Here is a 144,179-nt window from a genome sequence, read left to right as displayed (position 1 = left end):
CAGCCAGGGTTTCGGTGCAGCGGGTTAGTTTACTAACTGTAGTACAGCGGCCACCACGCTGCGAGCGCAGCAGATGCGTGTGGAGGTCGCGCTCGGCAACGGGCTTCATATCACTCAGCCTGCGCTGACATCGCCGGGGCGGCGGACTCTGGTTGCCACTGAGTCCCGGCGCCGAGGGCCGCGGGACTGTTCCGATGCCGGCACGGGCGACTTGCCCTGCGACTGTATCGGCGCTCCGGGGAGCGCGCTGCAATCGGAACACCCATGCGCCGCGGCGCACGTGTTCCCTGGCAATGACGTGACCATATCTGACCGAGCTACGTTCAGGACCGGCAGGGTGTTCACGGAGGTTAAGAGTTATGGTCAGTTCCTTACGTTTTGCGTAGCTAAAACGATTAGTTGCCGTTTTTTTGCCGAGAGTTTTTGTGCGGCTGAGAAATGTTCAGTTATTGAGTGATCGAGTGTAACTTGGATGAAACAACATTAAAATGTAGCAAAATAATCCGTATCAGTATATAATATAATATAATATAATATAATATGACACTGTTCATATATAATATGTTATATAAAATACATCTAAAAATAAAATACAGTATAATATAATAATACTGAGTAAACTGCAGTTGCTGATTAAGACTGTGAGATACAGTTAAAAATTCCAAAGCAAGCTACTAAGTGGCCCAAGATTATTTTGTGGTACTAATGTTAACAAACCGTCAAGAATAAACTCACGTTTTCTTATTGCAGAATACAAAGACTTTGTATGTACACTCTATAAAACAAATCAAAGTGACACCAGGTTTGAAACATTTAGTAAGTCACATAATGAAATTTTAAATTATCATTTAATTCATACCAGATTAAAGTATGGTCATGAATGAGGATAAAGGTAAAACTGTTTACTGTAAATATCAATGGTCATATCATTTAGACATATACTACCATGTATTAAATTTGCTTCAAGGACCCATCTCGAACAGAAAAAATGTACTCAGTTCAGTTCAATTTCATTTATATAGCGCCAAATCATAACATACATTATCTCAAGGCCCCTTACAGAGTAAGACCAAGTCCTTACAATATATTACATTATATATGAAGATCTACAGTACATCCTTGAACATACCATTGTGCACTGCTGTGTTTGCATGTGTCTGCAGCAAGTCATTCATTTCCCCTGGAATAGGTCTTCACGATGCCTGTGATTCTGTGAGCCGTCAGCTAACTTGTGTTCCCAAATTTTGCCTGATGATAATAATAATAACAATAATAATAGTAGTAGTAGTAGTAGTAGTAGTAGTAGTAGTAGTAGTTGTATCAATAGTGATAGGGTTTTCTGAGTTGACCTAAACTGCAGTGAAACATCAGTCCAGTGCTGCCACCTGCTGTTTCTTTATTTTCACGCGGGCATGTCTGAGGCTTTCATCTTCCTATGATAAGAGCTTGGTTCAGTGCTTTTTACTACCAGTAAGTTTATGGTTGTAGAGGTCTTAAGGTGTCTCTCCTCTGACTGAAAAACAACAGGTACACCCATCTACAAGTTCCATATTATATGAGCTTATATAAACATAAAGGTACTGGTTTTATGCTGCCTGAAAATGAGTCATGCAAAGTAATGCTTTACTTGATTTTTAAGTCTGCAGGTATCACAGGAATGAACGGACTGAAATCCTTAATCCCAATAAGAATAAAGCCGCTAAGCACGGATCATAAAAGGGAAAGGATTAACCTTCACGATGTGGTTTTCAAAAGTAGTTTTAGGGATCATCAGTGGTGTACTGTTACAGCCAAGTTCCGAGCCATTAAGAGTATTGCATAACTTACTGGGAGTGCAGCGTAAAGGGGGACTTGTTAGAAAACGGTAAAGAATTTTTTTTATTCTATCTTAATGCAGGGTAAAGTAAATGTAAATGCAAAGGAGGGTACAGTATGGCCATCAGGCAAAAAAGTATCAAGAGAAAAACAATCACTCACCTAAATAAGCATTATTTTATGCCTCATATCACTGAATCACCGAGACCAGATTCCAGTTGAAATTATTTAAACTGCTCACCTAAACCCATCTTTTAATCTAGTTAGTTAACAGCTGGTACCAGTTAATTTCAGTCTCAGCTGCTACTCGGTTTTTCCCTACCAGGGAGAGAAGTCTGGACAGCAGCAGCTCTCCGCTAAAACCGGGCATCACCTCATGAACGTACTGAGAACGCCTCGCCCGTTCAGTGGCAGGGAAACTCTAGGGTAAATTAGGAGTTCATTTCCAGGAGACATAATGGAACGGTTTTTGTTTTCTTTTTCTTTTGTTTTGGGAGTGGAGGTATAAAGCAGCAGAAAAGCACAAGTGCCTCAAATTGTATTTAAATACTACGCTCGCGTAACGTGTCCTGTACATTTTACATTTATCGGGCAGCTATAGTTACTGGTGACTTTTCAAATTAAAAGGTTCACCCAAAATATATGATCAGCAAATGAAATATGATGCAGTGTTACAGAGTTAACAACCCAATAGTACATGATGTAGTTTAAATGAGCTATAGTATTAAGATTCCAAGAATATACTGTATCTGGTGAATTATTATATTATTGTAAATTTAACACTGTGACAGGAGACATTTACTTTTGATACTTTTGAAGTACATTTTGCTGAGGATACTTCTGTACTTTTACTTTAGTAAAAGGTTCAATTATGGATATTTACATGAAGTATTACATGGAGTATTTTTTTTTACTGTGTATTTCTACCTTTACCTAAGTAAAATATCTCAATACTTCTCCCATGCTGGACTTTCCACTGAAATACCACTGCATTAAATGCACCGCTGCTGCAGTGTGAAGTGCTGGCAGGACTGACAACGACCAAACACTACACCGACAGGCCTTGCAGAACTTAATCCCGGGCCCCTTTGTCCCCATTGCGCTGAGTCAAAGAGTGCTATGTTCGGTGCACCCAGGTCAGGCATAGGTGTGTGTGTGTCCCGGCAGTGAACTGTAGCAGGCTTGCAACAGGTAATGGAGAGACACAATATGCGTGAGGTGGAAACCGAAACCTTGGAGACAGACAGGTGGACAGAGGGATTGTGACACCTTAGAGTCACATGTTGACGAGCTCAAAGTAATTCTCCTGGAGGTGTTTGAGTAACGACAGTGCAGTTATGCATTAGTAATGCACAGCTGACGCATCTCCAAATACTCGCCTTATGCAGATGCTTAATGGGTGTGCAGGCCCTCTCCTTGAAAAAAGAGACTGTGAAGTGCAGAGTAAAAATGGATTGTGCAAAGAAATCTATGAGGCAACTGACGGTGTAACTACATTATGAAATCCATTATTTTCTGAAAACATATTATATCTAAATCATGTATTTGTAAATTCTAGGCAATTAAAATGCGGAATTTTCTCTAGGAAATAGTTTGTTTCTTTTATTTTCTCCTTTGTCTTGTTGTTGAAACTTTGTTCTAGTGGACAACATTTTTTAAACTTGAGGATTATTCTGCTGTGAAACTTACATTTCAGCCACTGTAAATAGGGTGTGCCTACTTTAGTAACAGGAAACAAGTTGTTACACATACCTGATTTAAAGATTATACAGGAGCACATATTACGACTAAATCTATACAAACAGCTTCCACAATTTTGATTCCACCATGTGTTTGTGTAATTATGATTTATAGATGGGGAAAATCTTTCTCTTCACACAAACCCAAGCTTGTAAAATGAGAGGACTCCTTGCTCCAGTAGCTAAGGGACCCAGTTTGACTGGTTTCTGCTGAATGGGTTGAGCGACACGCACTCAGATTTCACAACAGGAAAAACACCACGGAGACTGATCGGGAACAATGGCCTTAGAAGGAAATAAGTAAAAAAGAAAGGGAGTAAATACATGATAATCAGAGTCATCGGGATGTAAATGGAGTGAGGATGTGCAAATGGGAGATTGTGGCCCCCGATTTTGAGGTTAGAATGAAAAATCAGTAAAAACATCCAGCATTCACATGAGTTGACAAAATAAACAAAGTTTATCTTATTAAACAAAGAAATGCCGAGCAGTCTGAGGAGGGGCGGGACCAGAGGGATGCACAGGGATGGCACGGGCCACCCTTGGTGCCCCCCCCCCCGCCAGAATCAAAAGGTGATAGGATCAGTATCCGAACCTCTGTATGAGTTGACTTAACATTTCTTGTGGAAAGTCAATGGAAATGACTACAAAACAGATGCAAAGCCACTAAAAAGACACAGAAAGCCTGTACAATGAGATGCAAAACTTTAAAGGGGATCAAAATGATTACAAACGTTGCGGTCATGTTGTTCGACATCTCTCTCTGTCTTGGTGTCTTGCTCTCCTGTGGTGGTGGTGGGGGCCCGTCCATAGATATAAGCTATTTCGAGTTACAAATAGCAATTATTAATTTCATATTAGAACTTAAGTTATTTGGCATTCATTGACTACATGCATAATGAATAAACAATGTGACTATTAATAAAACTATTAGATGTCTTTATTAAATAAAATGCGCCCCCCCCCCAATATTAAAGTATCTTAACCGTCTCCTGAGTATGAGGTGTTAAGCATGCAGATGCCTTTTCAAGTTAAAGTTCCATGTTTGTCCTCTCATAGTAAAGTCTTATGTTTTTTCGGGTGGTGAAGCGAACATACAAACATTCAACAGCGAGATCGAGTAGACTCTGAAAAAGAACAGAGGAAAACCCTTCACTTCACGTGTCTTAACTATGTAATGTTTTAAATGTGATGATCAGCACCTGTAGCTGTACCTTTGGTTTCATCTTCCAGGCGTAGTCACCCAAAAAAAAAAGGGCGTTGTGTTGCAAAAGAACGAGCCGTGAATCTCATTTGGGGAGTGCATCCGCCATTGACACCTCCAGGTTTCCCAGATACCAGAAGATCCAGAACACCAGGCTGACGAAGATAATGAGGGGCCCCGAGAAGACAAAGAAATCCCAGAAGCTCAAGGGAGCGAAGACCCCCACGAAGAAGAGGATGAGGCCTGCTACATCCATGAAGACCGCAATGAAGAAGAACAGCAGGCAGCGGCCTAGATAGGCGGTGTAATCCATGATAGAAGTAGCTGACCGCAGTTTAATTTAGGCAACTATTCACTCCTTTACCAGTTTGTCTGTATGATGTGAAAAATGTTAGAAGTGAAATAAATTCAGAAGAAATGCTTCTTCCCTTCTCAGTGCCCCCTGTGGGTCTGTGAGTCTCTCACCAGTCTGGTGGAGACTGGTGAGAAGGAAGTGTTTAAACACTCAGGTCACATTCCTCTCTGTATCTACATCTCATTTTTTTTTTTTCAGGACACTGAGTGACGGAGAAGAAATACGGCATGTTTCCTTAATGGTGACAAGAGATTTCGCAGCCCTTTCGCTGGATGTGGCTTAATTGTCATAAACAAATTACACTGCAGCATCCACAGATACAGGCCTTATCTCAGGCCCACAGATGGATTTGGATTTGTTGGCCTGGCATTTTGGACCTATACATTTTTTTGTTGTTGCATGATTTGGAATAAAACAGCATGAGAACACCCAGGGTGCTGTCGACAAACTTATAACTAACATTAAAAACGTGAAGATGAGAGAAAAATCTGCCTCCTGTGAGGCGTTCTGTAGTTACTAAACAACTAGGAGTGACCCCCAGACAAGGAAGTAGAGACCAAGAAAAAAAAAACGACTTCCTTGCGCAACTCAAAGTGTGGGCGTGACTGTGTCGTTAACTGGCATCAAACAGTATCAGTCGCCTGCAAGCAGAAACACCCTCAACGATGACAACGTCCAATTAACATGTAAACTTTATTCCCCAGAAAAATAATTTACATCTCACAAAAATCAACACATAAAAATAGAAATTTGCTATGTACAAGTTAAAGACAATTTCTTCCTCTGTGCACAGCCCTTCGGTTTACTGTGGATGCAGGGCTTTTTCCCTGATTGAGAAACTGTCTACCCTATTTAAAAATAAAAAAAGTGACTTTAGTTCACAAGATCAAGGTTTTCAGTCTGCTGGAGTTTTTGGAAAAGCAGCACGAGGAGGGAGTCGGCCCTTCAACACCAGGAAAGCTGGATGTCACCTGTAAAGAAGAAGGGAATGAGGGTTTATATTTGCACAGGTTGAAACCAAATAAATGACACAAAAAAAACAATGGAAATTAATGTGAAGGGAGGGGAAACACACGATTTAAAACAGAGGTCGAAGTCCTCCTTAAATATGCTCTGTAAGACTGGAAGGGAGATGTAGTTCCATTGAGGCTCCTTGTATCTGATTGAAAATTGGCCTCTGCTTGAGACGTGTTTTGGTGGATGAAAATAAGACAACTGCCTGGTAGAGAGAATCTGTTAATTATTTTGCAAAAATATATGATAGAAAATACTCTGGAAGATTCCCCCTCTTTGAATTTTTCGCTGAAATTGATAACATCCCATCCAAGTAAATGGGGAGTGGCCTCAGACTTTTGGGCCCCACTGCACATTTTAAGACACTGACTATCCTGAGATCAAGGAGCCACCGGGGTGCAAGAATTTGAATGGGTGGCAAATGTAACAGTGTTTTTTTGGAGGACATTTTCGGGTCTTTCATATTGTACTCGCTTATACAATGTTGCAGGATGAGAAGTAAGGATAGACCAAAGAATAATAAAGGCCTTTCTTTTGTCCGCAGAATAAGTCAGTTTCCTAATCATACAAATACATGTAGTCACTTTGTTATCGGTGTTCTCTCCAACTCTAGCTCTTATTAATGAATATCCCAGAGGAATATTTGTTTAGGGTAAAACCAACAACAAGAAATACCGTTGCGTCATCTGTGAGGCGACAACTAATGGTTATTTTCTCAGTTAATGAATTAATCTGCCCGTTATTTTCTCAATTACTCTAGTAATCTTCGGGCGACAAAATGTCACAATACAAGGGAACATGCCCATCACAATTTCCTGAAGCCCGAGGTAATGTCTTCAAAATGTCTTGTTTTGTATGAAAAACATTACATGAAGAAAAGATATTCCATTTACTATCAGATAAGATGAGGAAAAGCAGCCAATCCTCAAAATTTTGAAGCTGGAACAAAGAAATGTTTGGTTTGAAAAATTACTTAAACAACTAGTCGATTATCCAAAGAGTTGATTAATTCCCTTCACCTGACTAATCAATCAATCAATTATTTCAGCTCAGCAAACATCATAAATGAATGTATGCATGTAATGTTCTTTCAGTATCCTACCAAACAGTTCTCTGTTTTAAATATGATTTTTCAAACATACCTGTGCTGTGGCATGAAAACCACATTTCTGCAATTTCCACAATAAAAAGCCATTATTTACTGTATATACTGTAATCTTTTGAACGATCAAAATGATGATACAAATAAATGAATTATTGTGAAGTGTATGAAATTTGGGCCCTATTTTAATTTCCCAAGTGCAAAGCTTACGTTTTGGGCGCAGGACTGTGAGGGTGTCTCCAAGCGCAACAGTTATTGCGGTTCATGTAGGTGCAGCAGTGCAAAGTGCAAAACGGCTGGCTGACGGGTAATATACAGTTAGGCCCATAAGTATTTGGACAGTGACACAATGTTTATGACTTTGCCTCTGTACACCACCGCAGTGGATTTGAAATGGAGCCATCAAGATCTGATTCTAGTGTAGACTTTCAGCTTTAATTTAAGGGTTTAACAAAAATATTAATTAAATGTATTAAAGCCATGTTTATACATAGTCCCTCATTTTCAGAGGCTCAAAAGTAATTAGACAAACCGACATAGTTGTAAATATAAGGATTATTTTTAATACTTGATTAAAATCCTTTACAGTCAATAACTGCCTGAAGTCTGGGACCCATGGACATCCCCAAATACTGAGTTTCCTCCCTTGAGATGCCTTGCCAGGCCTTTACTGCAGCTGCCTCCAGTTGTGGTATGATGTGGTATGCTTTGGATCATGAGCCATTCCTTTCCTTCTCCATACTCTTCTCTGGTACAAGTTAATCTTGGTTTCATCCGTCCAAAGAATCTTGTTCCAGAACTGGGCAGGTTCTGGAACAAGTCCAATCTGGTCATTCTGTTCTTGAGTGTTAGCAGTGGTTTGGACCTTGTGGTGAACCCTTTGTATTTACATTCATGAAGGCATCTTTTGATTGTAGACTTTGACAATGATACACCTACCTCCTCCAGAGTGTTCTTGACCTGGCTGAATGTTGTGAAGGGATTTTCCTTCAAAAAGGAAAGCATTCTGTGATCATCTACTTTAGTTTTCTTCCATGGTCTTCCTGGCCTTTGGGTGTTGCTGAGCTCAGCAGAACATTCCTTCTTTTTTTAAGAATGTATCACATTGTTGATTTGGCAACTCCTAAAGTTTCTGCAATCTGTCTGATAGGTTTTTTTTTTTCCGCCCAGATGACGGCCTCCTTCACTTGCACTCGCGACCTCTTTAGAACACATATTGAAAGTTCCCATGAACAGCTACCACATGCAAATTCAACACTTGGAATCAACTCCAGACCTTTTATCTGCTTTATCCTGAAATAACAAGGGAGCAGGTCACACCTTACCGTGAAACTGATTGTCAGTCAATTGTCCAATTACTTTTGAGCCTCTGAAAATGAGGGACTATGTATAGAAATGACTGTAATTCATTTGCTTAATATTTTTGTTAAACCCTTGAATTAAAGCTGAAAGTCTTGACTTCATTCACATCTTGGTGGCTTTGTGTCAAATCCACTGTGGTGGTATACAAAATTCCGAAAATCGTATCACTGTCCAAATATTTATGGACCTAACTGTAGCTTGGAGGGTGTAGTGATTAATAAACACACTTTCAACAAGTCACATCACTGGTCTCATCGCTCTGAAACAGAAGAGCCAAGCACAGTGACGCATGACAACAACAGCTCAACAAATGAGAACAGGCTTCTTCAGGAAATCATATTGTTGTCTGGATGGTGCACAGTGGCACGTTGTGAACACACAGCAGCCCAAGTCTGTGACCACAGGCAGGTGGTGTGGGTTTTTATTTACTTTGTTAATTGATTTACTTTTTGGAGAAGCGTGTTTAGCCATTAGCGCCTGGGAGAGAGAATATTATTGTTCACAGAGCACAGAAGGCAATCGTAGTCTAAGCGATCCGACTTTGTATGTTATCTTGCTTTGGGGTGGCTGATAACAAACAGGCCTACCCGAAAGAACAAACAGCCTTTTAAATATAGCAAAGGATAAAAGTGAAAACTATATGTGGGGACTGCATCAGCTGACATATAAAACACTTGAATTATTTCTTGATTATCATTTGAGGTACTTATTTCTGAGAGTTAGATGAGAAGACTGATATCAGTCTCATATCTGTGTTATAGGTACGCAGCTGCAGTCAGGATGTGGTTAACCTAGCTTAGCAAAACGACTGACAGCAGGGGGGGGGGGGCAGCTAGCCGAGCTATCCAAAGCTCAAAAATACACCTAGCAACACCTCTAAACCCCACTAATGAACACACTGTGTCTTTCCTTTTCAAACTGTACTCACACATAAATGTAAAATCAACAATTTGTGGTTTTAGGAGAAGTTGCGCGATGAGCAACAGTTTATCCATCCAACCAGCACATCTGTGCAGTGTCTGTGGTTAATATGGTCAGTGATAGAGTGAGAGAAATAATTCAACCTTTAACCTAAAATCACAAATTGTCATTAGATGTGTTGATACGCACATTGTTGAAGCTTGCTTGCTCTTTCCCTCTGCTTTCATTCGTAAAGAAAAGGGAGTAAGCGTATGTCCCAAATTGGCCGCCTTCAGATTTGAGCTAAAAACTGCACTGAAACTCTAATCAGTTCATTAGCACCAGCTTACAGCTTTAAATTGACTGACTACATTAACGCATGTGCAGATAAGGAAAACATCACTTAAACCTGAAGCTGATCTCATGTTACCAAACCGTTAATGGCACTACTTAAAGCATGTTAGAAAATTCTTGTTTGCTATAACACCTGAGCATTTTTACTGTTCCAATACTTCTCTCATGCAAGATACTGATAAATGTGACTGATAAACATGTATGACTCATTCTGGATTAAGGCAGGTGGCTGTTACAATGGCAATGTTGTCCTTAGGTGGAGGCCCTTGTCCACTGATAACACCCATAACATTATGTGCCGTTAGTCACGGCCGTAGCCAGGATTTTTCCAAACTAAATACTCACTCTAAGCAGGTTTTGAGTATGCGATGTGGTCACACTCGAAAAAGTGACAAAAATTGATGGAAAAAAAAAAAAAAAAAATCAACATGCATTCAAAAATACACTTGATTTTTTGATAGGGCTGTAAATTTTCCATCACGACGCAGCCGAGCCACTTGCCACTGATACAGATTAAAATAAACTGCAGACTGTGGTTCGCCAGCTCCAGGAGAATCTTGGCAAAGAAAAAATAAGTTTTAAAAGTTTGGAAAGAAAATGTGTTTGTTGTCATCTAAATAGTGCTTGTATTGTATCCTTTTCTTTTAGTAGAAAACGGTAAAGTACTGTATGTTCATTTCATGGATACTCACTGCAATATAAGCACTGTCTACTATAAAGATTAGTATATAAAACATACTGCATCCAGTTAGCATGTATAGAATGTTTGGTGCGGAAATGATTAGTTGATTAATCAGTTGGTCGAGTGACAAAAAATAACTGGCAACTATTTTAATTATTCGCTTAAGTAAATTTTCAAGCAAAATGCCAAAAAAAAAAAAAAAATCCCACGATACAGCTTCTAAACTGTTAGGAATTACTCCTTGTCTTCGATTAATCAATTAATGAAGAAATAATTACTAGATTAATCAATAATGAAAATTATTGTTAGTTGCAGCACTAAATGGGACACAGCAATATATTATTTAAACTTTTTCTCATATTATTCATTCATTTTACTGTTCAGTTATGTAGATTCTTTGTTCCTTCATGATGGTCTAAATGATGGTTCAAAGCTTTTTTTTCCATCCTGCCTGGTATTATTCTGGTTAAATCCTGGATAAATACAGATACTATTTATCATATATATATATATATATATATATATATATATATATATATATATATATATATATATATATATATATATATATATATATATGGCCTCAGTTTTGTCAATAGTAGTTACAGGCCTGCTGTCAGTGCATCTTTCATTTAACATAGTAAAGTTACAGTAAAGAACTGGCCTCATTTTTCAGTATCCAGTGTTTGTTCTGTCAACCACACCCTTTCACACAATATCTTAAGATCATTAGCCAAGCTAGATAATATGGGAAGCAGGCTAGGGCCCGTTACAGTCAACTATGTGGAACTAGTGGATGGAAGGAGTGTGCATGGAGCTGACTTATATATGGTCCCTGCATTTGGTAGCGGAGTGATCGGCCTGGCCGTACCTATACCTACCTACCGCAATCCATTCCACTAAATCAATAAGCACTGCTCAGTTCCATTAAAATGCAATTGCACCTTTTGGCCCAAAGGGTGTCTGGGTTGCCACCCGATTACAAGCAAACTGACGGCTGAAATAATGCAGACCTGTGAAGGTGAGCAGAAACGGTCAGGCTCATTAATGAAAAGCTGCCACGGGCCAATGAAAATCTTTTCACTGCAGCCAGGGGAGGAAAAATAATGAATTATTATTACAGATATTCATGAGCAGAGAGAACTGGCAGGGTCCTGGGGGGGGGGGGGGGGTTGGCGTTTGAGTGAGGGTGCCCATTCCTCAAGCCTGGCTTCACCGTGGGTGTCATCTTATCTCTGACAATAATGTGAGAAATTTCATAATTATGACTGGGGTGAGCGCGGGAGGGGGGGGGGGCTGCCATGCCAACGTGCCATACAATAAGGATGCCAGGAGTAATGATGAAAGAGTTACAGCTGTGGCAGTGAGCGGCTAATGACAAGCAAAACAACATCAGACTGACAGAAAGGGTGGAGGCAGGGCAATGCGCTGAATATTCATGGCTTTCAATTATGATTCTTTGTTGGTTCTTCAGGCCCAGACTTTCAGAGGCCCAGGCATCTTTCAAGGGGCTTGCTTGAATTTTTAGAGGATGTAACAGATTGTAGTGTCAAGAGATTAAGTGGGTTTGGGGGAAATGGGTTTCCAGAGTCTCAACATTAGTGAGCACGTTACAATTACAGACTCTACACAGGGAGGATGTGGAGGTGGCCCCGGGTTAGGTGAGGAGGGGGTGGGTGTTGTTTCTTTTAGGGTAAAATACGCACCATCTCCCGTCAGAGAAGCCTCTCGGCTTTGTCCCCTGCCGCCTGCAGAGCCACGTCTGAGCTCCTCAATACCCCCAACTCCACGTTCCTACCAGCTGGAGACGCGCACTCAGTCCCTTCATCAAACCCCCTGTTGTCGTGACCCGACACGGCGCCGCCGCTGCCGCCTTCCCAGGTAATCCGAGACGGCGCGGCCGCACGCACGCTCCCGTTCATCTCCCTCCCGTTCCCCGTGTCCTTCTTCTGCTTCCTCCCCTCTCCGGCTTCCAGGGGCTTCACGCCGCTTTTTGACAGCCGCTCAGACAGCTTCCTGGCCCAGTGCGTAAAGCTGATGTCCAGGGGGCCTGGCCGGTCCTCCCCGTACAGCCGGACGTTGCCCGTGTACCACAGAACCCACCATATCAAGCTGAGGAAAATAACGATCGAGCCCGTGTAGATGAGGAAATCCCCATAGAAGCGGCCGCCCAGGTTCAGGTTGCCGAAAATCCCGACCAGAAGCACGACCAGGCCAGCTGCGTCAAACACAACGGCGAGGAAGAATAACGGCGCGCAGTTCCCCACGCAGCCGTGGGCCATACCGGAGGAGAGACGAGCGCCCGAGTAACGGCACTCAACGGTTGGACCTGTTTTTCAGGACGCACATTTCCCCACCTGGCACCTGCGAGGCGTTCACCTGTGCACAATCCCCGCCCCATTCCACGTCACTGCACCGAGTGGGCTCCCAGGGGCCTCAGATCAGCAATGCTGCCTTCAAATGCGCAGCGTAAATTAAAACACGTGGAGGCTCTCTGACGTTCTGAACTTAAAGACTGTCATCAGACAAGAAAAGCAGAAAATCCTAAACAATATATTAGGAGGCCACTTTGTCCAAATCGCAACTTTTCTTTGTAACCCGGGACTACTTTCCCCCGGAAAAACGCCGTGAAAACTGTCCACAGCCAGATCCCTGCGCGCTTTCCCCCGCGTTGAAATAGTACCACCAACATTTCGGTCACAGCAACAGGGGCGGCTACAGATGTCTCAGCACAAGATCTCAACCCCTCATTAAAATTGCGTGCGTGTAACCAGGGCCGGAGCCAGGGGTTTAGAGGTCACGAGTGGCCTCCCCACCCTCTAAAACTCTGCAAAGCGTCTTACGTATAGGAATTTTCAAGCCATGCTAACGGACAGCATTGCTGGTCTGTCAGCTGCTCCTCCACATGGGCCCGGGTTGAAATATCCCTACATCTACGGGAAGGATTGCCGTGAAATTCGGCACTGACATTCCTGCTCCCCTCTGGATGAATTCGCTTTCAGCGGTCCCTTAACGGTTACTTTGTCCAACACTTTGGTTTACGACCGACTCCCTGCAAAAATAACAGCATGCCCATCTTCCTCAGCGGAACTTTGCGTTAATACGTTAAATGAATTACGCTAATTAGCAAATGTTAGCATGCTAAACTAAGAAGGGGAATATGGTAAACACATCTGCTAAACATCAGCATGTTATCATTGTCATGGTGAGCAGCATGCTGATGTTAGCATTTAGCTATAAACACCATTGTGTCCAATTGCCTTGTCTTGTTCATATGTAATTTAATTTTGGAAGTTTCACTTACCAGCTTAACCTAACTTACTAAACTTTTACTAAATGTCTCAGAACTTTGTCTCTATTTTTCCAATAATTAGTGCCACCGGTGGGAGCATCTCCAAGTCGTAACAATGACATGTGCATGTAATCCTAATTTACTTCTTCCTCCATCAACCTGTCAACACTCATGCCTCTACAACGTGATCACATCATTACTGCCTATTTGCAAATTTATTTAGGGTTTGTTGGTTGTAAATGAGCTAACAGACCCATCAACAAAAGTGGTGTAGCTATTTTTGGTTTTTAATTTAAGAAAACTGAACATCAGTCTCTGAGGAGGGGGTAGAGTGCACCACACACGGTATAATGAAATGATTAAAACAAACAAATGTGGGGCAACTTAAAGTGAAACAAGGACTTATAAGTGAAACAGTCACAGTAGAAATGATTCAAGGAGAGTATTCAATTTCCTTGGCTGATATGGCTGTGTAAGTATCTCTAGCTACTGAGATTATCAAGTGTAATGATGGAAAAATTGTGTCAAGACATGGAAATCACAGTATGCTTGCAGTCTGAAATGTCACAGAAGTCAAAAGAAATAAAAAAAACCCCTCCCTTCTTTGGTTGAATTTTACCTCTTTTCAGCTTGACTGTCATCCTTTTGTGATTCTAATATTTCAAGCAACACTTGAAGGCAGCAATATTCTGCCCCTCTCCAGTCTGAATGGCACACAGAATTTTCCCCGCAGACTCCTGGAGCCCAGCTTGGTGACTCCCGCACCTCCGCTATTCATCTGGGCGGCAGGCGTATTGAAACTGCAACCTAGTCACAGTATGACTGGTTTCATGACTTATTAAGCTTTATGATTAACAGGCAGACGCGGCAGATTACATGGATTTCCTTCTGTGAAGTTCTTCCTGGCTCAAAGTGATTTCTTTGCCTTATGCAAGGCATCTGCTGCGGAAAAGGACAAGAAAATAGGATTGAAATAGGGGAAGATCATCGCGTCTTTCTCACTGCCAGCAGAGAGAAAGAGGATTTTTAGGATTACAACTGCAGTAACAGCCCAAAGACTAACATGCTAAATAGGCCTACTGTATGTTTAACTGAATATAGTGAGAGTGCGTAAACCTGATGAACAGTACATGCAGGGTACATCTGCTCATTCTGAGAGGGACACAGCATCTGTTCACATTAATGTGACTGCTAGATGGCGCCAGTCATCTTTAGAACACAAACGAACCCGCCTGCAGCACTGCACTGGAAATACACTGCATTGCTTAACCAGCAGTACCGAAGTAAAAAAATCTGAAAAAAAGCCCATCTTTACTTGAACCTTGTAAAACAGAACAAATGTCGTTTTTAAATAGTGTCAGTTTGATAAAAATGTCTGATTACATTCATCTACCATCCATTATCCAACCACAAATAAAGGATGTATGCATGCATACACACATCCGGATATGGACATAAAAATGGAACATCAAAAGACAATCAAAATTTTAAATAATAGGTTGTGGTCTAGTTTAATAATGGCCCAAAAGGTCTAAAGGAATCATCTACTACAGATTCTTCATGCACACACAACCCTTAATACACCCTACACATACATGTACACCATGAAAATGTGTTTACTTCACACTTATACTAATCAAAGTTTACCTGCCAAACAATAGTCTATTAAAGCTGGATTGCAGCCTAATACTTTAATGATTTGTTTCCCTGAGGTTGAAGTTCGAAGCCTGCATTAATACACTGCAATGCAGCGATGCTGCTGCCTCTGGTTTAATGGTAACAGGTTATTTTCCGATGGACTTTCTTCAGACAAGATGACATTTCTTTAATGATTTGTAGTCTTTATAGTGAAAAATTTACCCATAAATCTGCCTCTAAGTACTGTCATTACACAAGAAGCTAAGAGAGATCTCTCAACTCAGTATTCATGTGCATGACACATTAATTTAAAGCTGCGCTAATGAATATTCTTGTATTAGCAATAGATGAAATTACTATGTTTAATGTGAACGGTGTTGCTTATAATGAGAAAGCCAGAGAACATTATTACTGAACTCTGCAGTTCTTCTCAGCTCTACCGAGCCTTCTAACCCCCTTTAGCTAACTGTTTTCGTTTTGGGGGCAACATACTGCTCTAACTAACCTTGTTTCCTTCTGCAGGAGGAACCTGTTCAAAGCTGATAAATCCACTGTACACTGCCTGTCTAGCACAAACCAGCAGACAGACAAAGTTAGCAACTAGCTGCCCGACAGAATGAGAACATCTAGCCACTAAAGAACCAGATATCGTGCCAAAACAGGGCTTAACAAAAGTGAATATCAGACTTTCATTTGTCAGCTGGTCAGAGACAAGATTGCTTCATGTCTGTTGGATGTGTTAATAGTACGTTCAACATAACAACTGCGGCCCCCCAACAGCTCCATGTGGCCAAAAAAACCAATGCAGGATGATGCACTTTTAAAGCTACTACTGGCCCTTTAGTTACTTAACGCTCCGTGTTCCAGTGCTCTATGTTCACCAGCTAGTCACTAAAGCTGCTCGTGTACTTCTTCAGAGCAGCTTGTCGGAGCTTCGGAAACCCACTCCTTACACAGCTCTCCAACAGAGGTATTGGGAGGGCTGTGTTTGACAATTTCTGTAACTTTCCGAAACCGATAAAAACCGACATTCACACCCGTGTCCCACTGTGACTGGCCAGCTTTGTGGAGGTGAGAAAGAAGCCAGGGTTTAAAGTTCTCTCTCAAAATTGTCTCTCTTTTGGCACTTTTGATGTGAACAACCAAGTGACAACTGAGTGTGCATGACACACTCGTTTGCTCACACACACTTTGAATGTCTTCCAGCAGAGAAGTTGTCGAACATGTACAAACTCCTTCTTTTCGATCATAACCTGGCCCTACCGTTGTCTGCCTGCTGTTTGGTACCAGAAAAGGGGCGTACAGTACAGCAGGTTCAAACAAGTGGAAACAAGGTTGATGAGAGTCGGGAGACAGAACCAACACAGTAATGTTGTCAGCAGTAAAACTAAAATAAATAGCTAAAAGAACCTAAAAGTCCCAATGGAGCATGGACCTGCTGATCCCTATGATAAGTCTCAGTGGATTTGTCACTACAAACAACTCCTTTCACATTACACACTCATCTGATCAACTGTTAATACAAAAACATTGATTAGTGCAGCTTTAATAAGCATTTCTTACAACTCACTTCTGAGTTTTTAAACATTCTTTTGCTGATTGAGGATGACCTTTTTTTGCAAAATGCAGATAATCAGTGACTGTGCTTTTGAGGATTTTTGATTTAGAAGTCAGTCAGTGGCTCTATTTTCTCTTTCATTAGCAGTTTATTTGAAGATGTGGATGAGGACACAGGAACAAGTTGTAAAGAGTGTTTTTTAAACTACATATGGACGCGAGTCAGATCAGTACGCATCAAAAATTTGGATGTTAAAGGGGAAACACAAAAAACCGACTTTGAGCTGTTATATGATATACCGAACTCTTTGGAAGTCGAAAGAGTTGAAAACAAGCCAAATGAAATTCTTCAAAAATGATGCCCGAGAGACATTTGCACTCATAACATCCTGAACTTATTTTTCTCCACTCTGCCTGTAAAAGCTCAGTGAAGAGGAGCTCACTCACCCTCCAAATCTGGGTGTAACATTTTTGCTTAGGAAGAGATGCTGGTGCTGCAGGGTCGTTATTGAGCATACAAAGTTCAGTTAGTTTGTCTTTAGCATGCAAAGGGTTTCATTAAAGTGAAGTATACTGATAAACCTTGTTTCCTCTTTCTGCTCTTGGGCATTCGGTGGGTACTCAGCTCATATCACTCCTGCCCATATTTTCTTTTTATTATAACCACACATCATGATCTGAGCCCTGCTTTCTGTCAAGTAGCCTCGGTAAACTGGTTAATGACACAAATTGTTCCAAAGGCAATACGGTAAATTTTCTTTTAAAGACACAGTGGAAGTCGAGCTGCAGAGACACTATGAACTGCAGAGACCCAGTCACCTTGGCAGCGTTTGATAACTTAGGAAATGCTTGCTTTACAAACCAAGACCCTTGAGATTGCATTATAGTGTAGAATCAATCAGAAAAGACACGTAGCACAGAAACACTTTATCTGTGCCAGGAAGAGGCACGATTGGAGAGTTAAACCTTCTTCTCTTCCCTTTGAACAACTTCTGGATGTGAAGGAGCTGGAACTATATTAAATAATTGAGAGTTGGAAGGTAATTGAGGACATAGATCAATAATATCTAGGGGGTTGTTCTCATTACAGAGATACCCAGACACTTTCCAAAGTTATGGCACAATGTTGATGAATCTGGAGAGAAAGGCAGCGAGAAGGAGAGAGGTGGGAGGAGGAGAAAAGGAGAAATGAGATCTAAAAATTTAACAAATGAGACCCATTTCCCATCCCTGTGTCTCTCATCAGAGTCTCATATCCAACCTTTGGATGTGGCAGGTGGTTTGGCCGCCTCACATTTCAAAATGTCAGATCTCTGTGCTTAGAAATGGGGATCTTTCCAGGGAGCCTGACGGCTTCCCAGGCACTGATTTCCCAGAGGATTGGCAGTCTCGACACGCATGGTCGTCTGTGAGCATTTAAACAGTCACCCCCCCGCCCATACAGCCTCCCAAACGGCACCCAGCTCCATACTGCAGCCTCTTCTATCCTCTCATCCACTATCTCCTCCCTGTTTCTCCTCCTCCATCAAGCATTCTTCGTTTCTGCTTCTATCACCTGTAAAAAGGGACGCATTACACATTTAAGGAACTTGCGGGATCAAACAGAGTCATTTCATTCAATGTTTACACTGCCTTAGCCACATGTGAGGGATATGAAGTTGATGAAGCTGGAATTTCATATCAGACATGGTATCTTTTCCCCGACTGGGGTGCAAACTGAGAGGCTGCATTTAAACTGATGTGTATTTCAGAGGAGCAGTTACTATTCTACCTGTTTATCCCCGAGGGGCTCAGTATGGAGAGGCAGAGCTGCTATTCATGCTCGCTCACACACAGACACAGCCACCTACACATGTGAAGACGAAGACCTTTGATTGTATTAGATTAATTTACTGATTTCAAAGCCCAACCTCTCTCTCTCTCACCAGTACATAACAAACCATAACCTCAAACCCATGTCCTAACCTAAAACTAAATTCAACTAAACCTAACCTAATACTAGAGTAATTCTAAAGCCTAGTCCTGAACTCTTATTAAAGTGAGCTTTGGCCAAATCATCATCACTTTGAAGCTGAACTCACATTGGCTCTCAAATGACAAAAGGACAAAAACCATGGTCGGATTAACCTGCTAATGGGTCCTGAGGCAATAAGCTGTTGGTCCCATACTGAGCCCCATTCTTTCTCTCTCGTGTGTTTCTCCTGTCACCCTCCCATTAAGTACAAACTGTAGACTACCCTTAGCAACATTACATTTTACCCTGGGGACCGGTAAGCAAGCAAAACAACCTGCCGCAGGTTTGCTGTGTGTCAATTAATTTGGAACACAAAGACGTTATACATATACTACTGGAATTAGCATAGTGTACTCTTGTCATTGATCATGGTATTTTTAGTGTCCATGTAGGATAAACATCCATAAAACATAAAAAAGAGGAAGCAGGAACAGCTACTACCTCATTTCTAATGTTTCACATTTGTCAACAAAAGCTCTTGAGCTAAGTTCTTTAGCTGCTAAATGCCCCACTATGTTCAGTAGCTAGTTGCTAACCAGCTAGTCTGCTGTTTGGTGGGGGGCAGGTAGGGCACAGTGGGTTTATCAGAGCTCTCATTAATCATGCTGGAAACTACGTCAGTGAGACTGAAGCAGAACAGTTAGATTGTGAGCTGCAAAACAAAAAAAATTAGCTGAAAGAGGCTAAAACGCTTCATAGAGCCAAGGGGAACTGCAGAGTTGGCTTTTAGTGGTGCGTATTCCAACATTTGGGAAACAAATCACAACTGATTAACTTACCACAATTCAACAGATAGTGAATCTGGGGATTTTGGGGACCAGGGGTTCCCGAGCCCTGGGCATCTGGGTTGATTACCAGTTGTTCATTCAGCCCTATGAAGTGCACATACATGAATGCATGCACATAGACAAATGTATGAATGAAGGTGACATCGAGGAGTTCAGATAAATTGGATCGACATCTAAGAATGAGTGATAATCAAAACTGTTGTTGTGTTCTGTCTTCTCAACGAAACCTGTTTTTTTTCTCCTGTCTGTTGCTTTCTGCACATTCCCACACCTACACACAACATTCAACCAGGGCATTTCTTTGTGAGGGTCATCTCCCATCAGTCCTGGCAGTTTATAGTCGCCGGCCTTGGCATATCTTGTATCTACTCCACTTTAACATAGGCCGGGAAACAGACTGGGAAAGTGGCGATGCCAATGAATTCCCTCCCCCTTTAACTCCCATCCTCCACTCTGAGTGGCTATTGTCTTCAACCCTGTCATATAAATCAGACGGTGCATGAGGGCGGAGGAGGATTAAAAAAAGAAGAGGGAGGGACAGAGGAAGATGGAGTGGGGGAGAAAAAAGAGAAACAGATCTTATGGCCAAACTGTCCTCTTCAAGGTCGTCACGGTGATTGGGTTGGTGTGAGGAGGATGGGACTCAGGGAAATGAGAAAGCACAATGTCCAGTCTGCAGTGTGTGTCATTTGCTCGAAAACAAATTTTATTTCTGGAGCCCTTCAGTCCTTCTATTCCATACAGCTCTTAAAGGAGCGTAACAGGAATTTCAACATGATCCTATGGTGAAATATACATGACCGAGTTTCATAGCATTGCATAATTCGGGGTGGATCATTCTACATTGAAGAACTACCAGCTCATCCCTAAGTATGTCATTACTAAGGCCCATTTCCAGTGAACAGAACAGTATTTCAGGAAACTTTCCATCATTTCAAGAAGATTTTTCCTCTAAATCCATATGATGTATGAGATAACTTTCACCACATCATCATCCTGTGTTATGTCCACATGTGTTCGGTGTGATCTGTTCCTTGTGGCAGCAAGCAGATAGCTGCTTCTACTCTTGGTTGTCATTGGCATGAGAGTAGGTGTGATCTAAGATATATGTGATGAAGGCACCAACTAACCTTTCCAAGAAGGTCAGCAATGGTAGATATGGGAGTTTACACTGTTAAAGGTTTGGTTCACCCGAATTACAAAAATACTTGTGTTAAATGTCATATTTGTAACATTTTCTCACTTATGTCTAGTAGTATTTAGCCATGCAGATTCAATTTATTAGATGTCTGTGTTTGAAATTGCCGCTGCCGCCCAAAGACAACGAGGGAAAGAAAGTGGAATAAATTGTTGACAGAAACCATAGGAACTATTTCTTCATTATATAGTATTTCCAATTCGAATTGTTCACAGCAAAGCCTGTGGCTTAACCAGAGTATTACTGTTTCTTGAAAGAGACATTGCTGTTGAATTTTTTAAAATGTCCTTTTTCAATGCTATGAGCTCCACAAATGAACCGTATGGGGTGCAGGCAGAAAACTCAGAGACAGATATCTTAAAACATAGATAGGGATTCATTAAGTGAGAAAAATATGCAAAAATATGTGAAACAAGTCAATCCCATACACTGTGCCATGAACAGCATGGAGCCTGATCAAACCAGATAGTGGCACGGCAAAGTTCATCCACCTGTGCTAACAAAATAGGTGGTGTTAGAACCTTGGTGATGTAGCGACTACTCACTGGGCTGGCTGGCATACTTCTGTGGCTGATGAGCTAACTCTGCTAACACACTAGCCAGCTGAAGACATGCCAGCTGACCTCATTAAAGTAGCTCTCCCCTCGCTAGGCAGCTAGGAAGCCTAGTCGCATTTAATTTGCTAGAGATGAATTTGCACCATTGATTCCTGGATCCCAGCGCTCTGTGAATCATGCCTGTTTTGTGAAGCAGTTTATAAATGCGTGTAAGGTGCAACACAGCTAACAAGTTACAAAAGCTTCCTCTGTTTCTGACTGTCTGGCTCTCTGTTCTCTTAAGGGACAAGGCTACAGGTCAATGATGCAATGTCTTGTGCCATAGTCCATAGTGAAGAATTTACAGAGATTTACTGTCCAGTGAACGTGCCAGTTCCAGTGGTTTCAATCCAAAACATCAGTTTTTAAATCCTGGTGTGACCGGGCCTTTAAACCAGCTCTTACTCTTCTTCAATCCTGTAAAAAAAACCCCTAATTTCATCAATTGTTTCCCTGCCACAAAGAGGTCATGGGTCTCGCTCAAGGAGCCTTCAGCCAGTCAGAGGACAGAGTCTTTAATCATCGATGCTAATGCCATCAAACCAGCACTGTTTCATATTAAAAAAATTGTTTTTCGTTTAAGATTTGGCCTTGTTAGATATGATTCTGGAATTCTGATGTTTTTTTAAGTTTCACGCAGTGTGAGCCTGAAAGAAAGACAGATATGGAGGCTCAGAGAAGGAGGGAGAGAAAAATGGATGCCGGTGGCAGGTTTGTGAGAAAGAAGATGGGGAGGAGATGAGATTCCCCCTTATCTTTCACGGCAGTTACACTTTGCGGATTTTTATCTGAGCTGGCAGAGAGGCATGTGGGGTTCACTTCATCTAGCCTTTAACTGATTATCTATTTGTCAACATTTCTCACCATTTTCCCTTTTTCAAAGCCCTAGGGAGGTCTAGGAATATTGACTTCCACTCCTACAGAATGTAAAGTCGGATTCCGAATTGAGTGCAGAGGCTCTTCCTGCCAGGCCCGATTCTGTACCCTCAAGTGCACACCAAGGGCTCTAAATCAGAGTATTTAAAGATTGACCCGACACAAACAATAGTGTTACTGGACATATCATGTATAACCTGCAGGGAACAGCCTGTGATTGAGGAGAAATGCTGACAACAGTTGGCTGGAAGAGGCTAGAAGCTCAGGCTGCAGAAACCACAGCTCGCTGTTAATTTTCCATTCATCGCTTATTAGCCAGTGTCATTCCTCTGTCCTCCGCGAGACCATGTTTATGGCCAATTAGAAAAACAAACAATTGAACCAGCTGAAAGGCTTAATATGATTAAAACACGATCAGCTACGTCGGTGGCAGCAGCCAGTGAGCGTAATTGGATTACTGATGGGGAACACAAATGAATAGTGGTGGGGAGAGCGGAGCTCCAGACAGACCTGGATGAAGTGTGATTTCTATTCTGACGCAGTGAGCATATTGTGATGAGAAAATAAGCAGTATAAATCATGTCACCGTCCCAGTTGTAAGGAGTCATTAAATTTTTCAAATGAGTGAATGTCAGATAACCTCTGGGATGTCCCTTTATAAAATGAATTCCAGGACAATGAGGGCATGTCTCATTAATTTGAAGAAATGAATTATTTTCCAGTGGAGACTGTCCCTTCCTGCGACCATTGTGAGAATGTTAAAGGGTCACTTCACCCAAATTACAAAAAGAGTATATTTTCTCACTTACCCCTACAGCATTGTGGTATCAAGCCATGCTATCAGTCTCTGTGATTTCTCTCTCCATTCCAATATAATGGAATTTCCTTTGTTATGTTCCTTTGTACAAATGTTAAAAATTCAACAGCAACTTGACTTTTTGGAAACAGTGTCCCAGTTATTGTGGATCGCTGCTTGAATTGGAATAAAAAAGGTGCCAGTACTCTAAGCAAGCAGCCTGCATAGCAGGAACATGCAAAAATTTGAAGGTACAAATTGCAGACAAGAATAATTAATTTGATGGTAGAAATTACTAACTTTATTATACAAAATACAAGCAGTAATTCATGTGAACGAATAATCAGTCAGGCTCTGCCCATTTACGGACAGATGATTGTGGGGCTCTAACGCAGTGGCTTTCTGACTGAACTAGACTACCTTACACCTTACACAGCTGTGGATTTTGCCTTCTTTCACAGATGGTTTATGCACGATAAAGAGCCTTTGCCGGCCACTTAGAATAAAAGAAGCAAAGCCTGAGAGCAAGTTCGGGCAGTCAGCTTGAGTCTGCTGTTACCTTCAAATGGCATACTCATGTCTTTGCAACATATATCCACCCTTTTCATACTTAAGCCGCCAATGGTCTGCTCACTGTTTTGCTGCATGCCTGCTGCCACACCACCCACCTTAGAACTACGTTATCACTTGCTGCTACTACTACTGCTCTTCATACCGCAAAATCCCCAGCATCCACCTCACCATCCATCCAGGCTCTGAGTCAAAGTTTCCCTAGGGGCAACATTTTTATCATCAATCCCCTCTCCCATCTGTGCTGAGCTTGGTGTACTCTTGTGGGGAGTGACAAGGTCATAACCTAGTTGCTAAACATCAATGCTGTACATATTCTGTGTTCACATATTAATCCTTTCCACATGAGTTGGTCGACTTGCTTATACTGTGAGTAATATACTGTATACTATATATGGAAAGTGGCAGTACTGGGTAATAGCTAATGGTATCAAAATCAACTTCATTCATGTGTGATGTGAACGAACATCCAATGCCAGAGACCATCTTTGAGCTTATTCAAAGACATTCATTATGGAACATCTGTTATCACGTGACCAGAGTTCCATAATTAAGTCACATGACGACAATTGCGCCAATGTCATCCTTTGAGGGAGACCATCAGATGCAGTTCAAAGGTCAGAAAAAGCAAATGGGCCTTGATGAAAGATTTTTTTTGCTTGAACTAATAGTTTTCAAATGGAAATAAATCCAGTGTTTGTACTGGTAAGTGCTGGCACTACAGATAACCCACAGACATTGCTATAAACACTTTTCATTGGAAATACTTTCTACCACAAAAGAAACAGTCCCTAGGGAAAACTTTTGACATCATGGTCTGTTAATTATTCAGAGTAATGGGGGACACTGTTTCTGGAAAGACACATTGCTCTTTAAACTTTAAAAGGTAATTTTTCAATGCTGTAAGCAGTGCAATCAAAGTTCTTCTAAGGCCCATTTTATTGGGGTGGCAGCAGAGATCTCAGAGATGGATAGTGCTTGTAAATCCAAATGTTAAGACGGGGATTTGAAATTACAGATCTACAAACTACCCTCTTGAATTCAAAAGTGCAGTACATTAGGCCAATACCTTTCCTCCCAAATGGTGGCACTCTCTTATTTACTGTTCTCTGCAGATCCTGGTTTTGTATAGGATAACACAAGCTATATTACATGGTGGCTTACTGTGTGTGTTTGGGGACTGGATAGATGCTGTCCTCGCTTCAAATGTTTTCTCATATCAACTGGCCTATTTCTGCTGTTTCCTTTTTTTGGCCAGAATGTGGAGATCTGTCTTCGGTCCCTCAGACCAGCTGTGGCTGCAGGCACTAATAAACTACGGACATGTTTCTTCAGCTCAGAGTCCACCTTCACTGCCCCCTCTCTGCGACACAGGCCATATCATTATCCTCACAAGCAACAAAAATGGCTTTGCAATCTTGGTGGTGGAGGAATTTCTCCTGCCTTCCGTCAGCCGCCTCTATCAGGCATCTCTCCGGTCAGGACTTAGACTGAATGCACAAAATGACAGAGAAAATCCACACTTGTGATGAATGTGCTGGTGTTTTTTTGTTGCCTGCGAGGAAGAGGAGAGGATGGGGACCTCTGAGGATTTACCGGGAGCTGACTGACACCATAAAGCTGGATCAAGGTGTTTGTATTGTGAAAGATCCTGTAGTCTAATAAGAAATTACAGCCTAAGCTAGTATAGTACTCCTCTGTTAACATGAGTAAAGTGACACAGGTAGACTGCCGACTAGAGTGAGGGTACACGTTTTTCTGGCTGCGGTCCCAGAAAGCTATTGATCCTAGATGCTCTGTGCTACGAATCTGTCTGCTGCTGGATTTTCTGCAGTGCTCGTGTGCATCTGTTTGTCTGGCTGTGGACCAGATAAGGGAACGGAGAACAGAGCTCGAGACAAGGTGGTGCAGATGACAGTGTAGTGTACAGTGAGCAGTCTCTCGGCGGTCCTACCTCTGATTGCACATCTGCAAGCATTGGCCACAAACAACACTAGATGGCGGTGTTTGTTTCTAGTAGGGAGCTTCACTTGTCAAGCACATTAATACTAAGAGAAAAGAAGTTGTACCATTCAATTCAAATATTGATATTCCCATGCAATAGTATAGCACCCACACACCATTAACTGATAAATGGTCTCGTTTGAAATGATGGTTACTTCTAGTGTATAAGCAGCAACGTTTTTTCATGTGTTAATCTTTGAATTAGTCTGTATTGGGATAAGCTTACCAGCTTTTTAAAAATGTTTTACCCATACAAAGCACTATTTGAGAACAATTCTGAGTTTCCTTCTTTTGCACCCCGAGGATACCATTCTCTGTGAGGCTCCAAACAACACAAGCAACAGAACCTCTTGTGATGGAGTGTCTTTTGCTGCCATTAGACCGACAGAGGAATGCAGACGGAGCTCGTCGTGTCAGGTTAAGCGAACCATCGATATGCTATTGCCTGGCAACAATGATTTTGCCTGGCATAATGTGAAAATTGGATTGCAGGACTCTCTGTTCCCGCTATCACTAAGGTGTTACTGAGTGTGTTTGTTCTCTCAGCATCACCATGCTTGCTGGAACTATCAGAACAAATACAGCCGGATGCACTCTGCTAAGTATCAAGATGGTATTTTATGTATGCATGTGTGTATTTTCCTGTCAAAGAAGCGTGCGTGAGTTGGGTTATTGGCCAGGGAGCGACAGGGAGACCTGCTCTTACTCAATAAGCGCCGCAGCAGAACAAAATGCAATGCACGGCCCTCTGTTGATGGCCACGGGACCCCTTGTTTGTCAGTAGAAGGCAGTAGACCAGTCTCGGATCACTTCCATGTATCGATCAGAGCAAAAGAAACGACTTGAGTGGAAACACAGTGGCCAGTCTTAATGTGATTCTTATATGTGTGTTGGTGTATATGTGTGTATGTGTGTATGACAGGCGGGTTGACGTGGTGCCTGGGAGCTCTATCCCTGCGTGAGATGGGGTCCTCGTCGCAGCCATGTCCTCGATGCTGCTGTCACATCCACTGTACACACACAAACACACACACACACACCCATCCACACATTAAGTGTGAGAGACTGTTCGAGTTTGAGAGATTGAAGAATAAACTCATCAATAGAGAACCACTGTTATGTGTCACCCTGTCCTCATTTAAATGTTTTACCGAGCTTGAAAACCGGCACAGAGCAGCTTGTGACAGAAAGGTGGACTGGTCTCTGCCCCATCTTCGCCCTAAAGGACAGTTCCGGTTCATTACCACTTTGGTCATAGATTTGTCCTTTATTTCTGTTGATTATGATAAAACTGTACACACCTAGGGGGACACAGAAATATTACTACAGTCCAGTGGGGCAAGAAACACAAGCGGTCAGACGGTGGGACAGATTTTAAACAAGTAGGTATAGCCTAACCTTAAATAGTCATTATTACAATAACATAACTGGATCAACTTTTTCTCCACAGCTGTTTCTCCCAATCACCTTTCATGCAAGATATATTTAAGGATTAAAGAACTAAAGTGAAACCAGAACTTCCAGGTTCTATTCCAGCAGTGGGGAAACCTTACTAAAATCTCATTGACATATGTGATATTGCAAATAACTGAAAATCCAGCCTGGGATCAGAGCTTTACTCAACAGCATGGCCTGTATTTTACGCCATATGTTTAGATAAAGATGATAAATAGATAAACGACAGAAAATCATCGTACACTCACTGTTTCTGTTTTTAACAGCCTGTACCAGACACCTGTTCCCATTAGTCTTAGACCATCACAGGTTAAAAGCCGGTTAAATGTCAGCTTGGACATATCTGTGATAACATCAGGTCAGAGAGAACAGTGAGTCCAGCAGTAGGTGCCAATTTGTCTTAGAATACGGTCAGTAAACGCCACAACAGGCTTTATTTTCACTGACGAAAGAAATGCTGAATGAAAGATTGTACGGAAGCCAGTCAACAGAGGCTAGAGAGCACATGACGTGAGAACTCTGGTGGAGCATTGAGTGACGAATACTAGCCAGACATTACAAGAGAATGTAAGAAGTATATATAACTTCAGGTCAGTACTTTAAAGTTGGTCATACGCTCACATATTAACACTGGAGAATTGAAAAATAAAAAATGAAATTACACGATGATCTGTTTTTGAAATTAAACTTCATTTGCGGTGAGAAATCCTGGAAAATAAGTGATATATACCTGGGAAGGGATCATTTTTAAATCGTGGGAAAAATCTTAAACCCTGTGACCATTACCAGGAGTAATGGCTATAATACCACAAAAATGAGACCCCAGTTTAATAAACCACTACGATCTTCTACAGAGACAGGGACAGAGCAGGAAACACACTCACACATGTCTCCCAACGCACAAACAGGCACACGCGCACCGAGGTTCACACAACCCCACGGGGAGAGTGGTTATTATGAAGACAGTGATGTGGCCACACATTTCACCTCTGCCATGTGTTAGAGGCAGACTGACATGGGCACGGCATCTCATTCTACTGCGCCTGACCTCACGTCAGCTCCGCCGAGGTGGGTGTCACCTCATTTAGAAACGAGGCGTTGCTCTCTCTGGAGGATCATTGCCCCCTCTGCTCGAAGAAAGGGGCCCAAGAGCCTACGAGAGGCAGAGAGGTACGCGAGTGATAAATCTGAAGAGTCAGTGCGAAGAGGAGAAGAGAGCAGAGGGATGGTGGAGGGAAGAAAGGGAGGGAAAGGGGATATGGTGAGAGAGAGGGATGGGGGGGGGGGTCGCAGGGACTGTGGGAAAAAAGGGTTAGATTTGATGCAGAGGAATGAGGGGTGTAGAGGTGAAGGAGCGCATCAACCCCCTCTGTTTCATCTCAGCACGCCTACAGCCTCGTTCAACCTCGGACGCCAGAAAATAGACCGAGCCATTTACCTGCATAGAGAACTGTGGAGACCAGATGAGCAACCCTGTAAAACCCTGATCTGACGTCAGTTTTCCCTCTGAATGGCTGAGTTAAGGGGTGGCAGATTGGAAAAGCTGGTCCTCAATCCACATTCTGACATGGCGCCACTGCCTCAACAAACAATCAGGACAATTTGTTGAGTCATTGTAGTTTCCGAAACATGACCGAGCAAATCGTAAAAAGGATGACTCTCAATGGAGATCAGGCTGTAAAGCTGACGTTACAGAAAGAGGACAATTTAAAATTTCGCTGTTGTCAGCCTTTTCAGCATGTTTGTTATCATCTTACACATAAACAATGGTTGCTCTTCCCCTTATGGCTGAAAAACATCGGCTGAAATGTTGAATTATTTTCAGTGCACATGGGATAAACATGAGGAAATCCTTTTTTTCAGTATTACATGAGACTGTTTTGTTTTTTTTTTGTCCACAAACTACTGGATGTAAATCTTAACACAGAAACTGATGAATATTTTATGAGCATACAAGGTGTCAAGTTGGCTTTTAGCTGCTCAGCTTTTTAAAGGCTGACTATTCTCAACTTTTAAAAGGAAGACAGTTTCCCTCTCATAAGGGAAGTTTCCTCTTTTCACCTGGTTTCCCTTTCATATCTTCCCCTGCAGGCTTTGCTAATAATGAATGTGCTGAGTGGAGTTTACAAATGTCAAATTCATGTCATGTGGGAGTTATCATCCAAGTTGTAATTATAACTGGGAAAGATCTTTTCTTGACTGAACCCTAAATATTACAGAAATGCCCACGAATGCAGGCTTTTAATTAAATTAATTTGCTACATTGACCATGCACAGTATCTTAAATCCTCACAAAAACAACTCTGACATGACACAAGTGTAGCTTCTTACAACTTGCTAAAAGTGTTCTGCCACGTAGCATCATTATTAATGGTAATATGGGTCTGTCTGTTTGGGGATCAAAACAGTAGAATCAAGTAAGAGAGTAAGAATGGCTGGAAAATCCAGCAATAGCTGAAATGCAGAAGCAAAAGACAAGCAGCCGTCATCTTGATGTGTGAAATGAAGTGAATGCTTGTAAGTCATAAATATGGGAATATATCCCATTGCTGCCTTTCATACAAGGCATAAATGCTACATTTCATGATTGCCGTTATTGTTCTAATTTTGAAAGTGTGCGAAACCTGCAACACTGCCCTCAGCGTAAATAGCAACAGCATTGGTTGTTTGTTCATAATAGTATTCTTCAAAGCAAGTTTTGATGACAACTGACCGCTCCTGGTAATGCAAATAATGACTTGTCTCTTAAGCAAAGGTGGAAGGAGTGTGACATTATAGCACCGGGGAGATGGGTGTGCATAAATCTTCAGGTTCATTTTGACTTGACCACAATCTTTCTCTAACCCTACTCCCTACCTCCTACCCCCTACCTCCTACCCCCTATCTCCTAACCCCAACTCTAACCCTTATCAAAGAGCTTTGGTTGCCTAAACTCAACCAAACCTTAATCATAGAGACAGCAGATCAGAAAATACCCATTTTTTTGGAAAGACTGTTTTGGAAGGCACTAACCAACCTAACATGTGATTTAGATATGAGGATTTGTGAAATGCTCCAACCCTACTCTCAGACACAATGTCAATATAACATGTTTTAAATGATTTCTTTCTACAATATCTGTGCATGGCTATTATGGTATGGTTGAGGTTACAATTTAGGAAGATCGAACATTAACTGTCGGAGTGTTATGGGATACAAACTGCGGTCTCATGCACCTTCCCGATCTTTAGAGCATTACTTTGTGCTTTGCTACATAACACTGCTTTGTGTTCTTACACTGAACTTTGGCACTGGTGTAAACTGTGTGCTGCGGAATTGTCCAACATGAACACAGCTTCTTGGAGCACAGGGGTGAGCTTGTATGGCTTGTTATTGAAGGCAATGACAAACTTATTCACATTATCGTGGAAAAACAGCTCTTTTGCGCATCTCCCCCATTATCGTATACGTGTTGGGCTGCGATGGCGTAGAGAAAAAGGCTGCAATGTGCCAAGAGGTGCGCTGAAGGTTCAGATTTTTTGAACTGAAAAAAATCGCAAAAAACCAATTACTTTTGTTTCTGTAAAATAACAAATTGACCTTATATTGAGAGAAGACAAAAAAAGAACAGAAGTTCATCTTGCAAAATATCAACATGCAGATGCGGCTATCAGGTTTGTTATAAAAACCCTGTTAGAGTCTCTGAAATGTAGTGATACAGTCCTAGATACATTGGCGCTTTAGCTAAGGTGGTGCTGTTTAGTACAGCACCAATGGGAGTTCCGGACTAGTAAATACCGTGCCCACCAAAGTGGAGCGCGCAGTGCAAGACCCTTGTTCTTCTGCTGTAATGTGAACGCCTTTAGCCATTTACCCACGAGGACTTGCTGTAAGTTGCCTTGGGTGGCTTTGAATCAGTACATTTGAACATAACATTTACGGTTGTTTAAGAGACATGATGTGAAAGATGTAAATATAGAGGTGCAACAAAACAAATGTTTAATAAAGTTATATGTTGAATTATTTATTCAGATTTTTTTTCTCTGAGCTTTGGATACAATTGCTCCATATATTTGTAATCACAAGTTATTCAAAATTTTATTTGTCTTATTTTGTGTCTACAAGTTAAACTATAGATAGACGCATTACTTTCCCTGAATGCGTCTTTAGACATAGGTATAACAAAGACAGATAAGGAAAACAATAAAGATGCAATTTTGAAATATTACAGCCAGAGAGGGAGTAACATTAGGAACTGCTTACATTCAAGGTCTGCTAAATCTCTGTCTCCCACTCTCTCATCCTCACAACACACACTCTACTATTTTCCATCTTTTCATAAGCAACAATAAAGACAACAAATTGGGACTACGTCAACTATGATCATGAGAAGTTAGTGAGGGAGAGCGAGAGCGCGGGAGAGAGAGGGACACAAACCAATTACAAGCATTGATTTACTTCCAGGCTGCCTTATGAGCGGCTTAGCTTGCCGGTCAGGTTCCAGGTAATTCAGGGGATTGCATCCATCGCCATGTACTTCAGTTATCACTGCAATCCCATCTCAGCCTCCGTGAAAGCACGTGGTGAGACAGGAATATTAATAAGCAGCCATGGCATTCAAAGTCTGGGCCCGTAGGATCTTACATGATCCACAGTGACACCTCTTCCCTCTGTCTCCGCTCTGAGGGGCCACCATTTCATGTTTCATATTCTCTTGGTGTGTGTGGCGAGTTGAATACAGAAATACCTCTTAGCATGTTTCTTTTATACCCCAGGTCACAGATTTTTCCGGACGAAATGCTTTCAAATGTGCCACAATGCTTTTCTTCTCAATACACTTTTGATTAATGTGGCACATGCTCTAATCATTCATGTGAAGGATTTTTTCTTGTTGGACGTCTCTAATTGTCAGGAGCTGAAAAGACCTCATTCCCTTCTCTGTTTGATGGTTGAAAACACCCGTTAGGAAATCAGTATTATGGGCTACAGTTGTTCGGTTTCAGAGGACGAAGGACAAGATGTGAAGGACAAGAGACAAAAGAGAGGCATGTACATTCATTATGAACCCACCAACCCAACTCAAACACATTGAAACCCCCCGTCTTCCCATTCCACCATCCACTTTTTCACACTCCGTCTCCGTCTTTCAAACTCGTCCTCTTACCTCTTGACTTTTGTCTTTTTTTCTGTCCACCACCCCCTCCCTTGACTCTTCAATCACAAGCATTTGGCTGCCGGTGGGATCAAGCCACTGTGAGATGTATGAGCGTGGAGAAAAATGGATGGCTAATTCAATCAAGTCTATTATTCCTGAGGCAGCGCCGTGTTATCAGCAGCACTGCAAAGGCGTTTTGATGCATTGCCTTCATGCTCAGCCTCGCCCCCCTCCCCACTCCCACAGAAATCAAAGGTGTTGTGGTCTGAGGGGAGGGGGTTGGAGAAGGGCTTCACAGAGTCATCGGGGACCAGAGAGGGCTTGTTTCAGCGGGACGACACACAGTAGTGAGGCATTTACCTTCACCACAAGGAAGCTGCTGTCACTGCAATGAGAAGTCGAGTGTCACGTCTCAACATCATGTGCAAACAAGGAGTGAATCACATCAGCCTGTTTAGGTAGAAAAAACAGTTCAGTAGGCAGCATCAATCTGATGTTACATCAATGAATATAGTCTTTTAATAGCATTATTTCCTCATATTTACGATTGTTTTCTCATGATAATTGACTGACCTTTGTGGTTAATTCACCTTTTAGATGTTATCTTAAACCCTGATTTCACTTTAAATCTAACCTCTAGTAGCTTTAAAGATTTACTAATCAATATTTTTAAAAGGACAGTAGCTTAAATGAAATGCGTGTAATGTAAAATGTGTTGCTTGACAAACCCATAGGGAATTACAGTATCTCTAACTGTGCAGTTCCCCTCAGCTCTGTGGAGCATTTTAGCATCTTATAGCTCATTGTTTTGGTTTTACTGCCCACAGCTTAGCTGCTTTGGCTCACTCTCACTGCTCTTATCAGTCAAGTCCTCCAAAGTAACCAATAAAAAACACTGTTGGTCCATGGCCCTGAGAACAACATATACAGTATAAGTGTTTTCTGATCTGAAGGCACTATCAACAGGACAACCCAACTGTTACAAAAATACTGTTTCATGATCTAGCAATGCTATGGTTAGGTTTGGTTAGGTTTAGGTTTAAGCACAAAAACAACTTTGGTAGGGTTAGAGAAACATTGTGGTTTGGGTTAAAATGACTATTTTATTATGGTTGGGGGACCTTTGTTGGTATGGTTACAATAATAACCACTTGGTTACGGATAGGGAACGACTGTGGTCATGGTTAAAAAAAAAACAACGTTGACTATTGGTAGGCAGCGGGAAACGAACAGCCATCTCACGTGATCCATCCATTCACCCTGACCTCCTCCCTCTACAAAGTTTGTGGCTCTAACAACAAAGTCGCATAGTTTGCTTCTGGCTGACAAGAGTCATAATTCCTCCATCTGCTGGAGCAGCAGACTGACGAAGTTAGAGAATAGTTAGATATTTTTCTCAGGACTGGTGATGACCAAAACAGAGTTAAGAGAGATTGAATATTAGACTTACATTCACCAGGTGGCAAGAAACTCAAGTTCAAGTCAATTGTGTTGCCTCAAGTGGCCAAAAGAATGAATTCATGCAGTCTTGTGCAACATTTTCTCTTACTAAATTGTAACACATACACCGATCACCCGATTGTAATGTTGTATATATATATATATATATATATTCCGCCAGACATTTGGTATCTTTTTTTCCCACTGTTCAGTTGCACTGCTGCCAAATGAGACTGCAAATTTATCCTAGAGTCTTCTCTTCTCATAATGTTCTCCTAATGAAAAGAAATTTGTTTCTGCTGTGTCGCCTCATTCTCTGTCTGAAAAATTGCAGAGGTACAAAACTTATGATTTAATAATAAGTATGAAGCTAAGTTCCTTTCAGTATGTAAAGGAACATATGGGATAAGTCACTGCTATAATGTATGTTGTAAGGATGGAAACAGAGAGTAGTAGGAAGAGAGAGTGGGAAATGCTCTCACTTTTCTGTTACAGCATTTTCTTTGTAGACACCTTTATGTAATTTTCAATATATAAGTAGCTCTTCACTCCTGCAGTGCCAATAGTCTCTATTCTCTGACATCTAGGGAACAACACGCTACACTGTAAAAGTTCAGAGAGTACATTTACGGTCACCATCATAGTAGACCACCCAAACTCTATCCTCCATCCTGGTGTTTCCTGCTGCCCATCCCTTGCCTCAGTTACCACCTGAGGATCCCGTGTCACTGTTTGGACAGTTTTGGTGTTTGTGTCACATATTCTGATAGCTGGGCCTTTTGTTACATACTTACAATACATCGATAAATAAGAAAAAAAGTACATAAAAATAATGTCCTGTGGATTTGAACAATGGATATTCGCACAACATGAATTTGTAGGTGAACCAACTGGTGGATCCTGCAGGGCTGACGGTATTAACATTTCTCCAAAACTTGTATAAGATAGTCTGAGTGCTGATGGATATTAATCTTTCTTTATATCCATGACACTTCACCAGCATACTGACAAGCTTATTAACTAGCAGTACTAGGTCAGCTTACAAACAGCACTGCATTTCATTGGATGTGCACTCATTACCTTGATAACTCCTTTAGAGTTTTTACCTGGAGTAAAGTTTTACTCAGAAACAGTCTAAAACCCTCAGAGTCTTATTCACACTATATTGTGTATCTATCACATGGAAAAAACCGCCAATTCAAAGTGCTCCATAGCACAGAGCAAAAAGGTCCACAAGTGATGAAAGCAATAGTTCACCATTTTGGTAAATACGCCTGTTACACAGTAGTTTGAGGTTCTTATTTTACCGGCCACAAAAAGTATTTCCACTGTTAAAAAATGAAACACCATGGGAGAACTTTAAGTAATTTATAAGAACCTATAAAATAATACAGCGTTAAAAATGCCCCTAAGCTAAAATACATACAAACACAGCCAACTACAAAATACTAAAATGTGATAATTGAAAACTGTTTTAAAAATTACTATTTAAAATGGCTAGAATAACCAAAATGTACTCAGGCACGAAAATAACATAAAGAGTCTAAAAATGAAAACAAACAAAATTAATTACTCTCCTTAATATATATATGCTGGAAATATATGCTGCCATACTAATGTGGCCTGATTTCATCCAATCCGTTACAATCAGGCCTCAGACACACCATCCGCAGGCCCTCCTTCTTATTTCTCGTGACTGTAATCATTCCTCTCGTCCTCCAGACTGCCCAAATTCCCTCCATATGTTATATGCCACAGCAGGGACGATAAAATACTGCATTTATTTTATGCCATAATCCAAGGAGGCATATAACTCATCACCCCCTCTACAAACCTCCTGCACACAGGCAACCAGCTGCCACTTGCACGGTGACGAGATGGTCTGACGATGAGGTTTTGAAGGACTGTTTTGATACAATTGTGCGGGAAGTACTTTGTGATGCTCATTGGGAGGACATTGACACAGACGATGTATAAGGGACTAATGTATGTCAATTTCTGTGTGGAGAATGCCATACTTACCAGGACTGTACAGTGTTTCTCCAACAACAAAGCCTGGATTACTCCTGACATAAAGGCTATCTTCAAGGGTAAAAGAGGGCCATAGATCAGGGATGGAAAAAACAGCCACAAGAGGAAGATGGAGAGTCAGCTGCAGCAGAATGTCAGTGGAGACTGGAGGGGCTTTAAAACCATCTACAGGGAACCCAAGACGATTTGGGGAACTTAAGTGGGCAAACTTTTTCTTCAATAAATTTGATCAGTAATCTTATCTTATCTTAAAACGGTGATCCAAATACTTCTATCGGGTAATAAAATTGTTCAGGAAGGGAAGTGTTCTACTTATGTTACAGGGGGTAGCGGGGGGGGGGTGTCCTGTTTGGCTTCTCTTATTTCGTTTCCTCGGTGTGTTGTCCTCACCAAGCGGTCCCACGGAAGAAAGCAGCCTCAGTTGTGGAATTGCACAAATGGGGACTCATACACACAGGTTTGCTTTGTTTGGCCACTTCCCTTTACTTAGCATATAGCATGCGTTGAACCAAGTCTTTCTGCCTCTGTGTCCATCTGGCTCGTCCACAGCTGTCCATCCTCGTTTCAGGCCTTATTTCCGCTCTGTTGCCCTGTCTTCCATCGGCAGACTTTCTCAGTGGAGCAACTCCGCGGTCCAAACTTGGGTCTGTTTTCTCTCTCCTCTCCTGCCCCCTGCACCTATCTCACAACACTTAAAAGGAACACTGTCCTGTGTTGGACAATACTGAGCTGTGGGGGCTATGGTCCAGTTAGTCACTGCTGTTTCTTATCACCTTGATCGCCAGTCCAAACAAACATCCAATGTAACACATCAAATCATAAGACCATGAAATAACTCCATAAAACCATATAATATAAAACTAATTAAACCATGTAACACACATCAAAACAATAAACCCAAATGTAAAATATGATCAACCACAACATTAAAATCACCTCCCTGATATTTTGTAGGTTCACCTTGTGCCACCAAAACAACTCTGACCCGTCGAGAAATGGACTCCACAAGACCTCTGAAGGTGTCCTGTGGTATCTGCCACCAAGCCCCATTAGCATCAGATCCTTTAAGTCCTATAAGTTGCAAGGTGGCGCATCCATGGAAATGACTTGTTTTTCCAGCACATCCCACAGATGTTCAATCGGATTGAAATCTGGGGAATTTGTAGGCCTAGTCAACATCTTGAACTCTTTGTCATGTTCCTCCAGCCATTCCTGAAAAATTTTTGCAGTGTGACACATCATCCTGCTGAAAGAGGCCACTGCCATCAGGGAATACCTTTGCCATGAATGAGTGTACTTGGTCTGCAACAATGTTTTGGTAGGTGGTATATGTCAAAGTAACATCCACATGAATGCCAGGACCAAAGGTTTCCCAGCAGAACATTGCCCAAGGCATCACACTGCCTCCGCCAGCTTGCCTTCTTCCCATTGTGCATCCTGCTGCCATCTCTTCCTCAGATAAATGACGCACACACACCCGGTCATCCACATGAAGTAAAAGAAAACATGATTCATCAGACTAGGCCGCATTCTTCCATTGCTTGCGTGCCCCTTGTAGGTGCTTTCGGTGGTGGAAAGGGATCAGCATGGGTACTTTGACCAGTCTGCACCTACGCAGCCCCATACACAGCAAGCTGTGTTGCACTGTGTTCTGACAGCTTTCCCTCATAGCCAGCATTACGGTTGTCAGCAATATGTGCTACAGTAGCTCTTCTGTGGGATTGAAACACACAGGCGAGCCTTCGCTCCACATGCTCATTAATGAGCCTTGTGCATCCATGACCCTGTTGGTGGTTCACAGGTTGTCCTTCCTGATCGGTGCTGACCATTGCATACCGGGAACACCCCACAAGACCTGCCCTTTGGAGATGCTCTGAACCAATCATCTATCCATCACAATTAGGCATTTGTCAAAGTCGCTCAGATCCTTATGCTTGCCCATTTTTCCTGCTTCTAACACATCAACTTCAAGAACTGACAGTTTACCTGTTGCCTAATATATCCCAGCCCTTGACAGGTGCCATTGTAACAGGATAGTCAATGTTATTCACTTCACCTGTCAGTCGTTTTAATGATGTGGCTGATGGGCGTACATAAATACTGATAAGACCCAAACTGAATTATAAATGAAAACATGTAAATGTTGGGATTAAGTGAATAAAAAGTTATCTAAACAGAATGACTCACCCTGCCATGCTTATTTGCTTTCTTTCAAAGGGTGAGGTGAGAAGGTTGATATGACTTTTATGTTAAGTGTGTTAAGTACAAACATAGAACTGGGAGGTGATTAGCCTGGGTTAGTATAGGGATTAGAGATAGGTGGAAACAGCTAGCCTGGCTCTGTCCAAAGTGACGATGTGTTGTTAGGAATAATATTTCTATTTAGATGGAGTCAGACTAGCTATGCTTCCCTATTTCCAATTTTAAGCTAAGCTCGGCTAACCACGTCCTGACACCAACTGTGTCCTTAGTGAAGACACTAGAGTGATTTCAGTATTCTCATCTCACTCACAGAAAGAAAGTGAATAAATGTAATTCCCAATGTAATTCCTTTAAATTAAATTATTAAAAAACACACAAATTGAATTGTTACTAATTATTTTTTCATGGTGGAATAGAAAAACTCTAAGGGGCTGAATTGAATATTTCACAGACAACACCAAATGAAAATGACAATCTTAAACACATTTGATAACACCATGTAAATTACAGCAGTATCAAGACAGTTGGGAATAAATTGAAAGGGGTGAGCAACCTGAACGAAGAGGCAATATAAGTGAAAGTAAAAAGATTTGGATAGGGCAAGAATTGAGACTAGAGACAGATATAGACTGAAATGGAAAAAACAGGCAGCGAGTGAAATATAGACTGATAGCTCAGTGAAGACAGAAAGAAAATAAGCACGAATAAGCAAAAGAACAAACGGACTGAGATGGGTTGAGCGTTTGCGGACGGCAACAGGCGAGTTCTTAAATGGCATGAAAAAAGGGAATGAGTGAGTGAGTGAGACAGACAAAGACAGAAAAGAGACAGCCTGTCTTAAACACAGAGATTCTATTGACTGTTCTCTCCCTCACTCACTCTATGCAAGAAATCATTTACCCTCACGTCCAAGCTGTGTTTCCTTTAGGCTATTAATCACTTTAATTAATCATCTGTAATGGAAAGCTGAGTCCTGTGCTCCTACACACTCCCTCTCTCTTGACATCACACACATGCACACACAGTTACATGCTTTATTGTGAGTACTAAGAAGCAACCCTAATGGCCACATGGGAAGGAACTAAAACACTATTGAAAGCAAAGCGGATTTCATAAACTAACTGGCTGCCCAAAAAGCAGATGCCCCCTCTGTGTGTGTGAATCAGGGCATCAGATAGAGGGAATTGTACAGATGGATCTTGGGTTGGTTTTCAGTGTAGAAATACCTGCTGCAGAGTTACTTCATTTTCTTTGGATAATGTATCCGAGACACAGCTTCTGATTTGGTCATTTGCATTGAGAGACAGTTTTGTTCATCGGTGTTATCAGAAGAAACAGCTTTAGTCATTCTGTGTATTCCCACATTTTTCAGGAAAAACCTACAGTCGATGTGAAATTTGAATACAAGTAAACATAAACTACAGTGATATTGCAGCTATTGTGAGTATTTTTCATGTTTTCTACATAGGACAAAACTATTTTTGGACATATTTGTGAAAACTATGTCTAAGCCTCAAGTGTCCCAGTGGGCATCTCCCATGAGAGTGTTAGCTGAGAGCTGAAATTGCAGGGAAATGTGCTCTCAACTTCGGTGGTGCGCTACATAGTCCATATAACTGTCTGTCCCTTTATGACATTCAACATTTAGGAAAACCCATTATTCTGTGTGTTACCAAGCTACAAAGCAAGTGAGCTCCCACTCAGAAATTGGAAGCCGCAGATGTGCCATAACAACTGGACATCAGGCTCCAAGATAACTGAATGAAAATTAGTTGCCCAGCTCAAAAATGCCAAAAAAGTTAAGTGCGCTTTGTGCGGCCCAGTGCACATGTGCATTAGTGTTTCTTTCCCTGGCCCCACCCACATGATCATGCTGACCCTGTAGACTTCATACTGGGATGATGTCACACATAAAAATAGCTTGTTTTGGCTCTGGGAATGTTTTACGAACATAAAAGTCAATAAATTAAAAGTTCTATGAAAACTCCCTGAGGCCCCAGACAAAGGAGTCTTGACGTTAGGACCGACAGACCCCTGATTTTGAGGAGTTTCTCCCAACTTGGTCGGTTAGAAGCTCCATTTAGCTCGAGGATGTCTTCTGATGGTCCCACGTTTGTCACAGAGCGGCTGTGGCTCAGGAGGCAGAGCGGGTCATGGGTCATCCACTTACTGGAGGGTCGGTGGTTCGATCCCCAGTCCACATGTCGAAGTGTCCTTGGGCAAGATACTGAACCCCAGTTTGCTCCAGATGTATCATCGGTTTGTGTATGTGAGTGTGTGTGTGGGTGTGTGTGCGTACTATGTAGAGAAAGAGCGAGAATGTGTGTGCGAATGGGTGAATGTGGCATGTAGCGTAAAGCGCTTTGAGTGGTCAATAAGACTAGAAAAGCGCTTTATAAGTGAAGTCCATTTACCATTTACCATGATTGTTGTGGATCATTATCAGTGCTATGTCTGTACTGTATCATAGAAAGGACGGGGTCTAGTTAGTAATAGCTGTATTTCTTCGAGGTCTGGTTGTGGTGATGGCAAATGACCAGACTGTCGAAACATACAGCAATAGGTTGTTCTGTGCCTTTAATGCTCATATGTTAACCTGTGAGTCAAATTATGACACATTAAGAGTATATTGTGGCATCACAGAGTATTGTAAGGGATTCTCAAATCACAGATGGGGCTAATCAGCAGCTAATCAGTTGCTGAAATACTGGTTAATATCTGTCCTCATTTTAAAAATATTTTTAAAAATTGTGATTGAAAATATTTCTTGGAATAGTTTTTGTAATTTTTTTTTCTCGTTAAAAAAGATACTTCTTGTTAAAATATGTTAAAATTCTTCCTTGTTAAAAATAATAAGCTTTTAATCAGGTGCACCTGTCACTAAGACTTTTAAATGTGCAAGAACTTTTTTTTGGGAATTACAAGAGGTGTAAATAATAAAATGAATCATGGGTACTGTGCATGCTGCTTCACTGAGACACTTGTGGTCATGGCTTACTGGGATCCGTCATTGTTAATGTTATTGGTAAAACCTGTGCTTTACCTACCATGACAAGACAAAATGTGTGCCGTGAAGACGGCCAACTGAAGAGACATATACTGCAGACATTGAACTAATCAAATTAGTGACATTGTCAATCGGTACCAAAAATTCAAGCCCCCTGGAGAGCACTAATGTAGGGGGCGATATCACTGCACAAGCATAACTGATATTTTAGTTTCTTCTTTTGGGTGATGACTACTTTGATACCATAAGTACACAAGTCAAAACTAACACCAAAGATATGCATACTAATTTCTCAGCAAAAATGAATTTTATTTTTAGTTTGGCTCTAATGGATGAGGATAATTCATCTTCTCCACCAAAAGAGAAAAAGCTAGGTAAGGCTATTGTTGTCCTCATAAATATTAAGAATGAGGATCAGACAAATCTTAGACAGTAGAGCACAATGAATGAAGGAGTCAGAAGATTAATATTTTAATTTCTTTTTAAAAAAAGAATTACTCCTCAATCTTGTGTATGAGTTTCCAGTGCAGCTTAATAGCACTGCCCTTAAGAAAAGCCTGGAGTCTGTCCTCATCTGGTGATGTCACCTCCTCTTCCCCAGAACTCCTTCATCAGCAAGGTCAGGAGCCTCTCAGCGTGGAGCTCTACTGTGGCAGTGCTAATGCACTCAGCTGGAGATAATGGGGAGTTTTTGGGAAGTGGACCTTCAGCGTGACCCTGGAGGCGAGGTAGAAAAGCTGACTAAATTATTCATCAGCTGTCACTGATCCCAGTATAAAAATAAATAACTATGCGATGAGTCCCATGCAAATGAAGATGAGTGTTTTTGCATGTTAAGGCCCTGGATTCTGCAGGGAACGGAGTCAAATGCATGGACAAATCAAAGAATGCATGCACACTCACCAACGTAGGAGCTTGTTTAAACAAAAATCAAAGCAGAAAATCTGTCATTTTCGCTCTTTCATCGCTCCATTTCACCATGTTATCCCACATTGTGTATAAGAGCTGCAAGAGTCAACCTCTATGTGATTAGGCATTATCTCCGTGACAAAATGTGTGGGCGTTCTTCACATCCTCATATATAGTACAGTCACAAGCATCTTTAGGATGCCATTAGGAGCACATACACAATGCAGTGAACAATCAGTGGGAAATGCAGTATACATCACATCATACGCTCGGGAGCACATTTGCATTATACAGCATACCTGCAAACTAGTTGCCTTTCAGCCCCTGGTGTTAACCAGGGGGCGGGCTGAGTGAGTCAGGGGAGAATGATTGCCTATTTGTCTTTGCTATGAGATAATCCCTCCTGCCATTCCAGGCTAGCATCATCCTTATTGTTGTTGTTTTGCGGTATTTCTTTGGGCCAATTGGAACTTTGATCTTGCCTGCTTTCGTGATGACGTGTATTATAATGTGACATCCACTCAAAGTCTCCCTCTACCCTCGGAATGACAAATGTGTCTATCGAAACTTGAGGTAACATTAAGCTTTTATTTTTGTAGTGAACGTTAATGTGCATTGTTACTATCGTCAGGCTTTGACTTGTCAAGCTTGGAGGCTACAGTGTAGTACTTTATTTGCTCACACTAAAGTGAATTATGTGAGAATGACTGTCTGTGACATTTGATTACCTGCAGCCTGTGCAGATAAAGTGCCGGTAACATCACAGTAGCCACTGCCTTACAGAACAACTGTTTAAAGCCACCTTCCTGATATGTAATGTTAGCTAAACTAGCTAGCATTAGCTAACTTCATGGCATCTGCCAAGTCAGTCATCAGTGGTGGAAAGTAACTACGTACATTTACTCAAGTACCGTTCTTAAGTACAAATTTAAGGTACTTCCATTTGAGTATTTCAATTTTCTGCTAATTAATACTTCTACTTCACTACATTTCAGAGGCATATATTGTACCACTACACTTAGCCGACTATGCAGGCCCTCTGAGTTGTCAAAAAAAAGCCAAAAAAACTGCCCTGATGAGTTGTACTGATTCAGTGAACGCTAGCTATCACAATTTGGAATTAATGTTAGGTATTTACGTTATTTTCATAGATTCTAATGTTGGCTTGCGTACTTGTTATTCCAAATTCCACTTGTATAAAATTGCTGATGTTAGGGCTCTGGAACTACTCTTTTACTGTTACTAACGTTACCATTTTGCTGACGATAACAACATAAGTTGAGCTCATCCCCCATAGTGCCAACTACACAAATATTATGTAATGTTAACGTTAGACCCTGATGGTTCCATTTTCTTCATGCTAAGATAATATTCATAAGGCTTAGACTGTCATAACTACGATGTAATTAAACAATTTACTTTAGGATTTGTTTTGGAACATGAGACTTATTCATGAGCCAACGGTGTAGACATTTAGCTAATATGGACCTGCGTTACTTATGATGTAGTTAAACGTAACGCTTGTTACAGTAGCCTAATCATGTTGCCGTAGAAGGGGCAAATGCAAAGCTCACCGTAAACGACAGAATTAGAATTACCCTGTGACAGTTTTTTTTTTTGTTTGTTTGTATTGGTTTGGTTGTAATTTATAAATGTCACATCATGTCAAATCGTCATATCATCGTATCATAGCCCTGTCTTTTAAATGATAAAACAGCAGTTGTAATATCTGTAAAGAGCCAAAAACCACAGTACTAGCACCCCCCCCCTCATACACACACACACACACACACACACACACACACACACACACACACACACGCAGACACACACACACTGTAACAAACATTTTGTTTATCGGGTTGGTTCATTAAAACTGCCTTCCTCCTGTACAGTGTAGGTTGCATTAATAATTCATCAATTTTTCTGTATTTAGAGTGCCCTTTATATATTTATACTGTGTGCATGCCAACATGATGTCTTGGAGTAAAACATTTGTGGCCCATTTTTGTGCTGCAAAAAGGCCACCAAGTGATTTTCCATCCTCACACGATATTGTTGACAGTCTGCTCTGAAAAGGAGTTTTATTGGGATCCGTTACTGTGTTCTGTACAATGCAGCTTTTACAGTGAAAAAAACCCTCAGTACCCCTGCTGTGGTGCATATAGCCCACATGCATGCACAGAAGTAGGCATACATAAACCCCTGTGCCCAGCCCATCCCCCACAGCATACAGATACACTCAGTGGGGGGAAATAGAGGGGAGGTCAGGCTTGAAAAGGGTGGAAGTCGGTGTTAGTTACTATGGTAGCCAGTCAGACCCTGCTACCCTGAAAGCACAGCGTAGAGGGGGGCAGTACTCGGTAAAGAGATGTCTTCATCAGAACACCACTTTACCAGAGCGTGTTGGCAGCTTATCAGATCTACACACAAACTAACACTGAATGATCAAATGTGTTGCACAAAAATCAAATGGTCTGCAGCCTACACAGTGTCAGCAGTTTGCAGAGCTGTTATTCGTATCTTGGTGAGGCCACCTGGTAAGTGGTGAAATATGGGACAGGTCATCCAGTGTGCTAGCACTTGCCTAGGGGGTTGCAAGTAATGCACAGTACACACTTCATGACTTTATCTAAACTGACAGTCTGTCTACTAGTCTGATCAGTTTGGTAGGCTTCTTTGTCATAACTATTTCATCTATGAGCTTCCTTTAACTTAAAGGGTCGAATCGCTGAATTATAAAAGAACATTTTTTTTTTTTTTTAACTTGTCTCTAGTGGTACCTATCCATGGATGTAGTTGTGGTTTTATTTTGCCAGATTTTGAAATAGAAACTAGTTCTTGGATGGAAAGTAATTCCAATGAAAACTCTTAACTGTGTGTTCTGTGCATTATCCAGATTTATGGAGACACTCTTCCTGTAAAACCTTATTGCTGATGATTTTAACAATATTTTGTCAATGTTGTGAGCAACATAAACTAAATTTTATTCACCTATTTTGTGGGCTAGATACGTCTAGAGATACTGGGGTGGGACAGCTTTCTTCACAAAAGTTTAAATTTGTCCTATACTTTGGTTTACGACCAAATACCAGCTGTACTTATTATTAATGCCAATTTTGTCACTGCACATAAGACAGGCCAAACTAAGATGGTGAACATGGCAAACATTATACCTGAAGATTAGCATGTTAGCATTTAGATAAAAGCACTGCTGTGTAAAAGTACAGGCTACAGCATGGCTTTTAAAATCTGTCTCTTGCAAGTGCCACAACTTTATGGAAAGGCAACACTGTCAGTGGATTACACCTTTAAGACACATCAAAGGCTCTGATGGGATGCGGAAGCGGTAGCCATTGTGCACATATGAACGTGCGGTTAAAAGCAAATAGCCTATGTAAGTCATACAAAAGTTTTAAAAAGCAGCTGTTGTAGACTTGACATTGATGAAGTCAGCAAACCAAACCTAAATCAATTAAGAAACAAGCCCAGAACGTTGCTTTTAGTTTGGGAATTAGGCATGTGTTAACTCCAAATGTGTTTGGATCAGTTAAGTCAATCTCTGCAGTGTGTATTTACTCTTTCAGTTTGGGTCACCTTTGGCTGGGTGAGAACTATTTGAACACTATTGAATGTTTTCTGGGCAAAGAGCCCAGAAAAGTCCATCAGGGTCTGCTAAAATACCAATGACTGAAATCAGATTAGTTTTGCTTACTCCGTCACAAATTCTCATCCCATTCACACGGATTCAACTGTGACAGGTTAGCAAAACTCTTTCAAAGAACTAACACCTTTTCTGATTTCTGTTCTTTTCATATTTTAGGCTCTGCTACTCTTGGAATTGGCACTAATCTGCACAAACCAAATTCAAAAAGACAATAAAATTTCTCCTGTGGTTAAAGACCAAAGAAAACCAACTTCATCTGCTTCATCACACCCTAAAATGCTCGCTCAGGGTGCTGCCTCTTGGAATGTCTGTCACTTGTTCACACAGGAAGTGCTCCTACAAGCCAAGTTTTTACTTATCCCTCTTCACAAGACACCATTTGCCACCGTCTGAGCACTAAAGTATATTTCTCAGAGACCAGTACTTTAACTGAGGCACTTATCTGTAAGCTTTGTTCCAGGTTGGAATGGCTCAGAAATGACCACAAAGGCCCTCGAGACACACTACAAACTCAGACCAACAAAGAAAGGCTCTTTAAAGTGGTTGTGCTTCACTACCACCCTGCTCTAAGCTGTTAGAGGCTTCCCTATGAGTCACCTGAACACTTCTATTTATCACTGTCTCACTGTTGAAGCAAAGTAATTCCTCAGCTGGGACAGGAGGATATGTGAGAAATGTTTTTTGAGACTTGGGAAACCACTAGGTTGCTGTCTAACCCTACGTTGTCCATGTGATGTTTCTGAGTGGCCCCTTAGCAGTAGGTTGAGCTGTGCCTCTCGTTTCTCTCTAGTGTCAACATGCCACTAATCCTCACATGATGTGAACTGGAAGCATCAAGGATGCGATACAACAGATTTTCTGCCACAATTTGAGCCACACTAGTTGTGTGGCTCTAGGGAGGGAAATGTTTTTTGGTGAAATATGTCGACAACTGCCTGATGAATTTCCATGAAACTTTATATGTACATACTTTAGAAGATTAAATGTGATAAAAATATGTGAATAAGTAGACTGCAGAAACAAATCCAACTAGCAATTAGAAAAGAAAAAGAGAATGTCAAAAGAAAAATATACATTTTTGCTAATAGTAATTACTTAAACAATTAAACAATCAAATATATATCTTGAAAACTAAGTAATTATCAGTGCTAAATATCCTTATTTCAGTTAATTAATAAAGGTCCCTGAAGTAAAAGTAATATTTCCCATGGACAGACACATTTGGAGCACTTCTACGGCTTGGATGGACATGAAATGGTTGAATCACGAGTACAAAATTTGAACAACCATGTCACAAAACATCTGCTTCGTTAATATAAAGTAAAAGGTACAAGACTGTGTGCATAAAATCCGAAGAGAAGAAAAGTTTGACACCAATTGAGCATTTCAGTGAGAAACATCCAATCACCAAGCTTAAAATTATGGGTAACCAGAAGCCAATGTGTAAAATCACGTTGTTGAGAAAACCGATGATATAGTCTGCAGCTTAAATTAATTCACTTTTACATTCTGGGTCAGTTTTAGATGAATGAAGTAACTGTGGTACCGTGTTTTGATGTTTGATTCAAAAAGCACTTTGAATATCCGGCTGGTCTGATTCGCACCTCTGACTGGCTTCTTCTCTATAGCACCAGCAACTGAGGCTCATGGATATCATTGTATTTAGAGCTGCCTGCCATGCTAATGTGATCAATATTAGCATGCTAATATTAGCAACAAATATTGTAACATGCTAAATGTATCCCACATAAAATTAAAGGAATGTTTAAAACTATTCAATGTTTAAATGCTATCATGTAATATCGTAATAATAATACTATGCTAAACCCATTGTAATGTTAGGATTTTTACATGTTTACAGTTAGCATAGTAACAAGCTAATTTGTTAAACTTTAGGCTACTAGATGGATTTTCAAAATGCTACCTGTTTGCATTTTTAAATTTTATTCTATGTGTGGACAATGCTGGGAAATCTCTATGCATGGGTGGTGTCAAATCAAAACTTAAAGGGAAAGTTCAACAATTTGGGAAATGCACTCATCAGCTTTCTGTCTGAGGGCTCTACACTCGTTAATCTCGTGGCGTGGTAGAAAGTGCGGGCAAGCGTGCTTTGCCCAGTGCGCCAGGGGTCTGCAAAGTGCACTTGGCAACTTGGTAATTCTGTGGTTGGGGTGTCGAAATATGAATATAGCAGCTCAAATATACTGCCAGCAGCAGATGATGTCTCTTTTAAGTTAAATTCACTTTTGAATTCACTTTGGAAACAGCTAGCCTGGCTCTGTCCAACATTTAAGAATATGTCTACCAACACCTTTAAAGCTCACTAATTAATACTTTGCAAAGTAATAGTCACCTCAAGGAGGTTATGTTTTCACCCGTGTCTGCTTATTTGTCAGCAGTGTTATGCAAAAAGTACTGAACCAATTTGCACTGAACTTGGTAGGGGGATGTGGCATGGGCCGAGGAAGAAACCATTAAATTTAGGGTCAGATCCAGATCATTTACTATGAATCTGAATTTTCTTCCGGTGGATGTTGTTTTATTTTGGCCTTGGTGCAGGTACGTTCTCTAATGAGTGCCATTCTAGTTAAAGAATGTAACTATTCCAAAACTACACAAATCATTTTACATTTCAGTTTGTGAACAGATTAAACAGATTAGATCTGTGTTAATTAGTGAGCTTTATAAAAAGGTAAAGGTGTAGGTAAAAACACCACATTCAATTTAAAGAGAGTTGAATTCTTGCAGATGTACAGCCAACTTTGTGTTCTATTTTTGGGTGGACTGCAGTAGTGGGGCCAGGCTTATAAATGTGAATGTTGCTGACTGACTGACTGACAGACTGCTTGGCTGAGTGATGAAGTTACACCATTGGTCGCCCAGCCGAGTGCCATAGTTTCCCCATTGGCTGTTGCTCTTTCAATTAAATTGGCCCCAACAGTTTCTACTATATCATCAGGCAGAGATTTGCAGGCAGTCTTGCCTATTTAGAGTCTTTGTTGCTAGATTTACAGACTTTTCACACCTCTTTAGCGACTTTTCTTTACAAAAGCATCTAGTGACAGAACTAGCGATTTTTTGGACAAATCTTCGCTACTTTCCGTAGAAGAAAGTTGCCAGTATTAACCCGAGAGTGTTAGGTCGGGCTTCCCCTCTGCAGTCACACCTCTCTCTGGTCTCATTCAGTTGACTGCACAGCAGCTGAAACAGACGTGAATGAGCTTCTAATTTTTTCTCTGAGTAATCATTTTACAAGTAAATAAAGCCAAAATCACAGAACAGCTGTTGTCTTTAAGTTATATGTATGGTGATTTTGTCAGACAATGTTGTGGTTGTAAAATTAGGATTTTACAAATTCAGAGCAGCAGCTTGGAAATGGCTTGGAAGTGACAGCTGGTTAACATGTAGACTAAATGTTTAAGTAACTATTTCATACTTGCTCTGTTGTCTGATAACAGAAACAAAAGCAAAGAACGTGTAAATGAGAACAGCTTTATTATATATATATATATATATATATATATATATATATATACATATATATATATATATATATATATATATATATATATATATATATATACATATACTAGGTTTTGACCTAGTCTTGTTTGACACTCAGGTCTTTATCTTAAAATAGTGGATCAAAGACAACATGTAGTAAAGGGAATTTATCACTTCCCTTTCCCAAAGGATTCACCCCTGGACAGCAACAATACACTCCCAGAATTACACCCAGCCTTGTCACTTACCGGCGAATGAAACAGGAAGTGTATGTGTGGTTGTGTTTGTGTGTGTGTGGTTGGCAGCAAACTGGAAACACCGGTGAGAGGATCATGGGTACATGAAAATAGATTAAAGGGATTCATCCAGTTATCAAGCCACTGCAGACAATCTCCGCTAAGTGATAGCAAGGCCATTCAAAGAGGACTACACCAGCTACTGCCCAACTCGCCAACCCACCCCTCACTCCCAATCTGCTGTCGACCACCTCCGTGTGTGAGCCGTGTTTGGGCTCTACAACCGTAACTATAGATTTAATTAAACTGGGAAGAGGATTACTGATGAAATGCTGCAGTTTAGCAGTGTCCATGTGTGCAGTTTCACTTTGAGCACTCTGAAAAATTTGATAGCTTTCAGTATGGACTTTCACTCTGGTTACTGTGATGTGGGCAGCAATACTATTGTCCCTCTACTTAATGGAACTGAGCATTTAATTATAATCAAGTGTAACTGTGGCACTGACCCTCTTTTAGAAAAAAACTGACACTGACAGTTGGTCTTCTGTTGGGGTTTATTTTTTTCATATGTTTTGCTCAAAAAACTGAAACAACTTTGCTGTTAAATTAATTAAAATACTAAAAACTGGCTATAGTCGACATCTTGACAGCTATTTCTGCCCTTAAGAAATCTAGATTAGTTTGACAAAAAACCTTGAATACTCAGGAAATCAAGCTTTACTGAAATGCAGCTGAAAGCTCTGGTAAAAAGCTTGTAAGTGGGCCTTGACTGAAGACTTTTTTTTTTTTTTTTAACATTTCTATTAACAAGGTCAAGAATGATCCTTCAATACATCAACTATCAATCTAGATATTAGGACACCCTGTCATTCAGAGTAATTTTTAACTACTGGATTACCAACTGGGCCATGGGGGCAACGGCCCCAAAAACCCCAGGCTCTCTGTGCGTCAGTTGTTTTTTGGTAATCAAACTATGTGTAAATTGGTTTGAAGATATTCACCACTTATATAAGAGAAACTTGCAAAATTATGAGAGATCCAATACCTATCAAAAGTTTTAGAAAACCTAAATTTTTCCAGCTTTTTAAAATTTACATAATTTAACATCTCAGTGTTTCTGAAATTAAAGCACAGATCAAATAAAAAATTGAAGATTTTAAAAATAAGGTATCATTGAATCTTTTTGCTAAACTAAATTTAATCTAAATGTTTGACTCATCCAGCAGCTGAACGCACTGGTGATGATATTTCCGCATTTGAAATCAAATATTGTTCAGAAAACACTGTTGCAGAAGTTCCCACAAATGCGTTGCACTTGCAGGTTGCTTTGCTTTCACGTTCTGGTTAGTTCATCCCAAACCAGCTCCATGGGGTTTGAGTCTGGAGACTGGTCATCCATCATGTGAAGCCACCATCTAGTTCTTTTCTTCCAGCGTTCTGGGTCATCATCTTGTTGTAGGATGAACCCCTGACCAACTAGTCTCTCCTCCTTTGTTACTTGCCTTTTTCTCACCATTCTAATAGCAACATATAGTACTACTTCTCACAGTACAGTGTTGTCGTAATAATGCATCAGAGGGTGTAGTAACACAGTTTGTTCCAACACTGCCTTTGTATAGACAGGGGATTTGGAAGCCTGTAGAAACTGTTTGCAATAACTTTCAAGGCTTCTGGCTACTGGGAAAATGGGGGCGTTGTAAAACGTCAATGTATTTTGAGTGTTCGGAATCAAAAGTTACAAGCCTGTGTGTATATGTGTATATATAGGCAGTATTAGGAATGCTGGTTGTGATATGGGCATCCAGCCAAAATGTAATGAAGCTGCCATGTACAGTATAGTCTGCTGTGTGCACCTTACATGATGGGCACTTTAGGGGGATTCGGTGCCTACACATTGCACAGAGAGTGGGATGATGATGAGGTCAATGAGTGCCAGAAACTCATCTTGCCCCTCGCCTTCCTAGTGGATTAATTCAGCGATAATTGAGGCCAGAAATGATTTTTAGAAAATATGTCACAGAAGCTAAACATCAAATCATTTGGCACTGTGGGTCAGATAAGAGCTCCGGCAGAATCAACAGCCTGGAGTGCTTCTGATACCGGTGCTTTCATCCAAGCACTTTACACAGAAAGGAGACATCAGAACCAGATGTGTCACACTGACATGTACATTTGGGTTTGGTCCCTTATGGTCTACAATTATGAAGCTTGGATCCCACTTTTGAATGCTCCCCTACCTCCATGTAAAACCTCTTTCGCTTTCTGGATGCTGGCTTTTCTCTCAGTGCTGAAAAGTCACAGGCACTCCTTGGCAACCGAATCAGTTCTCGCTCTGTGTTTCATTCATATTTTTCCTGTGACCCAATTTTCTCTGGTTTATGCAGCATAAAAAGATGAGGCACAAAGGCAATTTTTCACAGGGCTTAAATCCTTTTTCATATGAGACAAATTGTGCAAATGGAAAAAGGTCACAAAATTGCTGTAATGTAATCACCAGTGCCATGTGAATTAAGCCCTGTTGTATCACAGAGTCATGTATCGTAAGAGCTGATTATGGTAATCCACTGTGGTTGTATTTCTCAGGTACTGTAGCCTACTATACATACAGTCATTGGGGAAACAAGTGACCTGCAAATACTTGCAAACTGTGCAGAGAATAAAGTTTACAAAGTCAAAACAAATTTCCATATCAATACAGACATATGGATTTACATCTGTGCATTCACTGTAAGACTCTTGGACGTGAAATAATAACAACTATATGATGAGAGCATAATGTATACTCATGGATCCAAATGCAGTTTGCAAAGGGAAAACTTTGCAAAACAGATGGGCAGATACCAATGTGTTTTCCAAGCATTTTATCAGACGGATTGTAGATTCATTTGAACTCACTCCTGAGACCTCGCTTAATGATCTGTGTACCTATTGAAATCAGCCTGGAGGATATTGATGCCTGTCTCTGATAAACTAAGGAAAGCTTGACTTCGAAGAGCAGCTTTTGGATCTTGTCCAGGTGAGCTTACTTCACTTTGTGGCTCAGTTGGCTGCAGAATTAGAATGAGGCCTCTCTCTCTCGCTTTGGCCTATGGCCCTGAAACAAAATGATTATTCCTCACATTTCAGCTAATGACTTTGGCACATCAGCATATCCCGCTCTCTAACACATATCAATTAGTTGGGACTGCATGAATGCCTGAAACACTTATGTGAGCAGAGTGCTGACACCAGCACTGTGACCAAGTCGTCCTCGCTTGACTCTTAAGTAGTTGTAATAACTCTGTTTTTAGTCCAAAGTCAAAAGGTCCCAATTTAGGGAGCCATAACAATTTCAGTCCAGTCACAAGTAGACTCATTTGGTCAAAAATAATTACTCGTTCTACATTGGGACAGTCACATACAGTAAACATTGAAAGTAAAAGTACTTATTATGAAGGGTGACGTTTAGTCTCGCTACGCAGATAGAAAACTAGTAGGAGGGTAGAAAGAAATGAAGGAAGGAAATAAGGACTAAAAGAAGTAAAGAAAAAGTTAGGAAAGAAATAAAGAGAGCAAAAGAAAGAAGTAAAGGAGTGAAGTAGGAACTCAAGATATAGGGTTAAATTCACATGCTAATGAAAATGCCAAGAAGCGGGGTTCGCAAACCCTCCAACGTAAACTGCAACCAAAATTACTATCATTCAAAAATGTGACAGGGGTCTATAATGTGAAATGCAAAGAAAAGCAAAATCCCAGCTTGTATTGTCTGTCTTTTGGTTTGCTTTTCCTATTTTTGGTTTGTGAGTCAATGTTTTTCATTTGTGCTTCTTAATTTTTCTTTCTGTTATTTTTATGACTTTAGGTGGACTCAATTAATCAGTCCACTGAAACTTACAGTCTTGTCCATAAGCTGGTGACCGTGCCATGTATTCATCTGTATTCGTTACTACCTGCCGGGGCTGATGTTTCCCTACATGTCCACTGTACTCGTTCATGCATTCTGTTTTACCCCCTCCTCAGACCAACCACCATATGCTGCCTGCCCATGATTCCTGAAGACAAGAACAGGAAGATTAAAAGTGGCAAGAGGGAAGACAAGTGACAAGAGTCAGCTCAGACCTGAGAATAGCAACCGGATTTTAAAGAGGCCAGTCTTGCTCTGGTCTCTATCTATTAGAAGAAATGTGAGGGCCTGAGATGGCTCAGATTGCTGGTAGCAATTGATAAGTTAATAACTGTAGGAGGGAAACATGTTAAAAATATCCTTCTAAATGAGTCAAAAGTGTACGGAAACTGGTTATAAAATGTTGACTAATGACATCACATTCAATATTGTTTTATTCACTGTATATCTTGTCACTGTTAGATAATTGTAACTTATGATTAGTCAGTATTACAGAATGTATTGTACAGTTTTTAATGACTTATTCAAACTGACATTTGTATCATATTTTAACACTCTAGCAGTTATAAATTAGTTATTTACATGCTGCTATTCCATATTTTGTCTGTCAAACTTTGTTCTGCAAGTTGTCATGACAATAACTGAGGTAATAACTGAGGCAGAAAAATAATTAAATTAGTATAATATTAAAACAGAACACAATCAAAATAATGATAACAACATTCGAAATGCTGTGTTAAATTCTTACCAATTGGCAGCCTGGTTCCAGACATATAAATCATCCACTGCTCACATCTTTAATTTGTTCAGTGACTGAAATAGGTCTGGTGTTGTGCCCATCTGTGACTGGATAAACAACCGAGCAATCTTGCGGGATAAAAAATTGGGAACATCATCTTGCTACATATCACAAAGTCTCATTTAAAAGACTGTATACAAAAAAATGCTGGATCCAATTATGGTAAGCATGGATGAATAAAGGAAAAATAAATGAAATAAATTAACAAAAAAACAGAAAATCAGTTAGTTGCTCAGTGTGTTGTTTTGATGAGAAACTTGTTTTTATAAACTCCTTTTCACAATATAACACTTCTCATTATTATGATTATTCTTGTTACAACTTTATCTTGTTACATCACAAAACCTTCTCGTTATTTTGAAAAACAGTGATAAAATAATGGATGGATGGTGCTTCAAATGGCCTGGGCATCAAATAAAACTTAAACCATATTTAAACCGATTTTTCTAGCTGATGTAGGCTACAGTCTCTCTATCTTGTTGGAAAAACATGATAATGTTTAATCACAAGAACCTTGTTTTTGTGATTAAACAAGATGAAATGATATGTTGTCATAACAAAGAATGTTTCTTTTAAAAATCGAATAATTTGGTATCAAGTAATAACAAGATAATACATATTGCCAGTAAATATATCTTGTTACAATGTGAAAAGGATGTTTTTAAAACAAGAGAAGTTTCTCATTACAACAAGATGGTGGCAGTGATACGCTGCCATAGCCTGTTTGAAAAATGGCACTCTGCTTCCGTCACTGTACTGCACATTGGCATTCAATATAAATTGTGAGGAGCAGAATTGGATCTAATATATGGACGCACTATCAAGGGATACTAGGCTGCTTGTTCACACTGTTGCCTTGCCATTTTACTATCGTCTGGCAATAACCCACAGGTGACCATCTTTGAGAGCAAAAGCAAGGTCTTCTTCACTTAAATGTGCCTTAAAATGACACCTGAGATCAATTGGCAGGATGAGAGGAGAGAGAGCGCAGAGTGGTGACAGAGAGTGAGAGTGACAGCAAGAAGAAAGAGGGGAGGTAATGAAAATGAAGACAGCCAGCCAAAAAAACGGCTCAAGGAAGACAGAACAGAGCGGGTAAGCAAGAAGAGGTGATGTTGATATCTGGATGGTCTGTCAGCTGGACAGAAGCGGGAATGTTGTGTTGGTAGTTTCGTCACTGTTCTCAGAGGCTGACGAAAAAAAGCAGTAACAACCAGTTGAAAGACTGGCAGCTTGGAAACAAAACACAGGTAGTCCCAGTGTTTTCGGACACTTACATGCCGTTTCTTTCACTCCGTGCACTGTTGTTGGGCCTACAGTACAAAATGGAGAGTTACGAGAGCCTGACATTGGTCAGAAATCTCACAGGCATCATTGTGCTGGCCATCTGAGTGATAGACTGTCTGGATGCATTATCTGGTCGCATTATCTCCCTCTGGCTGGGGATTGGATAGGATCCCAGAGCAAAGTGATTGAAAAGCAAGCGGAGTCCGGCATGGGGCGAGTGAGCCGAACCAGTAATGTATGATAAAATACACTTCTCACTACAATTGGAAGTCAGGAGGTGGGAGCAGGAAAGGCATTCTTTATAAGTTATATGTAGAAATTGGAAGGACTGCAAGGAGAAGCATAAAATGATTTAGGATGATGGAATGAGCTATTTGTAGGATGACAGTATATGATGGCAGGGTGGTACCTGAATACATACACGGACGGGCTTTAACACTGTCAGACTAACATCAAGGCAGCCCACTTCTACACAGACCTAGACGGACACATACAAAGAACCTATGTCATACTCTGTTGAACTTTTCAAATCCTAAAACTAGAAGCCACTCCCCCACAACACCCCTGTTGTGAATAAGTTGTAGAGCTTTATAATAACCTGTGTCTGCCGCAGTGGAAGTAATAGGACCAAGCCTATGGACTGAGACAAGCAGCCATTTTATAATGAGGGATGGAACCGCTCAGCCATAGAGCACCACTCTTCCTGTTAGGATCCTTAAATTAAAGAAGCAAACGATGCGTGCAGCAAATTCTCGCCCCTAAATCTCCAGGGCTACCTTTCTCCGAGTGGAATCTAACTCCACTTTCTACCAGCTCAACTCTCATCTGCTCCACTGAGTCAGCCCTGCTCTCAGAAAAAGGGAACGACTCGCTGCCTTCAGTGTATCATTGAATTGGAACTGTATTTGTCTACAGACCATTTTCATCAGTGCGGGAGAGCAGTTACTTGTGCATTTCATCACTCTGAAATTTATGGCACTTACATTAGTGTTTCTTCAAACTCCAGAGTGTTTACCCCCTTTTACTTTCGATTGGTGGGCTTGTTGAGAACATAGCATTTTAATTTCAGATGCCAACACTTACACTGAGATGCATGGAAAAATTCGTGACCACCTCTTGAGTGAGCTGAAGTGCAGGTGATTAAGAGTAAGAATGTAACGTAAACTAATTAGAAGAGACAGCGTGTCAGTTCAGTCATCTTCTAAAAGAGCAAAAATACTAAGTGAATTAAGATGTTTAAAGCCACTGTGTGTAGACTGAATAATCTTTAAAATTATGATGGTGGTAAAAGTTTTAGGAGAGAGAGAGAGAGAGGGAGAGCGATATAGATAGAGAGAAAATTCAAACAAAAGAATCAGCAGAATCGCGTTTGGCCAGCACTAGTGGCAACTATGGTATCGTTAGGTTTAGGGAGAGAGCATAGTATGGTTAATAAAAAGGTGAGTGCTAGTGGCAGGTTTGTGTAGGGGTGCAAATGCTGATGTCAATCGTGAGGTGTGGCTTTTTTAGAGGATCCGGCTAAACCATCGGCTCGTTTACAACCTGTCTGACTGCTCATGGTCCTTTTTCCTGTCAAACTTTGTTTTAGCAGTGTTGCCATGAGCCAAGATTTTAACATTTACTTTGGTGAGTACAATGGTATCATAACCAAGATGATGGACATATATAGAAAGATAAGATCTAAGTTGAACAAAACCAGAATTACCCTTTGAAATGCAGTTCCACAGAACTAGCAAGTAAATTTTTACCAACAATAAAGAAGAAGACGTTTGGTTCCTCCCCTTCATTTGTTATGGTCTCAAGGTATAAATAGAGACACACTGATTGTACCCAGCATAAAAAAATCAGCTCAGGACAAAGTGGAGATGCTCAAAACTCTGCTACGCAATCACAAAGGTAAAGTACAGCACCACGTTTTCTTAACTTTATGGACTTGAGAGGAGGTCAGTTATGGCAGAAGGGGCAAGAAAAACAGGAGCATAAATTACATATGATATGATGTGTTTTTACACTTTCTAATGAGCAATGAATAAGATACTGATGAGTAGGTTGGGTTCAGCAAGAGTGGGACATTTAAGCATTGCCTTGATTTCCCTTGACTTAATAGAAGCAATGCTTTTATTTTATCCTAAAATCTTGCAACGACACTGCTTGTCACTCAACAGTCATTTTTTTCTGTGACATCATTATTATGAGTGTGGTTGAAAGTCAAAGAGAGACCGGTTGGCATGTATTCAGGGAAAGTTAACCAGAGAATTAATTGGACTCTAGATGACATAAAAGTTTTTAAGTAGAGAGAAGTTGGCTGGCTATGACAAACATTGTACTTTAACAAAGTCATGTTGTCTTTGATCACATTATAATATAGGAATGCAAGATGTCATCTTTATGTTTCTGAGAAATCGTATTTTGAGCACTGTTCCAAGTTTTTCTGAAGGTGTTAGCACAACTGGGACAGTGTTCTCAGGTAAAAAGATGATTGAGTCAGAGATTGATGTTGTGCTGCAATGTAGAGGTGGGTTGGTCACATCTGATCAAGGATGTCAACATTTTAAATCACCATTTATTTTCAGAGTCTATATCTATATGACTATACTGTCAACATATTACATACACTCACCGAGCACTTTATTATGTACACCATACTAATACGGGACAGGGCCTCCCTTTGCTCTTCAAAACAGCTTCAATTCTTAGTGACAATTCTTGAGTGTCTATAGCTTTTAAACAAAAAACAGTTGTCCTCAACACTTGGGCATGTTAGGAAGGCTTGTATCATTTCACAAAAACATAACTGGTGTGTGTGAATATTTGTTAATAGTTGTTATGCCCTAGGGCATTTGCCAGAAAGTGGCCCACTTTTACTGAATCCCACCTATAGATGTGGTTTCATAGGTCTGGTTGGTGTACTGTATATTGGGAGCAGTGAACCTAGAGCAACTACAAAACTGCAACAAACGCAACTTTTCCCATCTGGTTCAGAGCAAAGAGAACAAAGTGCAGGAGTAAATGCACTTCAGGATTTTGCACCCTGACCTGCACTAAATCCATTATCATTGCACTGTCTAATAACAGGGAAAAGCTTCTCTCCCCCCCTTTCACAAACACAAACCGCCTCTGATCCAACCTGAGTGGGATAAATCTACAAGTGTGTGGACTAATAAAAAATTTCTCAGCTATGCATTATAAAATTTGAAGGCTGAAACTAAGGAGAAAGAGGGGAGGATGAAAACAAATGAGGTGTAAACACACGCTGGATGAATGTGTGCTTTCAAATCAGCGTAAACACTAGTTATTCATTATCAAATGGGCAGTTTAATTGGTGGCAGAATATATGCCAGCACCCGCTGGTATGAAAAATCATACGACAGCTTTGACAGAGGGTCGACTCTTACGCGATTCCTTTTGAGAAATGAGTTATGATTAGAATCGTAAACCAGGAGTCAAACTGCCAGCAGGAGCTTGCAAACTTGCTGGCGTGCGTACAAATGGATTATAGGAAATTTGCATCTGTTAATCAAGCTTGTCGGAAATTATATAAATAACAATTGGCAATTGCCGCGGATGAAACTAATTATCCGCATTCTTTATTAAGCAGTGTTTGGTAATCCCTCTAAAGATTCTCTTCCGCGGCATCTTTCCAACATTTGCCCCTGCAGTCAGCTAGTCATGAGAGAGAAGCAGTTGTTTTGCATGTATACTTCATCAAATCCTGATTGTCCCAATCAGTTTGGCCATCTACTGTATGTGTGTGGAGTTTAATCCAAGACAGGCCTTGGAGAGATTTCCAGCAGGGACACACAGCAGCTACAGAATCTAAATAAACTATTTACTTTTCTTGGATATTTTTATGCTTTATTGTTTTACGACATTGAGTCAAAGTAGATTCGATGTGGCTTTTTTGACACTGGTCAGCATACCAATATCCTTTAGTGTCAAGGAGAAAAGAGATTGCGAAAAAGGAATCTAAATTACTTATAAATGTAAAACAATACAACATGCAAAATAAGCACGAGTATTCACCCCCTTAAAACACACCTAAATCATAACTGGTGCAATCAATTGGTTGTAGAAGTGACATAATTAGGATTGAGTTCAGCCGTTTTAGTCAAGGGGGTTCAATAGATTGTGTTATTAATACATCTGTATCTAGTAGGTCCAACTTCTGGTGAGCCCATATTGCGGCGAAACCTCCACATTGAAAATAAAGGAACATTCCAAGCAACTGCATGAAAATGTGATTGAGGACCACAAGTCGGGATGGATGCGAGAACATTTCCAAGTCACTGAACATCCCTTGGAGTCCGCTTTAATCAGTTATTAGGAAATGAAGAGAGCATGGCAGAGCTGTAAATCTTCTGTAAGACTAGTGAGGGGGGCCACCAAGAGACCATTGACAACTGTAAAAGGGTCCCAGCCCACAGATGTTCAGACTGGAGAGACTGTACATACAAACACTTGGCCTGGTGCTTCACCAGTTGAAGATTTATGGGAGAGTGGCATAGAGTAAGCCACTCTTAAAGGGCTTAAAGGGCCCCATGCTTCAACTACACAGGTTTTTTTTTCTCTTATTTACCTGATTAGACCTGGTCTGATGACTATGTAGGCCTGTAGTTTAGCTTTGTTGCACTTTTTAGGATAGAAGAGGTTAGATCTTTGTCATTCTTATTGGTTAATGAAGTTTGGTGACCTCCCATTAATCCAACGTAACTCCAGCTAACTTCAACATGTGCGGGAGCAGGAGTCTTATCAGCCAGAATAAGTGGAAACACCTGGGAGGATGTGCAGAGAATCTTAGAGTCTTTAAAAAAAAGACTAAGCATCTATAATGCTAGTAGCTATGTGAAGCTGTACTTAGAAACAGTGGTGCTTTGGGCTAAATGCTAATGTCGGCATACTCAGATACTCACACTGACAATGCTAACATGCTTGTTTAGCAGGTATAATGTTTACCATATTCCCCATCTTAGTTTGGAATGTTAGCATTCTAACATTTGATAGTTAGCATATAACACAAAGTACAGCTAAGGCTGGTCAGGGGGTCATTACTTTTGCAGGTATTTGGTCATACATTAAAGTAGCAACATGACTCTAAGCCATCCCTAAACACATGCCACTAGAATGGCTAAAAGACTGACATCACATTTCAGTTAGTTTGTCAGGAAGAATGTGGGAGATTATGAAGTCAGCTGGGAGAAGGTTCTGTGGTCTGTTGAGACCAAATTCAAGTCCTCTGGCCATCAGACTAAACACCATGTTCACCGCACATCCTCATAAACATAGTTTCCCCAGCGTGAAGCGTGGTGGTGTCAGCGTCATGCTACAAGGATGCTTCTCTGCAGAAATATAGGGAAGTCCTTGAGGAAAACCTAATGCAGTCCCTGAAAGACACCTTCTAGTTGGGAGATGATCTTTATTTCGGTGAGACAATAAGCCCAAGTGTAAATCAACTGCTACACTAATTGTAGCATTGTTTGAAACAACAATGTGTTAATGGCTTCGAATGTCTGGATTGGATCCCAATCCAATTTACAGTCCCTATGTGTCCTCTTGAGCAATCTTGTTTTCTCTTCGATATGAAAGTTTTTTTTCTGTTGATCAGTGTCAAAAAGCCACATTAAGTCTATTTTAGATTCAATGCTTTAACGCAATAAAACATGAAACCTTACATTAGGAATGAATTATTTTTATAGGCACTGTATTAGAGCTCCTGTTGCGATGAAGGGAACCCATGATGTCAGGGACCCTTCACACCAGCCCAAGAAAACTATGCATAATTTAGGTCAATTTTATGGTGAAGCCACTTGGCGGCTGATGAGCTGTCGAGAAATGCAAGAACAAAACTGGGCCTCTAAGGGCAGTGAACAATCCCAGCTAACAAGCCTCTTCTGGCAACATGGAGCCCAAATAAAAACAACAGTGTTGACAGATCAAATGAAAGCAGACAAACAGAAAAGTTTCATGCGAAGGAGGTTGTTAGTAAGGCACACACATCACACACACACGTCGTGGGAACGCAAATGTGCTTTTGACGATAGGAGTGCTGCGTGAAAGCTGGAGTCAATGAGACTTACTGTTAGTCGGCATGCACACAATTATATAATCAACACCATATTCTGTAGCACTCGTGAGTCATTTTAGAAATTTTGGGATCTCTGCTGTTGCCTGCCATCCATACGGTGTCTGTGCACTGCATCTCTTGGTGGAGCTGAGCCTTCGAAGGCATTCATGGTTTAATCAATTAAACACTGTCAAGTCGCTGGCTGGCTAACAAGCAGGAGGAGGGGATAGGCCTTTCCTCTTCAAAAGAGGCTTGATTTGCTGTGATTTAAGCTCACAACTTATTCAGGCAAAAGTTGGGGTGTATTTTGTAGGTTCTGTGGGAAATTCTAAGGTTTGTTGTGTTGCAAAATCAGAGGGAAAACAACATAAAAAGCTTTAAGCCAGAAAATCAAGTCATCTCTCTACTGAAGTGCTGAGCTGAGAGCCATCTTTATGAAAACTGTCCCGTGTGTGAGTCATCATGCCTTTACCCATGAGTGTCCAATTTGCATAACTACAGTTGCAACCACCAGGGAGAGTCTGTTTCTCTAAGCTAAGTTCTGTCCTATCTTGTTTCTCAGTAGTTCCAATCGTCGCCAAGGGAAATGCTGCCATCATCTCAGCGCTTGATACTGTACAAGGTTCAGGATTAAATATCTTTTATCTAAACACCAGATGCCGACATAATTAGATCATGCAGAATCTCCCTCTTGCTTCCTGATTGATTTTACCGGAGGGTCACGCTACAGCTTGCATTTCACACTTCTGTATCTATCACACCTTGTATATTCAATGACATTTTTCATCCATCTGTTACCTGAAGCTGTTTCATACATAGCAGTAAAGGGGATCCCTGCAGAAAAGGGTGCTAATCTTGAGCAAAATCAAGTCTCCCCTTTTTCCTTTTAGGAAGGTTGAGTTCCTGTTGAGGTTTCAAGGCCGTGCGACTGATCAATTGGCTAGGAGCAACTTCTCCTGACATCAGCTAAGGAAAGGTTGCTGGAGCTGCTTTAATACACTGTTCTGCTACCTTCACCCCCAACTGGGAACAGATGGTATGTTTTGGCAGCGTTTTGTTGGCTGGAAACCACCCTTTTGATTGAGATGCCCATTCTTTTGCATGTCTGAAAAATTATGTGTAGAGAGCAAACAGTGCAAAAAGCACAGAAACAGAGCCAGATTTGATCTTGCTATGTATGCACTGTCTTAAAGACCATCTGGATGGTTTATTTGGCTGTTCAGGTTTCTCTGCACTTCCAAGAAATTGCTGTAAAAGTCAGTGTCAGTGAGTACACTCAGGTTTACTCCTCATGCCATTCAGACAAATGGTTTAGGTAAGACTGTGAAAGTTTTTTGAGGTGGTATCTTAGTTCTAGGAGTAAATCTAGAACAAATGCCTTTATTTTCCTGTTCATTTATTCTAGTAAATCTAGAATAAATGCCTTTATTTGCCTGTTGTTCATTTATTCTAGTAAATCTAGAATAAATGCCTTTATTTGCCCGTTGTTCTGCATTAACTGCAGTAATCAGCTAATGGCCAACTTTGGTAAGAAACCCCAGGGCTCCTCAAGGCTGTGTTACAGTCACCATTAGTCTTATATTGGTAGTGACAACGCATGTACGCCCAGGCTCCTAAGTGACTCCTGGTAGTGTCCCTTCTAATCCAGTAATTGGTAGAGAGAATGAGAGAGAGAGAGGGACAGAGATAGGGACAGAGAGAGGGAGGAGGAGAGAGGGAATGTGTGTACAGAGAACACACAGAGAGGATTGACCCTTTTCTCTCTTTCTCTAATTAGCAGTATTAGACAAAGAGCCCTGGGAGAAGACAGATTGCGTCCCATCTCGAGTGTGAGATCACTCATGTTGGAGTGGCCCTCTGAGCAAACCCAGTGCAATGTGCCAGCATCTGAAGTAAAGCCGGCAACCCAACACACCTCCTGTGGCTCTCGAAGGATGTGGGCCGAACCTCTGTAGACTTATTGACATCACTTGCAACAGAGCTGGGATGGATGGGAAATAAATTCAGTGAAACAACTATTTGTTATATGCAACATTTTTGTGGCATATATGAACATGTATATATCAGATATAAGCTCTGTTTTCATAAATTAAAGACATGACATAGTGAAAACTAGGAAAGTTACAGACAAATGAATTGTGATATGGAGTAAAATAGGGAGACCCATTAATAAATCAAGATTTTTTTTAAGCTTCATGAAAATGTATTTGCAAAGATAAAAAAAATCTTTAATGTATTCACCATTTTTTAAAGATTAATAACATATAATTAGTAAATTTGACATCTAATAATCATTTCGTAATATATTGATTTAGTCACTTCATAGACTGTTTTTTAAATAAATGAAATAAAGCCACTATGTGAATAACTTGAAAATTCCAGACCTGGTCACCCCCCAGTGGTTGTATCAAAAGATACACTGTAGTAGACAGCCAAACATACTACTAACCTACAACACAAACAAAAAGCTATTCAATCACAATGAATCAAAAGATGTTATAGACACATAAAAAACCTGCATTAAATAACTGAAAATAGTTAACAAATAAAAAGCATATCTATTGTATGGTATTTCATACTAACAGATTTAGAATTTTGCCTAATTTTTGCACTAGCTTTTCCTAGCTTAACTGAATAGTTTAAGTTGCTTTACCATACCATATCATATCTTTACCATACCTTAAATCTGTTTTACTTGATTCTGGCCACATCACCGACATATTACCACCTTATTACCACGCACATTAGCATTCAGTCGGAGTTGGTTTGCTGGCCACTAAAAAGTAAGTCGTATATTCGCTCTTCTTTTAATTTTGTTTTTATCTGCACCAGCACCTGAGAAAAATATCTTTTTAGCTTTTTGGCAGCTAAATGTTCCACTATGTTCATTAGCTAGTTGCTGACTTTGTCTGTTGCGTGGTGCTGGACAGGTAGCATAGAATGGGTTTATCAAGGTTTGTACTGAAAACAGCTGTCTGTTGGTAATGTGGTTAATAGTAATGCGACTGAACCAAACAAGCAATGTGCAAAGCAGTTCTTTTCAGTGTCCTGAATCACTGGAATCAGTTCATTAAAAAGATTTGCTCACAAGATTTGTTCATCGAATTGTTCAGTGCTTGACCAGAGCTCCGACTGTGTGGTCCCACTCACTGAACTGAAACAGGGCCAAACGGTGTATATTCCTCATAATCCCCGGCTTGTGGAACCGGAAGAGTGTCGCTTTGACAAGCACACCAAACTCCATTTATAATTCTTGATATTTGAAAAGTTTCCTCACTGAGTATCGGAGATGAACGCTGGCTTTTGATGACTTTTAACTGATGTACAGTTTGGCAGTACTCTTGAACTTGCTGGGCCTGATTCTGGCAATATGAGCCCGCTGACTCAGGGCTCATGTTCACTGTGTAGTATGCTCACTGAGCGAATAACTTAGCATGCACTGTTCCCTCGTAGTGAAATGATCTGAGACAGTCTCAAGAGCCACTGACTGTCCCTGAAGTTTTTCAGTTTATGCCATTTCTGGCTCTGCTATTCATATTGTGTTCTTTCATCCATACACTTGTTGCCATGCATATATTCTGCTGACGTATTTTAAGTTGTCATTCATTTTTATTGCTGTAATTCACATCTTTTAATGCTATTTATAATTTTGTTGATATTCATATATATTTTGTTCTGCCATTAATCACGCACTCATATTTTGTTCTATTGCTGCTTGTTTCTATATGCTACTCATGACGTGTTGTGTTGTGTTGTACTGAACGTGTGTTGCTGCTGTGGCAAAGTAATTTACCTACCTAGACTTGAACACACCCCATTTCTCCTGTGAAGTACATGACTTGAATCGCTAACTCAGTCTGTGAGTGTATACCTGCGAACGAATCTCGTTCGCTAGCAGGGATACACTCACTCTCTCGTGTATCCCTGCACGTTTGCTCACAACTGACTGAGAGCTCAACTCAAATGAGAAATGAAAGGCTATCGATTCAGGAAGTGATTCAGTTCAGTCTGTTCACCCAAAAGATTCGTTCTTTTGAGCGAATCGTTCTTGAACGACGCTACACTAAACTAAACAGTAAAGTTCTCTAAAACCAAGCAATTAGCTAAAAGACACTAAAATGCTCTGTACAACTTAGTGGAATTACAGAGTCAGGTACTAATTCTCTGTGGGTTTGTAATGGTCAAGGGTCAGCCCTTCCACATTACTCATAGTCATTTGATTCACTGTAAATTTAAGATAAAGATATTAGATTTTAAGATTTAAAATAAAGATTATCATAAGTGCAGCTTAAGTTATACTATGTATATATAAATGTGTGTGTGTGTGTGTGTGTGTGTGTGTGTGTGTGTGTGTGTGTGTGTGTGTGTATGTGTGTGTACAATGTTTAGTTGAGTCCTGCGCTGCAATTCAAAGATAAACTGTAAACAGTATACGTATATATATGTATATATATATATATATGTATATGTATATGTATATATATATATATATATATATATATATATATATATATATATATATATATATACAGTATATGAGTGTATCAAATGACACAAACATACATCATTTTCCTCGGATGAATATAGCTGTTCCCCTGAACCCAAACCCACAAACTTTACATTTAGATTTAATGACATTAGACTCTTCGCATCTTTCAACCCGTAAACGTGAGGAAGAAAATGTAACTGCCAAAGAAAATATAGAGAGAGAAACTTTCTGCAATTCATTTGTTTTCCAGTTTAGTTCATTCATCCTGCGTATGTGTAGCCAAGAGACCCAGGGCAATTTTCTGAGCCTCACTGAGGCAATTGCACTAAAAAAAAAAGAAATCTTCCTTCAAGTCCTGTGTCAGAGCTTTTAGCAGCATAGTTTTGGAAGGAAGATACAGTTAATCTGAGGACAAGAACTCTGCTGAAGGTGTCCTCCGCTCTGTAACGTGTAACAGCCTTATCCGTCACATGAATACATCCAAACCAAACCCCCTCATTATCTTGACAAACAACATTAATCTGTAATATAATGATGAGATAAGATAAAACCACTGATTGACTCAGAATGGAATGTCTTTATCATTATCCTCATCTCCCATGCAGAAATACAATGATTAAAAAAACATGGAGATGTTCTTTTCTTTCCGTTGATCCCATATTGAAAAATGCTGAAGATGATGCCTGGAGGCTTAGGGATGGGCGGGGGGTACGGCAGCCCATACATACCAATGACATTGATCCCTCAGCAAGGCCTGGAAGAGTGCTGAGACGGCCGTATGCACATTTTTTATTCTGGTAAGAAAAGTGCGCTATGTTCCAACATCAAGATGTCTCAGGGCTGTTTTGATGAGCTGGGCGGTATTTGGGATGAGTGTGCCATTTCTGTGTCCTTCAGTTTCGAAACAGCAGCCGAGCAAGTTGGGGACCAGAGAAAAGGCCTTTTATTGTGTTAAGTAGCAGTGATCCAAAAAAGGACCCTTTGCTGCTCCCTGGACCTTACCCACAAGGACCCCTGGGGGCACCATTCTACCATGCCTTGAATCACAATGCTCCGTCGCTCACGCTCCAGGGACCCTGGCTCCAAACACTCCAAGCTTTATTCTAATATCTGCTCACCCTTTCATGTACGGCCTTACATGTGTGTGAGCAACAGTTAATATTTCATCGCTTTGTGTTATCCCCATTCTCTACCTGATGCAATATTTAATACATGTACACTGTGTCCGCAACAGGTTTGCTTTACTGCATACAAATGCGTACCGCTGCACAATGCAGTTGCTTGTGTAATCCTTGAGGGCTGACTGGGTTCCCTTTGAAATACTGTATTTATAATATGTTTTCTTCCAAATTATAATTCACATTCATTAAAAAGAAACATATACAGTAGTTAGCTCCTTACACCCATGGAGAAGAGACTTTTTCACTGAGGACATTTTGACATGTTTCAGTAGGTACTTTATATTTGATAACATTAAAAACAGCTGCATTCCACGTAGATGAGCTAGTTTCAGGGTCCTGGCATTGTTCATGCTGGCTCACTGTCACATTGTCATGACTTACTGGGACATTTGAACAGAACTGAGCCATTATTAATGTTATTAGTAACTCAGCTTTGTCTCTGATGACACTTTTACTGTAGTTAACAGTCATCTAGCTTCTGAACACCCACTGCAAGTTCCACGTCACCACAATTCTTCCCAGTGACGCTGTGCGTTGCAGAAATATTCACTTCAAAATCCATTTCCCTTCAACACTTTCTGTGTGTTGGTTATTTATGTTTTTGTTACTTATCAACATTGTTTATTGATGTATAGATTTTATTACACTTAAGTTCCTCTTGTGTGTATTTGTTTGTATGTTGTTGTATGTTTCTAAGTTCCTCTGTGTTCAAACTGCTTATAACTAATTGCCCCCAGTGGGATTCATAAAATAAAATAAATGAATAATGTTTTGAGTGTCTGTTTATAATGTATTTTCCATGGTATGTATGCAGGTTAGCTTTTTGTTTACCTTAACTAATTACATATTTTAACCCAAACCATGATCTCTCCCTGAACCTAACCGAGTCGTTTTTGTGCCTAAACCCAACCAAACCTTAACCATGGCGTTGTCACATCATAAAACTGAAAGATACTGTCACTGTTAGATTAGAAAATGTGTTTGTTTGGAGGACTTTTTATCGTTTTAAGAGCTTTTTAAGCGAGAGAAAAGTAACTATTGTTGACCGTAGAATGTGAAAACCAATGCCACACAAGACTGTCGTGCTCAGCTTTTTAAACACACCATTCACTTACAGAAAAAAACAACTGTGACAACTGTGCACTTGCTCCCAAGTAATATGGCGATAAGAAGGCATATGTTAGCTAGTGACTTAGCTGATTATAGTTATTTCCTTGTTAGCTAACTTAAATGTTGGCACTGCAGCCGGAGAAACTAGTAGTAAATGATTCTGCTTTATTCTTGGCAAACAGTCCTGTAGTTTACTTTTTCCTACTTTGGCCAACTGGATAATGACTTCACATGTTTAATTCACTGAATCTCCTCCAAGTGTTACTATTTTCTAAACAATAGGAATCTTAATTAATTTTTTTTCTTTCTGTTCCAAAAAAAATTTATTCAAAATCAAAAAGACTCCACTACAATATAATGCAGTGTTTTGAAAGAATATTTATTCATATGTTAACATACATTAAAGATATGATCTATTGTGCCATGACTACTTCTACTGTGCGTCCTATCCCCTGTCATTCCATTGTTTCCCCATAAGAGGCAGTGTCAGCAAACAGACCCGCTCTGTACATGGACTCATAACGGTCAATCTGAGGCTATCATTCCCCGAAAAATCAGCAGGGAAGCTACTGTTTGTCCCCGACACTTCTCAAACACAGACACACACACACTAGCAAGGATAACACACATCGTCCACGCATAACACTCACAAATACGCATATGAACACTCATGCATGCTTGCAGACATACACATTCCCAGTGACACAAAGCCAGCTCAGCGCAGCTGTGGCTTGGTTTGATGTGGACATGGCCATCCAGGCAGAAGAGGTCGTTTCCCAGCATCACTCATGGGTGCAACCTTTGATCTCTTCGTCTCTGTCTTTCTGTCTCTGTCTCTTTCCCTGTTTCTCTTTCTCTCTTTCTGCCTTTCCCTGAGTTTCTCTTGGTGTTTCCATCAAGATCCCTCGATCGATCTTGAAAACCTCCTGTTAATAACAGGAAAACCTACTCCTGTTATTTTGACGTCAGATAAATAGATAAATGTAGAGTTTGAGATGTTAAATCAAAGCCAATTTTAAAGTCTAACTAGTCATCTTGAAGTGATTTTTACTTATGTCTTTATTTATTGTTAAGAAGAGGATTGGGAATAATTGTCATTGGGAATATACCTGGGGGCATGCCAGTGTATGTGTTTGACTGACACCTGAGCCAGCTGGTGCACCAAGACACAATGAACAAAAAGTCCTGTTGGTGACTGTGGCTTATGCTGAATTTGTGCAATGTCAGCAGAAGGGGAAGAAAAGGAAAACCTCCTGTTATTTTTACGTCGGAGTGTTCACACAAGATGGCCAGCCCCACTGCTAGCCTTGTAGTCAAGTCACACAAGATCGATTCTTTTATTAGCTATTTTTATGGTGTTACGTCTTTGGCGTGGTTCAATAACAAGTGAAACCAGATACAAACAAGCTGTATATAGCTCCTTTTAAATGAGCTGATTTGACTGTATTCGTGTTCATGTTGGATTTTATTTAGATGGAACCTCTAGGTTGGTGGCACCTTTCCCCCAGCGAGTGTTTGGTAGGTGATTCCGCAAGTCAGGACGAAAAACAAGACGTGAGTCCTTATGGCTAGAAAGCTAACGTGGGTTGCCTTGAATGGCTGAGGACATTTTTGTGTTGTGTGTCAGATTGCTCTCTGGCAGTTAGCAGTGTTGCAAACTATTTTCAATGGAAAGTAGCTAAAGTCGGCTTGAAAAGTTGCTAGACGATGTTGCATGCTTATTTACATATACCTCAAGCAAAAACATGGCATATACATGAAGGATTAAACATGTAACTGATTGTAAACATTTTTACAAACTTAAAGTTAAGTGTAATTTTAAACAAACTAGCTTTATCATAGTAATTGAACTTTTTTTATGGCTATAGGCTGTGGAACTTTCAAGTATGTTGAATGGAGAGGATCTGAACACTGCAATAAACTAATCGTTGCAAATGGAAGGCACTGACGGGGTCTTCAAAGTCACCAGTCTAATTAGAAAACATTGGCTGTGGTCTCTGTGTTATCATCGGCCAATGATAGAACGGTGACATTACTGCATTATGCAAATATAGTTTAAAATGACATGATATAATTGAATATACAAGGAATGTCTCTATTGACAGTATGTACACAGAGTCCTTCACTAATTGACGACTCTGTATTTAATATACTCAATAATATTTCTTTGGAAACTTATGAATCATTGTCACTTTGCATCGTCACTAAGGGTGTAGGTTTCACATGATCTTAATTTTTTCACCCATAAAATGCCACACACGGCGCGCAGTGGGACTGTGAGCAGGAAATAAATTTTCATTACAGTTTTTTATTACAATTTTTTAAGGGCATTATACAAAATATAATTTTCACACCTAGAATATAGACAGAATATAAATTTCTCTTTTGACACTGATTTTATTCTCAAAAAAGAGGTTTGTGACTGACACTAATTTGCAGAGCAGATCTGTATATTATAGCAGAAAATGAACATGCAATTTAATTTCTGATGGACCTTAACGATGTGACCATATGTGAATATGCGACCATGTCTTAACAGAAAACTCTGGCCAGGTTTTTTTGCTGACAACCTGAGTTTAAAAAAAACCTGATAATCTGTATCATGGATTGAGGAGATGAGAGATGGAATAGCTTTGTTTACCTCGCAGCTTTCAGACAGCTTTCAATCCCCACAGCAGTGAGACAGAAACAGTTATTTGGAAATACAGCATTTTACCTCAAGGGAATATGGCTCTGAACATATGGATGATGCAGAAATCGAGAGCCTGGAGCGCCCATTAGTTTCCTACAAACCATAACACATAAAGGCTTTTTGCTCTCAGCATCAGCTAGTGTGTGTTTTCTCTTTGTTCAATTATCAATGTCCACAACGTGGGTTTTTCCTGCAGCTTGAGAGATCCACTAAAGCACATGAAAACATCTCTCAGGGGAAACACAGGGTTTGAAGGAACTCTGGGTAATGAGCTGGAAAACGGCAATGATAATGTTGACTGTCACTCGTCTGACTTTTGTGTCTGTGTCAGGCTCCATAAATAATGTGTGAGGTATAGTCTCAATTTTGTGGACGCTCCCCTCGCTGACCCTCTCACCAGTCTACATCTCACTGAGGCTGTTTAATTATGTAAACTTATAGTCAGGGGAGTGGGGAGATGTTAATAGAAAGGAAGGTTATTTCAACTGCATTTCACTGTGATGCTTGTTGTGTAACAAAAAAATCAAACAAGAAAAATTGAGTTGGAAGTATTATCAGAGGTGCTTGTTAGTTGTATTTGGTATCCATTCCAATCGTCAAATGTAGGCAGGTAATGCCTGCTTCACAAAAAAACCTAGTGTTTTTTATTAGCTGGATTGTGTTTGAAGAAAAACACATAAAGTGAAATATTCAGAAAATATTCTCAGGCCAACGGTCTATGCAGAAATTGAAAATGCAAGACTCTAAAACGGGTTTTCTTCAACAACACAGATAAGGCCAACCTGGGAAACAAGCTTTACTCAGGTTTGGGAGACAGAGCAGATATCAAAGAGAAATGGAGGGTGAGTTGAAAGGCCTATGAAAAATAGAGGGAAGGATGCACATCAGTATGACAGCCTATTTGGAAAATGTATGCTCTGGTATTGCCTGTGTGTTCCTCTCATTTCCCTGGCAAAGAACATGTGGTGAGAAACCTGGCTGGATGAGGGTAAGAGAAGGACAAGGTTGATGCAGTCATTTTCATTTCTCCTCTTTGCTCAAGGAAAGCCCCTGCTTTGAGAAAATGGTCTTATATTGGCAGCTGTGACCCACTTTTACACATTCATACTTGAGCTATGATATGCGCACTCACACACATACAGACACACACACACACGCCCACACACGCTGTAATGCATCAGTGAAGAGGAAAACAGAGGCATCTGGAGAAGTCGTCCTCTGGGAGGCATTGACATGATTTGCGGGGGCTCGCTGCGTTTCCCATAACTTTGGTAGTGCAACGTTCTGCGAGGTGACTTCCCAGTGTGTTCACCGTGGCAGCTGATGGCTGCACAACTAATTGGTGAAGCATACACGCAGACCAGTGTAGGGAGCTGATGAATGCACTGTAACGTACTGTAGAGAGGCATGTGAGACCACACAATGTATGAATAAGTGCACCTTAATGTTAAACTCAAATTTAAGTGTCTCCTCAGAAGTGAGGTTTAGCAGTTAAGGTCCCTGCGGCTCAGCAGGAGCCAAACCGACAAATGTCACCTTAGATGTGATGGCCTTGTTTGTGGTTTTAGATGGTTTCTGAATTCCCCTACATACACTGCAAGCTCAGGTCATTGTTACTTGAGGAGCTCAGAGAGAAAGAAAAAGCATTTTAACTGACAAATTTGTAATGTGCCCCTGGTTTTGAAGCCCCTACGTGTTGGATTTAAAAATCTGTGACCCCGGTGCCCCCAGTGGTAATATCAAAAAAGACGCTGGTAAATGTGAGAAGGGTTAAGGAGTACCTGACATGAAATAGTATGGTATTAATCTGATTTTAACCACCAGCTGTAAATCATTACTTATTGAAGAAAAACAAGATCACAGGTGCTTTGAACAAGATGCTGCAGTGGCTTTTTTCATCAGTGCAGTTTTTTTAATGAGAATAAATGATCCATTTAAGAGTGTGCTTCACATGCTGATGCCTCCACACGGGAGCTGCAATAATCTGAAAACTTCCCAGAATGCTTAGAAAAATGTAATTTCCTAACGTGATATCAGTGGACTGTGGTGATGGTTACCAATGGTGCTTTTTATCGAAAGATACAAGTGACGACGTGTCACTGTTGTGTCAGTGTGTGTCAGCGTTAGTAGTATCACCTTATAAAGCTGATACGTGTTAGCAGTTGTGCATGTCTCTGTTATCCAGCAGACATGTAGCAGCATTATCATTAATTTGGCGCCTCTGGGCCCCGGCTGAGTGCAAGTTTTAGTCTCCGGCTCCTTGATGCGGCTACAGTAAATTTGTTGGCTGTAAAACTAAAACAGCGAGATGAAAGATGCTAAAACGCTCTGTAGGGATTTCATATGAAAATATTTAAAGGTGCAGGTTTAAAGAGCTGCTAAGAGAAGTTAGTTTTGGGGTATGTTTGCATGGTTGAAATGTGCCCCAGCCTATCCCAGATTGTGAATTCTGTGTTTCTTAACTTAAAAAAATATAACATCAAGCCTCCAAAATGTCATGTCACAACCACGATGATCTGTAATTTATTACACTCTGAAAAAAAGCTCCCGATTCCTATATGACGATACCATTCCCCAGGCATGCACACTACACCAACAGCTCCCATTCATTATATTCCAAAAAAAGGGCCAATACAATAACGATCATTTACAACCCCAAACCACTGAGCTCGGTGAATATATGGCCCTGATCAAAAGCCAACACTGAACATCAAACAGCCTCATTCAGTTGTTAGTCGGGCTGTAAATTAGTAAGACAGTGTAGTGTGGCAGAGTTGGTGCCAGGAAACAGGAGCAGGGACAGGATTTTAGACTAACAGACAGAGAAGGGATGACAGCATGCTGGCAAGTGCTATTACTCCCGACCTGACACACTATTTATCCTGAGGAGGCAGCTGGCAAAGGGCTAAAAGCTAAGAGAATACAGGACACGGTTAAAATATCTTAGGGATTGCAAAAGCGTTGTGGTGCATTCACTTGGTTTCATTTGGCGTCAGCACACCATGCAGGAAAGAAAATATGTGAACGATTCACTTCTATTGACAGCGTGTGAGGCCGAAGCGGCGATAAATGAGACGAGAAACACCTCTTCATCTTGTTCTTTTTGGGAGGTGCCCTGTTTTCATATAAGAGAAGCTGTCTGGGTTTTAGTTCTCTGCCCAGCTCGACACTCCACCAGCTCCACATTCCGCTTGTAGCCCTGTGGGCAAAAAATGGAGCATTATCAGAAATTCTTGACAAAGCACTTTCTGGCGTAGGACTCAGCATCACGCACAGTTAAACTCAAGGGGACAGTTCCTCTTAAAAGCTCTCGTACTAGCCCCGGCTCTTTCTGCAATTTGGGAAACACAGTTTTCAAAAGGAATTGGGTCATGGTAATGGCAGAAGAACATGGCATGTATAAAGGATCGGCCCCTGGAGAGAGAGCGAGAGGAGTCCAGAACAATGGTGGCCTGTTCAGACGGGCCGTGCTTCATTGCTTTGGCGGTGCTGTAACAGCAACGTCTTGTCTGCTGAAAAACTGGTATTCTCCAGCCTTCCTCTCTGTGCCCCTCACATTCAGGTAATGTGTATCAACTCAGGGCACAAAGTTGGCACGCCGCTGATCTCGGGTCATTTCATAAACAAATAAGAAGCTTAAGGTGTTGCTTAGCCTTAATGATTTTTGAGTTCAGTGCTTCTGGATCAGGAGAGGTCTTTTGGTGGTCATGTGGAAAAAAGAGAAATACAAGGCTCTCTGAACATCTGTCTGAAGCCTTTATTCTGCATGGCTAGTCATAATTGCAAGCTTAAAATTACAGAAGAAAAAAAAAAAGATCCAAGGCACTCAAAAAATCAGTTAAAAAGCCTTTATTCTGCTCAGCTGGTCACTGTGAAGTTTGTGTCTTGCAGTTATGACTACACAAACAGAAATGCAGAGGCTTTTAATAGAATTTTGCAGCACCTTGAATCTTACTTTTCTACTTAATGATAAGCAAACCTCAGAAGTGCCCGACTATATTTAAAAGGAAACACTGAGAGACACGTGACAGAATGGAATCGACAATTAAAACCGGTCTCTTCAGCATTCATAAAGAGTACATAAAAACGTAATATTCATTTATAACAGACTTTAACGTCTCTTAGAAATTATGTTTATTACTTTGAGTGAAGGGAGTCCTTTGTTTTTGTACCACAGTTTTGCCATAGGGAGGCAGTCTGTGTGAATTGTGAACTTTGGAACTCTGATTTTGGAGCCTGTGGTTTGTGCCCTCTAGCATGTGGCTACGTTGAGGCAACGAAAGCACTTTGGTTGAGGAGAAGATTGAAGAAGATTGTCTTTTCATTAAATATTGACAAATATTTCTGTCCTTAAGGTCCCTTTTGACCTCTTGACTTCAGTATTTACCCAAGACCACTGTGTTTCCCTAACCTTAACCAAGTCCTCTGAGTTGCCCTAAAAGCATTAAAACTTTAACCATGCTTTATATGCTAATAGTGGATATTGTAGGAAAACAAATCTAACATTTTGTGATTTGATCAACATGTTTAATAAAAAACTAATATTTGATTATATTGAGTCAAAACATAATTCAGGCGGCATTATTTTTCGCTCAACACCTAAAAGCTGTTGCAGATTCTCAGAGAAGCATTTGTTAACTGTTTATGAAGACGTGACTACATGAGACTACAGTTGCGTTAAACTGTGTTATCAACCAATCATGTCTATACACGAGTTACAGACGCTTCATGTGAGGATTTGGAATAATATTGGACATTAGTAAACACTTTGGAGGAAGAGATTCACATCCAACATACATGGTTTTAGCACTATCCTCCTCCGGCAGCCTCCTCCTACTTACAACACATGACACACATTGACGCAGACGATTGGCAGAGCCAGTGAGAGAGAGGAGTCACAAAGTCAGCAAGCTGCCGCCATAAGCCGGTCGTACCAGACCATGCAAGGCTGTCGCAGCAAATAATAATAATAAACTTTGTTTCTACAGCACCTTTCAAAACCAGAGTTACAAAATGAAGTACCGTAGAATACAGGTGCAAAAAAAAAGGCAAAACATTTACAAGAACACCATACATAAAAACAGAGATTTCAAGAGGATCCCCCGGCTGCATCCCCTGGGTGCATTTTATATCTGATGATTTTATCCGTGACAGACCACACGTGCACATTCTTCATTTAAACGTTACACAGTTTCACTTTAAAAATGCCCTTTCTTACAGCTACACTACAGTGTGTTATAAACCATTTCAAATGTGTTCATTTCCTGCTTCTAAATGCTAAATAAGGAGGGGGTACAGATAAAGTGTTGCCTCGCATAGGATGGAATATAACACACAATGCTGAAAACAATGCAGCCAAAATCCAAATTGAGTCATGCAATGATAGCACCTCATGCAGGATGCATCCTCAAAGATGCAGGAACAGAAATGGGCCTGAAACATTAATGGAGCATCATCCCAGTTGGTCACAAACTGCAGCACACAGATGTAGAAGAGACAGGCTAACGCACTAACTTCTGCCTGCATTTTGCCTACTAATAGACCTGCTTTAGGACCTTTACGTATTTGGAAATACTGTAACATGAATCACGGAGAAGGCGTAAGGTACTATATTCCTCCTGTGCGTTTGTATGGTTTTGCTCCAGTATGCTTTCATTTTCTACCTCCCGCCCTGATCCATATGTCTCAGAGCACATCTATATCTCATGCTGAAGTACCAGAGAATAGTTCACTAGTGAGGAGTTTAAATTTTTCATCACAACAAGTATGGATGGTATCGTAAAACATGGTTACTAAGCAACTGCTTCTCAGCCTTCCAATCAGCGCCGTTGTTGCTTTGAGATTCAGACACAAATATCATCACACTCTTTCCCTCCTCTGCATGTCACTCAATGTGAAAAACCTATATTGAACGGCTTCACTTGATGGGGAGTAAATGAAAAAACAAAGTGCCTTTGACCCAAAAAGTCTTTCAATCTAGCTTGCTGAAGGACAAATCTATCTCCTGAGTCAGTCTATCAACTTCTGCCTGATGTGCTGAAGGCGTATTAGCCATTCAGGAGATCCTGTAAGTTTTATAGGAGAGGCTTAGACTTTAAATTAGGATCTTTTGGTACCCTAACCTGCTGCCAGTCACACCACTGGTGATAGTGAAAAAAAGATGCTTAGGCAAAGCGTTTTTTCCCCCTACTGTTCCTGTCGGGGAGCTTTTGAAATCCTTCTCTAATGAGAGCTGGCATCCCACCTTCCCTCAGTATTTCTCCGGAGGGGAAGCAGGGAGGGTTAGTGACAGAGGGATGACAGCAATAAAAAGTGCCACAGTCAGTAAAGTCTTCCGCCCTCAGCTTATAGAGAAGTCATACTGAGGTTTGAGATTTGTCTGTTTTATAAACAATGTCATATGATTATGAGGTGGCGGTCAACTGTGTGACCTCCATCTGCAGCAGGGATATCTGATCTGGCACCGCTGGCTGTTCCTGCAAGGGTTTGACAGGCGGTGCTGATGGAGGTGGATTCAGGCCATTGTTTTCAGTTATAGAATAATGTTATGTTAATAATGTCAATATCATTTTTGCAAATAAATACAGCAAATCTCATTTTTATTAAATGATAAGGATGGTGTTATTCTGCATTTTCCTTACTGTCAATAAATCACATAAAGAGACATAAACCCACAAATTTTCTGACCTCACTACCACAACTTTGGCTTTCAGCCCAAATGTCCATTTGTTCCTACAATGTTTTAAAAAATGTTTACTTTTATGTTTAAAAAAGTCTTAATACCCCAAAAAAAAAAAAAAAAAAAACTAGACACAGCAGTTTTTAGCAAACATTGCTCAAACTGGAGGAAATAGTGCATTTGTTGAACTGTTTATTATTTTCAGCTGCGGATTAATCCACAATTGGTGCTCTACGGAATATTTCTGGCAGTAGGATGTTGTATGTGAGATTGACTCAAAATAAACCGCAGTGTTACTGTTCGTGGTAATGAAGCAACATGTCACCCAGTGCAACGGTGTGGCTCCCTGATGTGTGTTTTTTTTTTTTTTTTTTACAGTTTCTGAACAACAGTTGTCAGAGTTCACAGTCAAAGGAAGGAGATGTATCAGGCTTTGGATACAGAACACTTGTTAGTACATTACATTCAATGGTGGTTTGGGTCTTTCGATATCATTTCTTGACAAGGAGGAAAATATAGAAAATCACCAACCCTATCCTGTAAATGAACATGCCAGCTACTTCTGCACAGGACAAATAGACATAGTGCTCCATCGTGATTGGCTGAGACTCGGTGACTACTCCAAGCTGGAGACACACCACATGGTTTAGAGCTTGATTTCAACCCTGAACTGGCCATGCTGATTTTCAACACCGTGGTGAATCTGCTTTCATTTTCCCGGGAAAAGGGCAGGTCATCCTGGATAGTTGGCACAGAGCAGCTTTAATTAGTGTGTTCTCACCTCCTGACCCGCCGAGTGCAGGTAGTCAATTTCTAATGCTGCACACTAATGCAAAGATTCTCGGTGACTCTCCAAAGCAAGCGCATGCACAGACGATGCCCCGTTCACCAATGCTGTGAAAGTCCAGGCCAGTTGTGCTGTAAATAATGTCTCTCAAAACTTTCAAATGAGCCATGAAACATATTTGTGTGTTCTTGTTGAGATTTCAATGCACAGGACCTTTCAATAGCCATAACTGAGTCTGCAATAAAGAAACGAGGACTTAGAGCTGTGTCATTTGGTTTTCTTGGGTACATGAGGGCAGGAAAACAAGCTGTGAACACAGCATTTGACATTAATGAAATTGTCATGGTTATGTTCCTGTTTACAAATCCAACAAACATGGAGCAACATTATTATTCATTTAGAGCGTTTTCTCTGGCCAGCTGACAAATGTGAGTCCAATATTCACTCCCCTTTTAGCTTTGGTTTGGTCTCCACCATGTCCACCAGCTGGTTGCTTTGTCTGTGTGCCTGTTTCGGGGGCTAGAAGGGTAGCATGCAGTGGTTTTATCAGAGGCTTTTGGCTCACAAAGAGCTGACCGCGGCCGCTGGAGACAAGGTCCGATGCGAGCTGTGAGACTGAACCAAAGCGGTAACGTGGAGGGGCTTGAAGACCAGAACGATGGGGGGGGGCGAAGGTTCCTCACAACGGATGACCCCTTTCACGTAACACAGAGTCATTTGATCAGTCTTTTAGTGTACAAAATATTTACTGGCACAGCTATAAAGAAATGCCAACAGCTCTGATGCCAGTTCTGCAGCTCAGCATTCTCCGCATGTTAGTAATGATGATGCAGAGCTTAGCCTGACTCCCATCCACGACTTTCCCTCCTGCTTTCCATTCAAGTCATAACACAAATCACAGCTGCTGCACTCGATATAGACTGTCTGTTGCCGGGCTCATTGACCCAAGCGGTAAATGTCGGTTGGTTCTTAAGCTTTTGCACTGACCAGCTTTTACCATTGCGACGTGCAACTGGAAAAATCTTGTAACATGGCTTTTTGAAAATGCATGAAGTTCAATTGAATCTCCCCCACACAATCCCATTTAACGTCTGCCATACACAACTGTGATCACATGTTCACTGTATATGCAGGGAGAAAGACTTCTCCCCCTATCTCCCCAGGGTTTTATGACACTCTCTCTCTACTCTGATCTTTGCCAGCGCGCCTTTGGCCCGCAATCCCCCGCAGCCTCCTGCCTGCCAGAAGCACTCCCCAGAAAACGGCGTGCTGTCTTCTCCCGCCGTCGCGGGCGTTCGCGACCGGGGCGGTCGACTGCGAGTTCAGGTCCCGCTCTCACCCGGCAGCCTCCACACCTCCCCGTGGCCGCCGATGTCACAGACACCTCCAGCGGTTGGCCATCGGAAAGTGTTGATAAGCGTGAACCATAGCCCGGTGCGCTCCAGCCAAGTGCCGCTGAGGGGAACGTGTGCAGGTTTTGCGTTATAAGCGAGCACTGCACCCGCTGATTTGACGGGCTGGAAGGTGTGTTAATTAAAGAAAGTCTTTATTTGGAAGCCTCTTCGGAAATGGTGGCTTTCGTTGGTGAACATGGGTGTAGATGGGTTACAGAAGAAGAATAAGAGGCATTTGTAGCCGTGTGTAGGAGTGTTCTATGCAGCTTCGGTTCGTTTCAGTGCAGTGCAGTGTTCGCCGGTAATTCGGCCCTATCAGTTCTCCGTAATCCCCCAGGTGCCGCGGCTCGGCCGGCGACCAAAGTTAACGACTTTATCTGAAATGATGAGCGTATTAACGGAGGGAGCACGGCCCAATTACCGTGCCACCCTGAAAACGCTGCTTGTTCACGGGCGCGTAGCTGACAAAAGTGACAGCAGCCGGCTGCACCAAAAGGTCGAGGAGCCGTGACTGCAAACAAACACGCGGCGGCAGAGGCGCGTGGGGGGGGGGGGTTGCCGGAGAAAGCCAGCGACCATGACAGAGTCCTGTCCAGCCTGTTTCGTTTAGAAGCGTTAGTGCCAATAACCAGGCTCGCTCGCTTTCCTGCTCGCTTGGAGGAGGGAGGTGTGTGTGTGTGTGTGTGTGGGGGGGTTCAATATACCGATACTTGGCTGAGTTCTGACGCCAGCACTGAAGTGATGTAAGGGACAGAGGGAGGGAGGAAGCCGAGAAGGAGGAGAGAAAAAGTAGAGAGAGAGGAGAGAGAGAGAGAGAGAGAGAGAGGGGGGGTGGGCTCAGAGCTCTGATATTCGGCTCACTTTCGGAGACCCAGACAGAGAGCAACTCCCCAGCGGGTAACCTGACAGAGGTAGGCTGGCTGTCACACTCCCACTCTCCGAATATATCGACGAAAAAAAAAAAAAAAAAACTGCATGAAATTGAATTCCAATTTTATTTGAAAACCCGAGCAGAAATTGTCCCGCAACCGCAGTCGGTTGGGCAGAGCCACGGCAGGGCGTAAAGCTTAACGTGCGGATAACGTGCTCGTTTGGTGGGATGTCGTGGTGTCCGCGCGTCACGTCACCGAGATGAACACCTCATGCGAACTGCAAGAACGACTTAAAGCGGGGCCAATTTGTTATTTGGACGTGTGGGAGTCGACTAATCACTAATGACGTGCCCGTGACGTGAGGATAATAGCTAATGAGCCCATTTGGCTTCTTTGTTTTCTCCAGCCCCAAACTTCGACTTGAGCAGAAGCGACTCGGGGGCGGCTCCGGGAATCAGCACCTCGGACAGCGACGCAGCGCCAACCGCCCGCCGCCAACCAGCCGCTCAGCCGGGGGAAGGGCGCCCGGAGCCCGGGACGTGCGGCTCTCCTGCCGCCGCTCTCCGCCGGGTCGCGATGGACTTTAGTTTGTCCGTTGCACAATAGTGGCCGAGGGATGTCCTCGACGACGGTCCGCACAAAACTGTAGCCTACTCGGCATGACGGCCGCGCGGGAGACTCAGCGAGCAGGGGAAGACTCGGTGGCGAAACTTACACAAGACTGAACCTTTGCGTGTCGAACCAGAGTTCAAGCCTCTTTGCCAAAACACAAGACTTGTAGAGTTCTTCACACTACCATGGGGATAAGGCACCTTTTGTTGCTGCTAATATACCTGGACCCGCTGAGCGTGCTGAGCGCCGCTACGGGCGGTAAGAAACCCAAGCAGGTGCCCAGGAAGGCTCCCAAAGCCACCGCGCTCCCCACGCTCGTCCCCGCGCAGAAGACCCCGCAGCCGGCGCCCGCCAGCACCCACGACACCTGCCTGGGCTACTACGACGTGAGCGGGCAGTATGACAAAATGTTCGAGTGCAACAACACGGATCACCGGTACTGCTGCGGGACGTGCTACCTGCGCTTCTGCTGCGAGTACAAGAAAGACCGGCTGGATCAGAAAGCCTGCAAGAACTACCACACGCCGGTGTGGGTGCAGACGGCCGCGCCGTCCCCGATCCCCACCGGCGAAACGTACGATCCGAGCATGGACCAGACCAACACGGCGGTCTATATCACCTGTGGGATCATAGCCTTCATTATAGTGTTGGGAGTGTCGGCCAAAGTTGCGTATGACAAAGCTACAGAGCCGCCTCAGGAAATGAATATCCACAGGTAAGTGGGCAGAAGTTTCAAATCACAAACCTTCTCCTTCAAATGACTTCATGTGATGTGTCCATGTGGTGTGTCCTCTGCTCAGTGTATACCTCCTCTAAGTCCTCTCATACAGACAAACCTGTAGACCCTTTTGCAGGCAGAGGTCAAAGGTCAGGAGTCTTGTCAGAAGCAGTCCTAGAGTCGTGTTCGATGTACCACCATATAACTCGATATAGATATGTATATTTTAAGCTGAGGTCAGGGTGTTTTTTTTTCTCTGTATCAGAAACAATGATGGGAAAAACGAGTTTGAATTAATTAACAGACTGTTATCCAAAGCCAAACTGACGAGCTCCTTTCGGATCAGATTCTTATTAAATTTGCAGCAGACGTTAAGTCCCAAAGAATGACAGCCTAAACGAATTACGGAGGAGTTGAGGAGGACTACTACAGTGATTGTGGCAGGCTGGTGTTCATGAAGCGAGAATGTGTGTTCATCTCTTATGCGTGGGAGGGAGCAGAGCTGATGCCCAATATTTATATTGGATGTTTGTTAGTGTATTTTGAGGAGATAAAAAATCAGATTTTTCCCCCCAATAAACTGAGATAAAAATGGCGCCTGTAATGTTGGAATCTAACTATAGCCCAGTTATTTGGCTCAAGAGGCAACCAAGTTAAGGCGGCCGGCTGTCAGATATCATACTTCACAACCTAAACCGCAATCCGGCGCCCCCCCAGCCCCACCCTCCGCACATCCGCTCACGGCTGTCTGGTGTGTTCAGGTGGGGACTCGACAAAAACGCTCAGCGGAGATGGGATGCCACGGCCCCATGACTGCATCTCACCTCCTCCACTGGCTCCTGCCTCCTCCTGGGGCCACCCATCATACATGAGTGGACCACATGTTGTAGACTGTACCCACATCAGTGAACAAATGCTGACACACATTATTTCCTCAAGATTGAATAGGGTGTTTTATGGGATGCATTATTCAACACTTGAGCAATCTTAAGACTGTGAATAATGGATAGTGTTAACGTTGGAACTGTATCAAGGTCATGTGACACGCATGCACCGCTGCACATTCAATAAGGAACAGGCAGAGGAGGGGTGAGGTTAAAATATTAATTTAAAAGCAATGGTTATGCCTGTGATACAGTTGTTGTACAAAAGCTCTGAGCTGCTGCAGCGCTGCAAAAGTAATTTGATTTCCTTTTTTCTAAAGCTATGCCAGAAAAAGCAAACAAACACTTTTTGAACTTTCTTTCATCACGATTGCTTCTCCCTCTCTTCCACTCTCCCCCCTCGAGGGCTCTATCCTTCCATATGCACCTGGTGCGGTCTGAAAAACATTCAGATTCAACCCAATTAGACGAGATACTCACACATCCAATGTTGTTTCTCTTGCAAATGAACATTCGTCGTGTTCCCAGCTGTAAAAAAAAGAAAAAAGAAAAGAAGAAGTAAAAGAGTAGCGCTGAATTACCCATAATAGCACAACGCTGTCTAAACAATTAGCAGCCATTCATCGTGCAGAAGACAGATGTACTATCACTTCGTTTTTAATTCAGTTCAGCTGCACTTAGAGAGAAAAACTGCACAAGAAGAAAAAAAAACAACATCTTTTTGGTTAAGTATTAACCGTTATTCTCGGTTTTATTTTGTTTCCAGGGCCCTTGCAGACATCCTGAGGCAGCAGGGGCCCATCCCTATATCGCAATATGACTGTGAGAATTTTGCAGCGATGAACGGCTCGCCCAAAGACAACACCCCAGTCAGAACCTCATCCAAGAACCACTACACCCCTGTTCACACCTCCAAATCCAACCACGGTAAGAGCTCTTCTCTCTCCACTGAACACTCAAAGCTCTAAGCTCTAAGCTTCACAAGCATCCGCTAGTTTATGTGTCATGACTGCTGGTCAACTATAGCTTGAAGGCAGATTTCAGCAGTTTAACCCTTAGCCTACATCCATTTTAGTGTGTCTATGTAATGCATTTCCAATATATATTCATTACTTCTGTGTGAAGTCGAAAAGAGCAACCGCTGTGCTCACTCTTTTAGCAGTGTAATCGCCAATGTTAACATCCCGTAAATCGTCCAATTTGAGTAAGAAAGTGCGAAGGATTGAGCGACAGGGAAAAAGAAGGGCCTGCTAGTGGAGATAATTACGGGCTGGCGAGGTAGCACGGCCCTGCAATCTCTGACTGGCTGGAAGTGATGACCTCTCAGTCAGTCACTGGGTGAATCAGACGCAGCACACACGGTGTGATTTAACCCCACAATTCAGAGAACAGACAGGGGACATAAATTGGTAATATGGCTCAAAACTGCGCCGGAAATACAAGGTGTCTGGAGGAAGCCAGGCAGCACCAGCAGGTTCTCAGGCAAAGCAGGTGTTATCAGATCGAGAGAGGCAAAGACACTTTGGGAGAGGGACACAGATGGAAAATAATGAGATATTACAAACACAAAGGAGTCACTGAGATGGAAAGAAAAACAGAGAGACGTGGAGTCTCAGTGTGCGGGATAGGCAAAGAAATCTATCAATGTTGAAAACTGTAGGTTGATCAGCGGCTGAAGCACCAAAATGATAATATGTGTAGTTAGCAGTCTCTACCACCTGACATTTTAAAAATGGATTTTTTTTTCAAAGGTACTTTGTGAATATTGTTTTTTTGGACTGGGAAATATTCTTCTGATAATGCATCCATCAAAACAATTTATCACCCTTACCCTCCAACCAACCCCCTACCCAGATATTTGTGTTTCCTTTCCTGACACATTGTGTCATATGAGTGTAAAAACACAAAGAACAAAAATCTGGCTTCTGTTGAAAACATACATCACTGGTCGTGTGAAAACCACATTTAAAAAAAAAAAAAAAAAAAATTGAAGTATTAACTTTTCCTTTGTGGGTTGAGAAAGTTCTGCTACTCTTAAGCTACATAGACCATTTTAAATCCCCAGGATTATCGGAAAAAAGCATTGTCACAAAGCTGAAAACGTGGTTGTTTTTCCTAGATCATGGAAAGTTGACATTTTAGGCATACGTGCTTTTCACAGGACAGGACAGGACAGTCGTTTGGTTTAAATACAAACATTCCTCTTCCTTTGCTGGTTTGTCATTCTGTGTAAAACTTCAAGTAGATGGCATCACATTTTCTGCACTCTGCCTTTGCATAAGAAATACGAAGGATAAGAAATTCAATAATAAATGTCTACATGTTATTCTCTCCTAGTCCTTACGTCCAACCTTTTTTATCCCACACTTTGCGAAATTCTGTTAATATTATCATATGACAAATCTGGATTATTCTTTGTTTAATAAATATTTATTTGTGTAAGGACCAAGAGCGTGCGGTTTCTGCATGTTGGCACCAGACTAGTGAGACCTCTCTTAACTGCTTCTGATACCTGATTGGTGGATCTGGTCTCCCTCCCTCTCACTGCCCACAAGCTTACTTTCCTCACTATTACTTTATAAAGACCCAATCAACCCGATCAGGTTCCTTTTTTTCTCCGCTTTAGACCGTACAATGCAACCCGTGTCAGCATTAGTTGATAACAAAATCACTGGCCATCATTATTCGTCAAAAACCTCTCCATCACTGAGCATTGCTATCGTCCTGTAAGTAAGATGCTGTAACTGCGCAGCACTGCCAAATGGAAGGTCACAGTTTAGGGATATATTTGAAAATAAAATATGAAATATTTTTGATCCATCAATCATGCTTCTCTAGAGATGAATGCACATGCTTTATCTTATTTTAAAGACGTTAAAAGTCAGATAAATCTGGCCCTTGTTTGACTTTTAATTAAACTCTGCTGGCTATGACAGAACTGCAGCAACACTCTGCAATGTTCTGAAAGCCAAACATCGCAGCATCTCATACACGTAGGTCCTACGGTGGATTTGAGCTACGGGACAGCAGAAAGTCTTTCTGCATCCTCGTCTCTAAATAATAAAAAAGATTGTGCATACCTTCAGCTTCATTTGGGTTTACATAGTCTTATATGTCATGTAAGCCTGGCCTCTTTCTGCCACTTCCACATCTATCAAATACCTGCTGGGAACGTTCTCTCGCGGCTCCGTCTGCTTCATTCACTGTTGCGACCGCAGTCTGCATTCATTCACTTGGTGTGTCTCCCCCGCGCAGTCACTGCACTGGTCTATTTCCACTGGTCACTAGCTGGCCATGCAGGGGCCACGGCTGATACGCAGCTGCACGTGGCAGGCTGCCTTCAGTTCGACCTTGCATGCATTTATACGCAGTAAAGGTCGGGCATCACTTTATCTGTCTTCCCGTCACTCTGCTTGACTGCGACTGTTTGCCTGTTTGTCCACAATCACTGCAAAGAGAACACAACTCGGGCCTGCTCAGCTCAGTCTAGCCCAGCCAAGCACCCCCCCCAACCCCCTCATCAGGGACCGCAGCAGTCCTGATGGGGTTGGACATGAAAGGCAGTGACAACCCAGGCAAAAGCGTGGTTAATGTGTGCATATAAATTGGGAGCTCTACGATGCTGTGGAGAGGGAGCCCACTCGCTCTCACAGAACATGCATATTCATTTGCGCCTAAATGGGCATTTGGCACAGAGTTGGGAGGCAGGCCTCTTAAAGGAAAGTTGCGGTATTTTTCAAACTGGTGTATTTCCCATAAATGTAGCTACCGTGGCTCTATGGGCTTTGCTAACTTTGTACTTGAAACCTCTGCTTTAGAGACTCTGGGAAACGAGGACATCGTGCTAAAACAACGTATGTCAGGGCAGTCGGCAGGAGCCTCCTGCAGTTTTCCAGATAAACATGAATTTTAAATGAATCATTTCAAACACTTGTCTCTGACTCTCACCGACAGAAAACACAGGTTGTAGCCGTCCTGGAACGGCCATTATACTAACTGATAGGTATATCCATCTGGGGCAATTAGCTGGCTGATCTAACCCTGGACCCTGAATATGCATCCAAATACACATCGGTTTGTTTACATGTGTGAGGCCGACTTTCACTGCAGTTATACTGTCCTCTGAGGAAACTGAGGAATGATTCTGAGGAAAAAGCTAAACGCAAGGGCAGATTATGGGAGTCATTTGGCTGTGGTGGTTGATCGTATGTATCCAAACTAGAGTAAACAGATGAGGAGCTAAATCAAACAGGCAGAAAGGCAACAGGGCCGTCCTGGAAGACAACATACCTCAGAAGAGTAGTGTTCCTGCCGTCACTGCTCTCCACAGCTGACTGAGAAGGAAAACCTTTGCTTCAAATGTTGAAAGTGTTGATATTAATTCCAGGAGTGTATCTACAAGAAGTGATTTTGCAGCACTTATCACCACTGTCATCCCTTGAGGCTTTTATTTCACCTCCCCAAAACTGACTGAAGAGAAGACAGAGGGCAGCTGGACAAAGGCTCAGCTCTCCATATGGTAGGAGAAGAAATTAAAACACCTCAAACACTACGTGAGGGATTACAATATGTGCGTCCCAACAGCAGTAAACACCAGCATCTGGTTATATTCCTGGACCGACTATGAGCTGAAATTACAGTGGTAGCTGAGAGGGAAAAGTCACAATAGTGCTGGATAATTAGCCCCAGGTAAAAAAAAAATAAAAATAAAAATCCCAAACTAAAAAGAATGTGACATCTCAGAGCAGTGGTATGAGGGCTGATTAGGCCAGCCAGCAAGCTGACCCAGATGTAGATCCCCATAAGCTGGCATAACAGCCGCTCCTAACGGCTACATTCTGTGTTTAGTTTGGGCCAGACTCAGAGACAAGTGTTTGAAATGAGTCATGCAAAATACAATAGCCACATTTATGGGAGATACACCTGGTTGAAAAAAACACTTTAAGGAGAGGCTCCTCGACTGGAGTCGTCACTGCTCAGAATGGCACTTCACTTCCAGAGGTTTTTTACGACACTTTTAAATCAGGTGGAGAGGCCTCATAAAGCAAATGGCTTAAGGGCCTGAGAGGATCCTATCAACATACATCAAGAGTAGGAATAACATCCATTTATCTTTGATTCTCAACATGTAATGATGCCTTGTCGCTATCAGCACTAATCACTTCCCCTTTAAAGTATTTTTTCATCCTCAGAGCTTTGTTTAGGCTCAATTCTAAAAATACATGCTGATTTATTTTTTTCACATTGCAGACCTTGTGTGGTGACGTGGTATCCTTGGTGCACTGCAAAACTTCCCTGCATTTTAGAGAGATAGAGCCTTTTTTTTTTTTTTTTTTTTAAAAACAACAAAAAAAACAAAACAAAACACAGAGCCTACAGCAAAAAACAGTACAGGCAGCACAATATGATACCAGCACAGGCACGGCTATTTTTATTCCCATCCACTCTGCGTTATTGTGGGGCTCAGATCCTCTTTTAGGTCGGGGTGTAAACATAGAGCGCCCCACAGCCACAACAAGGAGCAGACCTTGAAAGGGAGAAGCGGGTACCTGTACAGGACGTTGCCGTTGGTTAAAGTAAACAATAACCGCTTCTCTGAGTAATGCAGTTTGGCCCACAGCTCTCCTCAGATGACGTTGATTTATTTACTGCACACCACAGGCTAAGATTTGCCTCTTTTTTGTTTTTTGAGAAGTGTTGCTTGGATTACTCCCTGACATTTTCTTACTGCACAGAATGATGAAATATAATTTTCAGGTAGTGTATAGGGTAGCTGTTTTCTCTGTCTCTGTGGTTACTCAACAGAAACTACAGGTAAAACAGTTACACATATAGTCCCATATAGTAGTTCGGCAAAAAATAAGAACAGGCAAATTGGATTATGAGTTATGGGGCTGCGTTTACTGCACCAGAAGAATCAGAATAAGTAGTATAAGAAGAACGACTACGTTAGAGAGCATGCTCATGTGGAAGTTGAAAAGCCTTCAGCCAGTATCTATACAGTACGTGTGTGAGATCCTATACAGCACTCGAGGTATTTGAGCAGTCAGTTATGAGTCAGTCAGGGATGAGCAGTCTCCCGAGCTTAAAGGTCAGCTGCTGTGAACAATTAGAGGTCGTGATGATAGAATAACATTTCCATCTATTTAGCAGCTTTGACATGACCTTCGGATATTTTTAAATGTGTGCGTGAGTGTAATGTGCTCTCGGAGAGTTACTCAAACAACAAGTTTTGCCTAAATAACAAAACATTGATTTAATTACTCTAATTATCCGCCAATAGGCACTTTTATAATCATATTCAGTGAGCCCTCCTGCAACTACCACTACCACTCACACGCATAAAACACCTCCCCCTTCTGCCCGCAACCTTCCTCCAATTAATCCTTAAAGTGTGCAGCTAAAACATCTCCACCGTGACCCCGCTGGCTCCCAATTGGCCAGATAATCATCACCCACATGTTAAAAACAACATTTCTATGCTGACTGCATCAACATGTTTAATAGAAGCCTCCTCCTTAGTACACCTGTGTTGAAGCTCAGCATCTGAGAGCCCCCACCCTAATTGTCTCCTGCCCTAGATCTCATTATTGCCCCTTATTATACAGCCAGACCTCTGTCCCCCTGAGTTTACGTGTGTCTATGCGTGTGAAGAGGTTTCAGGTGTGAGGGCCGAGGTCCATCAGCATCTCTCTCCAGTAGCGGTACCCATTAATTATGGACCAGTGTGGATCAGGATCACGCACTGCACCATTAGTTTCATGAGCAGGCAGGGGCAGTGTTAAAAGAGAAGGGACATGTATTTACCAAGATGGCATTTAGAAGGCATTTTTTTCTGAAGAGGCTCGGCGTGTGCCTCAGACAGAGGGAGCGGAAGAGGAAGATAAAGATACGAAGAGGTACGCAATGCCAAGCTCCAGCTGAACGACTTTGTTGAGATGATGTACCCAGCTCCATATCCACTCTAGCAGATCGGCATCTGATAATGCTATAAAATCAGTATACCATGTAAATTACCTCTGCCTGGCTGTGTTAAACCTTAATAAACCTTGGAGTCAGATAACCTCCCCGATGCAGGCCACACAGCACGTCCAGTTTGGTTCAAGATATAATTATCTTATTATTCACATTTTTCCACTCTCAGAGGTAATTCAGAAGTGTAGGTGTCCAGTGAAGAAGTCTGATTAAAAAACTATTACCATGTGAATCCTCAGTGCCTGCTAGCTCCGGTGCTTGGTCGTTTCCATGGCACATTGTTGAGGTGAAAGTCACGAATTTCTCGTGCCAAGGACAATAAATTCACACTGCGTAGCCTTCCCCCTGCAGGCTCTTCATGCTACCTCACCTTAATGAGCGGGGAATGGGAGCAGAAGGGAAGATGGGGGATTGCTTTTGAAGGGTCTTTCAGATTCAAGGGTCGATGCAGTGGGTCGTGGAGGGGCCTACTAATGACAAAGGTGAAAAAGAAAGACAACGAGAGCTTGTGTGAGTGACACACTGAATTGCTGGTATGATGGAACAGGAAAATAACCCCAGCAGATCCTCTATCTGCAACCATGAAAGCAGCACAGGGAGAGGTGTGATTGAGTTCAAAGTGCAATGGTATGTTGCTGGTGGAAACATTGCTTTTTTTCTTTTTTTTTTTTTGAAGATCATTGCACCACGTTTGCTTGTGTGGTTCCACATTTCCACCATTTCCCCCTCTATCCGTGCTTGAGGGAATTGTAACCACGGCGAAGTTTTCTATTTGAAACCATTAGGAAGACACAAGGCAACATGGAAAAGCCCAAATACTGTGTCCCAATAAACTTTATTTATATATTTTATATATTTATATTTTATATATTTTATTATATTTATTTATATTCAAACTTTATTTTAGGTTAGTGATCCCCAGCCTTTTTGGCTTGTGACGACTTAAAGGGTTAGTTCAGAGCTGAAAGGATTAGTCGAAGAACTGATCAATTAATCGACAGAAAAATAATCAGCAACATTTTGACAGTTACCTGTTTGATGCTTTGGTTTGTCTAGTTATGGTAAGCTTACTATCTTAAAGAGGACCTCGTCTGATTTTACACTTTAAAGTGTGTTTTCAGGTGTTGGGGAGAACTACTACACATGTGAAAAAAGTTGTATAAAAGTCTTTAGTGTCTCTAGAGGGAGCTGTGTGAAGTCTGATAAACTGCCTCAAGTGACATTGTCAGTTGGGAAGAATGAAGAATGAAAACAATCTTGGGGTGTGGAGTTAGAAAGAAGAGAGCTTACCAGACCACTGTAACCTGCTCCCCATCGCTGCTGTGGGCTAGAGGCTCAAGACTGCATCAGCCACTACCAGCATAACACACCCTAATCTCTGACCGTACTGTCAGCAGTCAGTTTGCATTGTGGGTAATGTAGGTGCCAGGTTTGAGAAAGAAGAAGCATGGATGGAATAAAAGAGATGATATCTCTGGTTCTGAAGCAACAATTTGGATCTTTCCTGGTGGGTGATGCCATCCTTTTTTTGGCTCAATTGATTTAAAATTTTAAGTTAAACAAAACTTAAACACTTGTCATCGTCAGGTTTATCTTCTCAGACTTGACAAAGCTTCTCTAGAGCCACAGAGGAAATTGTACTACAGTTTCCACAGGCCGAGTAGTATTACACATGACTAGTAAACTGATCTTGATGTGAACAATTGCTGGATCGCTCCTTTAAAAATATCTACTTGTGGCCCATTATTGTTGGTTGCACAACTCAGGCTAAAACTATAATTCAAACTATAATTCACAGGGGAAAAAAAGGCAAATTTTAGAAAAATATCTGAAAAAAGAATATGATTTGTCTGTCATAAATGTTTTCTATCTGCTTTCCTATTCTGGTCATCTTCTTGTGAACCCTTGGGAGGGTCCCAGTCTGGGAAACACTGTTTCACCTATTTTGCTTATAAACTTGCAAATACACTAACACTGCGTGTATATGTCTGCCCGACTGTTTGTATCTTCGTGTGTGTGTGTGTGTGTGTGTGTGTGTGTGTGTGTGTGAGACCAGGTCTCCACTATGGAAAGGAGAGCGTCCGGAGCAGTGGAGGCGCTGAGCTTCACAATTTCATCTCCTCTGGCTTTGTGACATTGGGTCGAGGCCATCAGAAAGGTAAGGTACCTTTTGTTTCTTTCTTTTTTCTTCTCTTTTCTCACACAGGAGATTATATGAACTACATCTTATCTACCAACACTGTGCTACACACTATACCTCCTGAATGCAAAAGCGACCCACGTAATGTTCCGCTTGCAACACGGGTGATCAACAACAAGACACTGACGGAGGTGACAAGTTTCCAGATTCAATTTTTGAACCCCTTGCTGATGGGCAACGCCGGGGCGGAGTGGGTGAATCCGAACACATCCACACACACACACACACACACACACACACACACACACACACACACACACACACACACACACACACACACACACAAACGCAGCCATTAGTCGGGGCCAGAGTCTTCCCATGGGTAATACACTGATTAGTATGCAGCCATGTTCGCTGAGCTCTTGTGATTTATTTCCATCCATTTTGGTTCCACAAATCAGACCCAGTGTGCGTGTGTGTCACCTCACCGGGGTTGCGAAGAGAGCTCCTTTACCTCACACTGCTTTCAAATGTTTAATTGGATGTTTTTGTGCCAGAGCAAGAATGTTTGCAATATTTCATGATGGCAGACTCTTTTAGTAAAAATCTACATGATATAAATGTAATTTGGTTCTACTACTGCATACCGTATGTATTTCCACTTTTCCTCTTTGCTGTCAGACCTGCTGATTTCCTGTTTATTGTGCTAATTACAGCAGCTGATGACCTGTCCTTGCTTAAATAAATATCTGTTCAGATTTCTGTGTTGCTCGGCAGGCATGTGTGGCTTTTCCACTAGCGGTAATTGATCCTTTTTAACAAAGTATCATGGCTTTGTTTCCAAGCGCACAAAACTGCAGGGGCCTGGAAGCTTCTCTTCACGCTTATTTCTAATGAGGAACCGTCGTATTTATATTTACATGAAATTAGCTGTTTTTTTTCCTCGCTTTTTGCTTCTTCGTTTTCATCCCCAGAGGAGGTCCATTTCACAATGGTATTCATATGCAGCCAGAAAAAAAACAAAACAAAACACTGTTGATGATCTCTACCAGAGATGAGTAATGAGAAAAAAATGATTAGGTTTTATGAATTCTGATTCTTTTGAATAGATTTTCCCCTCTGTTCAAATATCAAAATAACTGCACTGTTGAATCTCCGACTATATATTTGTTAGAACAACAGCATGGGGTATGGCTTAGCGTTCAGCATCTGTGCAGTCAAATCTGTGTTTTCTTGCAGCGGGTAGCCTTTGATTCCTCTGCTGCAAAAACAAATGAAACGTGACAGATTGAGATCTTGGAAAGGTCGGCTGATGCTTAAATTTCATGCAAAAAAAAAAAAAAAAAAAAAAAAAGAAAGAAAAAAGTATGTGAAGCATGTGCAAGAGCCTCAGTTGTTTAACAGGATTCTTCTCTCCAAAGTCTTTGTTGAGCTGTCTTGTGCCCAGAGGCAGGTATTACTGTGGTTTGAATCCTAAAATCAATGAAACAGTGGTCTGAAGTTTGGTTTGGAATGTGCTGCTGCTTGTTATTATCTTTAGCATTTCACGAGAAAACAATCACTTCAGGGTGGTAGAGGGAAATGAACAGTTTAACCAGGCCTCCCCCGCGCTCTCATGGTCTCTTACAAGCACTCTTCATATCCACAAAAGCAGAATAGATTCAGCTACATAATATATTACTTTTCTCCTTGACTGATTGAGGGATATAAATTGCTCCTACCTACAGTATACTCAGTGTTTCTGACAACACACAGTCATTTATCTTCTCAGTTTAATGATTTACAAATTGTCAGTAAATCACTTGATCTGTTTCTTGACCCAGCGTTGAATTTATCCAAAATCCGTGGAAGGATTTAACATGCAGAGCGGTGAATCTGTGGGCTGATGTGAACTTGCAGTGATGAGATGGAGTCACGTTAAGGTTAACAGCAAGTAAACAATCCAGCTGAATTTAAATCATACCGAGCTCCATTATTTTTTGAAGAGGTTTGCACAGCTTGGTTTACTCTGGCTGTGAGTAACAACACTGGAAAAAAAAGAATACAAATACATATTTACTGGTCAGTCAGTGGAAAAATTCTGTTTCCACATGTATCTGAAAACAGATGTTGTCTTCTTTGCTGCATCTCAGCTGCTTTTTAGTATATTATGTTTTTGCCGCACTGAGAACGAGGTATAGGTGTCCTTATGTAGTCTTCTGGCTTGGATAAGCATGGCGTCTGTTACGGCGCTTAATTATACAGACAGAGAGCGTGTTTGGTTGCTAATCAAATGGGAAGCTATGTGTGTGTGTGTGTGGGTGTGTGAGTGTTGCAGTGTAGCCCTTGGGGTGGACGGGTGAGGTCAGGGGCTGTTGCTGAGCATCAGAGCAGCTGGATGCTTCACATCTGTGTAGCAGGGTACAAAACAACCCTGTGCTCAACCCTAAACGAGATCAGCCACTAGCGCTGGGGAGGGAGGCTAAAATTCAATCTCACATAGTTACTTTGGTTTCATTTACCTTTTGGTGTACAACCTTCCCCTCGGCTTACCCCATGTATTTCTACTTCAGTTAGTGGTGTCCTACATATCCTAAAATGCCTTTTAGCAAGCTTTAGAGAGGGGTCATTAACTTTTTGTAGCCAGCTCTGGGCTACACAGAATTGTTTTCAGCCGTGTCCCACTTCCACACTACATGCCAAATCTTACCCGGTTTTGAATGTGCAGCGTGGTCACACTAAAAAAGGGACCAAATTAGGCTTTTATTGTGAAGCAGCAATAGAAAATTCAAACCATATTTGTCACTGACAAAACTTGGTCTAGACAACAAGATTTTGTGCTGTTTTGTGAATGGATCATTAGGGAGGATTGGTAGAAAAAGAATTAGCCACAGCAGGCTGCTAGTTATATACTGCAATTTTGGAGAACCAACACATCATGTAGGTAAACAAAACCTTTTGCCATGTCAGGCGCTCCTATGGAAAACCATTTGTGCCAGCATGCCTTGCATGGTCATGGTTGCTCTCAGCTTGAAATGGCGCAGCCCCCCCCCATTGAAAACTGCTCGATTTCCGAGTGTGCTCCCGATGCACACATTTCTCCAACAATGCAATGCCCAAATAATTTTACAATATAGTCTCTATTTGGAGTAATTGCTCATTTGTAGTGTTGTCTTAATGTCTAGTGAGAATTACTATACTCTGAGTGATGGATTCAAATTATCTGACAATGCAACATAAAAGAACTGTGCAATTAGTGGCTGCTAATTAAGATCCAGCTACCATTATTTATTCCAAAGACAGAAAAACAGACATCATTTTGATTACTCTCGGATAAAGGTAATGACCTGAGTAATGCCTGAAATTGTTTTTTATTTCTGGTTATATAGTCTTCTCCATAGAATACGAAGGGAATGATTTCAGTCAGCCTTAAACAGTTTGTGTGTGGTGTGGAGAAAGTTCTTGGAAAACAAATACATAAGTATAAACTCTTTAAGACAACATTTTGCTTTCTTTTGGGGAATTTTAATTGACAGTGGCAGTCTAAAGTTACTTTCCTGGGCACATTTGCATCCTTTTGTGATTTCTTGTAAGCTGACTGCATAAAACTACACTATGACAATTAGTATGTAGTACATAGTGAACACTATATGTATACAGTATGGCATTGCAGCACAGTAATTGGCTGCGGTTGTGGTACACATTTTTCTAGTTGAGTGAGGAGTATGATTTGCACTCTTTTATTTAAAAAAAATCTTTTGACTGCACTGCATTCCGGTCTTATGAGGCTGCACATTGTTGCCACGGGAATACGTCCTATTGAGCAACATGCTTTTCCAGCAGCGGCTGATAGTGGATCGTTAAAGATGTTCAACTGAAATCCCTTATGAAAAAAACAAAAACCAATGTGAACTTAATTGAGGTGAAAAACATTTTACATGTTTACCACATGCGGAACACCATTTCACATGTGAAAAATTCACTTACCTGTGGTTTTTGGACATTTATGTGTTATGTGTCATTTTCACACATTATATTTTGCACATGAGTTATAAGACATTGTATGTGGAAACATCACTTTCAGATTTCACATTTCACACATTCACAGATAGGGAAGTGTGATTTATCACATCGAAACAGCATCACGTGATGAATTCACTTAAATGTAGCTACATGTGGTTTGTGGGCGTTTTACATGTGATGAAAATTTATGATAGATGTTTAATATGTAACCAAATAAACATGATACCAGCACATATGATTTTACAGATGAAAAATATAATAGCACATACAATTCCACATGTGCATTTTTCTTTGTAACTGTTTAAGAACACATCAACACCAGTGATGGCTTTAAATCAGCAGCCTCTGTCGTGGCTGATGTAGCTTGACTGAAGGAACGAATGATCAGTTTGTGCTACATGGCACAAGGGTGGAAAGCCAGAGACACAAATGGATAGAGAGACCTCCTTTCCATTCACAAACAGTGTGTCATGGTATCTTTAGAGTCGACTTCACACCAGCTTACAGATCATTCGTGTCTCCTCCGATAGAGCAGAGCTGTGTGACACGTTTTGTCCCTGGCAGTCAAACCACTAGCAGAGATGAGCTTTTCATGTTAGAACATTTCATTTTTTCGCAATTTCACAACCCCCTCTGAATCCTTCTGCGCCTGTATGGAGTCAGGTGTAGAGGGAGGCTGGGTGGCCATCTGTTCCCTGCATGATCTCCCTTTGCTCAAAGTCTCAGGTTTGTCTATGGGTGGTGAACACCAGAAATACCATTACGGAGGTGGTTTAGTTTTGGGATTTCTGAAGGAATGCTTTATTTTTTTCCTTCTCATTTTTTGGAGAAAGAATCAAAGCAGAAAACACACGAGTTCATTTATGTTTTTCAAAACTCCTCCAATTTTTTTTTTAAACTCCAGCCTAGTGTTTTCCCAGAGGGACAATCTTTTTGTGATGCTAAACTTTATTTAGCATGCACAGCTGCTTACCTTGCTCCTGTCCCCTCAGCCATCTGTCCAGATCGATGCTCCGCCTCACATATTCCTTTACTCCTGTGTATTCTGTTGTCCTCTTGTCCAAAATTAGGAGGCAGCGAGGTTGAGGCTTCTGTCAAACTGAGCCAAACTAATGAGGATGCTCACTGATCTGTTGTGTGTGTATGTACTGCTGTCAGATGGGACTGCACTGGTATACTGCCTTGGGTGCAAAAACTGCAGAACTCAGTTTGAAGCTTCATAGTCGCCAGTAATTGTATAAAAGTTCTCTGGAAACATAATCTCAGAAGATAGATAAGAGAGAGCCTCAGCAACTTTGCTTTGCCTTGTTTGCTGGCATTGGTGATGCAATGCTACACCACATCGTCGCTTCTAGCCTACGCAGACTGAAGCCCAATCGCAGCCTAATATTAAGTGTTCTTGTCACAGAAGAACCGTAGTGTACTTTTCATTTCACTCACTGTCACTGACTAAAACTCTAGGCTGTAAATCACTGTCACATAGTCACACATATTTCTCTGTGCCGGAGTGTGGTTAAGAGCAGTGTGCAGGTTGTGGGACTGACAATCCTTGCCATTGATGTCCGTAGCTAGATTACAATTTAATAACACCTTGATTGATTGGAATTTTCTCCCTCAGACAGGAGAGCGGATTGATAGCCAACATGCAAATTTGATAGTGTATTAAAAATGCAGCTCGCCAGCTGTTGGTTGAATGCGTCCATTTTCATTATTTTTCCATATGTCAGTCTTGTTGATATGAAACGCAGCCAAGCCACAGCATCCGGAGAAGTTATTACTTCAGACAAAGCCTCCATCCTTGACTTGGTGTTTGCCATACTTCATTACCTTGCTAAGCCCAACTTTTAATTCTACCCTGTGCAGGAAGTCAAATTGGTTTTCATGGCAGACAATTATTGTTTTTATTAAAATGATGTGTCTGGAATGGTGGATATGGTGATGTCGCAGCAGAATAAGTGGGGGATGTTATCACAGAACTTTTATTTACAGTACAATTTCAGCACATTAACAAGTGCAAGTGCCACTAATTGGTGTTCCTTATGTAGCAAGTTGCATTGTGCAAGAGTGTCGTAATAACAGACTTCAGGGACTATCAAGGGAAAAGACTTGTGGAAAAAAAGAATCTAACAAAGCAAACGCCAATCATTTGATTCTGCTGTTACGCACTAACAGCTGTTGCCTCTAATTTGGCCTTTTTGTTTACCTTTTGTGAAGAAGTAGATGACAGGGTATAAAAAGCCCCTCTCTGCGTTTCAGTTCTTCCCTCTGATTGTGAAACAGTCATCTCCTGTTCCTCCCAATGAATCAGATGCCGTGGAACAACAAGCCCACAGGCAGTAGCATCATTTTCAGCCCATGTAATCAACACTCCAGGCTGATGAGGCAGAAGATGAAAACATCCGTCTGTGAAAACCTTTGGTGTTGTTTAGGGTACACGAGGAAAAGCAAGCTGAGACAGGAACTGATTCATACGGTGACCACGTAAAGCTCCGACGCATCGTCAAGCCAGATATGGAAAATGAGTTCTTGGATGCAAAACGCACTATTTCCAGCAAATCCACCAGTGTAACCATCACTCACTTCAACCTTCAGTCAATTTGCCAGGCTCTGTATGAGACAATCTGTCCTTTTTAGCTGCATTATTGAAACTTCCAAAGCCTCGTTACACTCTTCTTTAGACAGACAAATATCTATGAAATAAAACCACCACCACCGAAGGCATCCTGTAGAACAACATAGGAGCGCCTCGACAGACAGCTACGAGGGTCATATGACAGATGGAGGTTGTCGAACTAGTGTGACTGCTACGTAGCTAAGGCTACATTGTGCTTTCTGCTGACTTTAAGCCTTAAATGCATGCAATCCTACATACAAATGACGTAGGTCATTAGCAACCCAGCACTAATAAAGGAAGAATAAGCCATATATTAAAATTATATTGCTCGTAACCTTTTCAGAACGCATTATTAACGATAACAAACACACAAAGGTATATTTTTGGCATTTATGAAATTTTTACAAACTTTTACAGATGTCAGAAAAATGCTTTTTTTTTTTTTTAAATTCATGTTTCATCATGTTTAATGTTTCTACTGTACTATCTTACACAGCCTGCTGTAACTTCTCACAGGCTGACATCTACAAAACCTAAAGTAGTCAGCACAGAAATCACTAATCATGGTCACGTCATTGCTTAGTATGTAAAACCTAAATTTATCTTTTTTTCTTAAACTGTGCCTTACTTTCCCTTTGCTATGAAAAACAGTAACTTAATCTCCAATTTCAACATCAGTTGTGATTCTCCACTACTTACTTTTTCAAAGTAGAGGTAGTCAAGCAACTGAAAAGTAGCCTCCCACTGCTTCCTTGGTTCATCCGACTGTCATCTTATATGTCACAACAGTCCCTCAAAAGTCTCCCATAAGAATATGGTCTCTACATCACTGGTTGCTCTCCTGCCAAAAATATTCTTTCTTCCTTCACTGACAAAACTTCCTCTTTAAACACTTTCGAAAGCAGGTCCCACTTCAGGGAGCAATCTGTAGCCCCGAATCAGTTTTAGGGGCTGAAAACCAGCCGGGCTTCTCTCTTTTTGCTCAGTCTCTGTCTTGATTGACAGCGCACTCCATTTGGGCAAAGTGTACCTGCTCATACAAATTGATGGTCAGGTTCAGGGGAGGTGGCATGGCTGACCTGCTGGCTAAGCACTCTGCAGAGTAACCATTAAGAAAGTGTTAATAAGGTCCTGGAGAGAGCAGGATCAGGAGTGCGGCACTCATTAGCGGAGAGAAAGAACAAGACAGATTTCTCTTACAGACAATACGTGGAGATGATCAGACATCTCTAACCCTTGCCTTATCTCTGGAGCTTCTTCTACTGAATATGCAGGAGATTCTGGGATAAGGACAGAGGTGAGGCATTGTGAGGGAGTGCAGCAGGAAAAGAGATTGGGTGGTAAAGAGTGACTTGCTGAGCCTTTCAGCCACACTAAGAGACCTAACTGCAGTTTTTCTTCCCTTTCATTTACACCGCTCACTGGCAAACCTTGGTGTCCTTTAGCCAAGGACTGAATTAATGACTATCTCTGGGTACCGAGAAATTATCACATGTGACAAACACCTCGTAGCATTTTCCAAAATACCACCAGAGCACAAATATGTTGAGGTCAGTGAATGACAAGCCACCCTACAATTCCTGACAAGACTCTTGGGTATCCTGAGGAACAATAGCACTTCCAGATACACTGCAGTCAATTACAGTGATGTGAGATGCGGGGGCAGACAGAGGAAATGACAGTTGGGAGACAGCTCTCTTATCATTGTCCTTCTGTTGTGGCCACTTTGAAACAAGTGGAGCTATTTGTCTGGCAGTGAGGTATGCTAGAGGGAAGAGAAAGAAGTCTTTTATCTAAGAGAGAAACGGGAGAGGGGAATATGCAAGAAATGTAGCGCAGACAGAATATCTGAGTGGTAAAAAGTGAGTGAGCTAAACAAGAAAAAGGATTCAGAGAGGAAGAGTTTGGCAGGCAAAATGGCAGGAGAAGAGATAGAGAGTCCTTGCAGGCAGGTAGTCGGGGACAGTGGGCTGACAAGGCTGCTGTGATGTTGATCGGGCGGTAGCGTCCTCTTAATGCACAGCATCAATCAAGATGTTGCCCACCGCACAGCACGGCAACTTTTATCGCCGCTCATTAAAGTAAGTGCAGATATTTTATGCTTCAGTTGGAATGCAAGGAGTTTTTCCTGCTAATTCCCCTCCTTTCGATTCGTTATTCATCATCTTTGATCAACGGGGTTCTGTACACAAATAAAGTGAAGTAGAGGCTGTGCGCTTGATGACTCTGGATTCCACCATGTGCTGAAGCATCACATCTGTGGATTGCTTCGGCGGCTTAAGTTTATTTAGCAAGCTCAAGAGTTTTATCTATGTTTAATGAAAGTGTATAATATATTAAATCCGGCTCCAGTTGTTTTATAAGACTTTTCTTTAGAGTCAAATTAAAGAAGTGTAACGTTAAATTCTTTTTACAAGGGAGTATGTATCATCCTTTAAAGGAGAATGAACAGAGTCTGGAAGTCAAGTTGTTCTGTCCTCTAACTCCTCCCCAGGGAGCAATTCCCTGAAGAAAAGAACATTTAACAACTTTAAATCCACACCTTCTTGGCCCCTACTTCACCACCTTCACCCCCTCGTCCGTCAACTCCATCCAAGATAAGATGACTTAAAATGCCATGCCCTCCTCTGAAATAAAATGAACTTGTGAACTTTGCCCCAATTATCCATCCCTGTGGACCGTTTTGCCTCCTTTGTGAACGTGTTAGCAGATGAAAAGAGGTTGGCACAAGCAGTTGAATTGTGTTTTGGGTCTGGTCCCAGTCTTTGAATTTCAAGCTTCTCCACACTTGGGCTTTTCTTCTGCTTCACAGCGTACACTATGGGAATTGAATCCAATGTTTAGTTTTAATTGATTTTTTATGACCGAACGTGAGTAGTGAACACCCTCTCTCATTAAAGACATGGGTGCAGATCTGAGAGCTGTTAATCCACTGCTAAAAGGACAGTTCTGAGTGAATCAAACAGCCTTTTTCTTTCAAGCTTCCTTGTTTAGAATGCCTCTTAGCCCTGATTACATTTATTAAATTACACAGTGGCAGTTTTTCCTCTGAATACCTCTAACCTGGTAATCAGCCATTGTTGCTCCCCACCAACTGAGATTTCAACATAGCAAGCATAAAGGCGACTAAGCCTGGAACAGGAGGGATAAAATGTGCACAACAGCTCTCCACACACTGGGTTACCAAATATTTAGCAAGGGAAGCACTAGAAATACCTGGCCCAAGCTGTTTATCATACTAAAAAGCATGACATTGTATAGTGACTGTCATGTCCTTCACCGAGTTGCTTTGAGTGATAAAACAGCTGTTATAAATGGTCATGCTAAGGACATTCTGAAGACACTTCTCCAAGTGTTTTATATAGGTCTGGTAGAGACTGATCTTGGCTCTTCCGCGTTGACCTCAAGCAGCATTATACCCACCTCCCTGCAAGGCAAACCGGTCTCATCTGTAATCTATTATTCATAACGAAGAGGCAGAGACTGGGAAAGGCAGATAACTTGGTCGCTTTTCTTCCATCCACCCCCACCCCCGTATTACTATTATCCAGAGGCCATTGTGTGGGAAAACAAATGGAATGATTGCCTTTTGTTGTATACGAAGGGGGGAATGTTGTATTCTGTGCAGAATTTGAATGCAGACTTGCCATTCCGAGCACACAAGCTATGACTGCCAGTTGCATTGTGCAAATAATGATGCATGGGAGGGATCAAATTAAAATTTATCAGCTCTGGGTTGGGATCCATCTCCAAATCTATTTCCAGCATATGAAAAATTGAAAAGGCAAAGGGGAACGTGTGTTTCGAGTTTGGTGTAAATTTGCTCTGTCATCCTTCCTTGTTTTTTCATCGATTCTGGCCAAATGTTAAGAGTTTGTAGTTAGGCTGTTTGGGCACAAATAGTGTCTTTAATGTTGATTCCCTCTCTTCAGTGAAGACATGCACATTTTAAATGTTTTGTGTGGATCTACTAAGACTTACCATAACCTAAACCTAGCCAAATACCAGCTTTTTTCTCCACAATGGGAGATGAGTCTCCATAATGTGATTATTTGAACAGCTATTTGTCCCCACAGTTTGAATAATACAAGTACACATTCACATATTTAAATGGAAACACATGGACACCCCCAGCAGATGCAAACAGGATAACAACCCTGTTTAGCAGCCCTGGTCTTAGTGTAGAGGCTGATAAATGACTCCTGTTGTTGTGATAATCAGTAATCATTATCAATTTACAGAGGGAAATTGTTTACTGAGCACCTAAACAATTCACTAATTTTGCATTCACACATGACAAACCATTATGAGTCACCCTTTGCTTATTGCTCTCAGTGAATGAGCGCAGTGATAATCCAATGAAACATTAACCGGGCTGACCAGATCTCTAAATGTACCTTTTTCTTATCTCTCCAATATTTTTAACAAAAAAACGAGTCTCTCTGGGGCCTCCACTTCGCAGTGTCGTTCATGCATCATGCAAGCTGGGAGGATGAGGGATCAACACTTTGTCAATCTTGGCATTAGGCTCCAATTTGAAAAACCACATGAGATGCGAGAGACTGGACATTCTGAGAAGAGCTCTGTTGGGATGATAAAGCTACTCCCTGAGCTGTTGGTTGAAGAGAGAAAGCGCAGCCATGTCTAAATCTCCTATCACTGACTCCATTCCCCCGCTGCACGTTACGCCACAGCGTTCTCTGCATTCTCTGATCAGAGTGGCAAATTGCCTCCACATTGTTGCTGGTGCAGGTTCTGTGAACTTTTCACATGGTGGGGCACTTGAATTATCGCTGATAGAGGCTACAGATATTCAGTCTACTAGCCCAGACTGTGGGGGCTGAGGTATTATAATTGAAAGGCCCCTTCAATAGCGATAAATAATGAAGTTTCTCCTGGGGCCATTAGGGGTTGGGGAAGGGAGTGTGTCGGATGGAGGTAGGTGTTCTCACATATATTGAGCCAGCCTGTTAAACCCCCGCTGAGTGAGGCGTGGAGGGAATATGATACGGGTGTGAAAACACAGGAGGGAGAGTCACTCACACTGCATCATTATGAATCAACCGGATCAGGTCTATGCATGACGTAACTGGTGTTACTGTTAGATGAGGTGCTATGTACTGACATTACAATATCAGTTATGAATACACATTAAAGGATCATACCAGTAGATTTACATGTTATAGCCCATGTAGTACAAATTATATATTCAATTCAATTTTATTTATATAGTACCAAATCATAACAGAGGTTAAAGAGAGTGAGACAGGAAGGGGAGAGAGGGGGAGACAGGGGGAGGGAAAGAGACAGAGCAGGTGGAAAGAGAACATTGCAAAATGCAGGTTCCCCATAAAGATGTATAATAACAATGATATGAAAAATAATTAAACTAATGATAACAATAATAATGATGAGACTAAATATAAGAATAATAATAATTGAAGCAGTGGGTGTTGAGCAGGCTCATGGGGGCAGTAGGTGGTTTGCAATCACAGATCCAGGCTCTGCAGCTCTGGAGGCAAAAATACCTGCATTAATGAATAAATGCGTATGAATGGAGAGGGAGAGGAGGAGATATGGACTTAACGTGTCATAGTTGGATGAAGCATTATTTGAAAATTTCAATGTATTTTTTAAAATGTTAATGTATTTTTCCAAACATTCCAGCAAACAATTTGTTTCCATTCATATTGTGAGAAAATGAGTGGATACCAACAGGCAATGATTGGTTTCCTATTGTTGCAGACTTGATGTTCACAGTAATGGATTAGAAAGTTTCAAAAGCCTAAATTAATGGAAAACCAATGGCTGCCTTTGTCTCCATTCATTTTCTGATAGTATGACCATACTGTTGAACCGTGCTTAAGATGTAATCAATCACAGTGAAGATCAAGTCTGCATTCAATTTGCCAGTTGCATAATCATTTTTAGGTACTGGAGTGCAGATTTTTAAAATTAATCCATGCCTGATTCATAATTTTCATAAGGAATGGAATGGAAACCAATGGCTGCAATAGTCATTTCTTTCCATTTTTATTATTTCAGTATAAATAAATTGTATCAGACTCACACTTGATGTTACTCTGATTATCATAGCCTGTCCTATGTGAGTATCTGAAGATAAATATTTTGAAGATACATTTAAAGATATAATTTGAAGAGACTATTTAGTTAATCATGTGACACTAAAACCACTGACACCAAGGCTTATGAAATTCTATGAAGGGTTTAGCAGGTATGTGAATCAGAGTGACCCACTCAGTCTGTTCTGTGTTAAGGGTTTCTGTAGGATGCATAATGCATTTCAATGGAAATTTCGTTTATTCACAGACTTTTTTTATGTAGCTGTTTTCAGGGAGAAACCTTAATCTTATCAGGGGTGGAAAACATAACGGCTGAGATCTTAGATTTAATAAAATGGGAAAATCACGACTGGTTGTTATCAGATTTTCATTACATGTTAAATATCACGACAGGCTCCTATCTGATGTTTAATAAAATGTATATATCTATTTGTAGCCAGAATGTAGTGCACTAGTAGTTAAGTGTCAGAACTACAAGTGCAGATTGGCAGAGGAGGAACATTGTCAAGATGCAAACAAACTGTTCTGTCCCCCAAACTATCCCTATGCATTCTTGCCATTCAAGTCAAATACTGCTGTCTATAGTTTATGCACACAGTAATTGGCACACCCTTGAAGCACCTTCAAATCAGGCAAAATTAGCTGCATGTTGCCGCTTCTGACAGATATGAGCTTTTCAATCCTCTTCCCAACTGAGGAGAGGAGTTTTCTGTGTCTTAATTACCTCACATTTGGCACAGTGCACTGCAGAGCTAGCGGGAGCTGTGGGGAGATGGGGCCTCAGCTGAGACACTCAGACAGCGGTTGGTGACAGAAGCCAGGGGAGGACGCAGTGGAGAAAAGGCTCCCAGCTAGCATGCCTGGGATGACAGGAGCGGTGGTGGAGGGGGCTGGAGATCCCTGAGGAGGAGCAGAAGAAAGAGGAAGAGCTAGCTCAAGGGAGAATTCCCCTCAGGCACATATGGCAGAATAGAAACATCCATATGCCGGTGTAAAACAGTGGATATTCAGCATGTCAATGCTCCCAGTCTCTCACTCCCTCCTCCTTTGGAGATACTGTGTACCGGCTAGTATGTTTTATTTTGCACACAACTCCAAATCCCCAAGGAATGCAGACATTAGTGGAGGCAAGACAAGGATGTTTCAGAAGCTTCAGACTAGGAATACAGTAACATGGTCAGTGTGTGGATGGAGCTATAAAAAACAGACACTACTATAGAATAATATAAGATGGACATTTTTATAATAAAGCTGCACTGAAACTGAATCGAACTGAATTTTGGTAAGAAATCAGTATACTGTATAAATCCTTGCTGTCAGTGACAGTAAACCCAACATTTCAATTCAATTTGCGCAATTGGTGTAGGCTGGAACTAAAAGTTGTTTTATTTAATATCACATCACTTCCAACAGCCTAACAGGCATTTTACCAGCTGCAGTTTTCATGTAAGCACGCCGTATGATACTCCGCAACGCTGTACGTTACTTTTTACACTACTCCGTATGGTACTCCGCATTTTATTCCACAAATGACTTCCTACATTCTGTGATTTCAATCAAAGAGCAATGTGCGGACTGCTGACATCACAGGGCCAACTCATGTGAGTCCTGATATTTGTCATCAAATCACATTAGCTGAAAGAAGCAGCTAACAGTAGCTAGACCCCCCTCTGTATATAATGCTCGACAACAATGACTCGGCAGGGCTTGAAGTACCACGGGAAGTACAGTGGAATCAGTGCTACATTAGCAAGCTAGGCTAACCAATTTCCACTTTCTGAGTGGAATACAAACTCATCAGAACAGTGGATTTTCCCAAGTTTTGAATGTCATTAAGGGGTCCATGGCTCAAATTGCTAATGTCAGATTGCTAGTGCTATGTGGACTTATAAAAAGGTGGTTATGCAGCTCTATGTAGTATGCAGCAATTGCTGTAGTGCCAACATAGTTTATATTTTGTATCACACTTTCCTACTTTCTTACTCTAAAAATGTGTTTTGGCTGAAAAATGGCTTCAGGATTACATCCACTGGCAGCAACAGACCAATCAAATGCCAGATTTAACAAAATCCTTTTAGCTGGTGTTGAGACACCACAGGGCTCCAATCACTTAAGGGCACTTATGTCCAGTTTTGGAGTATAAATCAGTATTTACAATTAAATCATCTAATGGAAATTTTCCATTAAATTTAATAACTCCATTTAGGGAGAAACCTAAAACACTAATGCGCACGTCTTATGCACAAGCAATTTCCAGCCAGTGTTTTCTCTGAGGTAGTTGATGGTGAAAAAACAAAAAAGGACCCTGCAGGGAGAGTTGACTCCTGCAGCTGAGGGCAATGAAGCGCAAAGGCTGACAGCGAAGCACTCGAGGTGTTAAGTGTAAAAACTGTTCCTGTATCCATGCTACCGCACGCTGCTACCCAAGCCCATATTTGCTTGCTCAGTCTATTAATTATAATAGTCAGCCGATTGTGGGCAAACCGCAGCAGTGACATGACACTGATGTGGGATGTTGTGATGCTGCAAAACATGGCTGTCCCCATAAACAGCTGGACCTGTTTTAGATGCTCTTTGTGTTCTCCTGACAATGAGCTTTCTAATGAGGCTTTATGTTGTAGCCTACCATGTACAGTTTCTGTCCATTTTACACCACACAAAGTAGATCTGCTTCATTTGTGCTCCCTTCGCTAAACTGCCTCTGTTCCCTTGATGTGCAATTGATCCATCTACTCAGAGCATTGTCTGTGCCAACCTGACCAGCGCCATCAATACTGCATCAGGTTCATTCTAAACAGCCCAGAACTCTTTTGCAGTCCGTCTACGGAGAGGTAATAAAATTCATGCCTGTCTTCATTCGCTGGGTGAGGAGACTCACATGGCAGCTGATGTCACCCTATAGCCTTGTTTTGCACAACGGAGGACAGAATAATTCAGACGCTTTCCTTGTGTGCCAGGAGGTGAGGTTAGGAAATGAAACAGTCAAAAAGTGACTTTTACATTATTAATCTGCTCAAATATTAATTAGTAATCTCCAGTAACTAGTATTTGGTCGTTTTATCACACTGAATCAGCCGTTCTGAGAAGATGAAATATTTACAAGAGAGTGAGTCAATATTTGCTCACTGGAAGTTAAATTGAACTGTCTCAAGAATTGCTTCTGAGTGCTTAAACCCACCCAGGCAGCGTAGGGAGTTGATACCATCCAGTTCTGTCCTCTGGACCACAGCTGGACCAGATTTCGGCCCAAAAGACTTTTCATTCTTCCCTCCTCCATCTCTCTCTTGACCATGGTGGTTTATGTGGCAGACGCAGCAATCTGGAGAAGCATGAAGATATTAAATTAAACCAGGAGGAATCAGCCATGCAGCTGCCACAAAGCCCCCTGGGAAATGTAGTAAAAAACGGAAACTGTTTCCAGACGATATCTAGAGTGCATGCTGGCAGCTCACTGACTTCAAGTCTTTTAGATAGCTCATTAGCCTTTTAGCTATAACTGAGTCCACAGACCCTAGTGGCGTTATGCTTGTGCTGAGGTTATACAATCTTGCTTTTAATTAAAGGCCTGAAAACATGATCTCTAAATCCAGAGTGTATATTGTTGTGACACAGAATGGAATTTGATAGTGATCAATACACTATTAGGGTTATGTGAAAGACTTAATGTCTAAATTGGTTGTTTTGGTTGATCCACCGCAGCAATGGGACCAACCAAGGGCATATCCTCTGTCTGAGGGCGTTGTGGCCCAGCTTGCTAACGATCTCATATGATGCAATAACCCTAGGCTGCCATTTTGGGGTATATTTTTAGAACACTAATTGAGGAAATGTCATTTTCCCATCCATGTGAATCATCTCAGTTTGACAAGCCACACATTTGCATGGTAGTAGATCTGAATGGCAGAAACTAGCAAGCCGGCTGCTGCTGTTTATTTAAATCCGAACAACCATTTGAATGTGGGGGAAAAGTTAAACCATCAACTGGTATAGATCTGTCGGATTCACAATGTGGAAGTCCAGCAGGCCATGCGTTGCCTTTAAATGTACTTTCACTCATATCTATTAAACAAAATGTTACACTACCAGTAAATTAGGCTATTATTATTCTCTTCATTAACGTAAAATGGCAGAAACTAGCAAGCTGGGTTGAACAAGATAATCATGACCCCAAAGAATCTGAGAAGTAATGTGTGGAAAGCTTTTGGACAGCATTGATGAGAAATCGTGAATTAAAAGCTGTTTTCAAAAAAAAAAATGCAGCTTAGCCTGTCACACAAGTGAGCCAGTGAATATCACATGAATTGTACAATCTGGGTTAGGATTGGGCTACATTGGTTGCCTTCAAATGTATTCGAACCATATATGTGTTTGTGACAGCCCTAATGGCCTAAATCTGTGTCTAAAAACAGGCTGGTATCAGTGGATGTTACCTCAGTTAAAGTGTCAAGCTAACACTTTGTCACTGTTGCCCTCTCTCATTACATGCATAGACTGGTCAAGGACAGCACAGACATATTCCTCCCAAAATATCTTTGACAGGTAACACAATGTCTTCCAGGAGACAGAATTTGAGTGATATTTCTAAAAGTTGTGCAGCCTCATTCATAAACAGCATAGGTGCTGTCTGTCCTTCACGACTTCCTTCACCTGGCAGTCTGATTGATAGGAATGCACATAATCTATTATTTTGGCCCATTGATTGAGCCCGGCAATCAAAGATCAGTGTTGTGGCAGAGGTAACTGGACCCTCCTATGAGACGGCTCCATCACACAGGCGCAAGCAGAGGTGTCAGCCTCCGGCTACTAATCACCCTATGCTGTGAGTTATAGCTAAGAAAGCAATCACAGGGGAAATGCATCATCTCAACAGACCCTCGATCTATCAACCTGACTCACTCTCATTTGACTGAAACGCATAGCAACGTGAAATATGACGCTTTGTCAAAGGCAGAGGGAGCTTGTTGGCTTTGCAGCTGCAGAATGTAATAATTAAACACACCCTTAAAAACTCCTTGTATTTCATCTATTAACATGCCCTGTACGTGTTGCACATTTCTGTAGCAGTTTCCCTGTGTAAACATTTCACGCTTGGCTCTGGTGCATAATTACAATGCTTCACCAGTTTATACAGACGTACAATATACTAACAGTTATTTTCCACTTCAGTCATCTTTCAATTTGTTTCCCCACATCATATCAACAGAGTAATGGTGCAAGATGAAAGAAATGCCTCACTGGCACACCAGCTACTAACTGTTTGTCAGAGAGTTTGCTGGGTTTCGCCCAAATAAAGGCCATAAGCAGGCGTCCTCAGTTAACCAATCCTCTTGACGGTTTGCATTATGAAGGGGAGCAGGCAGGATTCCCTGGATCTCTTCACAAATCGGGACATTTGAAATTGTTTGTTTTGCAGTTTTGGCTGTGCAGATGTAATTTCACACAGTGGGAAATGTTCCTTCTCCAACCAAAGGAGTCCTGGTTCCCATCACCTTGCAATCTGCGGGCTGGCCTCTTCCTGCCCTCTTCTCCAGAGTGCCTCTCCATAATGTAGCATGCTGTTAGTCTCAACAGGTTTCCAAAATATTTGCGCAAGCAGCCCTAGATTTGCTAAATCAGGAGTAAACCAAAGCTAGATGAAAACATCAAGGTAGAGCTGAAGGGGAAAAGTACACAGGACAGACAGACTTTCTTTCTGTCAAGCGCTAATGTGCCAGTTTAGCAAAGCAAAATGACCAACAATGACAAAAGGGGTCCTTCACCCCCATAAAAAATTCAGAAGATGATTTATGTTTTTGTACATCTAATGAATACAGTATTTGTCAGTTTGAAACAAATTGCCACTGCATCTCTGGAAATGAATTCTATGGATTTTCCTCTCGGCTCATTCTGGTTTTCTCTCAGCGAGGGTTACTACTTAATTAGATCGGTGGAAGGCTCTGTCAGATATCTCCCCTGCCACTGACTGAGGCTCGCCCTACCTTAGTCTCTCACGTAGCATACTGATCGCTTGACAGGCGCTTTAACCAATTAACTGACATCAAATCTGAAATAATGCATAAATACATTTTCACAAAGCCTGTTTCCACTTTTTTCTTCTTGTTGTGGAATGAGTCAGTATTTTTCAAGATTCCATGAAATTTTCATTTAAGTTTTACTGCTCAATAGATAATACAACAAACTTCATTTAAATTGAGATGCATTATAATTAAAACTAAATATTATATATAGGAAGGATTCCCACAGCATTTCATGATATTTTCATGCTTATGATGTTTTGAATGTTCGCTGATTATATCTGGAACAGAGCATACTCTGTCACAACTTTCGTTCTTGCCCAAAACTTTATCCTCAGAAAACAAATAAATAACCCCAAAAGTTATATGTGATCCTGGTATAACAAGTTTTTGCAGAAACTACATTATACAGTTCATAGAAAAATTCATTCACCCCCCTTGGCAGCTTTCATGTCGGGGTCAAGTTTTGACCAAAGAGCTCAGTTTTGGTCTCATCAGACCATAGAAGCTTCATCCAGCTGACCCAAGAGTCTCCCTCTGGTCTCCTGACAAACTGTGTGAGGTTTTTTTCAGTGTCTTTGTCTTTACCATTAAGCTGGGACTGGGGAAGCACCTGGAAATGCTTGTATAACGGTATGTATAAACTCTTCAGTCTGAGTCTCCAAAGCTTGAAACTTTTTCAGAATTGTCACAAGTCTCCTGTTGGCCCCCCTCACAACTCTTAGAGACGATTTACAGCTTTGTCATACCAAAACTGGACATTTTTGACAGAGCTGTTTTTATACTAAAGTCTATTGATTACACAAAAGTGATCTCTATTTAACTAATTATGTGACCTTTAACACCAGCTGGCCATGCTCGTGATGATTATGGTCACAACCAGGCTTGCAGCTCTGTGAAGCTGTACTTAGGCACAGTGGTGCTTTGAGGTAAATGCTAAGATCAGCAACATTCTCACAATGATAATGCTAACATGCTGTTGTTAAGCAGGTAGAATGGTCACAATCTTTTTCCAGTGTGTTAGCATGCTAACGGTAGATTAGCATAGAAACACAAAGAAAAGCTAAAGCTGATGGGAATATCATTAGTTTCGCAGGTATTTAGTTGTAAACTAAACTGTAAATTAAAATTTTGACCTGATGATGGTGTTAGAAGAAAGGTCAGAGGATCTCCAAAGTTATTACAGTTCATGCTGAGGGGAATATGAATGTATGATCCAAATTTCATCCAATAGTTCTTGAGACTTTTCACTCAACACAAAAATGTCAACCTCAAAGTGGCACTCGGGGAAAAGTCAGGGGCTTGGCAGACAAACATTGCCATGCCCAGAGCTTGCTGCTAGCATGGCTAACAAACAACATTAAATCTACTTTGATTCAATGCTGTAAAACAATTAAAACACGAAAACTTAATAGTGTGGTTTGTGTGAATTGAAAAAGAAAGAATTGCACAAAGAGCAAAGGATTTACTTCCCCGTGAAATCTAATCATCATGAATTATTAAAATGCCTGCATATGGTGCCATAAACGTCTTCCCAAGTTATCCCATCCCACCTATTTCCCTCCAGTCTGATCTGGCAGGCTACAAAATTAATCACAATTGCTCTGATCAGTGCAGCTGATGTGACTAGTGGCACTTTATTGAAATGTTAATAAAGCCATATTCAGCGGTGCACTATTCTCGGCAGGAAGTCCGTAGCCTGTGGCTGCTCACTAAATCTCAATGACTTCATTAACTCATTACCATGAGTCACGGCGTGCAGTGCCAACAGCAATTAAAACAGAGCAGAAAAGAGAGGTGTCCTTGGGCCACTGTTCTGCTTGTGAGACTGACAGGCTTTACTGGATGTAGCAGGATGGTTGACGTATCAATAGGTGCCAAGGTGCCTTGAATGGCCTCAATCAATATTCAGATTTGTTTCACTCACACCTCGTGCCTGGTGCAAATTTTTGCACACATTGTCAAGTGTCGTCGGCTTTTGTGCTTCAGGTTGTTTGGCAACACTGCTGTTGAAGCAGGATATCCTTTCTTTCGCATCCAGGAATATGGTGTGCCTCTGAAGATTCTGAATTTTTAATGGTAAAAAAATTGACTTTTGAACTCATTGTTATTGAAAAATTACCAAAAGCTAAACAAAGTGTGAATTGGTGAAAAAATCCTAGAGGGCATGAAAAGTCACCAAGATTTTCTCCCAGTACAGTGAAGACTGGTTAATATTCATCCAGATCTTTTCTCTTTTTATTCCATATTCAACCAGGAGGTCAGAGGAGACAGAAAAATCATAACACACAATGAATGTGTCAGGGTTTTAATTCAACTCTCTCTTCTGTCTTTTGTAGAAACACATTTCTATTCATGAAGCCAAACCTCCGTAGTCATGACACTGCATACTTATGTTTCTTTTGTAAAACTCCGGCAAATTGGTAATTAAATTGCAACTGTGGGCTCCTGTCCCTTATGCAGACTTAAAGAAGCCTTTATCTTAGCAAATGACTGACAGTTGATTATGAAAAACCCAGCATTTCTTTTTTTTTTTTCCTCCTGCGTGAAGACAGTCCACCCACACCTTCTTCTTTTGTGAGCACAATTGTTATGGCTCCATTGTTAATGAGTTTAGAATTAACTGGCTGTAATGACTGGAGACTGGATCCCCTGTTGAGCCTGATTGTGCTATTGAATGGGGAGCTGCAGGAGTAATGTATGGAAGGATGTGCACACACTTTGTGGTCAGGTATCTGTGTCTGTTGCTTGCTCGGTGGGCAAAATGCAAGTGATGCCAGAACTGGGAGGGTTTTCAGGACAGCTACGCCTCAATGCTAGGTGCTGCTGTAGAACCTAACATCAGGTGTCATCCTGTGGGCATTCATCTACTTTAGGCGATTAGTTTTATTGAGATTTTTTGATATCCATCTGACATCAGCTGCTAAATCGGTGGCCTCAGTCAGCTGGGGTCATTAGACTCTGCCCAAACTAATCCACTACATTCTGTATTAGTGCTATTAGCTCATCTGAAGACATTTACTTGGCATTAAAACAGATGTGAAAACATTTGTAAAACAGTTGACTGATATTTCCTTTCTGTGTCATGTTGGCCTGAAGCTCGTTCAGTATCAGGTAGTGTGATGGATTACAGATACACAGTCTACATCCACAAGACAGCTGATTTTTAAAACTGCTTACATATAGAAATAATGTGCATCCACACTTGCCTTTTCAGGTTCTTTTTGTAAAGTTGTCTGTCCACACTCAAACACCTCAACAACTAAAAGAAACTAGTTCTGGTTTGGGATGTGACAGTTACAGCCTGGTTTCCCCCTGAGGTGCAGCTCCATTTTAGCCCCTACTGCTCTCTTCGATCACCTAAACATTGTTTTAATTCAGATGAACTCATGACTTAGTATTTCTTATTTTTCTCTTTCTGTTGTCAGACAACAAAACAAGTGTTTAATAGTAATTTGACACTGGTTATCAAATATCACTTGTTAAAAAGCAGTAATTCCTGCAGCGAGACATCGGTCATGTCACTGTTTTAAAATGAAAAAGTTGAAGAATAACATAAATACAGCTTAATGACAACTCCTTTATTGCTTCTTGCATTTAGCATTTTAAACTAACTTACATTTTCAAGTTACAAAAATGCCAGCTTGGTGTAGGCGAGAAAAACGTGTTTTTGAATTTAGCCATCTTACTTTGTATGTACTCAAAGTAATGGTTACTTATTCCAGTAACTTTCTGTTATTTCCACATTATGTGGGTTTACTTTTTGCAGGAGCTGGCGGGAGGGTTGATATCAGTCTTGTTTCTGCGTGTTGAGTGGAGTGACGGAACTGGACATGTTAGCTTGCTGCGGTGGCATGCGGTGTGGGGGGGTTAGCTAGCCTTTGCTAAAAGAGGAGAAAATATGCCTTCTGGAAACTCCCAAGTTGTCTTATTTACATGTTGTATCTTGTTAGCTGGCTAGCTAGGCACTGTTAAGCCTACATTAAGGAATAAATTGGGTTTCGAGAGTTGGGTGAGGGTGTGAGTGTGTGTGAAACCTGCAGCTTTACTGTGAAGGTACTGGTGGCTTTAGAGTTGCTGGAAGGACCTGGGCTGAGCAATGGAGAGTAATGTAATGACCATTTCAAGCTATTTCTGCTGTAAGTAACTAGCCAAACAATGTCCATTTCAAATGACGTTTTACTCCAAGGTTGCCCCCCCTACCGGGGCTGAATCACTGAGAAGTGCCTCGGGATTGAGGCAAAGGTCACTATTGCCCATTTACAACATCCATAACCGCTCGAGAAAGGCTAGCTGTAATCAGTGCTTAGCAAAAAAAGAAGGAGTATTAAGTACAGTGTAGCAGACTAGCTGGATTTTGGAGGCCTTTTCTCAGTACCTTTTCTGCCTCCTTCTTCTCCTCTTCGTCTCTTCTTCTCTGTCCTGCAGCATAATTCTCTATAATGAGCTTGTGGACAGAAGATGAGATATGATTCTTGGAATTAAAACAGCATTTTCTACTTTGATCATCCAGCAATGTGTGAAGTACTGAAATAAGACTCTCCCCTTCTTTATCGAATCTTTGCTCTCCCTCTCCCTCTCTTAATCTTTTCCTTGCTCGCTCGCTCTGCTCTATCTGAGCTTGGGGGATGCTGTATGAGATGGAGAGTTAATGAAGAAAGCTTTTTTTCTCCCTTGCAAGAAGACTGGTAAACTCCGGCAACTTTGTACTCTGCTTTTGTTAATCGCGTCACGATCGGCTTTCATGCTTTACAATCTCAACCCCTGAACTAGTTAAGCATAAATATTTAACATCATTATTTTCAAGCCCCAGAGAATATGTTTTAAGCAATTGCATAAGATGCTACACAAATGAATCAGAACTATCTTTTTGCTCTTAAAGTTGGCTGAACAGCTTTCTCTGTGGAAGAATCCCAGCGACATCATCCCTTTTCATTCCGTTTCATTACACACCATCTTATTTTACATCACTTACAGGCAAAACAGCAGTCACTCACCCCCGTCGCTCTCATGCACACAAGTGCCCTTGTCTTCATAAACTGCAAGTGAGGTGCAACATTGTCAAAAAGCCATTTAAGATGCTATCATCTAATATGGAGGCTGACGTGGGCTGGTGCTGGCAGCATGGTTATGTAAGCAGCTTTCTCAGGGATTGATAGCAATCCAACACACCCAGCAGGGGAGCGGTGATATGTGTGTGTTTATGTGTGTGTGTGTGTGTGTGTGTGTGTGTGTGTGTGTGTGTGTGTGTGTGTGTGTGTGTGTCGGGTGAGGGACGGGGAGTGTGAAACAAATCACACATTCAGTATGCTACATAATATTGCACCCAGTGTTTTGCCACAGGTACAGAAAGATTCACTCCTTCGTGCCAATTGATTTGTTAATATGCTAATGCAACGTGATTAGTGAAGCAAGAAACCGAGCGCGTCTTCACTCAGTAAGGTGTTGATTGAAAGAAATCAACAACTGGGGTGGCAAATGAGAAAAGAAATACACATTCTGGAAATCAAAACTTTAAACTCTATATTATAAGTACGGGCCAAAGTATATTTCTAAAGGATAGGTTTGAATGTTTTTCATGTTAATCTTAATACAGTACTCATGTCATATGCACATTGAAAGAGTCCTTTCCATACTGTCAATAAACTTACAAATGACTAGTAGACACCCTTCAGTTTATCTAACTAAGACTGCTGAAACCAATATTAACTCTGTCTTGGTATTATTTTGTGTATTGTGGCTGTAAGTAACTCTAACCTGGAAACATGGCAACAACACTACAACTAGCCCAACAAAGAAGAAACAGTCAAAAACAGACATGACAGGTTGTAAACAATTTAACAGTTTAGCCAGATTATCTAAATCACTTTATTTGGAGGTTAAACCTAAACTGAGTACACTCAGAAATGTGGGTTATAATTCCTCATTGCACAGTAAAACTGTGTGCAAAACAATGGCCAGTACAGCAGGTCAACGTTGAACCAGAAAGACAATGATAATTGTGTACAATGAAAAGTTAATTGGGTGATAATTTTACCATTTGCCTTCATTTTCTTTTCCAAATGAGTCTGGCTAACTTAGGGTTTTTTTTATAAACCTGTCTGAGTATCTGACTGCTTGTATTTCTTGCCACTGTAACTTCAATTGAAATAATCAGTCAAACTTTAATTTAAATTTAAACAATTTAAACTCAGGAATTAATTAAAATGCAGGATAAGATTCAATGAAAATGTTACTTTTTACCTCACTAAATAAAGGACACAGTACTTTTTGTATTAACACTGAATATTGCACTGGATGTAAATTGTTAGGTGCGGAGTCATCCAATAAGGATATAATTACTAGGGATACTGTTTTTTATTATTTTGTTACTGTTTTACTTTTTTTTTAGTAATGATGCCATGTTCCCAGATCTCAGCAATCGACTTATTGCTGCTGAAACAAATGGTAACCAAAACCACGAAAATAAGATCCAAGCTGTAATAAACTGGGAGTATCCTTTAAATCATGAAATTCCTGCTTCTCAGACTGTTGAGCAGTAAGCCAGTAAAAAGGTGAATTATGCTAACAGCAGCTGCACATGCTACACTGAAAGCTCCGAATTAGCACATTACAAGATACATTTGTGGCAATGAATTAATGATCAGTTGTTTTTGAATGTGGTGTGAGTTCCCAGGCTCATAAGTTCAATGCAACGGCGCCATTAGCAAGCAGGGTTCATGAGATATTACATATGCTACGTTGTGTGTTAATATGAAAAGCAAGAGTATGTGTGGTCTTACAGTCATAAAAAACCATTTAGCTTTATTGCGACATACATCACAGTATGGCAGCAGCCCCTGGAGTCCATATTTCCAATAATGTAGCCTCAACATCACTGAAATGCCCATTACTATCAATGAAACTCACAGCTATGATTGTTTAATGAAGTTTTAGCAAACTGGCTTTAATGCTGTGGCTGACTGGTGTGAGTGTATATATATATATATTTATATAGTATAAAGATCAGAGTGGGACCAAACGCTTTCAAATGCACACAGTTTCCTACAAAATAGTGAAGTTCTTATGGCTGTATATGGTTCTTGAAGACTCATAAAAAGGTCCTCTTACCTTGACTCTATGTATATTGTGAACGCATGACACGTTTGCAGCTGATATTTGAGCGGGCTGACTCCACAACATGGATTTCAGGAGATAGCCCTGCTTATTTGTCAAGGCCAACTGGGGTAAAGGTGGCTGGAAATGCAGCGGAGCCCTTGTAGAACGCGTTACCTTGGGCTGAAAATCAGAGCAAACATTGTTAAGTCCTGATGTCGGGCATGCTGGCAAGTAGATTTGCCAGTGGGAAGGAGGTCTCCTCAGTGCACTGTCTCCTCTGCAGCTTTTCACTCGCAGCTGTCTTTCCCCTTAGTGATGCTGCACCAGAAAGTCAGGAATTCTGCCTGTAACTGCCAACATCACTCCTTCTGACTACATGTAGGCGTAGCAGTTGACTGTAAAAACACAGTCCTATTCCAATTAAGAAGCATCGCCAATGCTGTTTACAGCTGAGATGCCAATTACACTTCTGTCATTTGTATCCCTGCTTGAAAAGCGTTGTCTTTATAAATTCCATCCCTCCACTGTTACTTTTAGACATTTTGATTTGTCTCCACACCCTGCAATACAAGAAAATTGTGTGTCCAAATAACTGACTCTTTTACATGGCAATGCTGTGATGAGATGATCGTATGCTTGTGCAGTGCTGAGGGGCAATGCTGAATCCTCCTGTAGCACTCTTCAGCCTTACAAGTTTCTGTTGACTAAAACACTGCACATTTCACAAATACACTGCATAATGTTGAGTCAGGAGAACTGTAACTAACGCTTGGGGATCAAGGTTTCCTGTCACATTTTGCTTCTAAATAACTGCGGACGCACACTCAGATGTGTGACAGACCATAAAGGGATCAGTTTGGTCTTTTGCAGCCTATATAGCGGGGTCACAAACAGATGAATTACCTGCACTACCTCAACCAAACCTCAGGGAAAATGGATGGTTTAAAGCAGCTACACATTTTCCCAAGCCTTACACCTGAGTTCACTTGTTCCACCATGTCCCACACTACATGAAATATGTCTGCATCGTCCTCATTATCCCCCCTCACCAGGCATGAGGCATCAGATATGGACCAAACAAAGGCTACAGGAGATAACAGAGCGTGTCCACTGGCGGAAAACACTCCACAGCCATCAATATGGCAGCCTTGCATTACATGTCTGATGGATCTATCAAGCCATTGATTAGTTATTGACTGGAATAACACTCAAGGTCATCTAGCAGGAATCTCCAGTTGCTCTGCTTAACATAGTACAGTAAAAAGTTAATGTCAGTGGTCTTTTCTGTTCTTCCAAGGTGCAATGAGTGCAGATTTCAATGCCTCATGAGGTCAAAACGACCATAAGAAATCTACGGGGGTTTATCAAGAGCTGCTGATCAATACCAGTGCATGGAGGCCCACGGCTGTTAATATTAAAATCATTTGGTAAAACTGAAAGCAGGTAAAGACAATAAATACCTTTGCGTTTACAATTAAAGGCTAATTGTAAATGCTCATGTCACAGTAGCACAGATATAGAAGAGCGATAAAGTCAACAAACTGACTTAGTAATTACACAACATCATCTATCTAACATTAGATAGCATTAGCTAACATTAGGCACTATAGGCAACTGGCCCTACCAGACCAAGTAAGGCTGAAATAACAAAACCCCTGATAGTACTGAATTGAGTGAGGGTGCATTTTATTACTTTAATGAACAATAAATACTCAAGATCCCAGGTTCTTAAAGTGCTCTTGTTTCAGTGAGGAAACGATGTGTACTACAGTGGATAGAATACAACACACTGTGTTTCAGTACTGAGATGTGCTGTATACATACTTCTCTCACAGTGGATTTCATGTAAACTGCTATTATCCCGCTGTTAGCAGAACGCTTATGTGGAAAAATCTGCAATTCACGCTCATCAGTATATCTATAGCGACAGCAACGCTCCCCCCTCTTATTATTAACGTACTCCAAACTATAAAGGCTCATTTGGTCAGTGTGTTTAAGGTCAAAAGTGGTGCGTAGCATTCAGACCCAGAACCGCGGACCGCATCCCTGTAGCTGCGTGCTGCTGTGTGGGAGGCGGTGACAATGAGAAGCTGATGGTAAATCGATAGTGATGGATCAAAGAGCCGCATGGCTGGAGCCCTGTGGTATCAGGGTGCGGGGAACAACGGGGACTTTTTACACCTCCTCCCTTCTTCTCATTATCCTCTTCTCTTCTCCTCCTACCCAAATTCTCTATCTTCATCTTGTCTTCTCCCACCCTTGGTGACAGTTTACGTGTGTGTGTCTGAATGCGTGTGTGCATGAGAGACAGAAACAGAGAGGTTACTTGATGCTTTGTGTCATGGTGACAGGTGGCATCAGCCAGTAGCGGATGTGAGGATAAAATGTAACACAATCGATTTCCAAGCACTAAAATTGTTCTTATTTCCAGCAGCCTTCTACACTACGTGTTTTGACATATCTGTTGCTGTAAAATGTGGGAACTGTTTGACTTATAAATGAGATGTTATTGATAAAATGATGCCTTTATACTATTGTCTAATGTTGGAGTGAAACAAATGCCCATTGTCACAAAAATTGACATTTTTTTAATAACCAAGAGTGGTGTTGTGTATTGTTGCATTACAGCACAAAACAGTAACTGCCGGTTGTTCAATATGACTGTATTTCTCTGTTATATTACCATACAAGTAACACAATATAATAAATACCTACTTGGTTCTGTTTTCTAGGAGAAAAACATTGGCCGGTCCGCTCACAGAGTCACCATGGTAGGGATGGCTGTTCTTTGTTCAAGGGTCAAAGCTGCCTCTAACCACTTCTTTATTTCTGTATTTTTTTTTTTGAACCAGTTAATGATTAATAGTGGTAATCAGAAGTAAGATCTGGTTCCTGATTAGTGTTTGGAGGCAGCTTATACCTGGAGTGTTAAATGTAGTGCAGTGCCTCCGTGTTGACCTCTATCTATCTATATACCTAACCTATGTATTTTCCCTTTGACATTTAGCTTTCCTGTCTATGTGATGAGTTCATGTATGCAGTCTGGTTTGTGTGTGCTGGTTTTAGGGGTGTAACGGTACAAAAATTCCCAGTTTGGTATGGTTTGGTAAAAAATGTCTCTTAAGACATGTTTATAGCTTATTTAAACTTAACTTAAAGGGGGAGTTTGACATATTGGGACTCACTTTCAACTTCTTGTCAAGACTTAGATGAGGATATAAAGACCACTCTAATATTTGTGTGTTAGGAACAGAGCTGGAGCCAGGAAGTGATTAGCTTAGCATAAAGACTGGAAGCATGACGAAACAGCTAGCCTGTATTGTTCCAAAGTTCAAAAGTACACCGACCAACAAGCTGACTAATTAGCTTTTTCTATTCCATATGTTTAATCCGTACACGAACAGAAGTGTAAAAATAACATTTTGTGGTTTTACGGGGAGTCAAGTACTGGCACATTTTTTTGGTGAATAAACAGAAGCAGTGACTTCCCAGAGTCTTGTCACCATGAAGTTGCCAGACAAATGCTAGGCAGATTAATCTGCCTAGCATGGAATCCTGAAGTTCCATTTATTGGTAATTGTAACTGCCAGGGCACTAGATATATCTCATTAAAATGCACGTTAAGGAATACTATAGTGGGCCTAAAGCCCTGTAATAGACCAATACTACTGCAAATATTTTATGATTGCGCGCTTGATTGTTTCCAGAGAAATAACATCCTTCAGCTACAGTTCAAGCATAGCATGCTTAATTGTTTCTGTTTCCGCAGACATATATTGCTCAGCTTCCGTTCCACAGGTTCATACACAGTATTTCTCCGATCAACCACTCTTTGTGAGGTGTCACTGTAACTTAATGCGAAACCGCAACAATTCTGAGCATTATCTTTTTTCTGCAGTTTTTACTATATATATCCAGGGGATAACCCAGCTAGCATGGTCTCTTAGAGACAACATGTGATGTTCTTTGGAAAATATATTCCCCACGTACTACAACGTAGACAGAATTAGACAGTACTATGCACATTCTACGGTAAACTGAACCAAACGTCCTGTACCCAACAGTTCAGGCAAATACACATACCGTTACACCCCTGGTTCTGTTTAAATCAATTGTGCAATGATGTGGGCTTGCCTACAATGAAACATTGTGAAGAGGAGATTTCTATTGCACAGTTTTTGTTTTCAGCTAACATGTCAATTCTGTGAGTAGAGTTTGGGCCTAATTAATTAAAAAAAAAAAAACAACAAAAAAAACTAACCAAACTAGGGCATAGTGTCTGTAAACAAGAATATTCTGTACCTCTTGATGTTTGTTGCAGCTGGCCCACATTGCATTTTCTTTTCATTGTGTTGTGCCTTAAAACCCAAATGGTCCCATTTCACTCCGCTGTTCTAATTTCTGCCTTTTGAAATGTATGTTTTGAACTGTATTTCTGAAGCTTTTGCTATGTGTTGTCCACTTTACTGAAATGAATGTCCTAACCTCTATGGTGTGCGTGGTCTCCGACTCTGTCCTTCTCAGTGGAGAGGAGGGCTGGTCTATAAAGGCATGGATAAAGGCAGTTTTGATGATGTTACTTCTTTTATTTTAAGAAGACATCAGATAAATCTGTGCTTATCCTTGCTTACGATATACGGACCCTCCTCTTCCTCCTCTACCTCTTCCTCGCCCTCCGCCTCCTCTCAAAGGAAGTCTGCTTTTCAACAGCCCACAAACGGAGTCGGTTGGTATGTCAATCAAGTGTTTAGAGAAATAGCTTTTTTATTAGAGTATTATTCACACGATGTGACATCGGTTGAAAATGCTATACTGTTACATTGTTTGTTTTCAGCAAAGAGTATTACCTTTAAACCCTATGAGTCAACTCGGCTTTGTAGTGAGAGAACAGTGAAACCAGACAAGCTCTGCAGGAACATCACAAAGCACTACTTCAAAAAAAAGGATCTCTTATTGCCTTTTAACACACAGGGTTACGATAGTCCATGGTGGGTTCACTGTCTATCACATTTCAAAATGAACTGGATATGAAGTCCTTCTCAACCTCCTGCCCTTCCCCGTCCCTGCTGAGACTATCATGGCACATTTGTAAAGCTGGAGAGGCAGTGACATGTCAAGTAACTACTTGGCCTTTGGTGTCTTGGGGGTGATTGTGAGTTATGAGATAAAGAGCGATACTTACTGGCAATGTGGATTGAAACAGTCTGGACTGGGATTTTATTGCACTTAAAAGAACACAGGAACTTTGCAATCTGCAGCTCTACGGATTCTCATTAATGGTGTTATCTGTGAACCGATAATGATATCAAAGTATTTCAATGCAGCTATTAATTTCAAACGATTCAAAACGTGTGTTAATTGATTTTCACTCATTAGCCGACATGAGATGTAGGTTCTCTGACAAGCCCAGCAATCCAGCAATAAACTATATTAAAAGACTTTAGCTATACAGATGATCATGACAGTATTACAAAATTGTATAACTAGAATCAGATATACTCTAAAATAAAAGCCTCTAATTTTACAGCTGTAAATCAGCAGGTAACGCTGTAGTGGTAACTAACTTCTAATACAACTTTTTTATGTTTCAGTACTTGTTAATAGTGTTTCTTACCACATACTGCTTTCATATTTCCTGCACCTCCAGATACACCTCCAGAGAAATGTCACCAATTCTCCAGTTCCACTCAGCTCTACAGTGCACTACCTGCCCAGCACCAAGTGGCCAATAGAAAACGTTAGCTGCTAGCTGGTGAACATAGAGGAGTGGTGCTATAAAAGCTTGATACCAGAGCTTAAAAGACAGCGAATACTTGACTTACATCTTAAGGCCACCAGAAACACAACTCCAAATTAATGATGATCATGCTGCGTGCGTACGTTTCCATGCACCTGTTTTTATGTACATTTTTGGGGGAGAAACGCAGGAAATTAGAAAATAAGTTTTTGATTTTATAAGTATCGATAAAATCAGTGGAATCAGACTTAGGAAATAAATCATGAAATCCATTAAGCATGTGGCTAACATGTCCACTGAAGTCTCCGCTCCACTGTAGAGATGAAAAATTTGACTTTGATTTGACTGGTGATCTTTTCTTCATCTCATTGTGCCCTCTTCCTCTTTAGCTCAACTCCTAATCTTTGCATAACAGCAGTGCATTTGCATTTTCTTTTGCAGATTTTCTGGAAATTCTGTGAAAAATCTCTCTTAAATTTGGATGGAAAGTTAACTCATGTCTGTTGGATGTATAAACAGGCAACTGTTTGCTAACACGTTCAACATATCAACTTTACAAGATATTTATATGTCGAACTGCCAGGACGTAACACCAAACAACACTGTTGTAAAACTAGAGGCTAGAGTAATATTGAAGCGACTTTATTTAGGATTTGAACATTTGTGGTATCAGGAAAGGCACTTATGGCTGAAAGAAATACACACCACTACTCCCCTCCCTCCCAACAATAGGTGACCCTGACAGAAATGGGCTGAAATCAGCACAGATTTTATGCTGAGTTCATGAACGTGGACTTGAAAATCCTTTCGGGTTATTTCAGTCTTACACTTGCATATTGTCTGATGTTGGGAGCTGAGTAGTTTCTTGATTATGTTTTCTTTTTCACATCATATTAAAATTTAGATTTTTATGTTTGTAAATTCGGATCTTTGGGAATTATTTCACTTTATATTATTGACACCTTTGATACCAAGCAGTCAAACCTCTTATACTGTAGTTTTGTACTACTGTTTAGGCTCAAAGATATTGCTTCTAAACTGTGTTCCCAGAGCTTTTAAATTGAAATTTGCTCTATTGGAATAAATGTAGTTAAACACAGTATTACCTAAGCAGGTTGCACAAGGTTCACAGTGTCAGTAAGTGCTGTTTCATACCTGCTGATGAAGTTTACGTTTCTGTGGGTGGCGTTCTTTTCGTTGTCATGGTAGCTCTTGCTAATTATGCAAACCACTCAGTTCTACTTTTACTTCTTCCGAACAAGTTGCAATTACACAAGCTTTTCTAACTATAGGTTGAATCATATCAAATGGCGACAGCAACGAAGTAGACATTTATTATTAAAATGAGACGCTTACTTAAAGATATAGGTTAAGTCTTTTGTCAGGGTAAATCCATGTTTTAAGTCCAAACTCCGACTCACAGTAGCCATTCAGTTAAGAATGAGAAGTGGAAGCTAAAATTAGCTGAGCTAGAAGTGCTATAAATATAACTTATAAGCATTATCACCAGTGCTGCAATTGGGTCAGAGTTAAGCCTCCTGCTCAACCAGTGAAATCAATGAGGAGGTGGGAGCCATTTCTATCCAGGGGCCTAAAGCTTTGTCCCCTACTAACCGAGTGAAGTGGGGCTATTATGGCAGTTAACATTTAGAGATTAAATGTGAACACTCTTTGTCACTTGTTAAATGTCAAGCCCACGGTGGCTCCCCTTTCCTCCGCTTCCTTTGCTGTGAGAGGAGAGCAGGGACGTGTTGGTAGCACCAGGCTGTCAACAGAGCCAGCGGGACAGAGACATCCACATTCATATCTGTCACACACATCTTGCACACATACGTGCAAACACACACATGCACAGCGCACTCTGTACCCCCTCTACCACCACCTCCACCTCTGGGCCTTTCATAACTCCAGTAGCTCCACTTGGCAGGGCTAATGGGATGGAAGGGCTGTTGGTTTTAGAGAGGGATGTCATGAGGAGAGTGGAGCAGGGAGCTGAGGATGGTTTGCTAATAGATCAGGGGAGGGCGATGTGGAGTCGGGGGGTGGAAGGGTGGAGGGTTGCCTTGTGTTCACTGGCCCATGTTGCTGTTTCTTTCCTTTTTTCATCCCAGTGCCCCACCACACCCCCCACACTTTTATTTCTCTTATCTGCTTTTACCCCTAGTTTATCCTGTATCCCCTGTATTTCTGTCTCCCCAGCTCTTTACTTACTTGTCTCCCCCACTCCTCCCCCTCCTCTGTGTTGTTGAGTGTTACAAAGCCTTTAGGGCTTCCTAAAGTTGTCTTTATTGTCAAGGCTTTGTGGTCAGTCTGTGTCCACCATAATTTTTTGTCACATCTAATTACAGAACAGTGGAAGGATTTCCTGCTTTTAGATGCTTATTCACATTTGGTGCATAAAACATATTCTGCTGAAGGATTTCCCTTTTTTGAAATCAAACTTGCAAGTCTAATTATGAGATTCACCTTATGCATCATGCCTAATATTTAATGAAATGAAAAAAAAAGTGTCTCAAGGAGTCAGTATTCTTAGAGTGCTCATTAGATCATCAACCGGTGCTCAAAACCTGGCTGCATGCAAAGACTGGTCATGCGCATGAAAATGTACTTCTGTCTGACCTTCTCTCTAAAACTCTTCATTCTTTATACAACTACTTCCGTGAAAGTAGTTGTATAAAGTCACCTTCTTTGTGTAAAAATGAGCACAACACTGTGAATACCATCAAGGAGAGATTGTCCTATAGTGTGTGCCTTTTAACCCCATTTTAACTGTTATTGCTTCTCAGACCTCTCAATGATGGTAAACTTTTTGGCCCACCTTCTTCTGTGCCAATTCAGAAAAGCTAGACACAATTTTTCATTTAGATGGTGTCAGAGGAATAGTGCAAACTACTTTGAGTCAAGGCCTTAAGTTAGATGTTGGGCCACCACAAGCCTCCAAAACAGTTTCAGTGCTCCTTGTCATAGATTCTACAAGTCTCTTGAACTCTACTGGAAAGATAAACACCATTCTTCTAAAAGATATTCCTCAAATGGGCTCAATAACCTTAGGGCCATAGCATGTGATGCACATGGTGGTATCAGACAATTATGCAAAACCCTGTATTACACAGTTAATGTTCAAAAAATTATTTCTTTTCCAAAATTTCTGCACTTAGCTTTGATGGTATGGCTGAGGTTAGTCAAACATTGTGGTTATGGCAAATAAGGTGTGGTTAGGTTTGGTTAAGTTTAGGGAAAGATCTTGGTTAGGGCTAGGGTTGACTGCACATCTGTGACAGAATGTGAACTCTCCTGCTAGAAAGTTGGACTCTCCACTCACTGATCCACCACCCCGTCCTCTACACTCTAACTTTTCACCTTGCTACATATAGGCCACACTAGTTGATGCACTGGCACTGAATGTAAATCATCAGGTGCAGAATCATCCATTATGTATGTAATTCCAAGGGATACTGAGCTGGTCCAGAAGAATCTGCAAGACTGTCCTGTAAAAAATGAGGCCATAAGTCATCAGTGCAAGCAGCATTATATGACCTATACTTACATTTTATGGTTAGCCAACATCTAGCGGCCGTAGTAATAATGATGGGAGCAGAGGGGGACTTCTGGAGGAGGGATGGGTTGACAAAACACAGGACTTTGACACTGTTTGTTTCCCCTGACTGGATACCATGACGTGGCTGTTCAATTGTTGGACCAAATACAAATTCTTAGAAACCAGTGCTCTGATGGTTTTCACAATACCACAAACATGTGACCACAATCGTTTCTACAAATCCTTATTTAACTTTGACTTAGGGTTCAGGGTGTTTTGTGGTCAGCTCAGAATGCCTTCTCTTGACTCCTCTGTGTGCTATATTTGGATGTGATGTTTGGAAGTGTGAAGTGAAACAGAATGCCACACCAAACGTCAGAGTACTGAGTCACTTGTGTGCCATCTGGATGCTATTATGCAAACTCGGCAAGGAGGTATTCTCTGGAGATCAGTTATAAGCAAAGGGAAATGTAATGTGAGTAATCTTCTTGTGGGGGTGAGGACAACAGTATCCAGAAGAAAGTGTCTTATTCCGGCCCCTGCAGCCCACTGATCATAGATATATGGTTGATTCAGCCACTAAATCTGAATGACACCATCTGACAAACACACAGCTGCGTCATCAACATACAGACAGAAAAACATCCATTTAGCAATTGAAATAGGGACCCTGTTTAACCCAACAATCTGGTGAGCATGTCAATCACAAATAATCAACCCACTATATGATTAGACAGCAACACTGGCTTTTGCATCTATTTAAATGTGCCAATTTAAGGAGATGAAGGCAATAACTAATGGACAGCAGTGTATCGGGGGGGGGGGGGTCTTATCTTCGACTGTAAGCTCTCTTCATCTCTGACAAGTAGTTTTCTGGGGCTGCTCCATGGTAACATGGTGTGTGGAGGTTATTTTGCGATGTCAGGTCAAAGGGCGAGGAAGGTGTAGGGGCAGTGGAGTGTTCTGAGCCGATAAGCAGCCTCGTGGCTCTGAGAGGTTGGGGTTGCTGGTTGTGCTGGGACTCTTCCTTGAATATGGTTAATTGGTCCCAGATTACGGAGGGATCACTGAACATGTCTGTCCAGGTTTTTAATGAGCTAAAGTCTTCTGCTTCTTCTCAGTGGGCCGTTCAGCTCGGCCTGTCTCCCTGGACCTAGTCTGACTCAGTGGATGTAGGCTGCGGGTATAAACCTGCCATTGGCCGCGTGTCTCATGCGGGATTCTCCTCCCCTTCCACTTCCGGCCCGTTACCTTTTCCAAAATCCCCTTCGCTATAGGAGACAACCACAACTTCTGAGCTACCAACCTACACACTGAAAATGGCAAGTTTTGATGAAGATTTGGAACATGCAATCACTGTCAACATACGGATGTTGAAAATGGCAAGTTTTGATGAAGATTTGGAACATGCAATCACTGTCAACATACGTCTTTGACTGTTTCTTGTGACTTTTTATTTGCAGGGAATTAGAAATTTTAATGACAGTGATCAACTCCCCACGTGCAAATGTTCCACCAAAACAAATCCCCCCCCAGCACTATTTTGCAGGGGCACTGTTACTGAATCCTGGGCTCAGCGCCACCCAAGACAATTGTGATTAGTTTAAAGAAATACAAACAAGCCAAAGTGTTTTTTCCCCCATAGCAGAGTGATAATGGGTGCAGCCAGACCATTCTCCAGCGCTGACACAGTGCTGTGGAGATAGGTGCGAGACTGCCCTGGACCCCACAGAAATTTTCAGAGATCATGAACGTTGCATAGTATTGGTCCATGCCTGGGTTCTCTAACTGTACTTTCAAGCAAATGATAGGGAGCTGTGCTGATTCTCAAGAGCATCATAACTTTTAATGATGAATCTGGTAGAGTTCACTTGTAACTGTGGCTACTTCTGTGAGTCTTTCTCCTCATGAAGTTTGTCTTTCTGTAGTTGAAGAGAAGCTACAAGTTTCAGAATTAGTGATCATGTGTTTCATCATTTGTTTTCCAGCAGCATGTCACATGATTTAAATCAAAATATAGTGACTTTTAAGTATTTTTTTCCATCAAATATTGGGGGAGTCGACTGATGATGATTACATATGTACAGTATGTACTGTATACAGTATAGTTGTACAGGTGACTGGTGATGGACTGATGACATGTCCACAAGTGCCTACTTTTAAGTAAATACATGCTGATGACATGAAGAATGGATGTTTCAAAGCATACCAAGATTTTTTTGAATGATGTTTTCCTGCATTACAGTCAGTTTTTTTATTTATACCATGATGGTATGAAAATAACAACCCTGTCAAAGCTGCATTTACAGTTTATGTTGCTGAAAGAAATGATGTTTTGATCATCATAACAAAAAATGTTCATATTTAACATATCAGCAAAATGTTACTGATGCTTTTCATTAGTTTTCCTACATTATTTTTATAGTTATGTTCAGGCATAGGTGTTTTAGTAGCTTAAACCTACAGTAAACAACGTTGGGACACAGGATGGATTTAGATGCAAGAGTTTAATCTGGTGCATTGTACTGCATACATACTATTATCTGCAGTATAGGAATTAAGGGGGGGTGAAAGTACAAAATTTAGTTAGCCTGATACCGAGTGTTACCAGGGCCAGAATCATCGATACCTATACAGATCATTTTCACTTTTAAAAGTGGCTATATAATAATCATTGAGTTATTTGTGAAGGTTAGTTTTACTTAATGACATCATGCATGTTAAAACATAAGACACGCTTGTCTCAGATAGTCTAATGGTAAATAACTTTCAACGTTATCGCTGTGCACATGCACAACAGCAGCAGAGAAACAAAGTTCATGTGACCAGCACATGATCTAACATAAGACAGATCAACTTTTTTGTTTTTTTTAGGTATTGATCCAATGGACGCTAATAGCAATAATTGAAACAAGATTTCATATCGATACTTCAGGTATCAATCTGCATACCCCTAATAGGACTGTCACACTTTCCTTTTTTGGAAAAAAAACATAGCCAGTAAATGTAATCCAGCCAGGAAGCATATTTCCTCCACCTACTACTTTACTTCATATATGGCAAAGTAATTCAGTTATATATATTGTATCACGTAGGAAAAGGGTTGGGAAATAAACTAGCTTAAGCCTTGAAATTCCATGTGATGAGGAAACTTATTTACAGTGCACAACATTCATTTTTGTCAAAGTTGCATTGTTGTTGCATTGGTATGCAGTTAAAGGGCCAGTGTGTAGGATTTAGTGGCATCTAGCAGTGAGCTTGCAACCAAATGAATACCCCTTTCCGTCACCCCTCCCTTTCCAAGCGTGTAGGAGAACCTACGGTGACCCCCTCAGGTAACGGAAAAACGCAAAAGGCCCTCTCTACAGCCAATGCTTGGTTTTTCTGTTCAGGGTTACTGTAGAAACATGGCGATGCAACATGGCGGACCCCGTGGAAGAGGAGCCGCTCCTTATGTAGATATAAAGGGCTCATTCCTCAGCAGCAATTCTAAGTTTAAGGTGCTTATGTAGAAAACTGTTATGATTATTATATTCCATTTTTGTCAATAGATCCACTTAAATCCTACACATTGTTCCTTTAAGGTGCTTAAGAGTTGACTAAGTTAATTAATCAGTACGACTTGTGTATTGAGTGAACTGTGCAGTTCATCATTACCTGTTGAAAAAGTGTGCAAAAACTGGCCTCTTTATTTCAGAACAGCCACCAGGCTTAATTTTTTTTTCACATACAAAAATGAGCAATGGTTTCAAAGAGCGGATTCAGAGTTCGTCATTATGATGGACTATTAATTATTAGTACAAGGACTATTTTTACTTTAGAAAATACAGACATGTCAGCGTTGTTAAATACTGTTAATAGTGACCTTCACAATGAATACAAATTCACAAAATTACCACACACCCTCAGACAATTAAATTTTGTCTGAACAGGCATTTAAATTACTACACCACAGATAGTATCTAAACAAAAATAAATGTATATTACAGGACTGTTATATAGAATATATTCAGGAGTCACAGTCTCAGATGTCTCTGAATTTCCCCCATCAAATCACCTCTCCTGTGAGAGTCACTGTTAAGTATTTATATGAAAAAAGAGAAAGTCAGTGAAGGAACACACAGAAGACACATCCCATCTATCTCCATAGCTCGAGCAAATATTGAAACCCATGATGTGAATGCACCAGGCCTCCCTCTCCTCCTTCACTTCTGTGACAGATGTAAATGGATGTTTCAGCAGTGGGCTCTAATGCATTTTTAAACAGGCACAGCAGCAGACAGCAAATGAACGTGTCGCGACGGCAACGCTCTACAACGGGGTCTCCATCTATTGCTGCCTCCTCCTCATATACAAACATAAAAACCCACGCTCACACACACACACACACATCCCTACGCACTGCTGAGAATAGCTGTCATTCATCAACTTTCTCAGTACAATGGGCTCAGTAAAGGTCCCATCTTTCAACTGAAGCACCTCCACAGTGCAGTGCCCAGTCGAGCACTGTACCACTGCATCACATTCCCCGTCATCCGCAAACACTCCTGCACCGTAGGGTGGATAGATGATTGGGTGAAACTGTTGTTTATTCTCTGAATTAAAAATTAAAATGACTCTGCTTCCCCAGATGACAACGCAGTAGACTGTTACTGCTGATTAGACCGTCCTCATGCATACAGAGAGCAAGAGGCAAAATGGCCAGACCAGAGACGGATGACTAGTGTGTGTGTGAATGTTTTAAAGAATTTTACTGTGGCGGAGAGAGCTCAAAGAACTGCAACTTAAGAAAGCACATGTAAATGGACAAAAACATGAGCAAATGAAACACCACCAAAATGAGCAACACATTCACCATTTTGCAAACTTTGAACTGTAAAAGCAAAAATCCTGCAAACTGTACATATTGTGACAAAAGTGATTGATGTCACAAAGTTTCCGAACACTAAAAACTGATGAACACACCCGGATGCGCGATTTGCTGAGGCCGAGTAAATGAAGGTTAAAAATAAGCTAACAATGTTTTTTTCTTTTGACAAAATAACCTTAAATCAAGGTCCACTTATTTGCTTTTTCCAGATCTTTCAATCGTGCCTCCTGGCCTTCATCAGCCAATGGAGTTGTCTCAGTTGTCATGTGACTTGAATATGGAATTTCAGTCACATGATAACAGGTCATGGGGTAACAGGTATTTATCTATCATCTGAGCCAGCTCCTCCACAGCGGAGCAAACTCAACTGAAAACTTCAGTTTGTCGTGTAGGACTTTTCAGTATTTGCTCGTATTCTCTGTATTTGCGGTGCATTTCTGAATACTGCCCATTTAATGTAAAACTGAGGAATGTGTTTCTCAGTTTACTTTGCATTTTATTCATTTGCAGCATTTTTTTTTTTTTTGCTAAATGCAACATTTATATGTATTGTCAAAGTGGTAAGGATGTTTACTTCGTTTACTCTTTTTTTTGTTTAAATCTATCTGCTTGTGGTTTTTTGCGTTGGCCACCCTACGTTTGAGACCTCTTTTTTTAATTGATGAATGCACAGACTCATGTAGTCTCTTACCAAAGAATATGAGTGCCTGTGTGTTCCAGGACAGGATGTGAAAAATATTATTGTATGCTAGCCCTGTTTTTGTTTTTGTTTTTGTTTTTGTTTTTGTTGTTCATGTGTAATGTTTTGACTGCAGCCTCTGACCTTCTGGATTCTGTTTGATGTAAACATGTTTTGAAGAGTAACACTGAGGCTTCAGCGGTCTCCACTTACTGTAGATTCACTCATCGCACCATCTCTCTCATCTCTCTTTATGTCCATTCCCTTAATTTGAGGAAATTAAAGGGATATTTCACCCACTAAATCAGTTTACCAGCAATTGAAGAATGGTGATGTGGCATCCTGACTTGTGTACACTATAAAAGTCAATTTAAAATGCAAAAATATCTAGATTTAAATGTGTATTTTTTAAATTATATAAAAAAGCATATCTGAACTGAACTTTATCAGCATTTTAGTGAATTATCTCTTTAATTGTCACCCTCACAGTACTAACAGTCTGTATTTGGGCTTATACAGAGCATTCCTCATTAGACACTGATCAGATCTTTCATTGCTTTTGTCATTGCAGGTACCCATCAGCACAACTATAACCATGTGGCTCTAGGTAGCCCTACACGCACACCCAAGAATGGTAAGACAAAGCAGTGGGAGAGGGGGATATGCAAGTGAGTCCACAGCTCAGTTCGGTGTTTGAGATGAAGCCTGGACCTGGGCAGAAACTTGAATATAGTGCTTGACATGGATGTGTGAAAAACCCCTTGACACCGTCGTCTTTTCAATTTGCCACAGTGCGAATCCATTCTGTTATTAAAAAATGAGGCTTTTTTTCCTTGAAGATAGAATTATGGAAAGTGCCCCATAGTCCTGAACATTTTTCTGTTATCAGGCCACAGTCGCTGTCCTTCTTTTTTTTTGAAGGGAATGCAATTAGCTGAGGATCTACCTAATGTTCTGTCGAGGTCATCCTCTGGTTGACAGAGCGTGTGAAAAACCTGTGATGTTCCCCGCTGTTATCCCCAGGACGAAAGTCATCGCCGTAACCTCAAACTCCCCGTGAAGAGCATCACGTGAATCGGTTTTGATTACTGATGTCATTCGGCTGTTTGTTCACAATAGTTCCTAAGAGGCAGACGAGGCTGGCCCAGGGTCACAGACTGGCAGATGAGAGGAGCAGCGGTTGCGTAAGGCTGCAAGGTGGAGGCTTGAGAGAGGAAAGAAAGAGATAAAAGGAAAGAAAGGAGGCCATAAACTGAATATTCACTGCCTTCTGTGTTTATTAAATCACAATGATCTTTCTATTTGATTTATGTTCTGTTTGTTTCAACTACAAATATAAAAAATGACTTGTTAGCTTTCGGGCACTCTGCAGCCAGAATGGCCCCTTCTTTACAGACAAAACTGACCATCATTTGGTCCATTTCACACACACACACACACACACACACACACACACACACACACACACACACACACACACACACACACACACACACACACACAAACGCACACATACACAGACAGGCAAACCACAACTGTAGATAAATGCTTCGGAGATTTATGGAAAACATGAAAAATCCATTTCAACAACACATCTAACATGGGACTTTGATCATAGCTCCTCTGAAAGGCTTTAAATTTCAGTATGCAGTGTAATTTCTAGATAAATCCCGCTGCCACAACCCCCCCAGCAGCCAGTGACTGAAACAACCAGGAGACAGCTGCAAATCATAAGCAGAAAATGCATAATTGTACACGAAAGTATACATCACATGCCTCTGGAAGTAAAAGCTGACTTGATTTGAATTATTTTTTTGTGGGGGGATTCTTCATACTAGTGATGCTGAATATGGACTAGTTTGTGTAGGTTCTGTTTTTCTCACCATCAACATGTTTCTGAAATACTTGTTTTTCACTTGGGTTTGGTAGCTCACCGATCATTGAGACGTGGTAAGTCATACATACATACGTTTAATTTAGTGTAAAAACTCATTCATTAGCACACATTTGTGTACACATGCACCACAAACTAACCCCTACATTTGTGTCTTCCTTTCTTCCACTTAAATTGGTGTGTTTCCAGACCTGATTTAAGTAGCCTTTGCTCAGAATTCTTGATGTTTGTTTGTTTCTTCATGTGGGATAAAATAATCCCAGAAAGTGAATTAATGTGATTGCTAATGTATAGGACACAAGCTGATGCACAGAGGTATAATTTGTATTATTTTAATTTTTTTCTTACTGTCAACAAATCTCACAAAAAGACCACAACCAATAATGTGTTAAACCCTCTCTCGATACTTTATGACATCCCTACCCTGTTTGTGGCGCACATCCCCAAGCCCATTGATTTCTAGTAAAGATGTAAATCCAGACACAAGGGGTTACAAATATAGTTTCATTAAAAAAAAGAAAGAAAAAAACAGGCTCGGTACTTTCCGAACAATGCTGGGCATTGTAGTTATAGAAAATGTTCCGCAAACAGAAGTAAACAGCCGCTCACATCTTTGTTAAGCGATTCAGATAGGTCTGTTGTTATTCTTGGTGATGGCTGTTTCCACTGTAAGGTAAGTAAAAATGGAGTCGTCATCTTCCTTCATACCTAGCTAGCCAACTAAATCCATGAAAAATCGCAACAAAAAAAAGGCCCCAAAAAATGGCAACAAGCATAGATGAACTCTATGCTCAAATCTACGCCGCTCTACATGTTGTTGTAATACAACAAAGAATGAAAAGGGAAAAAAAAGAAACCCCCTCAAATTTACACATTTGTTCAGTTGTCAAAACATTCATGTTGAAAACTGCTCCTAGCAACTGTTAATGCAGCTTCCATGTCGACTGAAAATGGGGTCAGCGCACGTCATCCGTCCCTTGCAAGAAAATGGTGAACATGAACAACGTGTCAAGCAGAATGAATGAAGTGAAGCGAAAATGCAATTTAGTCTGATTATCGGGATAGGTGTTTATGAGACCAACTAAAAACAAATTAGACTTCAAGCCCATGTTCATCTTAGTATAGGAACATGTTACACAGTGCCCACACCAGGCTTTGGCAGCACTTGTTAGTAGGATACATTCCATGTTGATTTTGATGGGCTTTTCATGGGATTTGTTGACTATAAGGAAAATATAGAATGGGACCAGCTTTTCCTGTTAAAAACTCATGCTAAGATTTGCAAACACTATTTGAGCCAGGTCTGTGTGGTTGTACTGTCCGCTGTGATGCAGCAGTGTAATGTGTTTGCTATTGAGATAGCTAACAGCATGCCACTGTCTGAGTCGATTTTCTCCTTATTGATGCAGTGTGGCACAGTCCACTCACAGATTGTTCACAACCGTCGAACCCCCTCCCTGCAGCTCCCAGGACCCTCTGCTGTTGCCCAGCCTTGCCCCCTCCCCTCTGTCCTACTCTCTCAGGCTTCCCTTCTCTTCTCACTCTTCTATTTCCTCTCCTTCATGTATTTCAGTCTCCCTGTTTCCCTTTTAGATTCTCTTATCTCTATCTCTTCCCCACTTTCTCTTCCTTCACCCATCCCGCAGCAGTTACTAAAGCCCTATTTTTATCTGTCCATTGGAGGCTGGTCTGGAGCCGCACCCATGCCCGCTGCTCTGCACTGCGTGACAGACTCACAGTTCACAGGGGAAAGCAAGATAGAACAGGAGTGAGAAAGAAAATGAGAGAGAGGGGAATACTGAATAGACAAGAAAGAATTAAGGAGCGAAGGAAAGTGGGTGGCAGCATGGTTGGACAGATAAGATTGACAGAGTGAGAAAGACGGTGGTGAATGGGACAGACTTACGATGTTTGTGTGCGCGCATGTGTGAAAAAGAGAGATAAAGAGAAAGACTAGAGTGGGAATAAAAGAGGGCTTTGGTCCAGTCACCACCCCATGTGTCTTCCTGGCATTATATCATGTCGCATCAACGACAGCCAGTCCAGACGCTTCTCGCTGCCACGTCCCAGATCACATCACAGCACTGTCAGGAGCAGGGTCACTCTCCGGCACACATCTGTTGTTTGGTGGGGTGTTGTCTCTTTTTTTTCTTTCCTTTTTTGGACCGCTGTTTCCTCCCGTCACACCACCACGTAACCTGTCAAATTCAGTCCCACGCCAAACTCTCACTGAGTGCCTGATGTGACCTTCTGTACTCCCCCATCACTGCTACCAGCAAGTTGGAGTTTTGGATATGCAACCAAAGGCAGATGCAATCAACTAATTGGTTGAGTTAAAGCTCAGGCAAAGAAACTAGCCTTAGACGCTATATAAAGCTAACAACCAAGGTTGTAGCCGGTCAACAGCCAACCAACTCTCAAAAACCATCTTTGACTAGTCAAACATTAACAGCTGTTAAATTTGCTTCATTTTTATTCACATTTTATATTTTCTGTAAATTTTATCTCCCTGCATTGTGTGTCTAAATTCTGTTACCAGACCTTTTCACATTGCCAGGATTTCACTCTGGTGGGGATGTACTAAGTCCCTGTTTAATTTTTTGTTTTTTGTTTTTTTGTCTAAAACAGTAAAACTGCATAATTTGACTCTAGGGTTGGATCGTAATAAGCAGTTCCATTTTGGATTCAATTCCAGGCTAACAAATCTCGTATAGAGATATATTTCCAAAACAAATTTTCCAAGACCAGCTCAAAACCAGCTTAAAAAACTCATGTTTATAGGTATTTGTACGAAAGTAAATTTCTACCGAGGTCATTACAACCCCCAAATCCCCAGAGACAATACCAAGGACATGTCCTCTGTGTCCTAACTGGCTACAGCCATGGCAACAACAATAAATTACTTACACCTTTCACTGCTCACCTGAATTTACTTGCACAAGAAACACCATGCTTTCGTGAACCCATCCATGGATTATTACTTTATACCAATGAGATTATTTTGGAGACTGCTTTAGAGCACCTCTGCATCCAGGAAACATTTGCGTAACTAAAACTCCAGCCTGCCCACGAGCTCAGTCTTCCCTTCTCTATCTCATAGGTGGTCTGCCATGATGGTGTCGTGGTTTAGGTTTTGTTTTTTTTGGGGGGGGGGGGCTTAGGAGAAACCAGCCTGCCCATTTTTTCCTCTTCCCTCTTCTGTGTCTGTATATGTATGTATGTGTCTCCAGAAAACAATCGGATAAGTGGCATCCTGACCTCGCAGACGGAGCCCTACGACCTGTCTTTCTCACGCTCCTTCCAGAGCCTGTCACACCTGCCGCCCTCCTATGAGGCGGCCGTCAAAGCCGACCTCAACCGATTCTCATCCCTGAAGAAACTCAGTAGGTCCAAGTTCACTGCACTAATGCAAGAGCAGGCTCCCTGCCCTGATGCCCTGCATGATAAAAGTACTGCATTAAGTGTGCTTTCCTGACTCCTGACTGGGACTTACTGAGTGGCTCCGAAGTGTTTCAGCTGTGAATTTGATTTGCCTGCTTTATTAAGGACATCACCCCTTAGAAAAAAGTATGCATACACATTTTTAGCGAGATTTTTGCAGCTCCTCATCGAGTAAATGTTTCAGTGGATGGAGAGGGCCTTGAATCAGAATCAGAAAACAGCCATGCCCCAACTCTGATCCTTCACGAAATCAGCCTAGTCATCTCAAGAAACTATGAGTCAATGATATACCATGCTTCCCTTGTCTCCCACTTAAAGGCTGCAGCCACTATTTCTCTTGGAGCGTATAAGCGCATTAAGTGGTTTCTTGTGCCTGGCCCGGCTCGGTATTGATTTAGTGGTGCTACGCTGGATTTCTGCTGTATAATGAGGTCTCATCTCATGATATTCTCTAAATGGAACGCAAATATTCCTTAAGGCTTGTGTAATTTCATCATGACTGCCCCACTTCACTGCTGGCTTGCAGTCAAAGTGAAGGATGACGATCTACAACTCATCCCGTCAGGGCTCACTCCACACTGGCTCCCATTCGTAGCTGCCAGGCACCATTTCAAACTAAATGGCAAAAGAGGTTTGCAGGATGCAGTGCTATTTGCTGGTCCTAAGTTGTACTGCGAGAAAAAAAAATTCATTCTTTTACTTGAACCATGCTTGTGAAAATTAACATAATAGTTTGTGATAGGCGGTAAAACAAAACCAAATTAATTCAATCGTCAAAGATAGTAACCCACAGAAGAGACAGTGTTAAAATGAAAAAATATCCTCAGGCAGTGTCCTTCAGTCTTCCCGATTTTCTTTCTGCTTCCAAAGCAAATTGTTTGCTGCAGCAAATAGCCAAAAGGCTCTACAGCTTCTTTTTTGTTGCTCAACTAGCTCTGCACACTGATAGATCATGTTGGATTGTGCTGGAAGGAAGATAGAGCAGCGTTTTCATTGTTGGGACAATAGAACAGAAGAATGCTACTGCTTATTAATGCAAATTGGTATCAAACTGAAGAAAAGCGTTTAGCCCATTGCAGTGCAGGACAGTACACATCACGAGTTATTCATTCACTCTATGGTAATATGGTCGATGACTTTGCAATGGGCTGCCCAGATGTTGAAGACTATTAAGCTTGAGAAAGGAACATCTTGTTTTTATTATCTCTCATAATGATAATCGATTTGCAGCAAGCACCCGTGGCTCGCTCCTGAAGGGGATTTTGGCTGAGTGCAATCTTGACAGGTGCTGTGAACACTTCTGTACCCATTATTGAAAAAGACAGGCTCAGAATCAGAGTCATCTTCGAATGCTTAATAAGGTTGAGAGGCCAGCTCTCCATAATTTATTTCCGCCATATAAATGACAGTGTTTACTTCTGACTTAGTATGCTGGTTAAACTTTCATGCCGGTGTTGAGAAAGAAGAAAGAATTAGCTGCATTCCGTCTCTTTGACAAGATGTCTTAGAGAGTTTTTGTAAATGTGCGTCACTATGTGTGTGGTCATGTATACACAGACAAGCCTTTATGCATGGGTTTGTGTTGTGTGGCGGGAACTTGTTGCTACATTCACTCCTACTCTACTGTCTCTGGAAATGTAATCTTGTCTTTTTGATCTGCTTCTGAATTCATGTCGTAGTCGTTTGTACACATAAATAAGGATAAAACATCCACTCAAGGACATTGATACACCTGCAGTTCTAGATGTGAGGTGATTGTGCAATAATACAATTAGCTATCCAGCATGGATATACAGTATGAGGTGCCTGCGTGCTTCCCTCCATATCTGTATGATGTGACGACGTTTGTTTACAAACTTTCACACGACCTTTGAAAATGTTTCCCCCCACAGCCTGTAGAATCCCAGATGAAGCCCAGATGTGTGGACTCTATGTGCCTAGCATGTAATATGGTCTGAGTGTGATCCTCTATCTCTCTCTATTTCTATTCCCCTCCATGAGCTCGGAAAGGTGAAACACAGATGGGTCCGCCGACACTATTCTCTGCATTGTGTGTAACTGTTCTCCAATCCCACTTTATCGGATTTCTCCCCTCGCATTCTAACTCCAACCCTGTTTTTTCTTTTCCTTTCTCTCTATGAATCTCTTCTTCACCTCTTGCTTCTGTTTTTTTTTATTCTCCTTTCCTCTACAGCAGATAAAGAGGTCGAAGACTACTACACTCGTAAGCGCCATCTACCTGACCTTGCAGCAAGGGGCACTCTTCCCTTACATGTTCTCAAAATGAGTCAAGACCAGGTAGGTACACAAGTGCTCGGTTTAAGTGAGCAGGCCTCTAAACAAGGTCATGCTCTTTGCTCTTTATGCATCTATGAGGCAAATCGTGATTGGTATCTCTGAACCTCCAGGTTTGAACTAGTTAGAAACTGTAGCTGGTCTTTCGCTTCATTCTGCAGTGGTGGGTGGCAGAGCCTTTTACCCCACAGCTTGTGAGTAAACTGACCTCATTCATCTTTGGCTCAACAGCACCGGGAACAGCAGCAGCAGCTCCAGAGCCAGCCCCCGCAGTCCTCCATCTCCCAGGCCCCTCCCCAGTCGCAGTCTTCACAGCAGACGTCTCAGCAAAGGCAGAGGCCCCGTCGCGTCCAGAGGGCAATGTCCCAGGACCGTGTCCTGTCTCCGCAGAGGGCCCCACAGCAGGATTACAGCATGTCTTCTAATGGTATGTCCCCATACGGAGGCAGGATCCTCTCTGACGAACAGCTCCTGTCCGCCGAACGACTTCGATCCCAGGAGCGTCTTCTTCCACAGGACCGCCACACCTCCCAAGATCGCTTGTACTCCAAGGACCGCATGTACTCTAAGGATAGACTCCTGTCGCAGGATCACCTCTACTCAAAAGACCGCCACTACTCTCAAGACCGCCTCTATTCACAAGATCGCCTATACTCACAAGATCGCCTCCTATCCCAGGATCCTCTGCTCTCACCGGACAAGCTGATGATGTCTCTGAAGCGCGGCATGGTCAGCAGCATCTCTGGTGGGTTTCGTGGCAGCGACAAGTCAATGTCGCGAGCCATCTCGCACACAGACGTGTTCATACCAACCACGCCTCTAATGGATCGTTACAAGATGACCAAAATGCACTCCCATCCCAGTGCCTCTAACAATGGTGGCGGGGCACAGGGAGCCGGAGGCACCGGGCACTCCAACACTTTAGCAATGAACCAGACAGCAACTAAGAGGCAGGCGTTTGCCTCCAGACGGACTCACACTGTGGAACAGCTCCACTACATCCCACAGCACCACCAGCAGCAACAACAGCCACAGCACTACCGCACAGGCAGCAAGACTGAGGTGACTGTGTAATAGCAGCCAGGGACTAGCTGAACTGCACCGGAAGAAGCACTGTTGTGTGCCAGGGGGTGGGGTTGATTAAGGTACGTGAGTACGTTGGCGTTCTTTTAGAGTAGGATGGTGGTTATTTCACTTTCTTTGACTGAGGTTCCTGCAAAGTCAGAGATTCCAGGACCAGGAACATCCACTAGCTTACTGTGAGAGACCGGAAAAATAATCTACACTGTACACTGCATACACACGCCCAGCTAGATATGAAGCCAGCGAGAGTTGTGCATAGGGGAGGAGTGGTATTATCTAGCTAACTTGCCTACTATTAATTCCACTGTCTTGATTACCCTATTCATCCAAAGGCTATGGCCTTATTCTATGTATGTTTTAGTGAGAAAACACTATTGTGTATTTTTAAGCCTATATCAGCCCCTTTGTCCAACAAATTTATTCTGTGACCTTTTCTGGCAAATTTTAAAGGGCTTTGCATGGTTAAACACAAAGACCGATTCCTCCGTGACTTCTGTTGTGCAACACAACGCCACCACAGGTGATGAACTAGGATGAGCCTGTAATAACTTTATAAATATATAAATAAATGAATAAAAAACAACCATTCGTACGCCCTGTCCTACTCATAGCTCTAGCGAATCTCAATGAGAGAAATTGAAATGGATGTTATCAGCACTTCTATTTGGTGCCTCTGACAGATATTCCATTTCTTAGAATGAAGTGGTTTTGTGGGTTACAAAGCACAATCAATAAAAAATATTCTGTTCTGTTTTTGATTATGTCTTTGAGTTTGAATAGTGATGGCTAGCTTGTTTTGTTCTTAAAGCAATGGCGGGTTTTTTTGCTTCCACTAGACGATTGTAAATAAGCTATTTTAGAAGCAGTATTATGGACAAGTCTGTACTGGATGGACTTTGTATTAGACTGTCTGTTTTCATTAGATTCTTAAAAAAATCAACTATAAACCGTCACTGTTTCGTGAGTTCAGAATAGAAACCCACTTAACCGAGTATTTGACAGGATAAATTAATACTATACTGTGTGTGTCTTTGCAAAACTGTTTGTAGAACGAAAAGTGAATGAATGTGTTGTTGATAACAGATGTACCACTGTTCATATTTGGATGTAGACTGTGTTCCATTGACATCAGAGGAGTCGAACATCATGGAAATGGATTATAATGCTTGTAAAAGTAGGGTTAAATAAACCATCCATATTTTTCTAAACATTCAACATTGTTGCTTGAGAGATGTCTGTGTTGTGTGTTTCTTACTGACTTTAAAAAATTGATACACCATGTTACCATTGTATGATTTTGTTATACTGGATTTGGCAAATATTGTCAGTTTTAGCTATACAGGCCTAATTCTTGAAGCAGAGTGTTTATTACACATCAGCAAGATTAGGCAACAAAAACTGCTTGATTAAGGTAAGGTGAAAATCGTGATCATATTTATAAGAAACCCATATCGACTGTTGGTAAGTGAAAAGATGTTAAAGTCTTATGTCTTCTAGTAACCACTGAGTTGGTGGTTTGCAGCTCAACAAGCACCAAGACTGGGTTAAAAACCAGGCTGAATTATCCTGCTTTGGTTGACAAAATGTGTGAAAAGACCTAGATGTCCCAACAACATTTCAATAACTATATTACAACATGTATTACAGCTTCACATTTAAATGAAATTTAGCAATAGTTCAAACAGAGCACTAAATTCAGGCCTGCATCTGCTGATTGGTGTAAGCTTCAGTCATGCTTCATCAGCAGTTTGGATACAAGCTGATCACAAAAGTCAAAACATATTCATTTACTATCACTCTGCTGATACGCTCATGCAGACGCACTTTGCTGCCACATCGCCCTTCACTGCCCATACCTCCCTGGTAATGTTGATTTACCTAAGATCTGGATTTCATGTATGGTTTAAGTGTAATTAGTTCTCCCAACAGAGTCCTCGTTTTGCTCTTTGAGAGCTTCCTCAAAGAGCAAAACTTTTTCTGCCAAAATTCACCCTATAACCCTTTGCTATAGATGGTCAGTTTTTTACATTAAGTGTAAAATACAGTCATTGATGTTACTGGGACATAACTTTCACTTTTTAACCAAATTTTTATGTTTTTTTTAATTGCAAATCACCCAATTGATGCTTACTGGGCATGCCCCTCGATCAAACCCCTACCTCCTTTGTGAGACTTCACAATATTATACAAATGCGAAGGTACTAGACATCCAAAGCACTTCTACTTTTCAACCAAACTCCAGTTTTAGTCTAAACATTTTTTGACCTTCAAACTGGATTTGGCTGAAAAGTGAGTTTCTTAGATATTCAGGTTTCATATAACCATTGTTCCAACAGCATGTCAATTACTATATTTTACCATGCAGTCAAGACATGCTTCACACTGAAATATAGTCTTTGAAATAATGTTGAAACAATAGTTATATTTCACCATGATATCTAACTCACTCTCACTTTTCAACCACTTTTAGCCTAGTTTCAATGTACATGTCTAGATGTGTTTTGACCTGCAAAACAGAGCATGGACATGATCCGGACATGCCATTTGATCACCCAGTGTCCTACTTAAAGGGGCAGTCCACCATTTTTACACACATATATGTATATACATGTGTGTATATATATATATATGTGTGTGTGTGTATAAGAACATTTATTTATATATATTTATATATATATATATATATATATAAATATATATATATATATATATATATATATATATATATATATATATATATATATATATATATATATATAAACTTGGAGTATGAAAACTGCTTCAGGGCAAGAATGGGCCAAACAATCAAGCTGCTTTATGGGAAGTA

The 144,179-nt window shown here is 41.2% G+C and overlaps 2 protein-coding genes and 1 long non-coding RNA gene across 7 annotated transcripts; 1 reads left to right on the top strand and 2 right to left on the bottom strand.

Moving 5' to 3' along the window:
• Positions 1–5,973: 5,973 nt before the first annotated feature.
• On the bottom strand, positions 5,974–12,905 carry LOC120793952 (transmembrane protein 238-like). 2 transcript variants are annotated; one of them, XM_040134417.1, is made up of 2 exons: positions 12,234–12,905; positions 5,974–6,084 (listed from the first exon to the last, which is right to left on the bottom strand). In XM_040134417.1, the coding sequence occupies exon 1, from the start codon at positions 12,807–12,809 to the stop codon at positions 12,243–12,245; it is 567 nt and encodes a 188-aa protein (XP_039990351.1). In that variant the 5' UTR covers positions 12,810–12,905; the 3' UTR covers positions 5,974–6,084; positions 12,234–12,242. The 2 variants fall into 2 exon arrangements, with proteins under 2 accessions (XP_039990351.1, XP_039990352.1); XM_040134418.1 differs by lacking the exon at positions 5,974–6,084 and adding an exon at positions 11,126–11,610.
• Positions 12,906–81,472: 68,567 nt separating this feature from the next.
• Positions 81,473–141,790, top strand: LOC120794509 (protein shisa-6). Of its 4 annotated transcripts, XM_040135633.1 has the most exons (9): positions 81,473–82,002; positions 83,656–83,816; positions 91,921–92,022; positions 120,548–120,586; positions 133,211–133,273; positions 134,569–134,589; positions 137,764–137,916; positions 140,169–140,272; positions 140,501–141,790. In XM_040135633.1, the coding sequence occupies exons 1-9, from the start codon at positions 81,473–81,475 to the stop codon at positions 141,341–141,343; spliced, it is 2,016 nt and encodes a 671-aa protein (XP_039991567.1). In that variant the 3' UTR covers positions 141,344–141,790. The 4 variants fall into 4 exon arrangements, 1 of the variants encoding a protein (XP_039991567.1); XR_005708126.1 differs by lacking the exons at positions 81,473–82,002; positions 83,656–83,816; positions 91,921–92,022; ... (3 more) ...; positions 140,169–140,272; positions 140,501–141,790 and adding exons at positions 132,239–132,348; positions 133,759–133,887; XR_005708127.1 differs by lacking the exons at positions 81,473–82,002; positions 83,656–83,816; positions 91,921–92,022; ... (3 more) ...; positions 140,169–140,272; positions 140,501–141,790 and adding exons at positions 132,239–132,348; positions 133,663–133,887.
• LOC120794510 lies at positions 104,111–124,889 on the bottom strand. The gene is made up of 4 exons (XR_005708129.1): positions 124,708–124,889; positions 107,882–108,022; positions 105,428–105,603; positions 104,111–104,148 (listed from the first exon to the last, which is right to left on the bottom strand). It is a non-coding gene; the product is annotated as an uncharacterized LOC120794510 (long non-coding RNA).
• Positions 141,791–144,179: the final 2,389 nt, after the last annotated feature.

The sequence above is a fragment of the Xiphias gladius genome, chromosome 9 (assembly GCF_016859285.1).
Source record: "Xiphias gladius isolate SHS-SW01 ecotype Sanya breed wild chromosome 9, ASM1685928v1, whole genome shotgun sequence".
Taxonomy (NCBI): domain Eukaryota; kingdom Metazoa; phylum Chordata; class Actinopteri; order Istiophoriformes; family Xiphiidae; genus Xiphias; species Xiphias gladius.
The sequence above is the reverse complement of the archived record's forward strand: the minus strand, read 5'-3'. Positions and strand labels throughout refer to the sequence as shown.

Excerpts from the sequence above, each read along its gene's own strand:
- LOC120794509 (XM_040135633.1), top strand. The coding sequence starts at position 81,473 with ATGGGGATAAGGCACCTTTTGTTGCTGCTAATATACCTGGACCCGCTG. Across the intron at positions 82,003-83,655 it reads CAGGAAATGAATATCCACAG|GGCCCTTGCAGACATCCTGA; the intron begins GTAAGTGGGCAG and ends TTTTGTTTCCAG. Across the intron at positions 120,587-133,210 it reads CCGCTCACAGAGTCACCATG|GTACCCATCAGCACAACTAT; the intron begins GTAGGGATGGCT and ends TTGTCATTGCAG.
- LOC120793952 (XM_040134417.1), bottom strand. The coding sequence starts at position 12,809 with ATGGCCCACGGCTGCGTGGGGAACTGCGCGCCGTTATTCTTCCTCGCC.